Source organism: Chelonoidis abingdonii, chromosome 6 (assembly GCF_003597395.2).
Source record: "Chelonoidis abingdonii isolate Lonesome George chromosome 6, CheloAbing_2.0, whole genome shotgun sequence".
Lineage (NCBI taxonomy): Eukaryota > Metazoa > Chordata > Testudines > Testudinidae > Chelonoidis > Chelonoidis abingdonii.
Genome location: NC_133774.1, coordinates 80,261,499 through 80,405,677, shown reverse-complemented (window position 1 = coordinate 80,405,677; position 144,179 = coordinate 80,261,499).

Here is a 144,179-nt window from a genome sequence, read left to right as displayed (position 1 = left end):
TTCATTGTGTGGACGGGTGCAGGGTTAATTTGGTTTGACGCTGCTAAATTCAGTATAAACTCATAGTGTAGATCAGGCCTGATGCATGTACTAGGGAGTGTGAGGGCCTCTTGCACTCTCCTGGCAGGGAGTAGCAACAACTCCCTCAATCAGCTCTCTCTTTATACACCTCTCTCCCAAACACACACACAGACACTCCAGTGAGTTCTGGCTTCTCCCCATCCACAATGAATCACTTCTCTCTTTTTTCTTCATTTCTCTGAATTAGTGCTGCTCCCAGCCCACCCCAGATTTCTCTCTCTCACCAATGCCTTCTTTACATCCCCCTTTCTAGATCTCTCTCCATCCTCCGTCTCTCCCACTGGCACATCAGTACCATTTTTTTTTCAAATGATGTAAATGTGAGATGTAATGGCTTTGCCCACATGATATTTGCAGATATGCAAGGGCCAGGAGAAACACAGTTTCTGAGGTCTATGGAACGGGCAGGCATAACAGGAGAGCAACTCATGCCATTTTAAAAGCAAAATCACTCCTCAAGCTGCATTTGAGGTGATGCAATTCCCCATTACTCCTAGTGAATGGCTGTGCTGTCAAACCACAATCTAGGCATATCATCACAAAATGCATTGATTAATTTTCTTTGGTTCTTAGGTTTCTGAGAAGCCAAGGAAATCAATTCCCAGCCAATCACTGTCTTCAAGAAACATGATGCATCCACAAACTGATGTGCATACTGAATAATGCTGCCTAAACAGAGTTGCATCTCTTCCATTGCATGTCTTGAATAATTCTTGTAAATTTTGTTTTTATGTTGGGACTATCAAATGGTAACCATGAAATTTGCAATACAGTACAATTAAAGTGTTCTATATCACCATGGTAACACACTATATGTCAGAAAGGCTATTTTATTTCAGAATCTGGGCCAGTAGGGCTACTTTTTTCATGTTACAGTGAGACGGGAACCTTTTTTTGTTTTGTTTTTACTTTCTAGAGTGCTTTTCCACATAAATGTGCCTTGAGAAGGGTGTAAATTTTGCCATGAGCATAGTACTAAATCTACCCAGAGTGAGTTGGCTCAGGGTTGTTCTCAAGTGTAATTATGTTTATTGAGTTCCAGTTCATTTCCTAGTCTCCTGAAAAATGCCATCCTCAAAACATTATATAACCATACAGTAATAAGAATGAGTGAAATGATTCCAAAGCTTTCAATTCATTGTGTAAGAACAAATGTTTGATGAAGCCAATATTTTGGGTGTAGTTTATAGGTCCAACATGAATACCAATAGTATATTACACACACACAAGCACATTCATATAGCTATATCATTAAAATTAATTCATTTTGTTTCACCTTTTGGGAATCATGTTTGCATGCAACTATACTGTAATCCACTGAAAATTTTTCTATGCCATAGTTAATGTGTTTTTCATTTGGAGATCCAAAGTTTTTGTTGTTGTGCATACTATTCATGCTTTCTATTGTCCCTCCAGCTTTGTTTTCAGCTGAACATATTATTTTTTCTTTTCCCCTCCAAGTGATTATTTGCAAAAGGATTTGCATTTAAATGGATGTGGAAAGTGCATTAACAACATCTACACCAACAAAGCAAAAGCTGCTCACTATTTGTTGCTGCCAGACATGAATGAAAAAAAAAATCAGTTAATGTTTTGTGAGAGGAGTTCTCAGGTATCTACATATTAGGCACAGGCTCTTCATTAGAATGTAGTTAATACAAGCTGTTCATATAGCATTATACAAGCATCAATAGCCTGATCAGAAAAGAATGGTTACCAAAATATAATAGTGTTGTGTGACATCTATTTCAGCATTTGGGTTAGATTCTGAGAACCTCAAGCAAGGAGAGTCTTGAAGATTTGTTCCTAAATTTTGCCTGCTTTATACCTAAGTTCATTTTCTAACAGAATTAAGTTGCATAAATTGAAAAAAAAAATACACTGAACTGACTGTAATGTATGTTTTTTGTTGTACAGCTTCAGACAATGGGAATTTTGCAAATGGCCTGAATATATGCGAGAGAGAGAGAGAGAGAGAGAGAGATTGTATAGACATGAACAGAACTGTTGTGACTTGCATGTAAAGTACAAATGTAAGATTATCATTTAGTGTTATGAGTGAGAAAATTAAATTGGACTTGCAAAAGGATTCTATTACTGAATAATATTTTCCCTTTATTGTTAATTATTTTATGTTTACAATAGTCAGTTTAAATGTATATTATTTATACAGTTACACATGATTTAACATAAATAATTTACGCAGAATATGGAATTAATTTCTAATTAACTTTTAGCTCTGTTGGCTTATAAAGCTGCTTTAGATTAAAACCCTCTCTCTTTTCACTGAGTCCTTGAAGGGTAGCAACTGGCATAATTGCAGACATTCATTTGTGGCATATTTATATTTAGCACATTTTAGTAAGTACCACTGATCACAAACTAGAGAGAGAAAGAGAAAGGTAGCCTTGGAGCATTGTGTATCTTTGTATTTTTATGTCTGCACAAGAAAAATAGACCAGAGACATTTACCAGAGTTCTGAATATAATATGGCACTAACACCTCTGCATCCTAAAATACAATTATTGTTTATTGCCTAAAAACAATTTGCCGTATACTGTATGTGCTAAAAAGAAATCCATAAACATCAGAGGTAAATCACTAACAAGTCTTTCTTGTTTATAAGGATGAAAAAATCTATATTCCCCTACCTATTAATGTGGAATAGGTGTAAATAAAGCAAATTCATTGCGTCCAATGAGATTTGTAATACAGCAGTGAAAGAATCTGATTTCACATATTATGGTTAGTGTCCTCCATATCCATGCCATAATAAGTGTAATAAATAAGGTAGATTCTAAAGCCAGATGTGTACCTTCAGTAATTGACATGCAGTCTGCATGAGAAACAATGATTTCCAAATGAAACAACCTAAGTGGAATCAGAGGATTTACAGATATTCTTCGCAGGTTGTATTATGTTAAATCTTCCCTTGAGACTATCTCTCGTACCTCCCACCCTCCAGGATGCCTTTTATAAAGGAGAGGGGAAAGATAAAGTTCATATCTGGTACTTCCACCACAAATGACAGACAAGACCAGGGGCCCTTTCATTGGACTAGTCTGAGGCTTCGGCGCCAAATGATGCCTCCCATTTACGATCACACTACTCCCATTGTTCTTCGATGGATGTTGCATTGACACAACCGAGGGAAAAATCTGGACCTACATTAAGGGTATGGCTACACTTGGAATTTGAAAGCGCTGCCATGGCAGCGCTTTGAAGTGTGAGTGTGGTCGGAGCGGCAGCGCTGGGAGAGAGTTCTCCCAGCGCTGCACGTAAACCACATCCTCTACGGGTGTAGCGTGCAGCGCTGGGAGCCACGCTCCCAGCGCTGCCGCCCTGATTACACTGAGGCTTTACAGCGCTGTATCTTGCAGCGCTCAGGGGGGTGTTTTTTCACACCCCTGAGCGCGAAAGTTGCAGCGCTGTAAAATGCCAGTGTAGCCATAAGTGAATTCACAGTGGGGTAATACTGGTGTAAACCCCTATTGCAGATGTTTTTAACTAGTCTTACAATAGGGTAGCTTAATCCAATATGGTGGAGTAAGGAGTAAACCCTGCTCTGTGCTGGTGCATTCACTACATTAACATTGGTGGGCAATCCTTTACTGGTGTAAATTGTCAAATTCCATTGAGGTGAATGGAGTGATGATAATTTACACTAGCTGAAGATCTGTTGCTGGATGTTTGCACTGGTGTACTTACATCATCATTTCCTTAGCACAGAGAGGGCCAAAGTCTTCTAAATTGTTCCACTTCTAGATCTGGTATCATGACAATGAACTCATTTGGATTGAAATGAAATTTGTGCTTTACTCTTAATGTGCACTCACAGAAGGCACTGAAATTGCTCCTATGGAGCTGTTAACGCTTTTTGATTGCTTAAAAACAATTTTATATACTACATGTGGTAATATAATCATTGGTTTATGCTGTGAATATGTCACTACATATACTAGCCAAATACTCCCCTTGGCTACACTTCAAGGAACCAAATTCTGTTTCATTTACACCAATGTGAAATGGAAATTGGTAGCAGAAATTCATGGATTTCCTCTGGACTTATCCTGGGACCTGAGATTTAAACTTAGGTCTTGTCTACACTGGTGGCAATATGTAGGGTATTTGTAGCTACAAGCTGCAGTGAAAAGCAGTCTGCATCAACACTGAGGAGTGCGATTACATGTGGCAGTGAAAGGCTCTGGCAAGTGGGTGAGACAGAAGGGAAAGGCTCTGACAGCCACGAGCAGCCAGTCTTTCCCTGCTGTCTCTTGCTTCCAGATCCTTTCCGGGATGCTGGAGCCTTTCACTGTGGCAGGTGAAGGCTCCGGCAGTGGGACACTATACTGCTAATAACAGCAGTATAAACGCTGACTTCCTTTCTATCCCGAGGATGCTCAACACCCCCTCCACCTTACCCCCCACTCCATCCCTTCCCGCAAATCCTCACCCCCGCCTCTTCCCACCCTCTCCTCCGAGCACGCCCCATCCCTGCTCCTTCCCTTTCCTCCCAGCGCCTCCTGCACACCACTAAACAGCTGATCTGCACCGTGTGGGAGGCGCTGGGAGGAAGGGGAGGAGTTGATGAGAGGGGCCACCAGCCTGCTGGTGGGTGCTAAGCATCTGCTAATTTTTTTCCATAGGCGCTCTGGAGCACCCACGGAGTCAGCACCTATGAAAAGCTAGGTAAAGAAGGACTGCTGTGTAGAGAGCCATATAGAGTATATACTCACCTAAGCAGAGCTTCACTGTCTACACTGCTATTTATATCCAGGCTATGGGGATGTGCAGTGTATGTCTCTATATGTCATATGCATAATCTTAGGTTGACAAAGCTACAGCACTCAAAGGTATGAAAAATGCACACCCCCAAGTACTGAAGCTATGCTGACCTAACCTGTGCTGTAGATGCAACTAGGTCAACAGAAGAATACTTCTGTCAGCCTAGCTACTGTTGCTTTTGGAGGTGGGGTTCCCACAGCAATGGAAAATATCCTTCTATCGCTGTAGTCTGCATCTACATTACAATGTTACAATGGCATATCTGTAAAACCATAACTACACTGCTGTAGTGCCCATAGTGTAAATATGACTTGAGACCACAATTTGGGCAATATGGCCTGTAATTGGCTTCTATGCTGTTTGGAAAAACATAACAAATATAGTGTATGTGAGAGAGATGGGTAAGTCAGAAACTGCAAGAGAAAAAATTGAGGAAGAGTTGTGGGCTGGAAGGTTACAGAAGAGATATCAGATAAATAGAGAGATGAAAAAAATTCTGCAGAACTGAAAAGAGAGGACTTCCGAGGGAAAGAAGAGAGAGACTAACAAAGGGAGAACATATAAATGTTTTAATAAGCCTCTGAAGATTTTTAGCTGAAAAAAGAATAGATCATAAAGCAGAGGAAGATGTGACATGGTAGCAGAAAAATTTTCTCCTCCTCCTATTCACCAAACTCATTCCTTGGAAAGTCCATTATCTTTTTTGCTTCTAATACAGAAACCCAGTGAAAGGGCTGTGAGGGAAAAATAGTGTTTGTGCAATCACAGTGGAAGATTAAAAAAAAAGTGTACTGTATTGTTATCGATTGTGCCCTCAGAATATAGCATTTAGCTACAGCAGGATTTTTGTATCACCAAAACCATCAGAGAAACCTAAAGAAAAGGATGCTTTAGAAAAACATAAATAAATAAACAGCAATAGATTGCCCTAGGCATATGCTTTGACTAATTTTGGTTTGTTGCTGTTTGTGTCAGTTAGGTTCAGTGAACGAGTTCTCTGGTAATGCTTCACTTGCTTGTGTGACACCTCAAGAGCCAACTGCCAGTTTCTTGTGTTGTTGTTTCACTTATAGTTCTATATGGAAGGGGAGGGCCCAGCTTTTCATATGCCATTAGATTTCTTATTTCTTATAACTGGTTTCAAAAGATTGTTGGAGGGAGGCCAACAGCAGACTCAGTTATGTGCAATACACAGAACCCTTGCTGTGCAGGCATTAATTTGTGTTCTGCCTCAGAAAATACTCAGAGGGATGTTTAAATGTTGTCTGTTGTATTGATTTGTGGAAATATGTTAGAAGCTGATTGAAGTGTGACAAAAATTTCAGGAAGCAAAAATTAAAAAAAACCCAAATGACCTGTATTTTCAAACATTTTTATATGCTTCATTCTTATGGGATTAAACCCAAGTTATCCAACAGCAGTAGAAGCTGTGGAAGCTCTCTTGCTCAGTAGTTATGGAGGAATTTTCCCTACTTAGGAGGGTCTTCTCTCTCTGAGACAGTTGCCTAAAGCTGATTTCAGACATATGAATTCTTTATTCAGTTACCTTCTCCTTAGAGCAAGGTCTATGTGTGAAATCCTCTGTGTGTGAAAACTCTCCAGTGAAATCAACAAGAGTTTTGCCACTGATTTCAATGTGGCCAAGATTTCACTCTGTGAGAGTAACCTGTTAGACTGCCAATGACCTTTTGGGGTGCAATCCAGACAAATGAGGGGCTGTCATTGCTTCCTTGCAACTTTGGATGCCTTACAATGCCTTTCTGCTGTAGTTCCCACTTGGGTCACTCACAAACAGCCTTCCAGCATGCAAGTCACATTCTCAATGTCTGTGTATAACTGCAGCCTGCCAGCACACTGCAATCACACTCTGGCTTCTGCCAGCCTTGGTTACCACATGCAGGGTGACACCAAGACACTCCTCCCAAAATGTGTGTTCTGTACTGCACTGTCCAGCCCTCTCCTGGACAGTTCAGATAACAACTGTAAGTTGATAGACAGACAGTCCCTGTAAAGGAACAATAAACAGTACCTTGCCATCTTAAATGCAGTTACCCACACAGTTCACAACACCAGATTCATTTTGATTAAAGAACAAAACAAATTATTTAACTACAGAGACGGGTTTTAAGTGAGTACAAGTATTAAAGCATTAACCTCAGAGATGGTTACAAGAAATATAAAAATGAAATTCTTCCTAGTACTAAAACTTTACAAACTGGGTTTGTTTTAAGGTAAAATTCTTACCACTTGCTTCCAACTGAATTACAGATAGATCTTCAGGTTAGGATCCCTCCTAAAGTTAAAGAGCTGGATTCCTTTGTTGTGTTAGGTGGAAAAGAAAAGGATGAATTGAGAGAGATAAATTAGGGTGTTTTTTTCCTTCACTTTTATAGTTCAGTTACCCTTTGAAATGCTTTTCTCTGAGAGCAACCCCTAGATAAAGTTCTTTCTATCTGAGAGCAAGGAGACTGGGGGAGTGAGAGGGGGCAGAAATTTGTTAAATTGTTTGTTAAGCTGCTGATCTGTTTGTTCCTGCTCCTTTTTCTTGCTAAAGGATGGACACTTGATAGATGATGGCCCATGAGCTTTGATGAAACCTGGGACTCAACTGAATAGTAGATAAAGGAAAACTGGCATATATGTATTTGAACTTTAAAAAAATCATTTGATTAATTGCATCACATCAGGCACTTAAGGAAACTAAGTAGTAATGGGGTGAGAGACAAAGTACTGCCATGGATCAGACACTGGCCCAGAAATGAAAACAAAGAGTAGGAATAAATGGTAAATTTTCAACATGGAATGAGGATAATAGCGGTTTGCCCCAACAATTTGTACTCGGACATGGGTTATGCGCTATGTTTATTAATGATGTAGGACAGGGGTGAAAACTGGCAAAAATGACACATTTTTTAATTACGATTGATTAGAGAGGATAGTGAGGGATTTCTTAATACCCTAAGAACACTAGGCAATAAAACTGAATCTCAAGTATTTGTAAATTGGAAAGAACTGTTTAAAATACCCACATAAATTAATGGGAAACCACTCAGCAAGAAGTCCAATTTATCACAGTCAGGAATTCAATAAAAATATCTTGTCCATATGCTGTACTAGCCAAAAAGAAAACAGAATGTTAAGATTATTTTAGGCACAGTACAGACTATAGCACTAATAATGTTATAATGTCATTTTATAAAGCAAGTCACTGGAATGCTCTTACTTTGAATACAATGTTTTATTGCCAGCCCATCTCAAACGGGAAAATATCAGATGATATAGTAGAGATGAAAAAGTCCAGAAAAGGGCAGTGAAAATGGTTATAGATACAAAAAATGGCCATTGGAGGAGGTTTTTTAAAAGAGTAGGACTATTTCGAGCAGGAAGGAGATGAATAAGAGCTGACACCATAGGGATATATCACAAATTAAATAGCACAGAGAGGTCAGTTGGCTACTCCACTTTACCAAAAAATGGAGGATAAATTGTTACTGATCAATTCTAAACTCAGAGAAATTGCTAGGAAAGGTTATTTTTCCTTCTAGGATAGCTAAACCCACCTGATTCCAATCCACCATATGTGTAGGCAGAGGAAGGAAGGAAGGGGATAAAAATCACGTACTGAATCAGGAGGGTATTATCAGACCAGCATACGCTATTCTCTTCTCTCAGCTGTCTCCTTTCCAGCACAATGTTTCCAAAGGAGGCAACTCTTTAAAAGATTTGAAGATGTGTTATTCAAAACAACAGCCTTTGTTAAACTTGCAATGCTTCTCCCCAATTCCCTGCTTTCCAAAGGATTAAATTTCAAATCAGCACTGCAGCAATCTTCACAGTTTGCAGTCCATGTTTCTGAATAGCTAGGACCGATGAGAAAGGCTGAAGTGAAGGAAAAGCAGAGTGGGGTCTTAAATTAGAGCTTAATAACTAATAGAGCAGACATTACTGCTGTTATGGGACCCAATCCTGTAAACCTCACTCACCACGGATGCAGAATCAGGTTCTATTTATTGATCTTGGTTTCCCCTCTCAGTCAAGTAAAAAGCTTTTTATTTAATTTAATTCATGTCTTGTCACAGCATCTTTTTGAGGTATCTTTTCTATAGCTTTAAATAGAAGGAAACCTCTGAATGGATGAGGAAAATTCCTCTTATTTACAAATGTCTGAATTTTCTCTATTGAAAATATGTCAATGTTTTTGGCTTGAAAATGGTCTGTTACTTTAACATTTCACTTTCACTGTTCCCATTTTTGTAAATTATGCTATATAATCTAATTTTTAGTATTTTATTTTTTTGGCATTGTTAATAATAATAGCTCGTTAATTTCAAATTCTCATTAGCAATACTATTCATTTCAGATTCTCATTAACCTGTCAAATAAGAGCTTTGGATTCACCTTTGTTAGAATCAAGGCAGGTTCTAATGAGCCCTAATTACAGTGAATAAGGGGTCACACTTATCTCTGATGATGTTTGTATGTTAGCGGATTGAGAACATTCTGCTCAGATTCAGTCTCAGATATGTAATTTTCTGGATTTAGCTGGATTTAGCATTGTTTATAGAAAGAGCAAGAATAACACTGTAGTTGGTGAAGATCTAATTTAGTATGAAATAGAATGCTATGCACATCATTCAGCTGAAATTCAATTGCCATGGATAAGTCCCTGACAGTGTGTATTTGGAACAGCTTTTTTGTAAACATACACACTGTGTATTTGTGTACATCAGCAATATGGTATCTTCAGCCTACACGGGACTACAGATTTAGATTAAGTAGTGAAGAGGTCATGGTCATAAACACAGATACACAAAGAACCTAGGTCTGAGCTCTTGTACTGCATGGTAACAGAGTCAGATTGAAAATGCCTAATGACAGCCATCTGCTTTTGATCAGTGAGGCTGCAGAGAAACATTTTTAAGACTTTGTCAGAGAGCTTACTGATTAAAGTTAGAAGACACTTTCTACAGTCCACTGAAGTGTCCTATTTAATATTTCTGTGGTCAGATACAGAATAAGCTGCCTATAAAGTCAAATTATGAAGTTGCTTTAGAACCAGATTATGATTCATTTTTGTTTCTGTGGGTAGCCATCACACTGCAAATATAATTATTGAGCTTCCATACAATTTTTGACAAAAGGGGCAAACTAAGGTGGTCTATGGTTATTAGGATCATTCATATTTCCCAATTCATTACTAGGATTACGATGGTTAATTCACTGGAGGGGGCTACCAGGGAAGGGGAGATAGATTAATGGTGAGTAATTGACAAATTAATTATAGATATGCATTTTTTGAAAATATTTAATTCACGGGATTATATTATTGCCACCCATGAATCACAGGCCTTTCCAGGACATACTGAGTTCAGATGGAATTTATATTCTGAGTACTGCTCCCTTCCAAGCTCCCTTTTCTCTTTCCATAACTCTGTTTTGCCTTGCTTATCTCCAACACAGGACCAGTAGAGGAAAAAACGATGTATTTTTAAAAGAAGCTGAACAAGTGATTTATTATAAAGTTACAGCAGACATTCTGGGAGCCAAATTCTGAGTATAGATGCACATGAGAGGTCTCTCCTGAAAGTAATAAGAGCTCAGCATGTGCATCCAAACAAAGAGTTTCATTTATGGGCATAAATCTCCCCCCAACATCTCTATGAGTGCCAAATAGTCACCCTAACTTCAGCAAACTCTTACTGCTATCAGAGCTGAAAAATGCAGCTAGAAGCATCCTTGAAGCCTCTCACTCTTTAATCAGCTTTTTGCCTTCCTGCAGTGGCCCAGTCACAGACGCAACACAAATAAAGATATACCTATCTGCCCAGCCATGGAAGAAAAAAAGGACTGAGGTCTCTTTTGCCAACCCTCAGACAATGTAGCAAGTGAGCAGAGGTACTAGGTGGAGGGAGAAGAGAAAGGCACTTAAAATTGTGGAGAAAGATGAGAGTGACAACTCTAGAGGCTTTGGATAGGATCCATGAAGGGACTTAGGTGCCATGACTCTCAGCACTGAAAAAAAAGCCTAACTTTTAAACACCTAGAAAAATCACAGGAGTACCGCAGTGATCCACAGAGTTAAGTTAGGCACTTGGGCTGCCTATACAATGAATGGGAAGAGATAAGCATCTAAGAATATGATTCACAAAAGCCAGCACAGAAGGAAGGGAGCCAGCTAAGATAGCCAGTGGAAAGGGATATGTACTAAGCCCCACAACTCCCTCAGAGACAGGCAGTCAAATTGGGCCTGCAGGGAGATGACTACCTCTGCTTAGCAATCCACAAATGGGAAGCCACCACCTGGAGTCAGGAGGCACCTGAAATGCCTCAGATGTTTCTTGCAGGAATGATTAGGCACCTGCCTCTCTCCAAAGAAAATGGCAGCACCAGGAGGAGGTGTGGTCCACCATATAATTTCTAGCCCAGTGTTTAGAGAACCTGGGATGTGGGAGAGCCAGGTTCAGTTCCCCACTCTGCTGAAGAGGCAAGAAAAGATTTGAACAGGAGGCCACCTACCTGCCAAGAGTGCTCTAACTACTGATCTTTGGGACATTCTGATGTGGAGGCTTCCTCAGTCTCTCCTGGTGAAGCTGTTCCATTGTGTATTAAATAATGAAGGCATGATTAAAGCAGGGGACTGGACCTAGGGTAGGATGACCAGATAGCAAGTGTGAAAATTTGGGACAGTGGGTGGGGTATAATAGGTGCCTATGTAAGAAAAAGCTCCAAAAATCATGACTGTCCCTATAAAATTGGGGCATCTGGTCACCCTAACCCAGCGTCTCCTACCTCCTGGGGGGGTGTGCGCACCCTAACCCCTGGACTACAGAGTGCCTTCCCCTCTACTGCCTCCTGCAATGACTGTTCCACTGTGGATAAATCATTAAATAGTGATTAGGCTAGGCAATAGTCTCCACCATGGAAAAGAAGATGTTGAAATAGTGAGTGGTTGGACACACCATGACAGGAAATGAAATGAGGTTAGAAGGGGTCCAAATCAGGTTGCTCCAGTTAAAGGCAAATTGAGGGAGACTAGGCTATGTTGGTATAGGCATATCAAGCAGAGCCCTGAGTGCTATATTGGTAGGATGGCGCTTGCAATGATCATACATGGAAGATGACCATTAAAGTTTAAATGACACTGTTAATCACAGTCATAGTGCATAAAGCCGGTTGTCTGTTCTATGAATTCTAGTACCAGAAATTCCTTTCTGGATTGTCTCAAAAAATTCCTTCACCTGTTGTGCTATGCATGTATTAGGTTGTGTCTACACCACAAGTTAGGTGTGTGATTCCCAGGTCCCATAGACATATGTGTGCTAGCTCTCATCTGAACTAGCCCATTAAAAATACTAGTGTTGCGGTGGTAGCACAAGTAGGTCTATGGGAGCTGGAAATCACTCCCCTAGCTCATTGTGTATACGTGGCTAAGTGTATTGTAGAGAAAGTCATATTGTCTATTATTGAATGATTAAAGATTTACCTCATGATTCAGGGGTTTTCAGACTTATTCATAGTATGAACTGAGAAAGTGTGTCTCAAATACCTCTTCCCTTCCTGTTCACAATTGCTCAGACCATTCCCATTGGCTACTACAGAACTTTCTTACATGGAAAAGTAATGTTAGAAAAGTATTTAATGTATTTCAGTTGCCTTTACAGTGACAAACATATTGCCTTTTTTGAAAAAGTTAATTACACGCACGCTCTCTCTAATCATCAGTTTAGCTTCCTCTCCCATATCTACTGTCTCCCTGCTACCCTTCTTCCACACATGCCTCCCTGCCTCTTGGTCCCCCTCTCCCTTTGTAAATACTGGACTCCAGGAGTAGGAGCCAGCACTGTATGACTGTTCAGCTCACTGTGGCCCACCACCTCATGCAGGTAGACAATGTCTATTCTCGGTTTTAAAAGTGTAGTTGGGATGTCTCCCATAGTGTTGCACTGGGATGAGAGCTGATAGCATAATTCTACACTGCATCTGGGAGTGAGCCTCCCAGTCCTGGGCCACAGACTTTTGCTGGTGAGGCTCATGCAAGCTTTTTAAAATATAGCCGTGTCATAGGCGCTAAGTTTTTCTTTACCCAGGGGATTGCTCCACCCTCTGCTCTGCCCTGCCCTGAGGCCCCGCCCTCACTCCACCCTCTTCCCCAAGGCCTTGACCTCGCTCCGCCCCTCCCAAGGCCCCCACCAGCTTGCTGCTCACCACCCTCTCCCTGACCCCACCCAGCTACCAAACAGCTGTTCGGCAGTGCCTCTGATCAGCAGTCACTTTAAATATCATGGGCCTGCGGGAAGCAATGTGGGCCGAGGGATGTACTGGCCGATCTTCCCGCAGTCCCCACTGGCCCTGGAGCAGTGAACCACGGCCAGTGGGAGCCACGATCAGCCAAATCTGCTGACGCAGCAGATAAACAAACTGGCTCGGACCCCCAGGGGCTTTCCCTGCACAAGCGACAGACCGGCTTTGAGAAGCACTGCACTACACCACACAAGTGAGGTGGGAGGCACACCAACTTTTATCTTACTCCAGGTGATAGAGCTTGAAGGGTGAAAAGATCCTGCTTCTGAAACCAGACTTGTAGCTGGCTATTTCGTCTGAGTTTCAGGTTAACAGCTGCGTTCATAGTTTTGAACAACCACCATTCCCAAGGTGTTCATAACTCTGAGATTCCACTATACTCCCAAGCTTAAACATGTGTTTGCTGGATTGGGGCGTGGGCGCTTGAGAGGAGCACTACTGCTGCTGTAGTCCTCTGAGTGAGGCAAAATATGTAGTCATTCCAAGTCCCATGGTATCCTTTGCAACTGTAGGGTAGTTAGCACTTATGTGTCAGGATAGGGATCATATTACTATCTAGAAAGTTACTTTGTTAATTAGTTGTTATAATGTTAGTGTGGCACGCTTAAGCTAATAAAATATAGCTCTAGTGTTAAGCCTATGAGCCAGTCCAGTAGAAACTAGATGTTCCCAGAAGCCTAACTAGAGTGGATGCTTATTCATTTAATAAAAGTGCTGTGTCTTCCTTCCAACCACCTGAGCTCCTGAGTTCTTACTGAACAGTTTACTGTATCCTGGCTAGATTCCACTTGGCTAATACACTGCCTCTCTAAATTCCATCAGCAACTGCATCTGAGTCAACAATTTTTAATTTCTTGCTGTGTAATATTGGTGCAAAATTGCTGCAACCTTTGCTCTTATGAGACTGCAGAATTCCAGCCTGTGGTGGTTCTATTTATGGAGTAAGCTATGTGATCCCTATACACAGTCTGTAGAGCAATTTGCAATACTTCAGCATGAAAGGTGTTGTATTGGCATTAATGGGATTTACCCATGTAAATCTCTAATATCGCCGAGGGAGAACAAATCCAAGTGAGTGTTTTGCTGTTTTTTTCCAAATAAAGATTTTATACTATCTTGGTACAGCTTCTAAATTAAGCTAAAAAGACTTTTTATTTCTGCCCTTGTTCTGTGGACTTTTGATATAATGCAGTTTTGCTTGGCAACAGCCATGGCTTAAAATGGTATCCCATGTATATAATTCTGTGTTAGAAAACCCAGGAGCATACTTTTTCAGAGCATCTGTTTTTGTTGTTGCTTAAATTGTGTGCATTTGGAGAGCAACTTGAAGAGAAAGAATGTATCTGAACAGAGTAAGCGTCAACATACTATAAATTATGTTGCAAAAAATTGCAATGAAGAGTATTTGCAGAAGAAAGCTGGCTTTTTTTTTCATGGTTGCAAAATGAGTAATGTGCATTGATTGGCTGTTTGATACAATACTGCATACAGGATATTGTTTGAACAAAGACAATAGAGAAACATCTAGTGTTTTGACTTTAATAGAGTTGTCTTGATTACATTGCACAAGCAATGATAAGCTTGATTAAGTGACTTTATTTCATTGAGGTCTTTCAATAGCCGAATACATAACTTATAGCTTAACGTACCCAGTTACCTGTATGTTGCTATGGCAATAAAATATATACTGGAATGACATTTGACAGTCTTTTAATTTTTATAATTTGCAATCAAGAGGGATCCAGAAGTATGCTATTTTTTTAATGGCTTAGGAAATGTAAATAACATCTTTTGAACAGCTAGAAATCCTAGAAAACTAAATATAAAAAGGTACCCACACTAAGTCAGATAACTAATTCTATTGAAAAAGGTGTCTACCACTTTAGAGTTTGGTCAAGAGGATGTATTGTCAGATGGCAAGGCACCATTGCTGTGCCAAAACCAGACTTCTTTAGCTAACAATTTAATAGGAAGATTTAAATACACTTACTCCTAGACAGGGAAAGCTGCTGCAATAGATAAACATAAACAATGATGTTCTCAGAAACTTACAGAAGCACTTGTACAAATTCTGCCATCATACTGAATGGAAGATTAGGGTGATTTGCCCATTTCTGACAAGATTTCTTAAACCTTCCTTAGAGATCTTTTAAATATTCCTAAGAAGCCCATTTTCCCCCTATACACGAAAATTCTTTGTGAACACAACTCAGCTTTCAAAGAAATCCAAGTAACACATTGACATCATCTCTCTCCAGATACAGAGCAACGTAATCATCAACTACGTTTCTTGCCAAAAGGAGTCTGTGTCCTTAGCTGGATGAACACTCCTCAACTGGATTTTCCAATTTCAGGAGGCAGGACAAAGTGGAGATAGACAATACAGTACTTGGGATTTGTCAATCACAAAAGGCTTCATCAGGTGCTTGGCCACTTCAACCATCCTTTCCCCCATGATAGAGAAATGTTCCTTGACGCTGAGAGGTGTGTATAATCAGTACAGCCAAAAATCTGGTAGGCTGCTTCCCAGTCAGAAACCTAAAAATGAAGCAAACCAAAAAAGTTACAGATTCTCTGGCTTCCTCATACCACTCCCATGGTGTATGTGAAAGAGTCAGCTCTAGTGACTACTGAGGAGAACTGGAGTGCTGGATCTCAGGAACCCCCAAACTTTGTAGGGCTGGTTTGAAATCCAGATCCAGATCAGAATGTCATGATGAGGGTCTTTGCTATATGATGGGCTGATCTAGAAATTCACCCTAACAATAATGATTAGTGCTTAAATAGGGCTTTACATTTTTATACTACAGTAGGAACATCAGCCTCACAATGCTCCCCAGGAGGCAGGTAAGTGGGCATTATTATTTTCTATTCAACAGATGAAGAAGCAGAGAGGTTAAGTGACTTTCCAAGATCACACAGTAAGTCAGTGGCCAAACACAGACTGAAATCCAAGAGTTCATGGTTCTCAGTTTTATATTATAGCCAATACACTATGTTGCCTCCCAGAAGTGAAAAGCTCACCTAAAAGTGAAAGGCTCCATATCCCATGAGGAAATCTCTCAGTTAAAGAATCAAAGAACAAAGAATACATTTTCACAGAGTTCAACAGTCTTTAAGAGCACAGAGTGCAGAAAATCAATGTTGTACTTTTAAATATGTTTTGAAGTAGGTTTATACTATAAAGCAACACATCTCCTATTATAAGGTGCACTATGATACAAAACAATAGATCCTTTAATGCCACAACACTATTATACAGCACTACTTTGGCTGCACCAGCACTTTTCTCAGCTTTGCTGCGCATCCCAAGGTAAAGTTTTACATACCATAGTGTCAGAGGAAAAACAGTCAGCTGCAAAATGCTTTTGCTATTGATATTCAATAGAATTACAATGAGGAAGGCCAGGGGATGCTGGCGGCTGTCACTCTGACATTGTCTTATTGTGGAGCCAAGGAGAAAAAGTTGATGCAATGATCCTTGTCTTAGTACAGTGCAGCAATGTAGTTCCTTGCTTCTGAAGTCATAAAGACACAGATAACAAAGGTAACATTAAGGTATATGTGAGACAATGGACAAAGATGAAGATGAAGTCTTCAACAGCTGTAATAGCCATTCTGACAAATCAGAAATCATGTACCACATTCACACCCTTTCTGTGTTCAATTTTCATTAACATTTGGATGAAGGAACTTTGTTTATATAGAAGTTCACAGAAAATAAATGTCTGAACTGCTGCCAACATTCATTTTGTGATTACCATAAATAAAAATGGATTCTGATGGGAGCAGCACATTGCTGTGGTCTGCATCCAGTAAAAGTACAGGTTGTGATGACAAAGCTATGCTGTTTTTGTCCATTTTATGAGTCTCTCCTGGTATCTGCATAGTGCCTAAATGTGTTTTTGACAGACCCATTTCTCCCTTGGCCGATATCTTTGTTGCTCATTATGTGTATTGATGATCAACAAGGACAGTTACAAAGAGAAAAATGTTTAACTAACACAGTGGTCCCCAATGTGGTGCCCGCTGGGGCATTTATGTGCGCCTGCCTAGTGCCCAGCAGGGGAGAGAAGCCACGGCCCTGCGCCTGCCGGGGACAGAGAACTCAGGCTGCGGGCACAATGTTCTCTGTTCCCGGCAGGTGCGGGGCCTGCCTAGTGCCCCGCAGGAGAGAGAAGCTGTGGCCCCACATCTGCCAGGGACAGAGAACTCCGGGGCTGCAGGCTGTGGGCGCTGGAGTTCTCGGTCCCTGGCAGGCGCGGGACCCACTTAGTTCCCAGCAAGGGAGAGAATCCGGGCCCCCCGCACCTGTTGGGGACAGAGTACTCCGGGGCTGTGGGCACCAGTATTCTCTGTCCTTACGGCTTCTCTTCGGCTTCTCTCTTTTCTCTAATATTAAATATGATTTTTTTGTATTATTTAATGTACAAATACAAAAGAAGCCTTGAAAAATTGTTGGCGCCCACCACACTCTTCTGAAAACATGAATGTGCTACTGGTCACAAAACGGTTGGGGACCACTGAACTAAAACAACCAATGATGGACTTATTGAATTTTTCCCCTGGTTAGATAAGGAGGCTGTTGTGGGGCTCCTGACATACCCTACCCAAGTAGGACCATGCACCTACATGAATCCCATAATTACTGCACAGCAGCAACTATGGTGAACTGTGGTAGATGACACAAAAGTAGACTACAGGACATTCAGACACTGACAGATGGTTTAGTTCCCCAGTCAGCTTGACCAGATCTCTGATTGGGTGGCTACTGCAAACATACAGCCTTCCAACGTAATGGAAAATACATACCTGTGTACCACAATTACTATTTTTTCTCTGACAATGACTGACAATATTGTTAAGTTACAGAAAACCGGGGACCAGGAAATTCAGTAAATTAACTTGGTAGACATATGAAATATTGCTGAACTCTGGTTCATAACAGTACAGCACCATGAAGACAGATTGTATTCACAAAAGACCAGGCCAGGCCACCCTGATGTGGATATAGTTAAACAAGACAACTGGACCATGCCCTTCACAGCTAAGGATTCACAAATTCCCTTGCCAGAGCCTTGTTATAGAGGTAGCTAAATAAGCAAGACAGAATTCTACAGGAACCATGTATGACCATGCCACACAATTACTTTGTGTCAGTGTGTTGAAAGAATATTAACCAAAGCCTATAATATTGCAAATAGCATAGTTTTTTAAGCAACAACTTATCAGTCAAACTAAACTCAAGTGGCTCATAAAATAACAGATTTAAACTTCTGTAATAATTGCCATATCTCCTCCAAGTTACACAAACTGCCCCCACCCTCTCTGAGATATTCATAGATCCAATGAGTTGATCATGCCTTTCGCCTCTTTACTATAAATGCATTCATTTAGTCAGAAAACACAAAAAATATTATTATGGGAATTTTGCCATTGATTTCAATGGAGCCAGGATTTAACCTCAGATAAGTGTTAAGCATAATTGAAGAGCAATCCATAGCAGAAACTTGTTCATATTAAGCTGCAGTCAAACAACTATGGACAGACATTAAAGTTAAATCAGAGTCTATTTATGAACAGGAATAAAGGTGAAATACACTGAATGAACGGTTTGGTGTAAATAATTTGTTCTGTGCTATCCATAAACAATAGCCTTATTAGCCAATAAGAAAAAGAAAATACATCACCTCACAACATAACAAAGAAAAAATAATTTTATCCCCCCTACCTTATCAGGATCTGAATTTCTGCATTACTGCTTTTGTTGATTTTCTATTGATCTTTCTTTGGGTCAGGACTTACATGAAAAACCTTTTCAGAGAGGCATCAGAAAGTGAATAAGCGTTTGAAAGAGAGCAGCCGGCCAGCATAGAAATGACAAACATGGCATCAATGAATATGTGTGGTTGGGACATCAATAAGGATGTCAATGTCATTTGTGAACGACTGATGTTCAGTGTTTTTTGGCCTGCAATTAGGTGGAATTGTTCGTTTGTTGTGTAATAGAGAAAAGTATTAGAGAGCTAATAATTATTAAAGAATCATGGTCTTTCTGGTAAAAGCACAAGACTGGGAGTCAGGTGAGCTGAGATTTTCTTTAGAATAAAATCATGTAACCTCTCTGTACCTCAATTTCTTGATCTGCAAAATGGTGCATTATGATGCTCAATTCATCAACTCTTCTAAGGTGCTTTGAGATTTCTGAGTGGAAGGTGTTATGGAAATGGACCAATAAATCCATTTGTGTTGAATGGGGAAGAAAAAAAAACATGAATATTTGTAATAATGGCACTAAGTGAACTTTAAAACCACACTCTAGACACACGTATAGAAACAGGATTAGTTGTTATAATGAAGACTCTCCTAACTACATTATGTAGCAAGGCGGTGTGGCTCCCCTCCTCCACAGGGAGGGTTGAGCCCCGTCCATCTTCCCCCAGGGCGGAACTTCCGGGCGGAAGCCCCGCCCCTCAAAGGGTCAGGCGGCGACCCGGAAGTATAAAAGCCGGGCGCCGGCCTTCAGTTGGAGCTCAGCAGCCGGCGAGAGCAGACGTGCCGGACGGCCCTCGTCGCTGGGAGGCTGCCGAGCTCCGAGACAGGGACCAGGCCTTGCCGGAACCGACCCGCAGCAACCATGACCCTGAGCTGCGGGAACTGCCCGCCGCTGCCCAGCCCAACTACGGCTTGGAGGAATTTCGGACCGGACCTGGCCCAGCTACCCAGAGTAACCCGCGATCTACCTAGCCGGCCTGGGAGGAGCCCATGACGGTCGACAACCCGGCAGATCAGGTAGGGAGCGAAGGGGATGGAAAGTAGCCTGAGGGCGGCTGACTACAGTCAAGCCGCAGAAGGCCCCGAGCCGATGAACGTGTGTGTCGGTCAGGATCCCCACTGACCGCGCTGTCAAGTGTGTTTCGTTAGGATCCCCCCCGATCACTCTGTCAGTGTGTTTTGGCTGGATCCCCACTGACTGCCACTACGGCAACAGCCGCTACTAGGTCCCCGGGCTGGAAACGCAGAGGAGTGGGTGGCCTGCGTTCCCCCTGCCACCGTAGCCGGTGGCAGTACCCCCCTTCGCACGCACAGCTACTGTCGTTTGTTGCTCTGCCTGCCCCAAAGGGCCAGAGCTCTCAGACTGTTCGTTGCTCTGCCTGCCCCAAAGGGCCAGAGCTCTCAGACTGTTCGTTGCCTGCCCTGCCCAAAGGGGCCAGACGCCCTCTGACTGTTTGTTGCTCTGCCCTGCCCCAAAGGGCCAAGCTTAGTGTACTGTGCTTGGTGCCCCGCCTGAACCAAGGGCTGGGCCCCCTGTTGACTCTGTCTCTGCTCTGCCCTGCCCAAAGGGCCAGAGCCTAGTGCACTGTGTTTGGTGCCCGCCTGCGTCCAAGGCAGGGCCCCACTGACTTTGCCGTGTCCCAGCCCACTCCACAGGGACCGAACGCCCAGCCAGTGGACTGCGGACCCGAGGGACAGGACCCGGTGAGAACAGGACGAGGCCGGTGTGGCTCCCCTCCTCCACAGGGAGGGTTGAGCCCCGGCTTCCCTCGTCACAATTATCAAGTGTGGCTGCTGCATTGTGTTGCAGTGAGCCATATTAACCAGCCAAATAAATCATTTAGAGATATTAGAATGTTAAAATAACTATTGCAGCACACTTATTTCTTGCAGAATAGTTCTGGGGTTACTGGATAAGTACATATATTCTGAAAACCAAGCTATGTAACTTTCTTACCAAAGAAGGAATATTTCTAATCTTTGTGGATTTTTTGAACTCCTTTCTTTTGTCACTAAATAATCCAACTGATTAATTTTCTGCTTAAATTTGTATTGTAGTGCACTGTAAACAGAGAAAAAAATGTCAATAGTCAGATAAGAACATTATTAAAGCTAGAAAAAGAATGTATCCATAAACTAATAAAACCCATAAGTCCCCAAAACAGTAAAGGAAACATTATTTCAGTCGGCACTCTTTCAGTTCGCCTCAGGAATCATGAGTAGCAATTTGAAATCCTGTTTTTCTCTTGGGAAGAAATGCTGCCTGGAATATGATATACTATACTGATCAAATAAAAAGGGGAGCCTCAGGCTAGAACAGAGAGAAAGAGGTAACAACAAAGAAAAACAGCTAGTTGTATGAAATGACACATTTATACACCAGCAAAGTTAAATTAGAATCTCCCCTTAACTTTATATCAGCGGCGAAGAAAAATAGCTGTGTTAGAGACAAGACAACAGAAAACTAAAGTCAAGAGTTATTTCCAGTCATACCCAGAGGATGCCTTACAAAATATATATTTAGGGTCTGATAATAACATAATATTGTTTGGGCTACAAAAATGTATGTAATAATACCGTACATATTGAAGAGATGTAAAGAGTCTATGAGTAAAGGCCTGTAAATGACAATGCCAGAATAAAGGTTTGTAAATAAGAAAAGTAAAATTCTTCTTATGCTATTGTAGAAGAGGAATTACAGGATGAGGGGGTTTTATTTCCTGGAAGCTTGAAATCTCTCATGAAGTCATAGCCTTTTACTTACACTATCCTAAGAAATAAGGAAGACGTACATAGTAAATAAATTTGTTCTAGAAAAACACAGGCAATGCTATCATAAGGGGTATGATATCCTGTTAGGGGGAAAACGGTGAATTTACTGTTACCAAGAATCTCATTGAAACTAATGCTGTGCTCTGTTTCTGTGGTCTTTTTTTGGATTTCTAATAGAGAAAGAATATTCTCTCAAAAATACCCTAGATAGTCTCACTTGCTGTTAAAAATAGTGTCAGCCATTACTTGTATGTGATAATTGAAAAAATTTCCCTGTGGCACTTTGTGAAAGTTACTTCACACAGATGTGCTTTGATGAAAGGTTTCTACTAAAATATATCAGTCCCAAATATCAGTCCAGAAAGTGGTCTCTCTGCTAATTAAGGAACAGCATGTTATGAGTAACTACTGAAGCTTCATAAAATGATAGGTTTAGAAAGGATCAAACACCTAGAATGATAGGAGAACCCAAGGTCAAGATCTTACATCTACACAAAAAATTACACAGAATTTTAATTATAGCTGCTTTAAGCAAATGCTCTAGAAGTCTAATAGAGGTCAACTTAAACAACTGTTCACATCCTCTATGGCTATGAAAAGTTATACCAAAGCAGATGGCAAAAGAAATAATCCACATGTGTCTCATGTCTTTGCTCAGGAAAGCTGTATAAGATTTTACAAAGGAAACTGTATAATAAAGGTGATTTTTTGCTCAAACCTCAAAGGATGCCCAGTATATGACAAGACGTGTAGAGGGTGATGCAGGTGAAACAGATTGCTCCCTGACATTGTTCACTACCAGATTACAGGTTGATAAATTTCATATCTAAGAAAAAGCAGAGTTAGTTTTCTAACCTGTAATCTTGATTTCTCCTAGTAGGGATTCATTGTTCTGGACTGCAGTTGGCATTTAGGGCTAAATCCTGCGTGATCTGGCTGAATGGAAGCAGTTTTTTTTTTAAAACAAAAAAGCCCTGCATTTGGCATATTTGCTGAAGAAATTGCCATTCACAGGCAAACACTTAAAGAAAAACATAACCAGAACAGTTATTACCATTAGGAACAGAAGAAACAAATATAATCATTGTATATATGTCATTTTTGCCCCATTACCCTCTTGTGCTGACTTGAATGAAAACAGAGGAGCAAAACCAAACACACTGGATCCTCTTGTAAGTATGCACTATGATAGTCTTTAATTACATGTTATTTTTTCCACAGGATACCTTTCTCATTCAATGCACAGGGCGTATGGTGCTCACTGAATGAAGAGCTATTCAGGATTTTAATATTTTGTTATTTCAATATATTTTTTCTTCATTGTTCAGGATCTGACCCCATGACTCATTAACTACACACTATTCAAACCCTACTGTGAATACAGAATTATTCATTTACTCATGGGCTTTTCTGTAGCACTCATTACTATAGTATCTGAGTGCTTCACAAATATTAATAACTTTATCTTCACGACACCTATGTGAGATGAGGGAGTATTATTGTCTCCATTTTACAGAACTGAGACAGAGAAATTAAGACCAAAATTGTTAGGTGTGCCCTCTGATTTTGTACTCCCATTTTAGGATCCATCAGACCTGATTTTTCAGATTATTTAACTTTGGTTTATAGCATTCTGTAAATTCCGAACAGAGCTCCCTTTGACTTCAAATGCTGTTATGAGTACTCAGCTCTTCTGCAAGTCAGACCCCAAAAGTCTCAAGTCTGGAACGTAGAAAATGAGGAACTTACAATAGGTGTACAATTTTGCTTTAAGTAAGTTGCCTAGCATCATGTAGGAACTCTGTGGCAGAAACAGGGGTAGAGTCTAATCGTCCAGGGAGTTGTTCAACTGCCTTAGCCATGACCAGGGCCGGCTCTAGCAATTTCGCCGCCCCAAGCACGGCGGCACGCCGCGGGGGGGCAGTCTGCCACTCGCCAGTCCCGTGGCTCCGATGGACCTCCCGCAGGCGTTTCTGCGGATGGTCAGCTGGTCCTGCGGATCTGGTGGAGCTGCCGCAGGCGTGTCTGTGGGAGGTCCACAGGAGCCGTGGGACCAGCGGACCGTCCGCAGCCACGCCTGCGGCAGCTCCACCAGAGCCACCTGCCGCCCTCCCAGCAACCGGCAAAGCGCCCCCAGCAGCGTGCCACCCCTAGCACGTGCTTCGCACACTGTGGCCTGGAGCCGGCCCTGGCCATGACACCTTCCTTTCCCAGTCCTTTTCCTGCAATCTCCTGCAACATTCACTATAAACTTTTCATCTTTTGCAACAATAAGGCAGGAGCTCTACAAACAATCTCATTTACTACACGGTAATAGAAAGTGAATAAATGCCAAAAAAGTCATTAAAAACAAAGGAAAAAAATAAGTGATTGTGATTCAATCAAAATCAATTACTGTATAAACTAGCAATGAAGCTAAATTTAGCATAGGTATGGTAAAGGCTAATCAGTTAATTTAGACTTGAAAAACACTATCAAATAGAAGGGATAATCTCTCCCTCCCTCCCTCCGTCTCCCCTGCACCAAACTTTCTGGAAGTGACTAGTGATTTTAGGCACCTTAACTTTTCGTACTGAGCAACCACTTTAAGGTGTCTCAATTTGGGCACCCAAAATTGTAACTCACTTTTGAAAGCTTAGGCCCTAATATATTCAACTATTTATTTAATTTATACATATCTTCTTGAAAGTATTAACAACTGATTGATGTATCTGTTTTCTGCAACTGAATCCAAAGACAACAGCAACTGAGTTTTGTAGCGTTTAGAAAAAGAATGTACGGATGATGCAGTAACCAGGCTTATAGTCTCTGAAAAGGGCTGATTGCTCTCCACTCAATAAGTTTATATTTCCTGCAGAATGAGGCCCAAAAATCTCCAAGTAAGATACCAGATACCTCATCAATCTGCCTAGAAAATGGGATCCTCTGATCCATCTGGCATAGTAGGACTTGGAGGACAATTAACAGACTTTTCATGAGACAGTCAAACAACATGAGAAAGGCTTCCTCCCAAGTTTAGAATGAGGTTTACAGAAGCTAGTGTTCAGACTACTTCCCAAGAATGAAAATGTATTTCAAAGTTGTCATAATTTATACCTGAAAAAACTACCAGCATTCTAACTGAAACCTCTCAATGGCTGCTCTGTTAATCATCTTCTCTAGAGAACTGAAAATAAGATCCTAAAAATGCAATAAGAGAATCTCTGCTTGCTTAACCTTCCCACTGAAGCGAAAACCATGACAAGAAAGACACATAAAAATGGGACACCACAATTTGCTCTATGAAAGTAGCTACAACAAGGGCCTAAAACATCACATTAGGAAACTGTCAAACCCCAGGTTGCCTTAAAGTGGACGATCATGAGCTACAACTACAAAGGAGTGGGAAATACAGTGAAACAGCCAAATTTTGCAGTAAGAGAGGATAAGGTGCATGGGACATGCTGAGACTTGAACCTAGTATGCTCCTTCTAAGACCTTATAAAAAAACCCTTTAAAGGAAACACTAGGATAACTTTAATAAAAGAAGAGAAATAATGTTTTAGTTATGTTCCCACTGAGGCCTGAATTGTTGAAGGACTCTGTAGGAATGTCTACACTGCAGCTACAGGTGTAATTTCCAGCTTTGTAGACATATATTCACTGCACTAGCCTTGATCAAGCAAACATGCTGAAAGTAGCAGTATAGCTGTGGCTCAGGCTAGCTGTCCGAGTATGTACCTGGATCTCAGACAGGATTGTACTTAGGCAGCTAGCTCAACCCCCTGCCCATGATGCCACTGCTACACTAGTATTTTCAGTACACTAGCTGGATCCAAGCTAGCGCATGAATATCTGCCCAAGGTGGAAATTGCATTTTCAGCTGAAGCAAAGATGTACCCTAAGTCCAAGGAGTAAATGCTCAGTAAGGTTCTAGATGCGAAGCTTCAGATTCTGGAAATCAGGAAACCCCAATGAGACATTTTGTATTATTAGTTTGTCTAGACAGCACAATCAGTGAAGGAGTAATAGCATGACCAAGGTTTGTCATTGCATATTTTTCTGGTCCTTTCTGCTTTCAGTGGGAAAATGGAATAAAGTGGTATCTATAGATCTGGACTGTGGCAAAGTACAAGAGAACTTAGTTCATGATCATAGATGTCTGTAATGCTTCCCAGGGGGCCGGGGCACCAGGGTTGTGAGGCACTTCACTACCAGCTACCCTTAGCATGAGGAAGTCAGGGGTCATCTCCTTAACTCCATTGGCCACGGACAACACAAGTACTCCCCTTTAGGCCTTGCAGGCCCTGCTGTCATTCTACAGGTTAGCAATAGGCACACTCCAACCTTAGAGCCCTCTGAGTGTCTCCCTGGAGTGTACAATCCCTGGTTCACTGGATGCATGCAGTATTCACCAATCCACTGCTTCCAAAGAAACAGTGCACCCCAGGTTACTGGTTTCACTTCAGATCACTGCTCCACTTAACACATGGTATTTAGATATGTTTATTGTGAAATTAAGTCTAAGTTTATTTAACAGAGCATAGAGATTCAAGTAGTAGCCAAAAGTAGTGTTAGAAAGAAATGGTTACATACAAAATAGAATCATAACATGCATTCTAGAGCCTAAATTTAATTAACAAGATATTCTCATGTCTAATGACATATTACTTACCCAAAATCCTTGCAGCATTTTACAGCCAGGCTGACCTTGACCCTTCTTTCATGAAACAGGCTGTTGGCAGTGTCTCTTTGTACTCCAAGATATACCAGAGCAATCCTTTGCCTTTATTCATAAAACAGGGCACCCCCACTAACCCGGCCAGTGCTTGTTTCTTTCTGTGGCTTTCCTCATCTCTCAATTTGCACCTGGCTCAGGATGCAAATAGTCATACAGTATAAGGTAATACATTTTGCAGTGATGATGATGATCAGTGAGCTACACTAGAGACCTCGCAAGAGTCCTCACTGCTGAGAAGGATCTGGGAGTTGTGGTGGATCACAACCTCAACATGAGTCAGCAATGCAATGCTATTGGAAAAAAAAAGCAAATGAAATTTTAGGTTGCATTAACAGAGGAATAGCATGCAAGTCACGAGAGGTGATAGTACCACTCTCTTCAGCACTGGTTAGGCCTCAGCTGGAGTCCTGTGTCCAATTCTGGTCACCAAGGTATAGAAAGGATGTAAAGAAATTGGAAAGGATCCAGAGGTGAGACACAAAGATGTTCAATGGAATGGAATGCAAGCCATACGAGCAAAGGCTGAAGGAACTGGGTATGGTTAGGCTGGAAAAGAGGAGATTAAGGAGGGACATGATAGCATTCTTCAAATATTTGAAAGGCTGACATAAAAAGATGGAGAAAAGTTGTTCTGTCTTGTCACAGAGGGCAGAACAAGAGGCAGTGGGTTCAAACTATAGCATCATAGATTTAGATTAAATTTCAGGAAAAACTTCCTAACAGTAAGAACAATAGAATCATGGAACAGACTGCCTAGGGAGACTGGAAGGTCCTTCACTAGAGGTTTTCAAAAGGAGGCTGGATAGCCATCGGTCTTGAACAAATTCTGCATCTTGGCAGGGGATTAGATGACCCTTGCAGTCCCTTCTAATCCTATGATTCTACCATTTTAGGAAGCAAACAAGCCAATGAGTTCAGGAGTGGGTGATGGCTACTAAACACAGACAGTGAAGGGCAAATATAGATAGTGTTACAAAAACAAAAATATCCCTTTCTTTTGCGGCACTCAATTCCAAATGAAAAATTTGGTAGTCCAAAGACAGAAGAGAAATAAGGTAGGGAAAGGGAATGGACTCTACTGCCCTGCCTGGGCTGTTAAGGTTAAATGCCAATATGAGGAACCACAGTTCAGCCATTTTCTCCACATGCTTAAATGTCTAATTAACTAAATAAAAATAAACTAATTTCCTCGAGTAAAATAATTTCTTGCAAAATATCTATTCATTGTTAAATCTTCCAAATCATTGGTCCAACTGAAGAGACAGTATTTTTTGCAGATGTTTGTCACAGAATTTTGAAAACAGGCAACATTTTAAAATATGCTCTGATGTAATAATTAATTTCCTGTTCGGTTGATAGTAAAATCACCTACATTAAGGTTGGAGGAGATTTCCTGATGAAAACTAGTTATTGGTATTTCTTCTGCCAACCCTGCTAGCAGCAAAATTAGCTAATCAAGAAAGGTGAAAAAGTGACTTTTTCATAAAATCAAAGCATGATCTAATGTCACCATTTTGATGGCATTTGTGACATTTTTCATACAGCTTTATCCCTGATGTCTCCTGTCATGACAACTGCAGTTGAATTGTGCTGAAAGTTATTGGATATTGACAAGTTAAATATGGTCTTCTGAGCAGTTTTCTCACTGTGAGAAGGGAAACTGAAAGAAAGGTATTGTAGAAGTAATAATGGATGAGACTATAGAGAGAGCAAATCTGAACCTCTGAATACTATCAAACTGAAATGCTCAACCCATGAGAAAAAATGGTTTCGAGAGATTTTGTGAAAAAAGGGCTTGCAAGACACGTCTGAGACAACACGGGTCCCAGCACTGAGTAGGCCACTTTGATCCACGAATTTTTGTTTGTGACTTCATCAGTCCCTTTAAAAAATGTATCCACCAAGGTCACCTTTGCATAGCAACTGAAAAATGCTATATTTTGTTTCACTGGCATACAGCATTTCACCTCACATTGGATGAAAAAATACAACTTTCCACCTTATAATATCTGAATTGTCCAATGAACAGGAGATCAATGTGTGTTCTTTTATTTGATGGCTTTGTGTCCTTCTTTAACCAAGAAAAAAAGAGAGAAAAGTTTGTTTTAGTTTTGTGCATGAAAGGAAGGATTTAAATTGACAGCACTACATATAGTCTTCTCCACAGAACAGGTAAAGCACTGGTAGCATAAGTTTTGTTACCATTTGGCTTTTTCACAGCTTTAGGCTCATTTAGACCCATTATAACCATTTAGTAGTGTAGAACTTAAATCACTTTATACATCACCTTTGAAATTGGTTCTATATATTAATTCAAATATCAAAGCTTGCAGCAATCTGCTCTTCCTAAAAATGAATGATACAAATGCCACATGCCCAATTACCATATATTTGCATATGTAAGTTTTTTTTAATCTAATGGTTCAAGGCATTGTTCCTGAAAGAAATACTTAAAATGACATATTTGTTTTTAGAACACAGACTATTGACAGGCTCTACATGAGAGATCAGACAAAGGTCTATATTGCATATACTAATCTCTTGCTGTCTCTTGTTGTTTGGGTGCATGTCACTGTTAACTGATTGTTTGACATAACTTGGATTTGTTTATTCTAAGGAAAGAGAATCAGTTTTTGTGAATTTCTGTCTGTCCACCAGAAAAAACTTCAGTATGTCCATGTGAAGTTTTGAATTTCCAGGAAGACAAATGCCTCCCAAACCGAGAGAGGCTGGTATTCCCCCAACTCGTTTAGTGTAACTTTAGCATGCATTTATCAGTAGTGGGCATATTTACAGGAATTTTTTACATAACCTGTACTGAAGGACCATGTATTTCCCAAGCCAGTTAATGTACTCTACTACGGTATTTCTCAGTGCAAATTACTTTATACACAATTGCTATACAGTTGAAGTGTAAGTAAAAATTGGTGGAGTGCAAGAATTAAATGAAGGGATCACCTGGGCTTGGGGTACGCCTGAGCCCTCTGACTCACCAGCCTGGGCTCCCTTGCATACTGTGCTGCTGCAACTTCCACCAGTATTCATACAGGTAGGGACACACCCAGCTGCAGTTACATGCAGGCTTTTTGACCAGCCACTGCATGAACCAACAATAGAGTGGCTACAGCCAAGATAACCCCCTTAAAGGATAGATAACCCCTTAAAAAGGATAGATTTTAAGTGATTATAAGGGATAGCAAACAGATCAAAGCAGATTACCTACTAAATAAACAATTGGTCAAATATCAAGCAGTACCATACAGTTGGCAACCTAATGCATATCCAGTACAAAAGGTTAATAACATGGCAGGGGTGCTGGAACAATTTGTATAGTGGGAGAGCTAAGAGCCATCGAACGAAACTGTAGACCTTGTATATAATGGAAACCACTTCAAGCCAGCGGGTGTAGCAGCACCCCTACATCCAGCAATTCTATAACCTGGCTAAGGAAATGAGATTTGGAAACTTTTCTCTCTAACTCATCAGCTGAAATCCATTCCAAATTATCCCCAAATTTTCCATTTGTCAGTTGTTCATTGGTCTATGTGCAATGACTTGATGGTCATAGTCCAGTTCTAGAAAACATACCAGCCCCACTCTACCAAAGTCTGTGGTGCCGGTGGTCTTTAGGCATTTCTTTTAGATTCCATCTGATCACTCCCTAGGTACAATGGCAACAGGTGCTCTATAAATAGCTGAGAAAGAATAGTGCAGTTTCAGCAGCACCTTCAGAGGCTGGGCATCACTATATCTGCACCTAATTCACTGAAGACTCAAGCTAAAGTCAGACTGTCAAAAAAGGTTCTTTTAAAAAGTTTAGCGGTGATTAACCCCAACATAACTTACCGGAATCCAGTTCAATTTGTTTTAATTAAAGGGAAGTTTAATAAATAGAGAGAACATAATAAAAGCGGAGTGTCACAGCTCCTGTCACGTGTCCCCTGTTGGCCACTTACCAGACTGCTGCAACAGGATCCAGCCACTGGATTCTATGTGCTTTAAGCACGGTCTGTCTAGGGGATGCTAGGCACACTCTCGGGGTGCAGGTCTTCTATCTAGCACTCCCCCCCAGAGAGTTTAGAGCACCCCATAACAAGTGCTGACCCCTGAGATTCTCCCCATAGCTTAAAAACACCCTCTCCCAGTAACCCACCAAAGTCTTCTGGGTTACATGATAAGTTATAGCACACAAACACACACAGACTTTGCAGACAACTTGAACACAGTATTGCTTTTTCTTTAATAGCATGAGACATAAAGAGATCTATGCAACAATAATAAACCCTACACACATTTACCTGCCTCAGTTTCCTCACCACTTGAAAGCATTCTTTGGGAGGGGGTTCAAGGTCATCTGGGGCTGTGCTACGTCCTTCCATTGCAGTGCATTGCTTGTGTGTTGAAATATGGAGCCTTCTCCCACAGCTCAGCTATGCTGACTTAGGCTGTGGCTGTCCCCTTCCCCTCTCCTGCCCAAACTTGCTATGCGTTTGTCTGTGAATTTCCTGAGTGCGAGTCCTTTTATAATCTCCTGCTTTAGTGACTTGTCTCTTTGTCTCGCTTGGGGAATTTCCACTCTTCAAATCCTCAGCCCCCTGTTGAGGCAACTGTTTTCCCAACTTGGGTACCCTCCTCAGCATAACTATTATGTAGTCAGAGTACAGTTGATATTGCTATCGTTCCTGGTATGGAAAAGTAGTGATGTGGATTCCCAGTTACAGAGAGGCCTTTCAGTGGTATAGCAATTTTCATGGAAACAACTTCAAAATGTACAAGTTATGAATTCTAGTTGATAAAATAGATTTCCTAAATCTTTTCAGAGACTAAATATAAATATTGCTGCAAGGGCTAGAACAAGTTAAGTTAAAAACATGCAACGTGTCTTACTGCTGCAGCATGACTGCAAAGACTTTATGATTACAGTTTGGAAAAGATGCCTAACTTGTCAGAAGACTCTCCTGGTCTCTGTGTTCCAGCGAAGTGCAGCCAAATCATGCTTTATTAGTTCCATTCACAGCTCTTGACCATGTGATACAGTTGTTTGTTAACCTCGGCTGTCTGGCTTGTTTTTTAAATTCAGTTTCCAATTTGCAGTTTGGTCTCTGCATCAAACCCTAGGAAAACACAGCCTGTTTGACTCCAGTTGAGATTTCTTTTTCTCTCTAAGGAATGTGATGCATATTCCATAATACTGTCAGGAAGACTATCTGTAATCTGTAATAATGCTGAATTAATTTTAGGAGACATAATTTATCTAATTTAACTAAACAAGCCTTTGCAAGGCATTTATAACATCTCCACCAGAAAAATCTATTTGTAAAGAAATTCTAGACCTATCCTACAAAACTATAAATCAGATATCCACAAAGTCATCTCTCGCACCCAGCTTCATAAGTAGAACCCTTATTGTCTTCAAGATTGAATGAGACCTATCCTCTCATCTCAGTAGGTAGCCCCCGCAGCACAGCTAAGGCACATCAAAATGTTTGTGGGTGAATATATAATAGAAACTGGTAGAGTTTCCTAAGAGTATACAGCACTGGACTGATGGGGAGAGACCAGGAAAGAGTGATTTGTAGAAGTCAGTAGATATGGGACTGAACTACAAAGTTTGGATCTGAATCCAGAACCAAAGTCCAGCGTGCTCAGCTGTAGAGTTTTGGCCCATCCCAACAGAGATAGGGAAGGGTTGAGCTAATTTTGAATCTAGATCTGAACATCCTGCATGTTTGAGGACTTAAGAATTTTCTTTTAGGCCCATCTCTAGACAACAGCCCCTTCAACTCCAATTATACCACAGCAACAATGTCCAAACTATTTTCTTCCTGTTGTCATCTTGCACTTCCCCAGGGAAAGCAGATTGAAAGTTGCTGTGAACAAAATAGGAAAGCTATAACTTTTTCCCCAGATGAGCAATATACCAACTATTTACTTTTGTTAATCCAGTACAAAACAAGCAACTGTATTAACAGGGTTTGTACCATCTTAGTGGAAATACATGGCAATACAATTTAGAGGTACATGATGAAAGCTGCTAATAAAATAAGACTTTGTCACATTATTTCAGGAATTTAACTTCTGGCCATATTGGCTGACTTTCAGCAATGCTTGTGACCACAACACAATTATGTATTAAGTGATACATACATTCAGGGCCGGCTTAAGGCCACAGCGCGCCAAGCGCATGCTTGGGGCGGCACGCTGCGGGGGGCGCTCTGCCGGTTGCTGGGAGGGCGGTAGGTGTCTCCGGTGGAGCTGGTGCAAGCGAGGCTGCGGACGGTCCGCTGGTCCCGTGGCTCCGGTGGACCTCCCGCAGACACACCTGCAGCAGCTCCACCAGAGCCCCGGGACCATCGGACCCTCCGCAGAAACGCCTGCGGCAGGTCCACCGGAGCCGCGGGACCAGCTAACCATCTGCAGAAACGCCTGTGGGAGGTCCACCAGAGCCGCAGGACCGGCAAGTGGCAGAGTGCTCCCCGCTGCATGCCGCGGTGCTTGGGGCAGCAAAATTGCTAGAGCCAGCCCTGCACACATTCCAAAACTACAGTTTCCTTTCAGACTTTTTTGTTGAGTATGGTTTTCTGTCATTGTTTTCTATATAAATCTGATCTCTGGTTCTGATCTCTGGTGTAAGACTCTCCATTTCTTAATCATGCACAAGCCTCATGCCTTCAGTGTTACCTTACGAGTTGTGACAATTTACATGTTTCTAAAATATTTATCTTTTATAGTGACTACAATCCTGCATACAATCTCACAGACAATCAAAGTTGGAACTCCGAGACAAATATTTAGTATTCCCCTCCCCCACAACTTCCAATCTCCATTTTGATAACATACATAGGTTGGGATTGTTGAAATAAAAACTTTTGCAAATGACATTTCAATTGAAATAGTCATCACACACATACAAGTTTCATCAGCATTACTCAAGGCATGGATCAATTTTAGCTCTCTCTCTTCTCTGTGAAAGTGCAATATTTTTTGGGCTGGCTGTCAAAGCAAATTCTATTGCTTTCCAAAGGGCTAGATGCAAGGTCATGTGACTCTTTACTGCTTCAGTAAAAGTGAACTTATAATGCAAAATGCTCTTTTCATTTTATTTTTGTGTATTCATGTAGTTCTGTTTGGGTTGCTATGGTGTTCACTTGTTATGTATTCTGCAGCATATCTTTCATTTCTGCAAAACTGCATTTATGTTATTTCTTAAAACTGACATGGCTTTGGTCTTGATGAAGTGTTCTCATATCAAAAGGAGTGAAGATACTTGCAATTCTCTCTTGCAATTGTATTTAAAGACAGTTTCTAGAGGACAATGTGATCTTTGCAGAAGCTACCCAGTAGGTTCTTTCATTTTACAAGCGTATTGTATGGAAACTCTGCAAAAATCTAATTGCTCTATTCCTTTTGAAATAATTTGGAAAACTTTTTTGGTTTACATTTGTATTTGTATTATGGAAACCAGATGACACTCCTTATTAAGGAGAGACAGCCCCTGGTTTAGCAAAATTATTTACATATTTTCTACTGTGTTTTCAATGTTTTAATTTAGAGCAATGCATTTGAAATCAGGTTACTGGCTTGTTCCTATGTTTCTCATTAAATGTCTTGTCTCTATATCCCAAGGGGAGGTGAGGGCAGACACCCGCCTTTTACCACCTGTGGCAAATTGCCGGTACTGTTCTCTGGGTCTCGCGCTTTCTCTTCTCTGGGGTAGGTTCAGGGCGATATTGCTTGCCTCTGAACCAGTTCTTTAATCACCTCCCTTAGTATGTCCTTGGAGGAGGGGAGTGGAGAGGAGGGGACCTGGGCCCGCCCTCTACTCCCAGGTCCCAACCCAGGGGCCCTGGGGTTGTGGTGAACCACTTGACTAGCGGTTTCTTCCCCTGGGTTATTTCCCTCTCATACCCGTCAGCTTGTGAAGGGCTTCTCGCCTCTCTTCTTATACAAGCCTGGTGCCCCTTACCTAGGGTTTCTGTTGGGCTTCCCAATCCACCGCAGCACTCCTCCAAACCTTCTATTTCTCTCTGGACAAACTCTTCTCTTCTGCAATCTGCACTCTGCTCCAACCCAACCTTTCTCCTTCAGCTACCACCCCCGTCTGACTGAAGCAGGGGTTTATATCCCATGACTGGAGTCAGGTGCTCTAAGTGAAGTCAGATGCTCTAATTGGAGTCAGGTGCTCTAATTGGCCACAGCTGTTCTAGTTAATCTAAAGCAAACCTTCCTCTCTTGGCAGGGAATAAGGCCCCCTGCTAACACTCTTATGCTGCCCTCTGGCCATGCTGTATCACACACCAAAGTAATACAAAGAAACCCTATGAACTGAAATTCAAATGTTCCACTCCTTACACTGCATTAAAACCCAAGCAGGGCAGAATTTAGCTTGAGTGAGGACCAAAGAATTTGGCCTGTAGCATTTTATGTAAGGACCTCACATAGGGCCTGCTCCTGCTTCCATTGAATTTGGTGGCAAAACTCCCCCTGATCTGAATGAGAGAAGTATCAGGCCTATAGTTAGTGACTGTCTCCAATTCTCCATCTGAAGTTTTGCTGTTCTAGAACTTCAAAAAAAGAGAACAAAGAGTGGATGGAAGCACTTGTTGATTCCTTCTTTTGTCCACTATTATTATCAAACAACTAAAACTTACAACATGCAATTTATGAATATGAAGACAAATTCTCCTGGAAGTCAATATATTTTCTAGCTGCAGGCTGAACTGGGAAAAGCAGGAGGTAACTAGTTTGCTAGAAATGGAAATGTAAGTCTCCACTGTTTGCTAACCTCCTCTTGACTCCAAAGATAATGTATTGCTTCCCTTGGAGGGAGGGAAAAAAGACCTAACTAAGCTGCTATGCATCTGAGTGGAAAGACTGTGCCTGACAACTAGAGTTGGCATCCACAATTATTTAACAGGAAGTCAGCAACATCATATATATTTTTCACTATTTCCAGTGCCGGAAAGAATAAACTGTCCAAGAGATTTATTTCTTTTATAAGGAAAGTCACTTGAGCATAATACTAATATATTGTTCAAAAAAAGTTTTAACAACTAAACTGAGACTCAGTAGGAAATTTAAAGAGAAGCAATTTCTGTTATTGGTTTTAATGAACGCCATTAAGTGACAACCAAAAAGAAAAAAAAAAATAGATTGCTTGGAAAACATCCTTCCCACTCTAAATTTTCATGAAGCCACAATCCTTAGCTGTGAAGTTAATTTCCTCAATAATTATAGTCTGTTTTAAAGTGTAAGAGCTTAGAAACACCTGCCTGGTAAGTATTTTTTCTCCACAGAACAGGGAAAATTGGGTCTTCTGTATCATTGCTGGATTCCTGAGGATCTCCTATTTCTTCTGTTTCAACCCCCTACCCATACATCTGCATTATCAAGACCCCACACCATGCATACCAAAGTTTTAGCAAAATATAACTGGACAAGATTATTCTCTGAAGCCATCACTGGGATTCAGTCAACTGGAAGGGACATTCTGGAGCAGGATGACCAGACAGCAAATGTGAAAAATCGGGACGGGGATGGAGGGGTAATAGGAGCCTATATAAGAAGAAGTCCCAAAAATTGGGACTGTTCCTATAAAATCAGGACATCTGGTCACCCAATTTTGGAGTGACTCTCTACCTTTGCCAGTATATGAGGTGAGCTGAGCTCTTCTCTGCCCTGCCTATACTGAATCTAAGGTAAACCTAAAATTTCTCTAGCTATTGCTATTTTAATTTGTATGTTGTTGAGTGCTGAAAATATTATCCATAGCATAGATATCAATTCACTAAATGCAATATGTGTCACTGTTTGCACAGACCATAAGCCCTTATTACTATAGTCTTTGGGAGGCAGGAGAAAAATAAAGTTATTTATTATAGTAACCATAGTAACTATGACTTGTTGAGAGTGTGGCTTCTGTATACTCAGACTTGTGCACTATATTCCCAACATCAGCCTGTGTTACAGAGCTTTGGAGGTCTTCTGATAAGCTCTTCCTTGAGGCTAAAGGATTGCCCTCTTGGAGAACCAACCAATCAGAGCCAAGATTATAACATGTCTCTGCAGCCACAACTGCCTCAGTTCTCTCCACTAAACCCAAGAGTATTATTATGAGAACAGAACTGAGAGGAAGGTGGGCAGGTTAGTTGTGTAAATATGCAGAGGCAGCATTCTCAAGTAACTGTATTTACTATGGTAAGTAATAGGTTGGTACATTCTACCAAATGGCTTGTGCCTCGTCCCACTTCTAGAAGTCAAGTGAGCAGTACAGCCCCCAGGAGGGCAGGTCGAGGAGGTCTAACTAAGCAAGGATTGAAGAACTGCCCTCTTAAACATGCATCAGATCTAAATGCCAAGACAAGACTGTACTGGCATGTAACTCTTGGCAGCACCCTTACAGATTTCTGAGATGAAAGCATCATCAATGCCGTGCCACTGATGCCACCTTAGCCCTGGTAGAGTGAGACATGACTTCAGGGTACTGACATCGTACCTAACATATAACAAAATGTTTGGGTATTTAGTGTAAGTGACATTCATCCTCTTTACACTGATCCCGAAAGGCTACAAAAAGTCTCTGATATCCTATATGTCTGAGTCATAGCCAAATAAAAACTCAAAGTCCTCTCAACATTAAAAAAGACTAATTTCTTCTGAGTGAGACTGAAGTTTTGAGAAGAACAGTAGGAAATTAATGGAATTATTGGTATCCTTATTTGATCAGTTGATAAAGATGACTTTTCTTTTTAGATGTGTTGGTGTCAACAAGGTATCCTCTGCTGGATCAAGCAGCTCAGCCTCAGCTGGCACGATCTTCCAGGAGGTTCCCAATGTTTAGCAATACCAGCAGAGCACATCTCACAATGAGAATAAACAATAGCCACCTCAGAGAAAAACTGACAGCTAGTCCTTGGCAACCTGATAGCTAAAAGTGACATATGAATTATTTACATGGCTTACTTATTATAAAGGTGACAAAGGTTTCTTCCAAGTCTTCCATTTAGTGAGTAAAAACACACTCCTACTGACAGAACCAAGTCTGTGTATTTAGCAAAGCTGAACAGAGTTGAAACTCCCTGTAAACCTAATGCACAAAGTGTAGGGGGTCAAGTTCAACACCATTTTTCAGTCTGGAATCCTATTAAGACATTGTCTTGCTTTTACTTTACAATATGTCCAGTCCCACTTAGATATTAATCAGAAAGTCTTCCACTTCAATGCCTCATTGAAGCTGGAGTCAGTATATTTTCCAAGGAACTGATTTAATACAAAATCATAATAATATAAATGTGAGTCTCCTTATCTTCTTTCCACTCAAGTAGAATAATTGCGAGTCTAGTTCTGAGCTCTCCACCGTTTTCCTGTTGACAGTAGACACCCTATCAGAGCTTTGATCCCTCAGTTCACAAGAACATTCCAGAGGAATATAAAACCTCTTCCATTGAACCTTTTACCTTGTTGACTGTGGCTGCTTCACACAAAGCTAACTGATTGCCTCAGGGTGGGACAAAACCAGAGAGCTCATTGAAGATCCCAGCCAGCTGATAGGACTCTGTTATGATCCAAGCAGACTTCCTGAAACACCCAGCTAAGTAGCCAGATAAACACTGTGCAAGAGGGAAAACAAAGCAGATATATTACTAATGGGCAAACTGAAGAGATCCACCCATATTTTACATGTTTTTGAGAGTTCAGATTGCTGGATTAGATATAGTTCACTGAAGTTCTTATTCTATTATTGCCTCACACAGGCAGTTTATTTTTGCTCATCAATGAAACAGTATCATGACTGAGCATGTGACAGCCACAGTAATTAGCAAAGCATCTCCTTCCATTCTTCAAAATGTCATCAAAACCCTTGTCAGGAAATAAACTCATTTTCAGTCTCTACTACGATTTGCAGGGTTTCAGGCATTGATGATAGCTTGTCTGCTTAGTTTAAAAGAGCTCCTGATATAACAGAACCTGACACTGTTTACTTCAGCCTATTATGCCTGCTGCATTCACTGAATGCTTCAGTGGAACAGAAAAATCGAAAGAAGTCTATTCATTGTAATGCCAGCTGCTTTTTAAAAAAGGAAATCTATTTTAGCTTGAACTCAGAATGCATGCAGCAGGTCCAAAGTGACTCGCTACTTTTGATGTCAACAACAAAAGAATCTGCTTGCATTTTCCACAACAATCACAAAACAGCTTAAAGAACATTGAAAATCCTAGATTAGTTTCATTTTAGTTTATGTTCAAATTGGTATCCACTAGTATTGACAATATCACAAAACAGAATAGCTTCAACGACACAGGTTGCCTGTGCAAGCATGGAAAGAAAAGAGCCTTTTTTTTAACATAGAGTATAATAATAAATTACTTGGCAGGATCATTTTATGACTGAAATAATTAGTTATGTTTGGTATTTATAGCTGGTATCATGATGCCTTTCTGTACTGCTAATTAATTATTTTATGGCCAGCATGTTTCAAATGCAATTAGCTAGGTATGGCAATGATCATAATATTTTACATATTCATGACAACACTCTTCTGATGCAAAATTTGTTGGTATACTGAATGTCAAATTCATTTAATGTCTTTCTTAATATTTAATCTCCATATATAGTTATTTGCATAATATATATGAAATCCTGTGGTCCTAATTACAACAACTATATATTTGGATTGCAGAAACACCTTCAGGCTCTGATCAGAATCAAGGTCCCATTGTGCTAGGACCTGTACAAATACAGATTACAAGGATAGTCCTTGCACTGAAGACTTTATAATCTAGATAACTAGGAACTGGCAACACAGACAAAGCTGAAGGAGTGGTTGGGACCTGTACAGGAGTTCCCTCACCACAGGTGACCCTTCTTGTGGCTGGACAGGCAGCTGTCTCCTCATATGGTGCCCCTTGCTGAGAGTTCCTCTGACAGTGTGCGGAGTCTCTTCCTGCAATTTGGCCTCTGGCCATGTCATGCTTTAGTCTTAGAATCATAGAAGATTAGGATTTGAAGAGACCTCAGGAGATCATCTAGTCCAACCCCCTGCTCCAAGCAGGACCGACACCAACTAAATCATCACAGCCAGGGCTTTGTCAAGCTGTGTCTTAAAAACCTCTCAGGATGGAGATTCCACCATCCCCTCAGGTAACCCATTCCAATGCTTTACCAGCCTCCTAGTGAAATAGTTTTTCCTCGTATCCAACATGCACCTCCCCCATTGCAACTTTATGATTCTAAGACTAAACCATTTTGTATTGTTCACATTTAAAAATATATATATAGAATTTTTTTACCCACTCTAATGATTGCTTTTTTGGCACGCAAAAATGACTGGTACAGCCCACATAATATTCTGTTTAGGCTAGCAGTCTGTTTCTTGGGCTCATCAAGATGCTCGATTCTTCCACAAAATAGAGTAGTTGAACAGGAAAGAAAGACAGGAGGCTGCATGTCCTCTGAAGTTCAGGAAAGGCTAAATACAGGGTCCAAGAGAAGGACTGGGTGTCAAGAGAGAGGAAGAAATAGGTGGGATGACAGAAAAACCAGTTGAGTTGGGAGGAAGGAAGTTGAACGACAGGAATCAGAATAGAGAGACAAAAGGGTAAAAATAATTATAGTATATTTGGAAAAGCTTTAGAGAAGCATTGAGGCATTTTGTGAGGATTCCAGATAAACGTATAAACCTCCTGATGTTCCTTCATCACTTGTGAATAATTTTCTGTATGCCATTGGGGAAGTCAGAGGAGAACTAGGAAAAGATACAGTATTACTCAAACTTTATATAATGAACCAGAACCCTTTTTCAAACTACTAATTGCTTCTAAAATCCTAAGAGACTAGTTACAGCATGCAGAATCCTGAGCATGTTTTCACACTTAGATTGTAGACAAGATAAACAACATCTGTGCCCAGCTGTCCTCTAGATCTTCCAATGTATGCATTTTTAAGTCACTATAGCCATCTCACAGTTTCTCTCACAAAATTTCTTCAAAAAGTGGTTAAGGAGGTGGAAGGAGTTGTTGTGAGATCATGCTTAAACAGCTGCTTGAATTCTTTGGTTATCGTTGGTTCCTCAGAGCATGTCTGAACATTTTAAGCTTTCTCACTTTCATAAGACAGGGATTCATAATATTTGAAGATAAGAGTGGTCATGTGTTTTTGTTTTTGTTTTTTTAAATTCTAGTATGGAGAGTGTGACATTTCCCTGGTGTTATCTGGACCGGTGATCTGCTAAGTCACTCCAATCCTCAACTCTGGGAGCCAGCTTTACCCTGCTCTGCTGTGTGAAGCCTCACTCCTGGGCTGTTCACACACAGCCTCTTGCATGTAAGCGGCTCCCAGCTACGTGATGACCTCTTTTGGCCAGCCACTGCTTGGATTATGTGACTGAATGACATTAGCCAATATCTCCAGTCCCAGACACAACCCTAGGAACCTCTGTCTTGCAGCGTCCAGTTATGCCCACTGGACGCTGCAAGTTTATATGAGTTCATCAATTTAACAAAGAAACCAGGCTTGTTATCCCAAAGGGAGTCTCTGACACACTTCAAACCAAATGCACTGCTTCAGCTAGAATAAATAAATAAATTTATTAACTACAAAAGATAGATTCTGAGTGATAAGTCAAAGCACAAGTAGTCAGATTTGGTCAAATAAAATAAAAGCAAAACACATTCTAAGCTGATCTTAACATTTTCAGTGGCCTTACAAACTTAGATGCTTCTCACCACAGGCTGGCTGGTTTCCCTTCAGCCAGGCTTTCCCCTTTTGCACATCAGTCACTTGGTGGTGGTGTCTGTAGATGGAGGTGGAAGAGAGAAGGAGAGAGAGAGAGAGTATGGCAAAATCTCTTCCTTTTATCATGTCTTTTCTTCTCTCTTGGCGCTGCCTCCCTCCCTCTTCAGAATCAGGTAGCATTACCTCATCGCAGTCCCAAACTGACCCAGGGAAGGGGGGTGACTCATTCGAGAGTCCAACAGATCCTTTGTTGCTGCCTAGGCCAGTGTCCTTTGTTCCTGTGAGGCTGGGCTGGGTTTGTCTTGATGAGGTGTGAACTGCCCCTCTGCTCCTGGAGAGTTTTGCCTGGGCTGCTGCTCCTGGAGAGTTTTTGCCTGAGCTTGTTTTAAGCCACAAGGACACATTTTCAGCCTCAAAACTATATACATGATATTACAACCTATAACATTACTCTAACAACAATGTTCAGTGCATCATGAGCCTTCCAAAGACACCCGACATGACAAACTTTGCATTAGATACCACACAATCATATAAGGATGAACATGGGAGTGCAGGGTGCTCCCCTGAGATACAGAGTGTCACAGAGGGATTGCCCTATGTGACCCCTGCACACAAGGATGGGCAAATACTAGAGCAAAACTCCACAAGGTTCCCCCTCATGTTGTTTTCCCCTAATCATTCAGTGGGGCAGGTATGAGGAAGAAGGGAACTGTTTCTCCTACAATAAGTCATTATAACAAGTCAGAATTCATTATGAGGAAGTATGAAATTTAACCAACACTTCAAAGGATCCGTCCATTGGGGTGTGCTTCAGAACCAGCTGATCCAGCCACTATAATTGCAATCTGAAGAAGAGAAGGGAGTAGATGACAAGGAGAGAAAAGCGGGGAGAAAGTGGCAGCTGAATCTGAAGAATATTATATAAAATAAATAATAGGTTACTTTTGTAATCATAACACCATTATGGACTTACAGGACTACACAAACATCTTGAGCCTTAAATTCATGGTTGATACTACTACTATACATTTCTAGTGCACTTCCCCTCTAAGGATCTCCAAATATTTTAAAGACAATAATGAAATAAGTTATTCAATTAATTACTTACACTGTGAGATAGAGATATATGATCGCTTCCATTCTACATCTGGGAAAACTGAGGCAAAAAGGTCACATAGGAAGAGCCAGGTACAGAACTCATCTAGTCCTGTGATATAACCACTAAACTAAAGCCTTAGTGTAACACTATAATTTATATATTGACATATTTTCAAAGTAAGGCACATACTTAGGTGCATAGAAACATATGTGCCCTAACATATGACACAAAATACCCAATGTGTGTACAAAAATTAAGCCCATTCAGATCACTTGGCTATGTATGTGTGCCTGCATACACAGAGCATTTGTACATGTATATTTAGGCACATAAATATGTCCTTATACAGCTCCAGGCAGCTAACTTTGAGAATATGATCCAATGTGTATTTTGTGTGTGTGTATTTATAGCATGAATGCAATATGTATTTGTTTACCTGGTATCCACCTAGTTCTTGACGCAAAAAGAGGTTGTCAGGAATGTAGGTATGTACTTACACAAGTTACAGGCAAAGTTGGGAGTAGCTGAAGACTTTAATCAATTCCACATTTATAACTATCTGAACATCTGGTTGCACATTTATCAGTTTAAAGTGGTGCTTTTAAAAAGTATGTTTCCATGCAACGCAAAGCTTATGGAGCAGCTGTCTTCATACGTTGGTTACATTACAGTATAAAAGTTGCGATAACGTTTTACAAACTTAGATTTGTATTCATATTTATAAAAGATCATATTGCTATTGTGCAGCATTCCAAACTAAAATGGATGACTAGTATTTGCAATTTTTAGGTTGTTTGTTCAGAGCTGCTGGGTATATATACAGTGTAGCTAAGTATGATTTGGAAAATAATGCAGGCCAGCTGTGATAAGTTCCTGTTTTCTTCAGGCGAAAGCAGATCTAAATTTATTTTTAGTTGCAGGGTATCTATATGTCAAGCTAAAGTTATGTGGTATGTGTGTGTGAGCTGTATGATAAAATTATCACCGACTTCTAGAAACTTCATATTAATTGTAAATCTCTCTTAAGAAGATAAACTTGTATCAGTCGTATGCACAGATAAGATCTGTTACACAGATGCCAGTGTCTCATAGGAAAATATTAAATATAGTTCTCACCATATAATTATATCTATTTAGATATTAACCATCGCATTTTCTATAATGGAAAAACTGATAATATGATATTACTATTTTGAACTTGGACATATCCCAGGAATGAGGTCTAACAGCTAGCAGGACAAAACAGCAGCAAAAATCAACCAGTACAATTCTTTTAATATCTATATTTTGTTTTTGTGTCCTTGATAAGGCTGCGGAGTAGCTTAAATAGTTTTCCCAGTATTCTTTCAGTCCTAGTCTCTTATCATATTCTATTTTCTTTAAATATTCTTTTTATTTCTTGAAATATTCTTTAAAAGATTCTTTTGAAGAGACACTTCCCTTCAGTAGAAAATAAGTCTCCAGGAGAACCTGAGAGTACTTAGTTTATGTTATGACTAAAGCAAGAAAAAGTAAAGATTTTCTAGCTCTTTTTAAAAAAAATTGGTAGTAGACTTCAATGGACTATAATTTCAGTCATATGGCTTTCAAAGTCTTTGCTAATTCAGGTTCCCTTGTTGTTCTCTATAGTTTATTTTCAAAATCCTGCTGGATGAAGCATGCTATAAACACACAAACATCAGGATACACGATCCTGTTTAGTGTCAGATTTATACTTAGATCTAGTTTTTTCTGTGACAGTTTTTGTGTCTTCAATTCCTTTAGGGACAGATGGGAAAATATAAGTTATAAAGCTAAGATTCAAAAATATCTGAGTAACTTTTAGTATAGATGAACCCTAACAGCTTTACCTATTTCTAACAATGGATGTCAGCAACGGGTGCAGGTTGCTCCGATGTTGAAAACTGTGTAAGTGCAAATACAGACCGGACCAAACTGTGTTCAGCTGTTTTTTCAGAAACTGTGACTGAACCACTCTTCAAGCTACGTAGGAGGGCTGTGAGGGAAAGGTTGCACTGCTGGGCTAAACCTACTCTGAGGAGACAGAGAGGACTTCAGTTTCTAGCACCTTCAAAATGTTGCTCTTCAAGGAGCAAACAGAAAGAACAAAGGGAACAGAACTACAATGGGGCTTTAAATACTATAAAACAAGTTTTCAAGTTAAAAACGTTACAAATTGTCAAAAAATATGGGAAAATAATCTTTCTAATAAAGATGAGGGACAAAAGAGGCAATAAGCAATTGGGCAGTGCTGGAAACATGCAAATCTGGACCTAATCATTTCACAGGCATCAACACTTATTTTGAAATCCTGCTTGTCACGGAGTCACTGGGCGATGCTCTGGAACTGTTCCCCACCAAGCCAGTCAGGACTTTGGGGAGCCTCCTCTCCCTTGGAGCAGACTTGTTCAGGGCAAGAAGCTCACACGGCTTTACCTCCTGGGTCTTTCCTTGGAGCATTCAGCATCTTTTGCCCCTCCGTGCGCTTCCCCCAGCGAGTCGCCCAGGCGGGGTCCTGGGGAAGCCACAGGGTCCTGCACCCCTACTTTGCAGTCAGACGTGACTCTCAGCCAGCCAGTAACACAGAGGTTTATTCGATGACAGGAACAGGGTCTAAAACAGAGCTAGTAGATACAGCGAACCGGACCCCTCGGCCGGGTCCATTCTGGGGGGCAGTAAGCCAGACCCCCACATCTGCACTTCCTTTCTCGTCCCCAGCCAGCTCCAGACTAACAATGCCCTCCAGCCCCTCCTCCTCTGCTCAGCTCCTTTCCTAGGCCAAGAGGTCTCCAACACCTTCAGCTGGCACCTTTGCAGAGGAGGGGCCCAGGCCATCAGTTGCTAGGAGACAGAGTGCCAGGCATTTAGGTGCACTGGCCCTTTGCTATGCAGCAATCAGACACCCTTATTCCACCACCTAGATACTTAAGAACTGCATAGAGGATACTGAGGCACCAACACAGTATTCAGAGCAGACATTAAGAACATTCCCAGTTTGTCACACTGCTCAAAGCTCTTCTCCTTCCTATATATTAAAAAGAAACGTTAAAAGACAGAATAATAATGTCAATGATGTTTCCATCGTCAGTCAGAACCAACAGTGTCAGTCCATTTTTGCAGCATTTTGCAACGCATGTTTGTTTTGTTCCCATTTGTTTTCTTGTATTTGCTGTAATAAAACTCCTAACCTTAATGTACTCATTTAGTGTTGATCTGGAGATCATATGTCTACAGAAATGTCACTGTAATGCAGCATTAACAATCAAAAAGTGTTACCATCTGAACTTAATAGGACCAGTATTACATCTTTTGGCATGTGAAGGTTTTAATTTCAGCCCAGTATATTTTATTTACTGGTGAGAGGTTTCAGAGTGGTGGCCGTGTTAGTCTGAATGAGCAAAAACAACGAGGAATACTTGTGGCACCTTAAAGACTAACATATTTATTTGGGCATAAGCTTTCATTGGCTAAAACCCACTTCATCAGATGCATGGAGTGGAAAATACAGTAGGAAGATATACATATATACACACAGTACATGAAAAGATGGGATTTGCCTTACCTGAGGAGACAGTCTACAGGATTGTCTAGCTATATAGACTCTCTCCTCAGGCCCTCCGCTACCAGCACTCCCAGCTATCTTCGAGACATCACTGACTTCCTGAGGAAACTACAGTCCATTGGTGGTCTTCCAGAAAACTCTATCCTAGCCACTATGGATGTAGAAGCCCTCTACATCAACATTCCACACAAAAATGGACTATAAGCCACCAGGAACAGTATCCCTGATAATGTCACAGAAAACCTGATGGCTGAACTTTGTGACTTTGTCCTCACCCACAACCATTTCAAATTTGGGGACAACTTATACCTTCAAGTCAGTGGCACCACAGTGCATGGCCCCACAGTATGCTAACATTTTTATGGCTGACTTAGAACAACGCTTCCTCAGCTCTCGTCCCCTAACACCCCTAAGCTACTTGCATAACACTGATGACATCCTCATCATCTGGACCCCTGGGAAAGAGGCTCTTGAGGAATTCCACCAGGATTTCAACAATTTCCACCCCATCATCAACCTCAGCCTGAACCAGTCCACACAAGAGATCCACTTCCTGGACACTACAGTGCAAATAAGTGATGGTCACATAAACATCACCGTAAACCTACCTACATGCTATACTTACCTACATGCCTCCAGCTTTCATCCACCATATCACACGATCCATTGTTTACAGCCAAGCTCTAAGATACAACCGCATTTGCTCCAATCTCTCTGACAGAGACAAACACCTACAGGATCTCTATCAAAGATCCTTAAAACTACAATACCCACCGGATGAAGTGAAGAAACAGACTGATAGAGCCAGAAGAGTACCCAGAAGTCACCTACTACAGGACAGACCCAACAAAGAAAGTAACAGAATGCCACAAGCCGTCACCTTCAGCCCCCAACTAAAACCTCTCCAGCGCAACATCAAGGATTTACAACCTATCCTGAAGGACGATCCCTCACTCTCACAGACCTTGGGAAAAAGGCAAGCCCTCATTTACAGACAGCCCCACAACCTGAAGCAAATACTCACCAGCAACTACACACCACACAACAAAAACACTAACCCGGGAACCTATCCCTGCAATAAACCCATTGCCAACTCTGTCCACATATCTATTCCAGGGACACCATCATAGGACCTAACCACATCAGCGACATCATCAGGGACTCGTTCACCTGCACATCTACCAAAGTGATATATGCCATCATGTGCCATCAATGCCCCTCTGCCATGGACATTGGCCAAACTGGACAGCCTCAACGCAAAAGAATATATGGGCACAAATCTGATGTCAAGAATTATAACATTCAAAAACCAGTTGGTAATTCTTCAACAAAAGAACTTCATAAACAGACTCCAACGAAAAACTGCAGAACTGGAATTTATCTGCGAACTGGACACCATCAAATTAGGCCTGAATAAAGACTGGGAGTGGATGGGTCACTACAAAAACTAAAAACAAATTTCCCCATGCTAATTTTCTCCTACTGTTACACACACCTTCTTGTCAACTGTTTGTAATGGGCCACTCTGATTACCACTTCAAAAGTGATTTTTCCTCCTGTTGATAATAAGCCACTTTAATTGAATTTTCTTGTCAGAACTGACCCCCCGCTTGGTAAGACAACTCCCATCTTTTCACGTACTGTGTGTGTATCTATATATCGATATATCTGTATCTATATCTAGATAGATAGATAGATAGATATCTTCCTACTGTATTTTCCACTCTATGCATCTGATGAAGTGGGTTTTAGCCCACGAAAGCTTATGCCCAAATAAATTTGTTAGTCTCTAAAGTGCCACAAGTACTTCTCATTGTTTTTATTTACTGGGGCATTTATTTTTTCTCCAATAATTCAATGAAGTACAATGTCTACTGGAGGAAACAGAATATCAACATTTGTTAATATTTATTGTTTTCTTCTTGAAAATTTGTTTTAAAAGCATACTTTTGTCTACAAGTTACATTTTAAATAAATATTTATAGCAGATGTATTATTTGCTTTATGATATTCTGGGAGGCCAAATATTCCAGCATATACTTTACTGAGGCAAATGAGAAAACCTCTGGAGTAATCATCTACATGGAACTAATGTCATATCTAATCCACTGCTTGAAAGGCACACTAACAAATTTCTATTTTGCTAAGATATCAGTAATTAACAAAGTCTCTTTTGGTCTTGTTCCATTTAGAATAAATAAAAAAACCAAACAACTTGAGGTCTGATTCAGACTCTATTGAAGTCAGTGGGATCTTGACTTCAATGGAAGAAGGAATGGGCCGTTATTCGTGTCCCATATTTTGGTCAAAAGACTTGGATATCATTTCGATGGATCTTTTAAAATGAACTACTAAAAAATTAAATTAAATTAAATGTTGTGCCTTCCTAGCTATGGTTCAGACCCTGTCCTCTGTTGTGTAACTAGGGAGGAAATAGGATGCAGAGTGTCCCCTTACTGTGCCCAGTGCACTGTGTAGTATCAGGATTGGGTAACTATCACGTACTTAACAAAGCATTAAGTAAGGGGCATTATGTACTCTGGTCTATGAAACACTATTCCCTCAAGGGGGAATGGTTTGCTAATTAACATGTGGGACTAGAAAGGTTATTTACCTTACAGAAACTGGAATTCCTTGAGATGTGTGGTCCCTATGTATTCCACTGTCTACATGCACTCCACGCACCGGAGATGGGAAAATTCTTGCTAGTAGTATCTGCTGGCCCACACCTGTGTCCTCTGCCTTCTCATGCTCCAAACCAACCACCTCTGCAGATCCTTCTCTACCACAGACTGTTCTAGGAAAGGATTGGCAGCAGAGTGCAAGGTAGCGGGGTTCACATAAGGATAACACATCTCAGAGAACTCCAGTTACTTTAAGCAAATAATCTTTCTTTCTTCATCAAGTGATGGCCCCTGTCACAGCTCAGAGCAGTTGTACCTGTATTCCTCCTCTGTGGTTCCTCAAGTGCCAACACTCTAGGCTCCAGGATCCTGTCTCCCTCCTGACTGAGGTTTTTCCCAAGCGGCACAGTTCCCTGCCCTACCCTGTGATATACCCAGAAAGCCAGAATGCCTAAATTGGCCAGTGTCTGTGCTTTGCTTTCTCTTCAAAGTCTATAAATAAAATAACTGCTAGCACCACACAGATCTTCCTAAGCAAGCATGTTAATTCTTAAGGTGAAAGCATTACAGAGAAAACATATTAAAAACAATAAAAGAAGCTATATGCATGCTAATAAGCTTATCAGAGATCAGCCCCCAACTTCACCAGGGGCTCTCGTTGTAGTCAGTTCTTCCAAACCTTCTGTAAGGACTGCCTCCTCCGCCTGTCCTGGTCCTATCCATTTGTTGGATCAGAAAGAAGGTTCTGAGTCAGTTTAAAGTCAACCTATTTATCCCACAGTCTTTTCTTTGTCTGTTGGTCTCTGGGGAATCTAGTTTGAACTACTATATGTGAGCCCCTCACAAACTTTTTATTTTTTTTAATGCCTTCTTTATATTTATGAATATGTTATTGGATTTTGTATCTAGTGTTGCAGCTCTTGCAGAGGCAAACTTTGTCTATACAAGGAGTCTGACAGAGCCTTAAGATTTCAACTTTATTGTGTGTGGGACTTCTTTACTTGGGTGTTTCAGAGAAACTGCATATTTGTGTCAAATATTCCTCTTTCTTTAATGATCTTCATAACCAGTATTTCAGATTGACAAACTTTTGTTATATTTCTTTTGCTCTGTTGCTGAGAATGATTAGGACTGTGATTATAGATAGCCTGTTAATGTTTTCATTAAATATTTTAAATCAAGGATGGACTAACAACAACAATATTTTGCACTTTCATCTGAGGATATCAAACTACTTTGTAAATATTAAAGAGCTCTGTCAGGCTTGCCATTCTTGGCACCAGAGGCTCTTTCTCTTCAGCTCCTAACATCTGGAACTATATCCCTGTATTCTTTTGCCTCAGCAATTTCATTTCAAATCTTATTGCAGTAGACTCTTTTCCTTAGGCCACACATTTTCAGATTCAAGAGCATACTAAATTAGACCCTGGATGGGGACATCCCTTAACCTTTGACATATCTCCTTATGTCCACTCTGTTCCCTGCTAACAGATCAATACAGCCTAGCATATCAAACTAGCAGATATAACAGAAAATGACTTTTGACATGAAATATCTATTTCACATAACTGAAAAAGTCTGTCTGGTGTACTGCCTCTTATGTAGTGTGGTAACCTTACCTTCTGTAACACTTACGTGATATTTCCCCATTCTCCAATGCTAACTCATGTAAAACATTAGAAAGCAGTTTTCAGTCTTACTAACAGTTTTATTAGATAATCCATTTTAAAAAGAATAGTTTCTGGTACTCTAATAATTTAGATTTCTACCCTTTGATCATATCTGTTGCTTATACAGACTAAATTGCCTTTGTCTCCCAGATTCAGAGAGGAGAATCATTATGTTTGATTTCCTCCAGCAATTGTACTTCTCTGGGAGTCTCTGTGCTTCTACAGATTACTATTCTGTGTAGTTCTACGAAGTTACCATTTCTCACAGTAAATTTCTGCTCTTGTTAAGTCACTGCACTGGGACTCAGGAAAGTTGGGTTCAATTCCTGGCTCTGCATAGATTTCCTGTGTGACCTTGAGCAAGTCAAACAAGCCCAAATTATTAAAGTGCTCAGTGCCCAGCACCTCCCATTGTGACATTTATGGCCAGATTTTACAAAAAGCTGTGCTGTGCTCTTTTGAAAATCTGGGCGTCTAATTTGATACCTAAATTGGAGCTGAACTATTTTGAAAACCTGGGACATAGTTTCTCTTTCTTCAGTTCCTTGTTTGTAAAATGGAATAAATAATAATTCCTTACCTTGCAAGGAGTTGTGATGATAAATTCACTAATGTTTGTCAGGCTCTCATGTACTTACATGTAGGAAGAACCTAGAGATAAATAGATATTGATTGCATAATCAGGGCTGTAAATGTTTCCATTTCTGGCAGACTCTGAGATTTGGTCTGTGCTACAAAGTTTTGCCAGCATAGCCATATCAGCTAAGAGTATGAAAAAAAATCACACAAACCCCATAGTACACAGTTCTGCCAGCAAAATCCCTGGTATCGACACATTGTGTACTGTGATCCAGCTGGCAGCCCACAGGCTGGATCAAGACTGCAGGACTATTCCGTTTAGCCCCGGAACACGTTCAACCTCCTCTATAAAATGGCATCACGCTCACTGTATGTGGAAGGTCACACCTCATAGAGGATGCCATTTTGTAGAGCATATATTTCTGAAAGTGGCCCACAGAAGTGCCCCAAAGCTAGCGTCCAATCTACACTAGTGAAAAGTTTGGACCATCCCTTTTGCTGGCATATGTTGTGTCTCCATTTTTAGCATAGCTAAATTGGTAAAGGCTTTGTAGTGTAGACAAGCCCTGCAGCTGTGCTCCATTCAAGTTTACATTAACTTCTGACCACAGTGTCTTTCTCCTGTTCAGTGCATGGTTTCTCCTGAATTCCTGAGACATCACACTTCATTCCTCCCTCACTAGGCTGTATTTTCAAAACACATTGAATGTTTCCCTTCCTTAGCTGCCCCCATGACTGACATAATTATCTCATTGTAAACTGTAAGATGCTGAATGCTTCCAGTAAGATGCTGAGCAACCTCAATTCTCATTGGAAATAATGTGATCTGATGGTGCTCAGCATCTAGCAAGGCCAGACCCCACGACTGTCTGGCAGGGGGAGAGAAGAGAGCGGTGTTCTTCTAATTTCTTTTTCAAACGCTAGGAAACTGTCAGACACCAGTATTCCATTTGCCTCTTATTTGAACTATTGCTCTATAGAGATTTTATTTTATTGTCCCCTACCAAATACTTTTCCTGCTATTTCAATCAATCTTCTCCAAAAGGCAAGCCCCAGAATGGTAGCTAAGTTCCTAGACTTTCTGTTAAAGGGAAGGTGCGCATCTCTATTAGAAAATACTGTTACAGAAGACAGAAGCTATGGAAAACATTGAGACCGTACAACAGAAATGGAGTGTGTGAGAGATGGGAGGGAGGGGGGAAGAGAAGTCTTGTTCTGCAAATGACAGAATTAGACTGATCTGGGTTGATTTTGTTAAAATTGCTGCAAAATCCACTAGTATGCTATGATAATCAAGAGTCCAGGCACCTAAAGGAAGAATAGAAGGTTTAAACCACCAAAATAAGCAGTTATAGCATGCAAGCAGTTGGTTTATCATTGTACTGTAACAATGTTGAGTAATGTATCTTTTATCAAGTATTTTAGTCTTCTGAACACCATAGTCATTATGAGATATGTATACACATAATGCTTATGAATATACATATGCATATAAAATATAAATTGCAGCTGTGGTGCAACTTTAGAATCACCTCACAACAGGGTGGTGATACAATCAGGCATGGACGATAACCTCCCAAGCCAGTTTTTTTTTTTTTTTTACGCAAAACCAGCTCCAGGTACCCTTCCATTGTCCAGCCCAGGAAAGGACAAAGGTGGACCATTAAAATTAATGGAAAGACATTGAGACAACTCGCAATTTCCCCAGTCGAATAATTATGAGTAACCCGACCATAGTCTAAGAGAGAGGGGAAAAAGGGGGTAAAGTCTTTTAAAAAGGAGGCTTGAAACTGAAGTGTTCATCCAGAAACTGAAGGACAGCATCTGGGCAGCTGTACACCTGGAGACTGTTCAAAGGTAATAGATAACTTGCATTAGAAAAGGGATTTTATCTAATGTAGATGTGCAAAGCCTGGCTGACTCTTAATTTTCTGTGTAACTTGTATATGTTTGAGCTCCTTTACTCTTTCATCTTTGAGTCTGCGTTTTTTCTATTAAATAAATCTTTTGTTTGTTTTAACCCAAGCAGATCACTAGTGTGCAAACTGTGGAGTGTGTATCCCAAAGTAAGCTGGTGTTTGGAGGGATGGTTTCACACCTTTGGGGGTGACAGATCACAAGGGAAAAGTCCAAGTGTCTGGTACTTAAGAACTCAGGGAGGGTGGATTTGGGGAGAGGGGACTGGAAGGGTTATTGTGTCACCCTGCAAGAAGTAACCAGGCTTCTGGAAACCAGGGTGAGACCTTGTGCTCGGAGGCTGGCTACTGGTATCAGGGATCTGAGCCTTAGCAGCACAACATTAAGGCACCCCCAGGTAGCAGGGCAGATCAGTGACAGAACCCCTTACTGGTCTGGCTGCTGATGCCCAAAACATCACACATTCAACCCTGTGCCTCTGGGAAATCCCACTAACTAAATGGTTCTCTATAAAGGTGCACAGCTCTGCAATATTGGATCCTGGCACAGGATGAGGGACCAAAGGCAAAAATCAATGCACAGAAAAAGAACAGGTGTCTAATGTTGTAGGAAGAAAGTCAGTTTGTAGTTTGGCAATGGACATCAACTTCTCCCTTTTGAATGTGTGAATATAGAGAGAGGCTAGGTAAGCATTCTAACCCATTCCTTTTTAATACAGTTCATGGGCCAGATCTGACATCAGCCACATTCGTGTAAATTCAAAGTTAACAATTGAAATCAACAGATTTATTCTGGATTTACACTGGTGTACATGAGAGTAAATGGTGGCCCGTGCAATGTCCTCTGCAATGAACAGGTTGCAGGAAAGTTAATCATCTTGAAGCATTAGGTTTTACTGTAATAAATTAAACATTGTTATCAAAACATGACTGGATATGGAAAGATCAGTGTTACAGCTGGTTTTAAAAAGTCCAGAACACTTCTATGCCTTCTCCTCCACCCTATAAGAAAACAAACTCAGATAAACAGCCTTGCAATACCACACCATAGAAGGAAACTACCTCTGTCATCACTTCTGTCAAAACACACAAGGAAACAAATAATTCTGTTTTGTTTTAAAGAACAAGAGATGACAACTTGCTTTGAAAACAATATCAAATTACACTATCTGAAAGACTTTCTGTATGGGGGCATTTCCACTACCATGAACCCTGTTCACACTACTCCTTTTATAACCACCTTCTTTCCTTGTGTCAGATAAAGGCCTCACTTCAGAAAGTGTGCATCACATGTGCTATCTTAATTTCATTCTGCAGTCATTACAATAAATATCTTAAATATGAAATCCTGATGGAGAAGGATGAAATGATCCCAGGTAAAAGAGATCTTGAAGCAACAATAATTAGTCATTCAAAAAAGCACCTATAACGTGGAAGATGAAGTATTGAGGATGGATAAAAGTTTAGGAATGTAAAGCAATCAGTCAGACAAACCATAATACTTGCTCTGGGCTGAAGCTGCTTAGAATGGTCAGAATCTTGCTTTGTGGTAGGCAAGGGGAGAAGGGTTGGGTCCTTTGTCAATTACACAATGACAGCACAATAACATTGTATTGGCAATTGATATATTTTGAAAGGGAAAGGGGAAAAAAAAGCATTTGAAAGAGAGAGGGGAAAAAAAAGCATTTAAGCATTTTCACAATGAGAGTTTTAGGCACTTGCAGCCAGATTCTGAAGTCAGTAGATTGCAGAGGGTGTAAAGTCAGAGAAGAATTTGGCCCAAGCTAGTTTACAGTGAAAAAAATAATAATCAGGAAATAGGTCAAAGGGAAAAAACCCCTAATAACTGAGCATTTTAGACACTAGCTGATACTGGATTTGTCCATAATTAGTAGAATAAACTATATTTTTGAAGGTGGAGTTTGAAGGATGCTTTCCAGTGTTTTATAACATTTCATCATATGTACCAGATTGTGCCCAAGGTCAAAGAAGGGAAGGCAGGGGACTGTGGAGTGGGGATGGGGCAAACAGACTACCAGGTCTTGCTTCCCACAAGGCAGGGGGGACTATCCTGGCCTGAGATGCTCCACACTGGCAAGAGGCATGACTGGGTAGGACTGTGACTTGGGTCTCATCCCTTCCATACCTGCCACAGCTCAGTGCCTGGCAATGAGTGAAGCACACACCACACGTTTTCAAATGCTAAAATAGTTACTGCTCCTGAGCACAGTGCTAAAGTACATCACTCCTTACATCCTGAAGGCAAAGTGCCTCGTGAAACTGCTGCTCAGACAGAGCACTTTCAACGGCAAAAGCCACAATATAGTCAGATGATAATACAGTACGGCTCTCCTGAGATTTCAGAGATAGTGTCCTTGCTTAGTTTTGCATTGATAATAATCATCCCGAAGCTGCAGGTTTACCTGAAAGCAGCTAACAGAAGTGTTCTTGCCTTTAACACTCAGATGCTCAACTCCCAATGGGGTCTAAACCCAAATAAATCCATTTTACCCTGTATAAAGCTTATACAGGAACTGACCAAATGCTCTACTAAGGTTATTTAGAAATCAAACCAGTACACAGCCAACATTCATAACATTCATAACTTGGAATACTAAAATGACACATGCATACAAATAGGATTAAAACATTTAGTAGATCATAACCTTTGAGATATGTTACATGGCATACATAGCATAAAACACCTTCTAAGCATATTTCCATAAAGCCTTATGGGAGATACTGTCACAATAGGTATATGACAGGAGCACATTAAGAGAACCACTTGCCTTTTAACAAGTGATAGAAAATGAAAATAATAAAAGCTCACATATAGTTAACATTACTGGATAATTTTTTCTCTCTAAAAACATTTCAAATGGCTCTTTAATTCACAGCACCAACATGGTTGGTACACATCATAATAGAATATTTGTATTTCTTTAGTACTTCCATCTGAGGATTTCAGAACACTTTACAAATGTTAACTGAGCCTCAGAGTACCCCTTGAAATAAAGACATATTATCCCAGACAGGGAAACTGAGCCACAGAGATGTTGTGATTGACTAAAGTCAACCAGAAAGCCTGTGAGAGAGCCAGAAATAACCTTAACACACAGACCTCTGTTTTTGCCCCAAGACCAAACTGCTCCAGAAGCATGGACAAAGTTTACCAAGAAAACATTACTAATATTATCCAGCCTTAACCTGATTTCCAGCACGCATGCATATGCAGAGGCAACTAGAGTAATATGGACAGATTTCATTACAGTTGCATCCTAGCTAAATTAAATCCAGATAAAGAAAAATAACTGGCTTTAATGATCTTCCTGCTGTACATTTGTGCTTATCCAAAATTAACTAATTTTTAATTTTTTGTCATCTTGTGTGTGTCTGCATGTGTGCATGGCATACCACATATCAACTAGTTTTCACTGAACTAAACAAGGAGATTCCTCCTTTGCTAAACACCTCTTCCTCCTGTTTGTTCATACCAAGAGGTCAGAATCCCTTGTGGCCTTATATATAATCTGTTGCTATGGAAATGATTGTGGTGTTACAAAGGGAGAATTATGACCTCTTGGTATGAAAAAAAGTTAGGTTTCCATTACATTTTCAACTAGAACTGAGACATTTTCATTTTAATGTTGGGAGTTACCCTTCCTAAATGGATGTGGGGGTAACTAGACGTGTAGCTGATAAGTATTATCCCTAGTCATTAGTGATTGTGCCAATGCTTTGATTGCTAAAAGATAATGAATAACTTAATAAAGAACTGCCAATGGAAGGACTGAAGCCTTTAGCTAAATACTGAATAGCTTTCACTGGTTAGAAATGATTTATCAGTACATGATGCAAGTTGAAGAATTACCACCAAATCCTGGCAAAAAATAATATAAAACACAGCAGGGGGAAAACAAGAATAAGTGGTACAAGCCTTTTAATTAATGTAAATTTTCATGTTGCTTAATTTTCTTTCATTATATGTTTTGGGATTAAAGAGGGAAACAATTCATTACTTGACTGCCTATTGCAAGACATCTCTGGCCTTGACTGATAATAAGAAGGACTGAATGGTATGAAGCCTAAGGAATGAAGCTCAATCACTCCCAGCAATTACTGTGTCTTATTGATAACTTGCAGCTTTATCCTGTAAATGCCATCTCTGGAACAAAGCCTGTCACAGATCAGACTGAATCCATTAAAAAGCTTTGATTAACATGTCCCTGGGGTGTGCTGTGGAAACTTTTTACGCCAAATGACAGCCGATTGCTACTGCTTCTGAATTGTCCTCCTGAAACACTCTTGTGTTTTAATCTAGTGCACAGTTTAAATTAAAAAACGGCAATGACTTTGTGTGACCTAAATACAAGCTGCTTTTATTCATTGTGGAATTTATCAACTGCTTGCAGATTAAGTGCTCAGAGAAGCAACAATTAACCTTACTGTGGGTTAGTTAATATTAATTATATATCGCCAGTGCTTTCTTGTACTAGCTACATGTGTCCACCGAAAGGGTCATATTTAATGTGCTCAGTTTAGCGGACAAGAATCTTTGTACTTGTCCTCCCTTGAAAACAAATTGTTTGTATTTGACAAGCATAACATCAACAATGTTGGCTTTCTTCAGTAGTAGACATTGATGTGTAAATCAGTGGCTCAATCTTTCTAGGTCTCAAATTTCAAGAGGGCAAGGAGCTACCCCTCTACCCAGCCAATCGTCTTCCCATCATCCACTGAGAAAAACAATCTTTATCTGGTGGGGATATTATTTTTTCTTTGTTACCCTGCAGTTTCTTGTAAGACAAATGCTGAATGGTATGTGTCAGGGCCAGCAGGGACTACATTATGAACAAAAAATGGATTTCTTTATAGTCCAGTAAAATACATATTTAGAAACACAGGTAAAAGACGTACTCACCAGAAGATCATTCAATGCGATGTGCTAGAATCTACAAAAGAGGTATAAAATAAGGGTCTGATCCTGTTCCCACTGAAATCAATGTAAAAACTCTCACTGGCTTCAGTGGGAGAAGGACTGGGCCCTGAAGAGAATAAATTTGCAGAGCTGCATTCACCAGTTAACATTTATTAACTGCAAAATGCTTAGATGTCTCATTTTGCTGAATACATTATTTGCTATTCAAATGGGTTAGTTACTGTCCATCCACATCGTATTTACATTCAGGGGCGGCTCTAGACATTTCGCCGCCCCAATCCCAGCGGCATGCTGCGGGGGGCGCTCTGCTGGCCTCCGGTCCCACGGCTCCGGTGGACCTCCCGCAGGCATGCCTGCAGACAGAGCCAGCTCCAGGCCCCAGTGCGTCATTGGGGCAGCATGCCGTGGGGGGCGCTCTGCCGGTCGCCAGGAGGGTGGCAGGCAGCTCCAGTGGACCTCCTGCAGGCATGCCTGTGGAGGGTCAGCTGGTCCTGTGGCTCCAGTGGACCTCCCGCAGGTGTCCCTGTGGAGGGTCCGCTGGTCCCAAGGCTCCAGTGGAGCATCCACAGGCGTGCCTGCACGAGGTCCACCGGGGCCGTGGGACCAGTGGACCTTCCACAGGGACGCCTGTGGGAGCTCCACTGGAGCCGCGGGACTAGAGGACCCTCCGCAGGCAGGCCGCCGAAGGCAGCCTGCCTGCTGCCCTCCTGGTGACCGGCAGAGCGCCCCCTGCAGCATGCTGCCCCAAGCATGCGCTTGGCGTGCTGGGGCCTGGAGCCGCCCCTGTTTACGTTTGATCTAAATAGCAAATATTTTACCATACTTGCATGAGATTACTGTGAATAGCAACTGTGTAGTCAAGACAGCAGGTGCCATTTCTTTTTATTCCTACTTTTCCAATCCCTTTTCACTTTTTCTCTAAAAAATTACTTTGAGACTGGAATTTTTCAAGTGTAGTCTCTGCTCAAAAGTAAGCTTAGTTTTTACCTGAAATTTGGAAGACAATTAAGCAAGCCATTTTGTGGTTAAGAGACTATGAATAATTCCTATTATTATTAATAATAATAATTATAAGTAATAAAACTATGGTAGTGCGCCTGAGAACACTGCACAGGGGTAAGGGTTGGGAGGTAGGATTAAAGGAGTCAATGTGGGGTTTGCATTACTAACACATCACATAACACCTGCACCCAATAGTATGTAAAGATACAGAGCTGCTTTCTACCTCCAGGAAGCTAGTATTAATAACTAATATATTCAATAGTACCCTAATGAGTAATACATTTAGAATGCATTGTGTAAATAGCTCATTCTGAACTATCATTTGATTGAAGATAAAACAGAGTTAGTATACACTTACTCTGCTATTGCATACAGTTTCGCAAACCGCTTCTTCTGGAAACGTCATAAGAATGCTGAAATAAGCAAAATATGAAGCACTTTATTTGTTATGGGGTATTTGAAGCCAGCTATGTTGTTATATTATAGATAAGAGTGCTATATACAGCCATTCTATACAGTTAATGGCATGATCTTATTGCAATGAAATCTATATATGTATATCATTCTCAAGAACACTTAATCTTAAGTGAACTATCAACATCCACTAACGTGTATCGATAGTAGCTGATAACTTTGGATTCAGATCAAAAGTTTATCTTGGGGACAACTGTCATTGGTCCCTGACAAAGAGGATAGTGGCCTAGATAGACCATTGGCCTGAACTTGTATGGCAATTCTTATGTTCCTGTTTTTGTAGTTTATATATAAACATAAGGAAATTAACTCTTCAGTATCAGGGGGTAGCTATGTTAGTCTGTATTCACAAAAACAAAAAGGAGTCTCGTGGCACCTTAAAGACTAACAGATTTATTTGGTCATAAGTTTTCATGAGTAAAAAACCCACTTCTTCAGATGCATGAAATGAAAATTACAGATGCAGGCATTATATAATGACACATGAAGAGAAGGGAGTTATCTCACAAGTGGAGAACCAGTGTTGACAGGGCCAATTCGATCAGGGTGGATGTAGTCCACACTCAATAGTAGATGAGGAGGTGTCAATTCCAGGAGAGGCAAAGCTGCTTTTGTAATGAGCCAGCCATTCCCATAAGCCACTTTCATAAACAGCAGAACTAAAATTCGTTTGCAAATTTAACATCATTAATTTAGGCTTGAATAGGGACTGGGAACATATAAGATAGCTTTGCCTGCCAGTGAGAAAATGTTATCTAGAACACAGTGTAAACCAGGTACTTAATTATACATGAATACAAACTTTAACATAAAATAACCCCCTATACTATATTGTAATATGAAGAAGATTATCACCCTGTGAAGACAGCAGCTGTCTAGGTTGTTATGGGGTAAGTGCTGTTTGGGCTGAGTTGAACCTTCTTAACTGCTTTCATTTAAACAGTGCTAATTCTTTGACATTAAAAATTGCATATTTTTCTATAGTTATACGACTACAAATGATGATCAACGCCTAGTCCCTTGCCACAAGAATTTAAATCTAATATCAAAGTCTGCAGTATTTAAGGTTATAAAATTCTAAAAGATGAGCATGCAGATGGTGACTTCAAATGTATTTTACATGTACAGACACTTGACGATATAAATCTAACAAAAGGCAGAGAAGTGAGGAAGATGCTCTGCATCTGAAGAAGAGTTTGCATAAATATGCAGGGATCACAGCAAATAAGTGCTATAGCAATAATCAACTTGTGCTGTTTATGCAAAATTTTAGACCCATATATTTTAACACCACTGACAATGCTATTTGTTGACTTTGCAGATTGACCACCTGTGTGTGCTTGACAACAGTTGACAAAAGACTTTCTGTAAAGGGTAATTGTAGCTACAAATGCTCTTTCACTGCCTCCATTACCTTCTTTCAGCAGGTGTACAGCTTTATTGCCTAACACTACTCTCCTTTTTAGAAGTCTGGCTCCAAGCCCTCTTTGTTTAAACCCAGATGTCAGTCCCTATTTAACTATTCAGGTTTTAAAAAAACAACAAACCCCCCCCACAACAAAACCAAAGCCATCTGGAGTAAAACTGATAGGGAGGGCGGTTCATTTCTGTACCTTTTTTCCTCTCAAAAAAGGTGAAAGGATTTTTCAAATGCATTAATGACCCATCTCAGATCTATTAGACACTTCACATTCAAAAAGGCTCTTTCAGAAGCAGATTCAAACAAGGTAACAGAAGCAAGGAGGAACATGCACAAGAGGCAAAATGGATTGCGAAATATAAATCAGCCCAATTATAATTCAAACAAAAAACAAGTGAGAAACTCTACTCTGTTGAGGAACTATTGGCCAAGCATCTGGGCTTTGAATTGATGCATAATTAAGCTTTAGACAGCTGCAGGTTTCTACAGTGCAACAGGGCACAAGCTATAATAATGCACATTAAGGTGCATATGAATGCTTAATACTTAAAATAATTTTTAAAATTCATCTGAAGCATTAGATAAAAAGACATCAGCAAAAATTTAACAGTATTCAAGACGTCAGTGAACAGTGACCCAGGAGTCACAGAAAACAATGAAAATGACCAGCTTTGCCTCCAACCCTGACAGATCTTTGTAGTAATATATACACTGTTGTTTTAAGTTCAGACAATGTAGTAGATCAAAGCAAGTAAGAAACATTAAACATTTTAGAGGACATTGTGTTGACAATTAAAACGACCCTTTAAAAAATACATACATGTATATTGGGATATTGTGACATAAAGACGGTAGTTTTCAAGATGATTAAATATTCAGGAAAGATAAAGTCTCTCCAGTGGTATTTTTAACATGTGCTTTGAGCCCAGTACTCCCCTACTTATAGAAATAGATCTCTTTCTCCATTACAAATCATGTTTAGCATAAAGGCTGTGAGGACTGTGCATTGTGATGTCAACCACTCACAGTCCTCTGTGAACAGTTGCTCCAGCTGTGATGATCTCATGAAACATTATTATCTCTGTATAAAAAATCTGCCTATCTTTTTACTTTTATTTTCCTGTGAGGCTGCTTCTGTTGGGAAAGAAAGACTGCTATATTGCGTCTTCTAATTGTGTTAAGCTCCCATCAAATACTACATACTTTCTATGCTGCATGTAAACCTTTGCTGTGTGTGACAGATAGTGTTGATTGCCATACTGGTTGCATATGAGAAAAAATGCTCCATTTTCAGAAACAAAGATATTCCTCCACAGGTTTGTGCATTTTAGTTTTAGATAGCATTCATCTATTTGACATGGGGCCAAAGTTGCTTTTTGGAAATTTTTAATATGATTAATCACGTGTGGATAGGAACTGTAAAATCACAGTTGCCTGAGGATAAAACTGGCACTGCCATTTCGTACTTAATTTATAATCCTAAATAGGGAAAAACAAAACAAAAGCAAAACAGGGATTTAAAGATCAGCTTTCCTACAAAAGATGTGCAGCAGAAATGGTGAGGTTTGCTGTGGATAATCCATTGAAAATAAGATGGCATTAGCTATGCGTGAGTGAAAATAAAGTACCATTGAATACAGGGTAGGAGGATGTAAGAAAATATAAAAACGCTGAGGTGCAAATTTGGTTCTTGTTGAAAATACTGATTGTAATGGAGTCATTAAACTGTGATGTCACTCATTTTTTCCTGATATACAATTAATTGCCTATTGTATGAGAAGGACATTGCAATAAGGTGGCCTTTGTTTTCCTATTTACCCATCCTTTTTCTTCATTCCCATAGTGATGATCTGTATAAAAGGCAAGTAATTAAAGGCAACAGCGGCAGCATTGGGGAGTGAAGTTCAGGTTAATTGTATTTGCACGTGTGATAATTATTTCATCTGTTCTGCTATACTGGTCAATCATAATTTCTCTTTGTTTTTTTCATGTGAGATTTTCTGCTCCCATTAAGCAGAACTGACCTAATTCTGCTCCCATCGATTTCATTAGGAGTGGAGTTAGGCCAATGCTGAGAACTTTTGAAAATCCTACCCTTTACGTTCTTGAAGTTTCCAAAGAATTTAAAATCTTATTTTGCCCCTTTTTCATTATGAAGCATAAAGACCATGTTTCCTATGTGTGTGAAAATGATTTTCACAGTGTTTACACATTACTGGGCTGGAAGGGCTAGAAATGAGAACTGATGTATCTGTTACTTGCATCAGTGTAAACCATAACACTGAATCATCATTGGAATATATTTGGCATATCAAGGGTTATACTAGTATAAATCTAGAGTAACTCCATCTGGAATAAATATTGAAGCCAATGGAATTATTCCAGATTTACATTCTTGTAATTAAGATCACAATCTGGTTCATGGTATCACCTACTGGGTAAATAGCAGGAGAATATCAGCCTGTTTTGTAGAACCATAAGAAAGTCTTACATTTTAAGTAATCACTGATTTTGTCATCATCAGCTTATTAAAATGCAGAAAGCTAGTTAACTACAGGAATTACAGAAAAAAGTTAGTTGTTTTAGCTTCTGTGTACTGATTATCTGCTGTTAATCAACACGCAGGACTGAGGATTCACAGCTGACTTTATTTCATATTATAGATGCGGCAATTTTTTTTTTTAAATGAGCTTTTTTCTTGTTGGGAATTTGAGTCTCTAATCCATAAGGTACTTAAGCACAGTCATAAAACCTTAAATCCCAACAACAGTATTTATATGTATGTAAAGGTGCACACATATTTAAGCACTTTGCTGAATCATGGCTCTAGGTAGAATTCATTTTTTGGTTTAAAGGGACATAACAAGGCAATAAATAACCTGAATCAACCATCACCATCTTAAATACAAGCCTGAAGTTTATTTAAGTGTTAGCAATGTACCTTTGTGTAGCAAACAAAGCTAAAACCACACACTCCACTATGGTATATTCTCTTAGTTAAGATGCACAAGGCACCAAGAGTTTCTTGTTTCTTCCTCATATAGGGCCAAATTCTTACCTTATACTGCATCTGAAGGACCCCACTGAATGTTACTTAAGGGTAGAATTTGGCCACAGTTTTCCTGATGATGATTCCATTAGAGACTGTTAAAAAAAGTGGACTCTTAATAGGATTTCCTACAAAGGCACAGCTTACTTACGAGCCATCCATCCATTACAGGTTATGATTAAACCCCTTATACAGCAAAGAAAGAGAGTATGATAAACTGCTTGGGGTTGGAAAACAGAAACCCTGACCCTCTCTGCAAATGTTCTCTTCTTTTTCCAAACTCAACTGTTTCGCACATACAGTATTTGTCTTGTTAGAGCTACGAGAAGCTCTTTGTTTCTATTGTTATTTCATTCAAAACAGGATTTTTATTTAAAAATACAACTCACCAACTGATATGTTAAAAATTTAAGAGCATTATTCACAGCTTTCCAACCCTGCAAATGCTATGACTTTACATTTCTCCATAACTGACATCCAAAGTAGTTGCGGTCTTGAAGAAAATGATACAAGTAGTTGTACGTGGCATACTCATACCTGTTCCATCGGTTGTGGGTACATATAAATATTGGAACACAAATCAGCCTATGTGTGAGAGACAGAGAGAACATGTGTCTCTGGGTTTGAGTTGTAATGAGCTGGGTAAAAACTTGTTATATTTGAGTTAAAACCTTGTTCAAACTGATATGTGAACAGGCCCTTCATTTAAGATAGTTGTAAGAGACAGTTAAGGGGACACACATAAAATGAAGCCTAATAGAGTCTGCCAAGAAACTAGCACCATGTGGGGAGGGATTGCGACTAGGCGGGTGAGTCGGTAGCGGACTGGCAGGACAAACAGAACAGAGAAAGAGAGGCAGAGACAAAACCCAAAAGAGCCAAGCAGTAGCCTGTGAACACAGTGTGACCCTGAGAAAAGCCAGAGAGAGCATTTTTGGGTCTTTTAATTAAAAAGGCTTGGAGGCTGTAAGCAAAGAAACTGCTCCTTTTGTTCTTAGTTCTTCCTGAGTTTGGAGAAGCAGGACTTTGTACATTCCTTGTAAATAAATAAGACTGCATCAAAGAGAACACCAGACTCCATCAGTTTCTACTTCCAACTCAAACTTCCCCAGGAGTTCTGAAATTTGAGTAGCTGCTTGGGCTGAAAAGGCGCAACAGAGTAGATATAGTACAGCTTGACAAATAATTCATAACAAATAATTTACTTGAGCATTTTTTATTCTGTTTCTGTTCATGAATAGTCCACAATAATGAAATTCTTAAGTTTATTTCTAGTGGTCTGCTGGATACAACTGCCCTTTTGTGCTCATTTCACAAGCACACTCTTCTACTGTGTACTCTGTGGTCTTTCCTGAAGACTTTACTTTTGTTCTTTCTTGTTGCCCTTCATCTAAAATGAAATGAATTTAGAAAGAATGCATACGGTTGCTCTTTGTGTATGGAAAATATAACAGTGGTCATAAGCGCCCACAGAAGATGTTAAATTAAACCTCTCTGGAGCAGCTTTTCTTTATACTTTTGTTGCATGCTTTTCCAATGCATATTAGGTGAGATGGCCTTGTGGCACAGGTTGCTGTCCCACTGCATTCCCTCCATTTTCTCCCCACTCACCCCTTTTATGCTTTCTAAGGTGTGAAAATCCATACCACTTAGCGACACTGTTATACCAACCAATTTCCTGCTGTGGACAGCACTATGTTGATGGGACTTCTTCTGTCAACATAGGTACTCCATCTCCCCAAGAGGCAATAGCTATCTGAATCGAAGAAGCTCTTCTGTTGGCATAGTTAGTATCTTCACTAAGTGCTGTAGTGACATAGCTGTGCGGCTGCAGCACTGTAAGTGTAAACAAGCCCTGGGTGAGATTCTGCATGGAGTCTCTCAGAGAAGCAACACAGAACTCACTCACAACCCAAGTGGCTTTTAAATTACTTTTGCACTATCAATAGTCTGGACTGCTCCGGGGGGCTGGAGAGGCTGCTGGAATAATTTAGACACCCCTAGGGGCTACTTAAGTTATGGTAGTAGTGAGGGTAAAAGTTGGGAAACTGAGTCACAAGACAACCCAATTTCAGATTAATCAATTTTTGCCTTTATTTATAGAATTTCATACCATATTATCATCATATATAGTGTCTGGACATACATTTATGCTAGACAAATAATAACAGAAGATGAAATTGGTTACCACATTCTGGGGCACCTTCTCTGATAGTCGTCGCCTTCCCTGATCTCATGGTCTGTTCCTTCAGTTCCTTCCTTCAGTTTCTGGTCTGGTGTTTCTCCCGTTTGGACCTATTTTCACTTAGGTCTTTTATATATTCTATATTACAGATTACTTAACCTTTATCCAATTAGCTTTTAACACAACCCTTTCGGTTTTAGATAACCCATACATTACGCATGCACAATCTTCAGTTACCAAGCTACTGTATTTTTCCTGCTCGGTTTTCCAGGTCGAGTTGTTCAGGGGCAGCCTGTTCCTGAGCTTTCCCAGAAAAGGTTGGATTTTTTTTTCAATTTATCATTACAAGTTTGTGTGTTTTCACCTCCAAACTTCCAGCACAACTTTGTTCTGTCAGCAATAATATCATTTTAAGCAGATTATCAATTCCGTGTAAAAGAAGAATTGACAAAACCACATTTATGCCAGCAAGGCCTTTGCCTAAGTGTTACCTCCACTGTACTCATTCACTATCCGTAATTATAAATCATTAAAAGTATCATGAAAGCTCTTCATCTTAGCATTAACAATTGTTCATTTTATATTTCAGTGTTATAAGTCAGTATATGTATGTTATTCGGTGCTACCCTTTTAGTCTATTAGAAGGCAAGAATGGGGAGGGAGTTAGGGAAAACATGATGATTCTTTAATGTCAACATTTCTTATCTTCTTTAAATACAGATTTTTCATTCAAAGTCTGATTGTGTTTGTGAATCATTACAAAGAAACTTCATTAGAAATTTTCCTGTGAATGCATTTTGAGGAGTGCCTTAATTTTATGACTTTGCTATTTAATTGCTTTTAATGTATCCCAACAGTAGCCTCCCAGAGGTGCTCTACGGGATGCAGCACTACTCAGAATCTCCACAGTGCTGCATGCAGTGTCCTTCCCACCACCCCCTGGAACACCCCTGCCAGAACTTGTAAGTGGATTCTTGGGAGGAAGTCATATGGTTGTCTGTGCAGTTCCTGAGCTGGAAGATTTCGCTGACAGCTGAATATGGAACTGTTAGATCCCCTTTAAACCATTCCAGCCCTTACGACTGGTGTAAAGGGGCAGAGCATGGTTGAGGATCTCACTCTCTCTGCAGGGTCTTTCAGCTGTCACTCTTCTCCAAACACAGAGCTTGCCTTCATTGAAAAAAACATTACAATCACAATAAAAGATGCTGATAAAGAGCTGAGCTAGCTGATGTGATGTTGAGCACAACTGACTCGCCAGTGAAGAACAGGGCAAATCACATTCAGCATCATGTCAACCAACTCTGACTGAATTTATCGTGAAGACAAATGTGATCATGATGGTGCTTCCATTTATGTGTGTTAGACACTTAGAGCTTGTCTACACTATGCAGCTTTTAGTGACAAGGCTGTGACAACAAAATACTTTTGCCGACAAAATACTTCCAGCCCCATGAGCGGCATTAGCTTTGTCAGCAGGAGCGCCGACAAAGCCACGTTCACACTACCACTTGCATCAGCAAAACTTTTGTCTTTCGCAGGGGGCTTTTTTAAGTTCTCCTGAAAGACAAAAGTTTTGCTGACAACATCGCAGTGTAGACAAGCCCTTAGCTGGTCAGCGCATGCAGAATTTTGCATCTTCTTTCTTTCTTTCTACACTATACATGGAACAAATCAATTGGGCCCACTATATGGAGCTGAGATTTACAGTAGGAAAGCTATTGCTCCTTGATATGAGAGAGGGAGAAAGTGCATTATAGATTTTTTCCCTCAGTAAAGTATTAGACAATCACCATGGGTCAAAGAATTGTAATGAATCTAACATTCTGTTTTGGAACAAAGTAAGTTATTGTTTTAGGCCATTTTTAAGAATTGAGAAAAAAAGAAAAAAACCTATGTTTCTCAATGAACCATATGGAATATTGCTTTTGGTAGGAACAATGTTTGAAAGGTTAATGAATTTGCAAACTAGGCTCTCTTTTCGTTTGCTACTGCAACGCAAAAGATGAATGAATGGATTTTAAACAATTACTAACCAAAAAAATTAGGGTAGGAACCAATAATGATATAATTCAATATCTCAGAAAGCTGAACTATTACAATCACTGATCTCATTAGGAGAGATTAAAGACTGAACACACAACGACATTGTAAAATATGTGATTTTAATATGTTTGAGCTTTTAACAACATCATATTTATCATGGAACCTCATATGTTTCTCCCCAAACCCCTGAAGGTAATCTAATTTTTTTTGGACCAGTTCCCATATCCTGGATTACAACATAATTTTCCATGAGTTAAGTTGATATACCATGCTGAAATACTGCTATTCTGGACTGACACATAATGACACATTGAAGATGAAGTGACTCCCTTCTTGTGACAGATTCCAGATTTAAGAAATTTATTCCAGTCTTATTTTGAGCTTAATTTCTGATATCAAGAATTGTAATCTTGGATTTAGGCCAGAACCGTACACTTTTTGTTATAGATTAAAATAAAGTTGTAGGTATTTCCTCTTGTAGTGGTGATTTCCATCAAAATATTCCAAAACCTATAATGAATAAGAGTCATAAATGTGTCCTTTGGGAAAGTGGATAATAAAGAGTTTGGTTTTCTCTAAATTCATAAACTGTTTGAAAAGATGAAAAATTAATAAACCAATATGCAAATTTTTGTCTGATCAAGCAACAGTGTCGTCAGTTCCTGGATGGTGGATCTAAGTGAAAAAGACTGCCTGAAAATACTGCTGCCTGGAAACAATAGTTTCTAGTAAATACAGCCTTGATATTATGTTAAGAAGGACCCAGCCATAATCTCTCTGATACACATCCACAGCTAAAGTTAATGGGAGTTGGGTATGCATACTTGAGAGTCACATTTAGTTTATAGTGTTATGCCCTTTCCAACCTTTATTTGCCAAGTTCAAGAAAGCTTCCACCAAATCCTTCTGTCATTATTGAGATTAGACTTGTAGGAGCTGACTGGCACTCAGATAAGGATAGTGTTAAAAGGATCTTTGCCATTAAGTGACCTGAAAATTGGAGATTCGTAAGAAATAAAATCTAGATTTTTCTTTTCTTTTCTTTCTTGCCTCAAGTATTCAAATTCAGTTTTGTTCTGAAAATTGACTATAAAACATTATCAGGAATGGACTAAGTCATAGGCATTATATACCAATGCCTAGAGTCCCAGATCCCGGAGTCACATAATGAAACCAGAATCTCAGCTGCCATTTAAAAAAATGAAATTATGTTTCTAGACTTCGCACATTTTCATTAAAGACCCAGTGCCATTGCAACAACAGAAGGGGTATCAGCCCTGGTATCTCACCACATGCCTTATTTGCTTTGTACAAATATACTGAAAATTACAATGATAGAAGTTATTCGGGTACCTCAGACTCCCATTGCCACAACAGATATAAAAAGAGGGTTAGTCTCAAAGGGCCAAATTCATTCGTGATGTAATGCACTGAAGTCATTCTCTAATATTATGCAGGGATTAATGTAATCCATTGTGATTACAACAGTGAGAATTTGCTACTGGGATTTATCTTTAGTCTGCATATAGACACAGTATGAGTCATCTTTGTTTCTGGAAAGCAATTCCTGTCTTAAGAAAGAAAACAGGCTCACATGGATGATCAGAAATCATCTTTCAGAAAGTAATAAAGCCTTAGATTTCACTGAATATCACTGAAAATGATTTGTAAGAGGCCCCAGGCCCAAAAAAGAATGAAGTACAGTTAAACTCAGTCTGAACAGTAGAGCAGAATGTTAGAAAAAAAATCAATAGTCATGTTTTAAAAGCAGCAGGTCACAATAAAGACAATAAGAGATTGTAACTCTAACTTCAGAAAGCTGAATCTGACTTGCACAGCCAAAAACAAATGAATTGTAATAACAAGCTTTTTAATTGGTTCTTGGTTTTTATTTTCACTTACCGTCAAATATCCAATCCCTGCTTTTATTGAAACTTGGTTAAACCACAGTGTTCTCCTAAGTAAATATTTAATTCCTGTCAGGAGGTTTAACCAAGGCTAGTGGGATTAACCTAAGAAAATGTCCACCATTGGAGTTATTATTACAATTAGATCTGTTCATGTCAGAGTTGCAGGTTTCTATTAGATAGTTCTACCAAAGCTTCTGAGATTAATGCAAAAGAAATGCCCAAATTTAAGGTCATTATTTCAATTAGACTTGTTCATGTCAACGTTTCCTGGTTTTATTAGAGAATGTTTAACGTTTTTAGTTTGGAGCAGGGAGTTTATTGTCAGCTCTAGGCCACATGTCATTAAATCAGAATTTAGCGGTAATGTAATACTATTCACCGCATTGTTGCAATCAGTTATGCTGTAGCAATTCTTATCACCCTCAATATGGAAAGGAGTAAGTTTCCAATAAAACCAGGCTTTGGTTTCTCATCTTGCCAAAATATATGAATTAAGAAGTATCATCAACCATGCATGTCAAGTGCCAATGAAGCAATAACATCAGAATGAACATATGTAGCTGTATTTGAATTAAGCAATCCATTCATTCATCTAAAGAGATAAAGGAACAGGAAAATGGATTTTAAAAAACTTGCATTTTATAAGACACTATGGACCGAATCACAAATTGCACATATCCAAATGGTGAAGGGAGAATGGGTGTAACCAGCTCCAGAAGGATCATCTCAGTACAAGGGGGTTCCCCAGAAGACTATGGGCTATATAGTAGCCCTTATGCCACACCTCCCACACCTATTACAGTGTAGACAATGTGGCCAGAGTAAATGGGATGCAATTGTGGTTTCCCTTGGGCCTTGTCAGCTCCAGCTGCTAGTTAGGCTCTTGGGGACTCTAACATCTCCTTCAGACCATTCTAACTTATGTCTAAACCAGAAAAGAGAATCAGAGGACCAAAAGAATGCCACTATGGCTAAACAGTAGAGCATGGAGGCAAAAAGGCATCCTTTAAAATTTGGAAGTCAAAACCTAGTGAGGGTAATAGGAAGGAGCACAAACTCTGGCAGGTTATACTAAGTATAATAAGGCATTCTAAGAAAGAATTTGAGAAACAACTTGGTAAAGATGCAAATAACTAACAGTAAGAATTTTTTAAGTATATCAGAAGCAGGAAGCCTGCCAAAGAGTCACTGAGGACACTAGATGACCAAGGAAGCACTCAAGGAAGACAAGGACATTGCAGAGAAACTAAATAAATTCTTTGCAACAGTGTTCACTGCAGGGAATGAAGGAGAGATAGCCACATCAGAGCTATTCTTTTTTTTGCTGACTAATCTGAAGTACTGTCCCACACCAATGTTTCAGTAGAAGAGATTTTAGAAGAAATTGATATATTAAACAGTAATAAGTCACCAGAACCAGATGGTATTCACCTAAGAGTTCCAAAGGAATGCAAATATGAAATTGCAGAACCTCCAACTATAGTATGTAACCTATAACTGATATCAGCCTCTGTGCAAGATAACTGAAAAGTAGCTTAAGTAATGTCAATTTCTTAAAAGGTTTCCAGAGGCAATCTCGGCAGTTACAGGCCTGTAAGCCTAACTTCAGTACCAGGCAAACTGGTTGAACATATAGTGAAGAATAGAATTGTCAGACAGATAGATAAACATGATTTGTTGGGGAAGAGTCAACTAGGTTTTTGAAAAGTGAACTTATGCCTCACCAATCTATTAGGATTCTTTGAGGGTGTCAACAAGCATGAAGATAAGGGTGACCCAGTTACTATAACTGTGGCATTACCCAGGGTACAATCTGGACAGTTGGACAGCTGCGTCCCCTCAGTTCTCCAGCCTGGAGTGCCTTTCACACTGCTTTTCCATGAGAGCAACCACTCCTGGCCTGCTCACATACAACCTCTAGCATGTAAATTACTCCCAGTTGAGTTATAGGAGTGATTTTAACCAACCACTCCTGAATTATATTGCAGAGTCACACCAGCAAATTCCCAGTCCCAGATTTGTCCCCGGAAATGTGCATCTTGTACTGCCCAGTACCCTTCTGGACAACACAAGCTTACAGAAAGTCCATCATTTCATTAAGAGAAAATGATATCCACAAATCTTATCTTAGATGGAGCTTCCCAAAGATTTCAATCCAGACACACACTGGTTTAGATAAAGCAATAGAACAAGTTTATTAATGACAGAAAGAGAGATTTTAAGGGATTACAAATAATGAGGCATAAAAGTCAGAATTGGTTACAAAGAAATAAAAGGTAAAATAAAGTAATACCTAACTTAACAAGCTAAGTGAATTCAAAATGAAATCCTGACCCTTTCTCACCACATGCTTACAGCAGTCTGGCTGGATACCATCAGATAAGGCTCTCCCCCAATTCAATGATGCCTCCTTTGTCTTTCAAACATTGTTGATGCTATGAGTATAGATGAGGGGAGAGAAGTGATCTGAGGCCTCTGTTCCTCATTATTATCTTTTCCTCCTCTTTTAGAATCATTTTCAGCTGGGGTTCAGACGACTGCCAGTCTGTTTACATGGGAACCTGCAGCTGTTCCATTACCAAGATGTAAATTTCTTGCTTCCACCCTTCTTCCTCACAAAGAATGGCTGCTTAATCAGATGATAGATCATTTGATTATGTTGAGACCTGGATGAGGTTCTGGCCAGCCTTTTGTCTCTGGGGAACTGATTTGAAGCTGTTTCCCTAGACTTAAAACATATCTTATACAGTAGAATTTTATAACTTCAGATATAATGTGACCACTCACATTTTAGCAGAACAATAATGTTCAGCAGATTATGAGTTTTCAAATGATACCTCACAAGGCATACTTTGTAAACATTTATCAGAATCTTGTCAAAAGGGTGAACATAAGGGTACAGACTGTCACAATAGCATACTTGGCTTTTCAGAAAACCTTTTACCAGATCCTTCACCAACAGCTCTTAAGCAAAACTAAATAGTCATAGGATAAGAGATAAGGATCTCATGGATCAGTAACTGGTTAAAAGATAGGAAACAAGGGGCAAGAATAAATGTTCAGTTTTCACAATTGAAAGAGGTAAATAGTAGGTTCCCCCAAGATCTGTACTGGAGGTCTGTGCTGTTCAATATATTCATTAAAGGCCTAGAAAAGAGAGTAAACAGTCATGTGGCAAAGTTTGCAGATGATACACAATTATTCAAGATAGTTAAGTACAAAGCTAATTATGAAGAGTAATGGGGATTTCACTAAACTGGGTGCCTGGGCAACAAAATGGCAGATGAAATTCAACAGTGATAAGTGCAAAGTAATGCATATTGGAAAACATAATCCCAACTACACATACGTAATGGTGGGTTCTAAATTAGCTGTTACCACTCAAGGAAGATCTTGGAGTCATTCTGGATAATTCTCTAGAAATTTCAGTTTCAGTGAGCAGCAGCGGTCAAAAAGTCTAATAGAACATACGGAACTATTAGGAAAGGGATAGAAAAAAAGACAGAAAATATAAAGACACTATATAAATTCATGGTGCCCCCCACCTTGAATAATGTATCCCACTCAAAAAGGATATAGTGGAACTGGAAAAGGTTCAGAGAAGGACAAAAGGATGAGAAAGCTATGGAACAGCTTCCATACAAGGAGAGATTAGAGTTTTTCTGCTTAGAAAAGAGACTGTTAAGGGGTGAAATGATAGAGGTTTACAAAATCAAGAATGGTGTGGATATAGTGAACAAAGAGCATTATTTTCCTTTCCGACAATACAAAAACTATAAGTCATCCAATGATATTAATATCTCAGGTTTAATACAAACAAGAGGAAGTATTTTTTCCACAAAATGCACAACTAACCTGAGGAACTGTTTGCCATGTGATTTTGTGATAGCCAAAACCATAACTGGATTCAAAATAGAACTAGAGAATTTCATGAAGGATAGATCCATCAATGGCTATTTGTCAAGATAGTCAGGGATGCAACACTATGTAATGGGTAACCCTAAACCTCCAATTGACAGAATCCAGGAGAAGATGTAGATGGAAGGCTCCAGAATTGCCCTGTTCAGTAAACTCTCTCTCATGCTCTTGTACAGACACTATCAGAGACAGGATAGTGGGCAAGAGGGACCACTGGTGTGACCCAGTATGGCAGTTCTTATATTCTTATGTCTAGGAATGAGCCCTACACATATTTGCACAGAATTTTATGCTGCCTTAGCACTCTCTCCCCATCCCATTCCCAAGTATCCCTAGCCATCATCAAAGAGTTAGGAAGGAATTATACCTCTTTTTAGGATGGGTAAAATGAGATTCAGTGTAATGAAATAACTGTCCAAGGTCAAACTACAGGTAGGTGGAGTAGCTGGTAACAGAGCCCTAATTACACTGATCACTTCATATGTATTTCTGTACTGTACAGGGCTGAGCCAAAGCTCTGAGTTCAGGTCTTCTATTCTAATATTCACTCTTGCATTTAGGCAAAAGTAGATGAAACCAAATAATTGTGACAGGGTCAGGCCTGATGTCTACAGGAGAGTGACAGAAGGCAGATATATTAGCCCCAGGTTAAGTAGGTCCCCTTTCCCTGGGTAAGGTAACAGGGAAGGTTCCAGAACAATCAGGAACTTTCTGGAAACAATTAAGGCAGACAGGCTGATTAGAACACCAGCAGCCAATCAAGAAGCTGCTAGAATCAATTAAGGCAGGCTAATCAGGGTACCCGGGTTTAAAAAGGAGCTCACTTCAGTTTGTGGTGTGCATGTGAGGAGTTGGGAGCAAAAGGCGCAAGGAGCTGAGAGTGAGAAGATGTGCTGATGGAGGACTGAAGAGTACAAGCGTTATCAGACACCAGGAGGAAGGTGCTGTGGTGAGGATAAAGAAGGTGTTTGGAGGAAGCCATGGGGAAGTAGCCCAGGGAGTTGTGGCTGTCATGCAGCTGTTACAGGAGGCACTATAGACAGCTGCAATCCACAGGGCCCTGGGCTGGAACCCGGAGTAAAGGGTGGGCCCAGGTTCCCCTCAAACCTCCCAATTCCTGATCAGACATAGGAGGAGTTGACCCAAACTGTGGGGAAGATCTCTGAGGCAAACAAATCTGCCAATAAGTGCAGGACCCACCAAGGTAGAGGAGGAATTTTGTCACATAATATTTCCAAAAAATTGCTTATTTAAGGTTTTTACAATAATCCAAACATTTTCTCACTAATGCAAATTTTATAGATTCTGTTATTTTTATTCTACCTGCATCATGGTAAATTAATTGTTTCTCCTTCTACCAGTGGACAGAAACTAAATAATAGCTGCATAACTGTAACAACATAATTGAAGAGAGATAATATATTACAAGCGTATTCTCAATTAGGTACTGAAAATGTGAAGGACTGAGGTAACAATCTATACAGTTATGAAACAAAAGATATATGGGTGAAATCCTGACACTAATGAAGTAAATCGGAGTTTTTCCATTGATATTAGAAGAATGAAGATTTCACCTTATAGGTAGGTATTTTTATGTACTGAAGTAAATGAGATTCCTACTTTAGACCTTCAATATAGATCCAAAACATAAACGTATTACACAAAAACTACATTTTCTGTTCTGTACTATTCTTTGCCTAAAATATGGTAAACAGTACATTTTGGCAGGATCATTCCATACTTTTGGAGTACTGTGTTGCATGAGGCTGATTTGGGTTCAACATCTTGAGAAATGGATTCTGAAACACACAGCTTGGGCTGTCATACTGATAGTTTAAAATGGGAGTTACACAAAGAGAAAATTGGAACAAACGGTCGTACTCATGTCACAGGCAAAGACTGTTGCCATGGTCTGCCAGTCAGATAGCTCCAGTGTGTTCTGAATTCTAAAGCCATTTTGTAATGATAATTAATTACTTGCTATCACTTCATTTCTGAAAGCCTTTGCAAAGCACTGTTTTGGTCATGCAACACAATGGATAAGTGATGGTATGCCAGGTTACATCAAGTCACAAGAAATCACATGATGGGACATAATTTGGCATGGTTTGATATAATGAAATTCACACAGTGCACAGTGTATTATACAATAAAGAGATGAAGATGACTTTCTTTAAATAAAAAAAGACTCCTCTGGTATAGGTTTGATTTTTAAAAACAGCCTTCCATTCATGCTTGCCAATAATTGTAGGTGCAGCTTTGCTGGTGCAATTGTAAGTAAACTGTCAACTTTAAAATGCTGTGAAAAGCCAAATTCCTTTATCCATGTCACTAACAACATTTTATATTATTAAAAGTCAAACAATTTTAAAAATTAAATTTACTTGACACTGAATGGGCAATCCCAAGTCATAAGGCAAACACTCTGCAAAAAATATAAGAGGCTTACAATCATGAAATTTTGAGTTTTTTTTTTCTATCTGTCTTCCAGTTTTTAATCTTTAGAGGGGAGCCACCTGCTCTACAAGTGTGTTGTGAGTATTTCAGGTTTAAAATTCAATATTAAATGCACATTCCAAAATGTCATCTGGCTCTTACAGGGACATTCCATTTACTATCTCCTAACCTGTGGAATACCTGATCTGCTATTCTATCCTTCTCCATCTCCTTCTTCCTCAGTCAGTTGCACCCCTCCTTCAGCCTCCCTCACATTCTCCATTCCACTTAGTCTCCTATCCCCCACATTCCCCTGAACCACTTCACTCTCTTTCTCTGCACCCATACTCCTGTACATACCAGGGTCTCCTCTGAACCTCACATTCTCTTCACCCATTAGTCTCCTGATCGTCAGTCTCTCACAGGTACATCACACTCTGCTCCCTGAGTCTCTCAGATCCTCTAGCACTTCCCTTTCCCCTCTGCTCTCCTGAACCACCTGTATCATGACCCCTGCATCCTCTTCATTCTCTTTTTGATACTCATATTCCCCTGCATTTCTTCAAGCTCTTTTCTCTGCCTCAGATTCTCCTTCTCCTTATAGTGCCCTCTCTAGAAAGCATTAAGTGTAACCACAGAGCAGCAGACAGTGGTGCCAGCTACTGGACTGGCAATGGCAGTGTTGCCAGTTATCGAGATTTTTTTCTGAGTCTCATGATATTTGAGGTTTTATAGCTCCTGGAAACAGTTGATTGCATGAAATCAGCTTTCATTTTTTAAAGAAAATGCATTCTTCTAGACCCCAGAAAACAGAAAAATAAGGCTTGAAAATGTGAATCAGGTGCACAGTGGAGGCTCCAAAGCCAGAAGGCAAATAAAAATGACCTCAAATTATTTTTTTATCTGATGATTTTTAAACCAATCTCATGGATTTTTTTGGGCTTGACTCATGATTTTTTGAATATTGGGGTTGGAGCAATACTGTAATGCCTACTGCAGCTACCAGAGGCAGCTCGATTAGAAACTTCTGGAACCTAATGGTTGGCTATCAAGGGATCTAAGGCTGCAGTATTTCTTCAATATTTTACCTCTGTTGCAATAGAGACAGATTGCTAGAGCCCTCTCCCTTGCTTGGGGCCTATTTGGCCTTCTTATTTAAGGAAGTTTGATTCTTCTATGTCCCTTCCCTCATTCTTGGTATAGTTTGACCAATCTCTCCTTCCTCTCTTCCTGGTGACTGCTCAGGAGAAGTCTTGGGAGCAGGTAGGGTCAGAGGATTCATCAGTAACCTCTTCTACAACTGGTAGGAAAACAGTTCCAGGCACCTGTATGGCTTTCCACCTCCTTAAGAGCTTCTAGTCCTGCTCAACATCTCCAAGGACCCACTTAAACTAATTTAGCAATTACTGAAATTCATGAGTAGAGTAGTTTATTTAAAATGGAGCCTGTTGCACAGGATAACACACTCTCTTTCTCTGTGAAACCATGAGGGGGAATGAATCCTTTCCAGATATGGTGACTTTCTCACAACAGTTCTACAATCTCTGAAGTCTTGTCTATGAAAGAAAGTTTTACCAGTTATACTGGGATAGTGATATTAGTATAGTTAAACCAATTTAGGGCATGTCACAAGGGTAGATCCTAGTCTTAGCAACTTATATCAACAGCAAAGTAATAAGGAAGAACAAAATAGTCCAGGATTCTTTTTTAATGTGTAGAAACATTTCTGTTGATTGTAGGTTTTATAAAAGCTTGTTCTTGTTTTAAAAATATTGGAAGCAAATTTAAATTAATTATGGAGCCTTAATTGTGGGTGGAAAAAGGGAGTCTGGTTTTAAAACTTAAGCAGTTAATATTTCTGTCCTCATTAGGGCAATTTGTCCTGCCAAAGCAGTTTATATATCTGTGCAAAAAGAAAAAAAATCAAAGAGAAATTAATACTCACTGACAAACTGACATCTGTCAAATTTAATTTCCAGTAATAAGGATCTCCTCTCTCTGGGAATATTTTTAGCCCTATTATTTCTCTTTTGGGACATTTAATCTTTTTCTTTCACTTCCTGAACATTTCACAGATGAGATTGGTTAATACTGGTTACATCTAAAAATAGAACCACATTTTACTGTGCAAATACAGAACTTTGAAGGAAAAAAATACTTCCAAAAAACAAAGAACAAAAGAACTGTTAGAACTTGTCCACTGTGGTCTCATTCTTGTACCTCCCTTTCTTCCTTTAATGCCCTGCCATGTAAAATGGGAAGAAATGTCTGAGTGCAGTTTCTCACTCCTTAACTGTCTCAAGATGATGTGTGATGTCATTTTCCATGTTGCATTAACCCAATGCTATTGTTTCAAGTGGAAAGTCAACTAGAACCTGCTGCATATTAACCTGATGTCATTATAACCAGGAATAGGTTTGAACCAAACCCCTATATCGGAACATCAACCAGAATTACGGTGTGAATGTGAATATAGGTACAAACTAAATTCATGTCCATCCCTAATTATAATTTGTGATATAATTCATGTCCCTCACAACAGGATTTGTCTATTTTTTAAACCATCTTGCACATATTTTATTTTAAATTTTCATGAAGAATTTTGCAGTCACAGCAGTATTCTATAAAACATTGTGACAGATGGATGGATCTTGTAGAAGATTCTTTGATTGCTCTCTTTGTTCTTGCTGTAAGTGTTAAATGTAAACAATAGAAGGCCTTTTTTTAATCTGTCATTTCCCCCTTGGCAGATGAAGATGGAGAGTTGAATAAGTGTAAAAACTAATTCTTATGGCAGATTTTTTAAAAAAAATCTTGTTTCTATGTTGTTTGATTTTTATTTCATCTTTCATTTATTAAAATCCAGATTCTGCACTGATTTGATCATTAGGTGTTTTCTGCAGCATCCACAATTTTCAGAGATATTTCCCAGAAAATACAGTATACTACAGACTACTAATAGGCAAACCTCAAATAAACTCACACAAGTTCTAAACCTCTTGGGCCTAGTTAAAAGTTAGTGGCAAAAAGCTTCTGTGAAATTAAGAAACCTACAGCAAACTTCAGGTCAAGGGAAACATACAATAATTCCCATATTTTTCTGACACACAACAAGACCAGATTTTCCCTCATTTAGTCCACTTTTATCTTCCCTTCACTAGAGTAAGTACAAATAACTGACCTAACATTTGCTGTTCTTTATTTTTAGCACAGGTGCCAATGTTGTAGGATTGTTCCAAGCTATTTAAGTATTGCAACATGGGCCACTGAATAGAATGCAGCACAAGGATCCTGTCATTATCCCTATCTATGATATAATGTCTGGCATGTAATGAAATAGCCTCCAGTATTGTGGATGCGGATGCTTAACAAATATTTGCAAGCAACTGCATTCTCATTTAATTACAGGCACACAATTGCAGTCACAAGATTGGAGGCTGGGTTGAGGCCAGGCTAAACATCAGTATCAATGTGTTCAGTCATGTAATATGGTATTCAGATTGCGAAGTGGCTGACTCATCTTTGGATGTTAAAGATATTGGCTTAGCGGGATTTAAACAGGTGTCTCATGGGCTTTCATAAATAACATGTAGGTGGGTGCAGAAAGTCTTTATTGCTTACGTGTCAAAATCTGCTTTCAGTTATATCAGTGTAAACTGAAATTGTAGCATTCCACTGGATTTACAGTACTGAAAAGGAGAATGGAACTTGGCTCTATAGCTGCAATATTCACAGAAAATTCAAGAATTTTCTCTGTGTTCAGATGAATCCTAGATTCTCAGAGTGAAAGTGCATTTTCAGGAATTCCATTGCTATGCCCAGCAGATTGTTGATGTGGACCATGCATCTGATGGATAATTTAACTGTACTATGAATTAACACTGCGTTTTGTCAAAGTTCAGGTCATGACCCAGAACTGGGTTGCGGCATGTAAAGCACTGGGTTGCTCTGGTCAACCGGGACATTGAAAGTCCTGTCGATGGTGCTGCCCAGCTAAGGTAGGCTAGTGCCTACCTGTTCAGACACCGTGCTGCGCCCCGGAAGCGGCCAGCAGTGGGTCCAGCTTCTAGGCAGGGGGGCCACGGGATCTGTGCACTACCGCTGCCCCAAGCACCAGCTCCGCACTCCCATTGGCTGGGAACCCATTGCCTGTGGGCAAGAGCTTGTATGCCTCCACCTAAAAGCCGGACCTGCTGCTGGCTGCTTCAGGGGCAGTATGGTCCACAGTGCTAGGACAGGCAGGAAGCCTCCTTCTGCACTCCCAGCGGGGCTGCTGACCAGAAGCCACCCCCATGCCCCAATCCCCAGCCCTGAGGCCTCCAAAACCCAGAACCCCTCCTGCACCCCAAACCTCTCATCCCCAGAGCCTGCATCCCCAGCCCAGAGCCCTGACCCCCTCCCATACCTCAACCTCTGCGCAGCCCTGAGCCCCCTCCCACAGCCTGAACCCTTCATTCCTGGCCCCACTCCAGAGCCCTCACTCCTGCACCCCAACCCTCTGCCCCAGGCTTGAGCCCCTTCCACACCCCAACCCTCATCCCCAGCTTTGTTGGGTTGGGGGCATCAACAATTTTCTTCAGCTGGGTCCCAGGAGAAAAGTTTGAAAACCACTGACTTAACACATGCTTATAAATATCACCTATTCACCTTGATGTGCTGCTGAGTTCTTTTGTTTTAGGTCTTGGCTGATATTATTTGGCTTTCATTAGCTGTGATGGGGAAACAGTCTAACTGAAATAACCCACCACAACCAAATAAAAGGATTTATGGACTAGCTCTCAGTTTCAGATAGCCAATGAATTGAGAGTACTATTTCCCCTTTGCTCCGATAAAGAGAGATGCAGTGCATACTAAAGCAGATCTATAAAGTATTCACAAAAACAAAAGCCTTAATGCTGCCTTGCTTGCAGACAAATAAGGGCCTGATTTTCAAAAAGGAAAGAGGTTCGAGTCATGTGGAAAAATGCAGGAAGGATTTTCTTACCGTCGAAGGGATCACTAGTGCTGCTTCTCTGCCTTGGGCAGTTTCATCCCCACAAGGAGGACCCCACTGTGAGCAACTGATATTGCAACCTGTTGTACATACCTAGTTTATAGTATAGACCACTGGTTCTCAACGGTTGGGTCACGACTGGCAGGTTGGTGAAGAAGGGCAATCGGGTGTGTTGGTCACAAGACCTTGAAAACTTTATTACAATCTAAATAAAAGAAAATCTCACTCCCACATTCTCTGCGCACCCTTTCCCTTCAAGGACGTGTATTTTCTTTCAATCTCTCAAAACACTCACAAAAATAAATGATACAGGCTTATTGTTATCACTGACTTTTTTTACTCTAACTTTTATAATAAATGCAAAGGGGTCATAAAAGTGTTGAACTTTGAATAAGGGGTTGCCAGCCAAAATTGGTTGAGAAACACTGACTTGCTCTATAGATACTTTACAGTATCCATGCTGTGGCCAAACACTAAAGCACTATTGACGGGCTTCACGCTACTAGCCCCTATTTCCTAGACACCCATGGAAGCTTTAGAAATTGTCTATCCTATCTGTTTGTTTTCTGGAAGACTCTGTGGATGTCTAGAATCTAGACAGCTAGTAGATGTATGGCATTTCAGAGACCACAGAGGTGAAGCCTGATTATTTTCCATTATATATTCAGCCTGTTTAAAACTTTTGTTATGATAATTTGATACCTTTCAAACTCAAATACTTAAACAGTTGGAAGAAAAGCTCTTTTGTTAAATATTCAACCTAGCTGCTCATTTAATTAAGGTCAGAGAGTGTTCCCAATCCACAGCTCTCCGTTTTATGAGGGAAATAGCTAGCAAATAAAGGAACAAGACTTGACATTCCTGATATTTTTAAGGTAGAAAACAAAATTATCATCATCATCATCATAAACTGGGAAAAAGGGTATGAACTTTTTCTTTTCAGGTTGCCTTTGTTTCATTTATTATCTCAGCAGACAGTAAGTTTTTGATAGCAAGGTGGTCTTTTTAATGTAAATGATTTAGAGATGGAAGTCTCACTAAATATAATGTAATAATACACTCATGCTAGTGGTTTTAAATTCTGCCAGACCTCAGGTATGAAAATATAGATAATAGAAGTCCTGCTTCTTAGAGTCAGCCCTTTCAAGGCATTATACTGTACTTCACACCACTGGGTTTTCTCTCCCTGCTAGCGCACTGTAATTAAATAAGACACACATCAACATGAAATCAGATATGAGATGTGTCCAGGTGAAAAGGTCACTGCAGCAAATGAGCAATTAGTGCACCCTACTGCAATAACTGCTTCAGCTTCAGAAAAGATCCAGACAAAATACAATGGCTGAATAAACTAGTTTTGTAATCTGTTTGTCACAAGTCCAGCAGTCAGTGCTACACACTGAATTGGCAGGGTGTATGGTTCAAGGATTGTAAGGTCTTGTCTACATTAGAAAAGATTTGCCAATTTAGCTATGCCAGCAAACCTTTCTAGTGGAGACAGAGTTTATACTGACAGAAGAGTGTGTCTGTCAGTATATCATACTGATTCCTTGAATAAAAATAAGCTATGCTGGCAAAAGCACTTCTACTCTAGCATAACTACATTTACGCCAGTGCTTTTGTTAGTATAGAAATATCTCCCCTTCCCCCCTCTCAAAAAAAAATAATAATCACACCCCTAGCCCATATTACTATACTGGCAAAAGTAGAAACGTCTTAAAGTAAGAGTCAAACGAATCAAAAGCCACAGAACAGTATAAACATTTTTTAGTGCAAACCAGATTTGTATAGTATATAGAGATCACTGAGGTGAGCCACATTTAGATCTCAGTTATATAGTATAAATCTAGAATAACTCGACTGGCTTCTATTCCAGCTTTACACTGTGTAACTAACAACAAAATCTGATGCACAGCCTGTAATAATAGTATTGGCCCTTTTGACCCAACCAGCTAGCCAAAAATTCAGGGTCTAGTAGATTGTTCCAGTGAGGAGGAGAAATTGGTGAGAGTCAGGTATTTCTCTGATCAGTTTTGTTTAGGAATGTACAAAGTCATGTGTCTCTGAATGCAGAAGGAATCAAATAGCAGGAATAGCTTTCTTTCACAACACCAAACACACCCATTTCAGTGTACACCCCAACCCAAAAACCTCTCCTCAGGTTTCTTCTAAAGTCAGCTGCTCCTTCAGGCTCTCCCACCTCCAGCTTTTTGATCTGTTCTGTTCCCCACCTTTTTTGGTTATGAAAAATGTAAGCTAAGTACTAGAGCTTTTGCCTAATTCTAGCAACTTATTTGAGAACCTGTTCAGGAAATGTAGATTTATTTTAAAAAACAGAAAAATTTATCTTGCAGTAAGTTTTTAAAAGAGGATTTACTGCTTTTGTGGTTCAAACAAATGTGAAATGATGAATTCTTTAGCCTGGAGAATTAACAACTGAGCAGTAATGCCCCATTAGCTAATTTTCATGAAGTGTTTCTGAGGATACAGGTTCCCACTGAAATGTCACCAGTGGAAGTATTGTCACAAACCTTGTTATGATTAAACACGTTATTCAATGTTCTGTGATATTGCCATGGCCAATTAAACTACACTAAAGTCTAAAATCATCACAAATCTTTGTGCTATGTAAGTCCCATCCTAACAAATACTCTGCAATTCTAAAAATTCAAGTGAATGAGAGTACACTACCATTTAGAGGCCAGATCCTCAGCTAGTGTAAATCAACATAGCTCTTGTGACAGAGAGTCCAGACCAGAGTCTGTCAATTTTTATTTCTTTGTACGGGAAAATTGATTAAAAGAAGATGAAATTAATTTTTTTCAACTGAAAAAAGTTTCTGCCCAAAAATGAACACATTTTTTTGTGGGAAAACGTCATTGATACCATTTAGTTTTTAGGAAATTTCAACATTGAAAACAAGATTTTTGGTTTTGGTGTTTTGTTCCAAATTTTGCCCTTTCATACCCATATTTTCTTTTTCCATTTTTGCCACTAAATGAAATAGAATGAATAGAATAAAAAAAAAATGGATACAAATCAGATGTCAAGAATTATAACATTCAAAAACCAGTCGGAGAACACTGCAACCTCCTTGGTCACTCGATTACAGGCCTCAAAGTCGCAATATTCCAACAACAAAAAAGTCAAAAACAGACGCCAATGAGAAACTGCAGAATTGGAATTAATTTGCGAACTGGACACCATTAAATTAGGTTTGAATAAAGACTGGGAGTGGATGGGTCATTACACTAAGTAAAACCTATGTCCCCATGCTATTCCCCCCTCCAACTGTGACTCACACCTTTTTGTCAACTGTTGGAAATTTGCCATCCTGATTATCACTACAAAAGTTTTTTTTTCTCCTGCTGATAATAGCCCACCTTAACTGATTGCTCTCATTATAGTTAGTATGGCAACAGTCATTGTTTCATGTCCTCTGTGCGTGTATATATATCTTCCTACTGTATTTTCCACTGCATGCATCTGATGAAGTGGGTTTTAGCCCACGAAAGCTTATGCTCAAATAAATTTGTTAGTCTCTAAGGTGCCATAAGTACTCCTCGTTCTTTTTGCTGATACAGCTACCACTCTGAAACTTCTTAGCCACTATAGCTCATCTTCACCGATCACTATGGTCACTGATCACTATGCAACTGGAGAAAACTGGTTTAGAAATCAGATATCAGCACTGGGGCATCATAATAAGGGGTCCCAGGAGGAAGAGTGAGATTGTTCTCTGGATGCAGCAGCACAGACAGATGTCACTGTGGTGAAGGAGGTCAGGCGTAGGACTTGCTTTGTAAACTATGTAAGATTTGCCTTTCTCCCCTGTAACCAAGCTTAGGAAAGCCAGCCAAGTTTTAGCAACATATTCAGATGAGGTATGTTATGCAAACTATTTATTTGCTTGAAAATAGCAAGAAAAATCAGCCTAAAAAAATCAGTCTTTTGTTTTCAAGGTTACTACTGTTGCGTGGGTGTTTCACACAGTCTGCCCCCCAAAATAGAGAAGTCCTTCAACTCCCTTGAGGAGGTAGAAAAGGCAAAAGATGTGTCTGGACCTTAACCTCTCCATTCAGTCTCAGTCAAAAGGGCATGGGCAGAGGTTAGGGCGTGCAGAATACAAGGGCTATGGTCTCTGTGAGTTGTGTTGCGCACTGAAGACCTAAGCAGGACACGAATAAGAACGGGTGTGGACAACAGCTTTATTGATCTAACTAAATTTATCAATGTAATCACAATTTTTTCTAATTGATTATAGATCACCATGCATTCTGACATAAGGTATAATTCATATAATGGTATGGGTCTAATGCCCCAGCACTATAAACTGATTTTCTTAGCAAAGGCTGGGCTTATTTTGCTTGAGCATTTTGTTGTCAAGCATCAGTCTGACAGCATCACATTAGGATCACTCCATTAACAGAAACTAAATTTAAAAGCTCATAATTACTGTTTAATGTTTAATATTTACACAATGCTTTACAAATCTCAAAGCACTTTATAGAAAAAAATACAAATCAACAATGCATAAAAGGGGAGTGGGGAATGTGAACAGAGAATGATACAAAATCAGAAGAAATGTGAAAATGATGGACCAGACATTTAAGGGAGATTAAACTGGCAGCAAACTCACATTTACAGTAAACACAGCAACTCATTAATCCATTCTGTAATGAACTTTGTGATACCTTGAATATGAAAAATGCTCTAAAACCAAATTTAATTCTTTCCACTAAGCAAACAAGTACAACTGTCTCTTGGAAAAGGAACCAATAACAGAGACATAACCCTTCCTTCCACACACCCAAAGGGTTAAGCGACAGAGAAACAGATTGTCAACCTCAGAATGAAAAGGCATAATTATTTGAATCCCAGCAGCCTCTTTCAGCCTTCTTCTCCCCACCTCCCCCGTGACATCAGCACCATCTGGCAAGGAGGTTAGACGAATATTCTGATTCTGGTATATACATTCTAGTCAGGACCGGCGCTAGTGTTTTGAGCGCCCTAGGCGCACAGTCATTTCGCCGCCCCGCGCACTGATCCGCAGCTCCAGTGGAGCTGCCGCATCCATGTCTGCGGGAGGTTCACTGGAGCCGCGGGAGCAGCGGACCGTCCACAGGAATGCCTGCGGCAGCTCCACTGGAGCCACGGGACCAGGGGACCCTCCGCAAGCACGACTGCGGCAGGTCCACCGGAGCTGCCTGCCGCCCCCCGCCGGCAAAATGCCGCCCCTCAATAATCCCGGCACCCCAGGCAATTGCCTAGGCCGCCTAAATGGAAGCACCGGCCCTGATTCTAGTACACCAAAGACTGTCCTGTGAGAGCTACAATAAAGAATGATAATGTCATAGAGAGTACACTTATAAAGTTTGCAGACAATACCAAGCTGGGAGAAGTTGCAAGTGTTTTGGAGGATAGGAATAAAATTCAAAATGATCTCGACGAACTAGAGAAATGGTCTGAAGTAAAGAGGATGAAATTCAATAAGGGTAAATGCAAAGTACTCCATTTAGGAAGGAACAATTAATTGCACACATATAAAATGGAAAACAACTGCCTAGGAAGGAGTACTGCAGCAAGGGATCTGGGGGTCATAGTGGATCAAGCTAAATATGAATCAACAGTGTAACACAGTTGCAAAATAAAGCAAATATCATTCTGGGATGTATTAGCAGGTGTGTTATAAGCAAGACACAAGAAGTAATTCTTTCACTCTACTCCACCCTGATAAGGCCAGTTCTGGGCACCACATTCCAGGAAAGATGTGGACAAATTGGAGAAAGTCCAGAGGAGAGCAACAAAAATGATTAAAGGTCTAGAAAACATGACCTGTGAGGAAAGATTGAAAAAATTGGGTTTGTTTAGTCTGGAGAAGAGAAGACTGAGGAGAGAGGGGACATGATAACAGTTTTAAAGTACATAAAAGTACATACAAGAAGGAGAGAGAAAATTATACTTGTTAACCTCTGAGGATAGGACAAGAAGCAATTGACTTAGGCCTTTTCTACACTGCCATTTTATAGCGCTGAAGCTTCCTTGCTCAGAGGTATGAAAAAACATCCCCCCCGAGTGATGGAAGTTTCAGCACTGTCAAGTGGCAATGTAGACAGTACACCAGTGCTGGGAACCGCACTCCCAGTGGTGGTAGCTACTCCCCTCATGGGGGTGGTTATTTACAGTGCTGGGAGAGCTCTCTCCCAGTGATGGTGCCGCAACTACATAGCCATGTTAAAGTGCTGCTGCATAGAACTTTAACCTTAGTAGTGAAGACATACCCTTAAATTGCAGCAAGGGAAGTTTAGGCTGGACATTAGGACAAACTTCCTAGGTATGAGGGTAGTTAAATTGCCTACAGAGGTTGTGGAATCTCAAAAAAAGAACAGGACTACTTGTGGCACCTTAAAGACTAATAAATCTGTGGAATCTCAGTCATTGAGGTTTTTAAGAGCAGGTTAAAAAAATACCAGAAATGTCAGAGATGGTGTAGATAATAATTAGTCCTGCTTTGAGTGCAGAGGGCTGGACTAGAAGACCACTTGAAGTCCCTTCCTGTCCTATGATTCCATGAATCTTCTCTAAGATTCTTCATGTCCCATAAGTGAAGGAAGGCAGATGATTATGGAAGTGAACTCTTGGCTAAATAAGTTGTGTAGGATTCAGGGTTTTGGTTTCGTGGAACATTGGTCCACCTTTTGTGGGGAAAGTGCTGTAAATTTGGATGTCCTCTGCCTCAGCAGAAGGGGGACCAATCTCCTTGGGGACAAGCTGGCTAGAATAGTCAGGAGGGGGGTAAAATAATAATAAAAGAAGAGCATAAAAAGAGAGAAAATGTGAGCACTCAGCACAAAATCAAGATGTAGAGAACAAAATTAATTCAGGATCCAAAGGACATGAGGAGAAGAAATTATTGACTGCCTATACACCAGTGCCTGCGTAACAAACAGGAGGAATTGGAATTGCTCATTTATGAGCATAAATTTGATCTATTTGGTATTACTGAAAACAGATGGGATGATTTGCAAGACTGGAATGTTAAAACCAATGGTTATAACCTATTTAGGAAGGATCGAGTGGGCAAAAGGGAAGAGGGAGTTGCACTCTATGTCAAAAATGGCATTACTTGCTTCCAAGTCACTGATAACTTGGAAGAAAATGATTTTTAATGCTTATGGATCAATGTCTTAAAAGATAAAGCACAAGATGGGGTATTAGTTGACATTTGCTACCGACCACCAAATCACACTAGGGAATAGGGTGATTGCCTCCTTACGTACTTATCTATAATGTATAGGAGGGGAAAGCTGCATAATTATGAGGGACTTCAATCTAAGTGATATGCTGGAGATCTCATGCTGTCAGTGCTAGAACATCCTTAGAATTTCTAAATGTTATAGATGACAATTTCCTCACTGAAAAAGTGTTGCAGCTAATATGGAGGAATTCTTTATTAGACCTTTTCTCTGTTAGGATAAAGGAACTGATCACAGAACTAAAAATTAATGGTAGCTTAGGTACAAGTGATTATGAATTGATCACATTTATAATGTGCAAGTCCAGTGCTTTAACAGGGGCAAAGTCATAAAGATGAAAATAATTATGACCCAAATCAACTGAGAGGAAGAATTTAATGAGAAAAATGTGAAAGATATTTGGGAATCATTTAAGAATACCTAACTAGATTCCCAAGAAGTCATAGACCCACAACTGGTCAAGAAGGCTATATGGCTAAAAAACAACTTTGTTTAGAGGAAAAGTGAAGGCAGCTATAAAAAAAAGTCTATATAAGACAAAAGGAAGGAAGAGGAAGTTGATAGTAATTAATATAATTCAGAAGTTAGGAACTGTAGAAAATAGATAAGGGAAGCAAAGGAACACATATATGGCAGCAGAGTTACGGACAATAAGAAGGAGTTTTAAAAATATATTAGGAACAAAAAGAATCTTAACAATGGTATCCATGCATTACTAGATGGAAATGGTAGAATTACCAATAATAATGCAGAAAAGGCAGAAGTGTTCAATAAATATTTCTGTTCTGTATTTGGGAAAAAGCTGATGATATGGTCTCATCATATGGTGACACCATTCTTTCCATTCTACTAGTAGTTCTGGAGACAGTTAAACAGAAGCAAGACACTTCTAAATCAGCAGCTCTAGATAACTTGCACCCAAGAGTTTTAAGAGAGCTGGACAAAGAGGTTGGAGGACCATTTAATGTAGCTTTTCAATAGTCTTGGAGCATTCCAAATGACTGGAATAAAGCTAATGTTGTTCCAATTTTTTAAAAGGGTAAATGGGACGACCTGGGGAATTATAGCACTGTCAGCCGTACATCAATCCCAGGCAAAACCCAGGCTGGTAAGAGACTCAATTAATAAAGGGTTAAAGGAGGGTAATGTAATTAATGCAAGTCAACATGGGTTTATGGAAAGTAGATCCTGCCAAATTAACTTGATATTTTTGATATTATAAGTTTGACTGATAAAGGTAATAGTGTTGATGCACTATACTTAGTTTTGTAAGGTATTTGACTTAGTCCTGCATGAAATTTTGATTAAAAAAACTGGAATGATATAAAATTAACATGGTACACCTTAAATGAAATATAAAGTGGCTAACTGTTAGGTCTTACAATGTAACTGTAAATGGGGAATTGTCATAGAACTTCTTTAGACAGAAACATGTCAAGATTTTGTTTTATATTAAGCCTTTTGTTTCCATTATCCTTACTATCTCTTGAATTTTGAATCTTTGATAATAAACTTATCCTTGATTTCACTATAGCTATATCTCATTGCTGTGGTATTAAGCTAAGGGCTGATCCTGAGTTGAACCATACATGCTAGGGTATGCACTGATCTTCTGGGGACAGCAGACGTGGTATTTCTGTGAGTATTCAGTGGATTAGGGGCTGGATGCTACAGGGAAATGTTTCAAAGGGGCTCAGGGTGCACCTATTGTTAACCTGCAAGGCAAAGTAAAGGCTGGCATAGCCCAGAGGAGAGTGCTTGGCTGGCTAACACACTGACGGTGTTAGTGAGCTAACACCCAGCTAAGCCCACGCAAGTCTCCCTCTCACGAGAGGTGGGGCGGTAACAAAGTGACTCACAGTCCTGGGCACCATGAGAACTGTTACTGTCTTCTCTCCCCCACGCACAAAAAAGCAAGCTTTGGCAAACACTGAAGTACAAAATACTTTAAAATAAAGAGACAATAAAGATGAGGAAACAATATAACCATGAAGATTTTTAAATACAACATGCAATTCAGCTACTGCAATAACCAATCCAAATTCAATACATTCAATGGAATAGATAAGGCTGCTATAGCAGGAGCATTTTAAATGTACTGGAGAATTTTCTGGGAAGATTTTGAAGCTACCTTCCACTACAATGCACAAAGGGAAACAAACCTTGTGGAATTAGGTCCTTCTGCATGGAACGTGAGAGAAGAGAACTTATTCCCCTGGAAGGCCCTCCATAATATACCATGGGGTCAGAGCTCTGTGAGTCAGGAGGAGCTGAGGGAGGAATGGTTGGGATGGAACAGGAAGTGACTGAATCCCTACCACATCTTCTGAAATTTCCCTGTGTAATATGATGCCCACCTCATCACTATTATTTTATCCAAGGTCTTCCACCCTTCAACTTCCCCGAGAAAGTCTTCACTGGCAGTCACCAGTGGGGACTTCGGGGAAGCATGACTCCTTATATAGATGTTCTGCCATGTGAGATGCACTGCCTCAGGCACAGTGAGAACTTGAGGCCTCATAGATCACAAAACACTTCCAAATCTTGATGTTGTGCCCCCTGTCTGCTGACAGGATACACATAGGGGACCATCTGGAGGAAACCATGAGGTAGACCTTGCAGAGTTTCCTGGAAAGTATCATTTCCTTCTGCAAGTTTCTCTGCATAAAGAGACAATATGATCTGTTGTAATCACAGAAACACTTATCGAAGCAGCTCTGGGAAGATGGATGTGCATGGGAAGAAAAAACATGAATTCTTCTGAAAGTGAATGTTAAATGTTTGTCCTTCTCCAGCTAGTTATATGATAATCATACTATGGTGTGTACCTGAAATGAAGACAGAAAATATACAAGAAAGTCTATGTGAACTATTGGTTAGCATGTAGGACAGGACATCAAGAGGCCTAGTTCTGTTCCGAATTCTACATTTGTTCATCAGTTAATGTTCTCTCATGATTGTTTTACTGCTTACATTGTTTGGTGGGGAGACTGTGACAGCAGCAGGGCCGTAGCAACAAAGAACGTGGCCCCCTCCGAACATATGTCCGGGGCCCCTTACAATGCAGAAACTGGAATGCGATATTTATTTTATACAATATACAGGGTTCATATTAGCAAGGCCACAGATTCCGTATACCAAGAGCGCTTCGCAGCCTGTTCCCCAAATTGTTAAACAATGCATCATAGTCCAAGAGATCTGGCCATCTGTTCGGAACTGGAAACGCAACGCAGAAAGCCTGCCAATCGTCCATGTAGCGCAGGTAAACGATCAGTTATCCTGAATGCTCCTTCAGCACCAGCGAACAGAACGGGCAAAAAAAAAATGATCAAATGCAGATGCGGATATATCTCTGAAGGCTTCTTGTATATGTACATTAAAAATTGTTGCCCGGACAGAGCCCCTCTCTCTTCGGAGACAACAAAATGACATCCATATGAGTCGTGCACAAGCCCATTTTTCTTCAAGAATTTTGCTGTGACTCCTCATTGTCTCTGTGACCAAGCTAGTTCAGGCTGTTAAGCGGTGGTACAGAATCCAACAACTATACACGTGTTCCATATGGTCAAATCGTGACGAAGAGCAGACAGAAGATACCCTAATCAGTCGAGCACAAGAAAAGAACTGCGATTGGAATTTTTCCCCTTGGCAAGAACAGACGACTCTCAAAATTTCACCCGCAATTTCGAACAAACATCTCTCTTACATGCACCCGTTTCGGGAAAACCCTGCGCATACCCATATGCCTGCTAAGTCCATGGCTTGTGAACAAACAGAGTTAATCCGGATCGAAGGCTTGCCAAAAAAAAACCTCCATTGTAGACAACACCGACTTCTGCTGCAGATGGTCAAGTTGACACCATCTGGTGACATGGAATAATTGCGGTGTTATTGACGTGAAAGTATATATTACCGGACGTGTAACACAGTCAGAACAAAATGTCACATAGTACATGGTTAAAAGCGCACTGGCTTCTGTTGCGGATGGCACAATCGTCTTTTCGAGCACAATTCTCGCAAAGATACAAAGCATTGTAACATCTTCAAGGTGATAACGCAAAGGCTCACAGCATAATCTCGACTCCCAACGAGTGTACTTGGAAAACCAACCAAGATATGCATATGCTTGAAGTATATCGCAACGAAGTGAGAAACGAAAAGAAGAGAGATTCGTAAATCAGCTGAAAAAGCAACGGCAATCGATATGGGCGCGTCTAGATCACAAAGAGCAATGAGCTCCCACATGGACATAACAAGGCACGTCATTATTCTAGCATGCGAGCTTGAACGTCCTATTCTTCCGCTCATATGTGCGCCGTACATAACTTGGCCCTTATCACGCAGCAATTCAATCCTAAGTTTTGCCTTGCAAAACCTCCGATATAAGCCCTCGCCATTTGTACCGACTTATAGAAACCAACAAACGCTCACGAATACGACAACCATCTCACCGTTCATTCAACAAGAGCGTAAACACCACAACATCGTTCTCATGTGACACGCGGAGACATCCAAAGAAGGAAGATTTGGCTTGTAAGGCTGCGCGAGTGGCACCTGAATTTACTGAACAAGTGAAATCAGCTCGTTTTTGGATCTGTGGACGACGTACGAACATGTCTCTGCCTTCTTAATCCTCATGTAGAAAGTCGTGAGGACAAGATCACACTTGCAAGCACTCAAAACAGTCCCAAAAAGTGCCAGTCGCAGGATCGCCGCGCTTGTCATTACCCTCGAAAGCCAAGTGTCTTGACAAGAAAATAACGACACAACCATCGTTGACACATTCCAGAAATCTCTTTCTCAGAAAAGCGGCAAGTCGAGTTGGCAATTAATTACGTTACGATCTGACCGAAGTCAGACCATCACCAACAGTCTGATACAATTTGCCTGTTTCAATGCTGCTTGAAATACTGTCGATCAGGCTTGTGACAGTGCTTTGACCAGCGCAAATACACATTCGTTGAGGTCAACAAGAATTCGAAACTGACCAACAGACAACTGATGTAGCCAATAGCATTATGATGTATCATAATGACTTCACAGTTTTGTCAGTAAAACCGACATGGATTGTGCAATAGCGTCAATAAATGTCACTTACCTAGTTATACCTTACATTTTTTTGCCACTTTTAGGGGCTCCCTTGCTTGCAGGGCCCCCTCCGGTTGGAGGTACGGAGGGCGCTCGCTACACCTCTGGACAGCAGAAGCAACTAAGTTCATCATAATACCTTTGACAAATTATATGAGTGAAAGAAGGGTTTTCTCAGACATTTTCCTTACATGCAGTTTAAAGAAAGACTGTAGATACCAGATTAGTATCTGCTCTATAGATACCTTCAAGTAACAGCCTAGATTTTTCAAGGGAGGTGAATTAAAAACTTGTTTATCTAAAGGTCAGTTTTGTTAACCCATTGGAGACAAGATGTTCTATGGCTTTGGAATCATGAATGGAAAAAACAGATGTGAATATTGCTCAGGGCATGATAATAGTAATTAAGGTCTAAGTTACTAATGATATTTTAGGTAGACTAACATAAGAAATGTGAAAAAAAATCAGGAACATGACACTGTAGATCAGTACAGCTACAGTAGGAGTCATTATAATAAACTGTGACTTGCCCACCAGTGTAATATAAAGGATCTAAGTCCTAAATAATAACCAAAATTACCCAAGAGGCAACACTACATATTTAAAAAAAATTTTGTTTTGCTGTTTGCATATTTGCTCATGACATCATCATTACTTATATGACGATAATGCACCATTTCCAGCATCATTTACAGTATAAATGTAACCATGTTTGTAGTCATCCTTTTTAAGTTGGAGGTAATTATGTTTAATTTTGTCAAGTATCAGGGGATAGCCGTGTTTATTCTTTTATGTAGAGACTGTCTGGTTTGGCCAATGTACATGGCAGAGGGGCACTGCTGGAACATGATGGCATATATAACATTAGTAGATGTGCAGGTGAATGAGTCCCTCATGGTATGGCTGAGGTGGTTGGGTCCTCTGATGCTGTCGCTAGAGTAGATACAGGGGCAGAGTAGGCAACGAGGTTTGTTACAGGAATTGGTTCCTGAGTTAGTGTTTCTGTGGTGTATAGTTGCTGGTGAGTATTTGCTTCAGGTTGGGGGGCTGTCTGTAAGTGAGGACTGGTCTGCCTCCCAATGTCTGTGAGAGAGAGGGATCATTTTCCAGAATAGGTTGTAGATTGTTGACGATGTGCTGGAGAGGTTTTAGCTGGGGGCTGTATATGATGGCCAGTGGTGTTCTGTTATTTTCCTTATTGGGCCTGTGCGGTAGGTGACTTGTGGGTACCCGTCTCACTCTGTCAATCTGTCAAAAGCCAGTAGGAGAACACTTCAATCTCGCTGGACATTCTATAACAGATTTAAAAGTAGCCATACTTGAACAAAAAAACGTCAGAAACAGACTTCAAAGAGAAACTGCAGAACTAAAATTCATTTGCAGATTAAACATCATTAATTTGGGCTTGAATATGGATTGGGAGTGGCTGGCTCACTACAAAAGCAACTGTCCCTCTCCTGGAATTGACACCTCCTCCTCAATTATTGGGCGGACTACATCCATCCTGATTCAATTGGCCCTGTCAACACTGGTTCTCTACTTGTGAGGTAACACCCTTCTCTTCATGTGTCAGTATAATAATGCCTGCATCTGTAATTTTCACTCCATGCATCTGAAGAAGTGGGTTTTTTACCCACGAACGCCTATGCAATAAATCTGTTAGTCTTTAAGGTGCCACCAGACTCCTTGTTGTGTTTATGTGTAATTTTGTTCCTCTTTGCTAAAGCGAGACAGCATAAAGGAAATATGCAGTTCAGCAGCCATCCTTACAGGAGTTAAATAGTTCCAAGTGCTCATACCACCTAAGTATGCTATACCAGTCTGTAATCCAATGGCCATTTTCTAGATTACAAGTAATCCAAATGCCAAAGGAACCAAAATCAATGTCCTCCTTTGTCCCAATAGGTCAATTATTATTTTTCATAAAAAATAATGAAAACCACTAATTCTGTGGTCCATGCAAGCACTTTGAAATTCCTAGGATTGGGATCAACAAAGCTATTATCACTCTGCTGGAAAGGCAGAGATCAGGCCGTACCAGATTATGCCATGGGGTCACTCAAAGAACTAAGGTAAGATCGAGATGCTTTCTTGTAGTTGTTCTTACATGCTAAATATTATGTGCTTGAACCCACACTCTTTGAAACACTATATATAGTACATGCTCTCCATGTCAGATGTGCCAACGACTGAACAGTGAGTGTATAACTGATTTTTATGGTGCACATTGAAGTCACAAGGATAAACAATAATGTGGACACAAAACAAGCCTATAGGGCTAGCCACTGAGGCTAATGCATTCAGTTATGCCCATTTTTAACCCAGAATTCAGATATGAATGTCAATACCATCAGTAGAATGAAAGTTTTACATTTGAGCCCTGTCCGCCCAGAAATTCAGGGCTCACAGCTGAGCAACAGAGTGGACTCCTCAGGGCTGACACTCAAGTTCCTTCATAGAAAGATTTATCATTTAGTTATTTTCTACCTTGACTGTGCACACAATTTCTTACGCATAAGATAAGCCTGCAATATGTGCATTCCAGTGAATAATAAAAACAATGGGCTGGTTTGTGTGCAGTGCCTCTCAGGAAGTACAGCAGATTCAGTGCAGGAAAGAGGAGACAAAGGTGGTTTTAAAAGCTTTGTAGAAAAAGCTGGATCAAACCATTTGGATTCTGATCAGATTCTCATTTACATTAAGGTCCTTTTCATGCTCTAGCAGCACAGTCAGAAATTAACTTTATACCAATATTAAGACCATTAAGACCTGTAAATAAGAATCACATCCTCTAGTCTGTACTCCCAGGTTTCTGTCTCTGAATCAGCATCTCTTTTCTGCTAACAGTCCCCCTCCTGCCCCACTGCCCTCTCTCTCTCTCTCCTATGTGTTCTGCCCAGATTGTCTCCCACCTGTAGCATTTTATTGCTGCGGGTAAGGGCCACAGCTCAACTACTGAAAGTACCAGAAGTGCCATAATACACCATTCTGGCTCCCCAAAAAAGTGCTGGAATGGCATCTTGGAGTATTCTGGCAGGACTTGAGCATGGCTTTACTGTTATCTTCTCCAATCCTCCTTCCTCCCCTCTAGATTCTACCTTTCTTCTAGATCCCTTTTTTCATTCCAGGCCTCCTGGAACCATCCTCATCCCACCTTACCAGTGCCCAAGTCCTTTTCATCATAATGCCAAAACTTACCCCAGGTCAGCAAGAGGAACTAGTAAACTTTGAAAGTCTCAGTTCAAGCTATGGAAGAAATTAATGGCAACACGTTTATTTTCATAGAAAATACTGAGAGCAGAAAAGCTGGTGCAACAAATACCAGTTTCCTTGTTTGCATGAATAATTGGGCTTCTGTTGATGGCATTTACTAAAATATTAAAAATAGCCATGACTTATAATAGCATGATTCCACTGAACTGAAGTATCTGGTGCCAGTGACTGTCTGAGACAGGATACTGAATTAGAATGACATTGGATCTGATCCAGTATGACACTAGTTAACCAGTCAAACAGCAAGGACAGTGATCAGCAAATATAAGTACCGACCACAAAAGTATTGACCAATGTCACAAAGCTTAGGAAATACTCCAAAGAAGGCAAGGTTATAACAAGCCATTCAAGCCGTGACTTGCCATTCTGACTTAAACCTCTGTAAAGTATAATCAGTTGCTATACAGATTCTTTCAGTTCAGGTATTCATATACATCCTCTTCCTCCTACCCAAAGAAAACATTTGCCCAGATGTCTTCTGAATTAAACATCAATTGCCTTCTCACATAATCAACAGTCAGATCCTGCAGTGTCTATGCAAGAAAAACTCCCATTGAAAAACCAATCAATCAGGCTCAAAGTAACTGAAATGTCAGATTCCCTCTTTCTTTTCTTCTTCTCACTCATTTTGGTTTAGAATAGTTACATTTTATCACAAGGACCTGAATTCACATCTCACTTAAACCAGTTTTACACTTGTGAGTCTCCATTGTCTTCAACTGAATTATTTCTGATTTACACCAGTGGAAGAAAGAAGAACCAGATCTTGGATTCCTTTCTTCTTCTTCTTCTTTCTATTACAGTAGTACCTAGAGGCCCCACTGTGCTAGGCCCTTTACAAGACAGAGGGTATGTCTACACTTCAAGCTAGGGGTATAATTCTCAGCTTGAGGAGACACAACCACAAGTCTGACTAGTAAGAAAAACGCTCTGTGCCATGGAGATTTTACAATCTAAATAGACAATACAGCCAAGGAGGTGGAAACAAAGAGTTAAGTGACTTACCCAAGATGACAAATCAGATCAGCGGCATATCCAAGAATAGAACCTGGTCTCCCAAGTCTCATTCCAGTAGCCTATCCATTGGCTCTTCTTTTTCTTTTTCTTTTTTTTGGGGGCGAGGGAGGGAGGGTGGCTACAGTGGGTTATGTCTAGGATTCCCCCCTCCTCCCAGCTCTTTTAAAATGGGATGGCCTGGAAGCCTCCTTCTTTTTTTAATACAAAGGATTTTTCAGTTCACTAGAATACACACTAAGAAAAAAATCCATAACAGCAATGTAAAAAAAAAAAAAAAAAAAAAAGCTTGGTACCCATTACACAGCCACCCAGCCTATAAGGCATTCAAATGAGTTCAAGCAAGTCAATTTGCATAAAGTGCACACAATAAGGCCATGTAATTTGCAAATTTTATTGTAAAGTAAAAGCACTTCTCATGTCAGCATTCAAAGCTTTTAAAAGCAAAGTTCTGTGCGCAGTGAGTATTTCATAGGAAAGGCTGCAGGATAGATAGTATTCATAAAATACATTTTACCTAAATTGGTACTGTCTTTAGTAATAAAATCAACTGGAATGGATGTTGACAAGTGGAAATTATATTAAAAACCCTGCATGAATTCAATATATTCATGGCCATGTTACTGTCATTTCTATTTCTTATTATATTTTAGCAACCTAAATAAAGTGCATTTTGTCCCAAATTGAAATTTACAGTATTGAATCCTATCCTGCAGATTTTACACCTGTGAAATTCTCATTGATTTCAAAGGGAATTTCACTTGAGAAAGGACTGTGGGATCAGGCCTATTATTTACACGACTATAAATGCCAAAGTGTAAGCCTCAATTTTCCATGCAAAAATATTTTCCATGCAAAAATACACTAATTTCATGTTTGTAGGCAGCTGTTGGAACCATTATTTCTAAGCTCAAAATCTATTTACAATTTTAAAAGAATACTTCAAATACATCACCCTATATTGTGGGGCAGGTCCACAGCAGCTATAACTTGTCATGGCTCCACTGAAGTCAAAAGACCTATGACGATTTACACCAGCTGAGGATCTGCCCCTGTGGCTAACATTTATATGTGCATGCACAGACAGCAATTGAACTAAGCACATTTTCCATTCTGGAAAAAAAAGGAAAAATCTCATATAGATCCCTGTGCAGGAATATAAGATTTGAAAACATTTCTGTGGAAGGATCAAAATTTCCTCATATTTGTGCTCGTCTGGTGTGTGTGCGTATGCTTGTATGTATACAAATTAAAAGATTACTGAAGTTGCAAAGGCAAGCTCTCAAATATGAGGAAATGCCAGGATTAAAGTTGCCTGGGACTGTGGAGATTATTATCTCCATTAAACAGACAGGAAACAGTATTTATTGTGGACATAGGATACATGACAGTAATTAGGACCTCTGCTGGGCGGGTGTTTGGAACTCTTTCCTTCCAAAGAATTTCAGAATTTCAGTCAAGACTATGCCTGAGAACACTAAATACTGAACTATGTCAGTCTGCTTATAAACTCCTCCAGGCTATTTTTGACAGGTCATTCAGCTGTGCTGACCAACAAAAGTTATGTACATTTTTAAGACATCACAACTATTTGGCAATATTTTATCAAGGAAGTTTTTCAGATCAGATTGAACTATTAACATCTAGCCTATTTTGTTTGTTTTGTTTGACTTGTGTCATTTTTAAGAAAGAGTTTGAAGAGCCCTGCATGGACATCACCTCAGATAAATGAGAGCCAGGAAGCACTAATATATCTTCCTAACTCGGCCTTTCACTCATTATGCAACTTCAGGTAAGTCACTGTGCTATAATTCCCTCATCTGTAAAACGGAGATAATGGCTATCCACCGTTGTAAAGCACTTGGAGCTTTCCTTAATAAAGACATTACATAAGTGTGAATAATTATCATTCAGATAGCTATGCTTACCTGGGGATGAAACTTCCAGCAAAGGTATGAAACAATCTTACCCCTGAGCTTTCAAATGTATACTACATCTACAAACACAAATATATTGGAAGTCTTCTCCTGCAAGACTCCCATTTACTTATATACATGGGATTGATATGGGAATGGGATCAAGACAATCCTTTAAGAAACATGGGCCTGATCCTGGACTTTATTATAGCAATGCCAAGTAGCCATAATGTCATTTTAACCTACCAGTGGAGGATTACCCCAATGTGAAGGACTCCACAACATGGCATTGTGTTACCATAGCAGTTCCTATATGACTCTGTCCTCTAGACCCTGGCATAGGTGGCCTTTCCAGGGAAAGAGGGGGCCCAGTTTTGCCAAAATTCGGGACGGCCAGGACAAGACTTAATAAGAGACTGTCTTGACCAAAACGGGATGTCTGATCACCCTAGTGGGATGTCTCTATGCCCCAGTGATCTTCAGCTATTGGAAAGCCCCTTTGAGGCCAGGCTAACCCAGGCATAAACCTCATAGGAACCAGCCTAGCTCCTGGGCAGACCCAGAATCAGAAGGGGAATGAAGGTGGTATTAAAAGCCGCTTTTTCACCCTGTATCTGCCCCACACATTTGAATTGGGCTGAGCACTGCTCAGATGCTGACCCAGGGAAGGGCTTATAGCACAGAACTTTGCTGAGAAGCTGCCCTGACAGCACACGTCCTTGGGGAGTGGTACATTTATTATGGAAGTCAAACAGGAAAATAATTAAATTTTATAGAAGCCAGCTTTGCTTTACAAAGCTATAGGGGAAAGTGATTCTATGTCAGTGGCTGTAGCTCATAAATGAAGACATACTGTATTCTACAAAATGAAACTACGAGGGAAAGGTCAATATATTAAACATGAATGCAGCTGCTTTTTATTTTGAATATAATCCAGTTAAACATAACATAGTGCATGAGGAAAAGAAAGTAAAATCCTGTTGTCAGTGTCCACTTGCTTTTCTCCCTCTCTCTGTCCAGTGAGTAAGTATAGCCACCTTTGATGGCTCTGATAGGAGTTACTGTGTTCCTTCCATTCCCTACTTCATGTAATGATCTTCAGCCTGGCTGTCAAACACAATTATTTCTCTGGGTAACAATATGAAAGGCAGCTGCTGCGAGCGTGGAGGTCAGGCAAAGCAGGCCACGGATGCTACGGCACCTGCCTCTTGCACGTGAAAATAGAACAAATTACAACATTTGTCGCCAAGGAACTGAGCAGCAGCACCATGTGGATGGCCTCACAAGTCACAGGCACCATTTGCATCATGTGCACGGTTATATCTTTTCAAATCTAGAGCAGGGAACAGATGTTTCATCAAAAGACACATTTTAAATAAAGATAATTATTCAGTAAGAAGCTTAATTATATAGGATTATTCAGGTCCACTTAATTGCTTGACAGTCGGAGCACCTCCCATGTATTTTTTACAGAGGCACCCATCTCTTATTGGGTTACTAAACTCTGATAGCTTCAGGACAAATGTAGTCACTTAGTAATTCAGCCAACATCAATTCCTGATATCTGGCTAGAAGGGGGAAATGTAAGCAAACGTAGCAAGCAATAAAATACTGTCTTATTCCTATAGGCATTGTATTCTGTTCCATAAAATATTAATAGCCTGGACTACTAAAATGGAAACAAAACTAAGGGCTATTATAGTATTATAATTCAGCATTAGGCATATTTGAAACATTTCAGATCAATTAAACAGTAGAGTATCCTCTGATTAGGCTGACCAAATGTTATACAAACCTAGGAATCTTCTATTTTCAGGAAGTCTGTCCTAGGTCTCAGTTAGATTTGCAACAGTTGGTAGCCTTTTTTACCTCCCTGAGCTGTCAAAATACTCATACTTCCCTCACTCACAACCAAAACTCTCTCCAAATACCCCTCAAAACTGTCCTGGCTTTGCATTTTGAAAATCCAGTTGCCCCACTTCTGATTACATGACTGTGATTCAACTACGTTACATCATTAGAAATACATTTTATTTTTTAACTCTTTACAGATGTCAACAGTTAAATCCAAGTATGGAAAAAGCAGCACATTCTTTCCTCACATATCTAAATCACCTTATTGCAGGGTACCAGCAAACCTAACTGCAAATTTTGTAGCTATGAGATGTAAAAGTGATATTAAAAACCTGAAGGTTAAAATATTCTATCCTACAGTCCATCAAATAAACACTATACTATGTGTAAGTAACAAGCCACTGCAGATTTTTATTTTAATAGAGTAGCTAAGAGTGATTTCACTGTGTATTACTGAAAAAAAAATTGCCATGGAATTAACTTCAAAAGAAGTTAAGCTTATCACTTAAAAAAAATCCTTAGTTCAGACTAAGCTGCTAAATGTAACTTAAAGCTGGAGAAAGATGATTACTCTATAATAGCTCCCTTCACATTCACAAAGTTGGGGTCATTTTAAATTATTGCTACATTTTGGAAAGCTGCCCAGAAAACTTTTGGTGTGAAAAATCTACAGAATGCCTTTGTGCTACATTAACTACAGTATTTAAAAGGTAAATAATGCAGGTGCAGGCCTTCAAATGTGCAAATTATAGTATATCGTGTAAACTGTAAAGCCTTCCCACAACCTTGTTCTAATGATCTATTTAAAATAGATTGTTTGAGTATAATACTCAAACAACAAAATAAAATTTTAAAAATCCTGTTTTGCTACTATCAGGTGGTAACAAAGAGAGAGCCTGTTTACATAGCAGAAACCAAGGATATAGCTCTTACATTAGTTTTATTTAATACAGAGCAACAATTTAATTTTTGTAAACCCAGATCAGCACTAAGTGCACCTTACCAAGAAAACTATTAAGACTTATATTATGTTCCACATGAATGTATAAGGTACACTAAATGCTTCCCCTTTGCAGTTTGCAAGCAATTTAGAGAGGCCTTCAGCTAAGCATATGTCCAAGTTCTATACAAGTTATCATATACTATGGTGACACTATGATCACGCTCACGCGCTGCTTCTCTCTGTAAATGGGCTTTCTTATAATGGAAATGTTTAGTTCCAAGCAGCATATATGTTACTCGTTATTAATGGCTGAAACAGATGCTTCCTTCCAGCGAAAGGGGTTTGTTTTTACATAAAGCAAATCCTCTTGTAAATCTGAATCTTTCATTTGGCTGCATTTCACTATGAGAAATAATGATAAAAAAGCCCTTCCTATTCTGCCTTATACTAGAGGCATTTGCATTTTTAATTTGTGTTACATATAAACAAATTTATATACATAGGCACCCATTTTATTACCCATTTTATATAACTCCATTTGTTTCTATTGTAAATTGCAGAGTTTCTTAATCACTGCTAAGCATAAAATACCCTATCACTAAATTATTCCTACAATAAAATACATGATGTTGTCTACAAATGATGGCGATTAATTTCATGACAGAAATGTTGCATTTATGTTGTGGTTTATGTTCAATTAACACTTGGCTGCATTAATACAGAGCTTCAGCTTAGTGTTGAACCAGATATTAAATAAAAACAAAGTACTCTAAAAAGAAATGATTGCCTGCGCTAAACAGAATAAGAACCAATTTTTGGGAGGGAGTTGCCTCCACAGTATCACCTGAGATACTCATGAGGAATTCCAAATGGGAGCATCATGTTTCTGAAAGGAAAATAATTGATTGTTTTACCTTTTCATGAATTTTTTGTGAAAATAATTGTGTCTCTATGCACATGATAGAACAATAGTTCTAAAGCTGAAGCAGCTGCAGCTCATGACAACCAGATTATTAGCAGAGGGAAGACATCTCTAAAAATAAGTCACTCATTTATTTCATTAAATACAAACAAGCCTAGTTTCAGAGATAAGCAGCACATGAAAGCACATGGGAAGTGGAAACAATGATTATGATCCTTTTTGATGCAAAACATGTAACAACAATCATTAGATTTACTAGATGCCATTTTTCTAGATGTGTAAAGCTAGCTATGACAAAAATTTACTAGAAAAGATGGTTTAAACTGATATGCTGAATCAGCTTATTCTGTTCATAGCGAAGTTCTGTATGAAGATATTGCTTATATGTTCTGAATGCAAGTGCCTCAGAAGTTAAAACTAATTTGACTGCAAAATATTTGATTGCATGGTAGATCTTACATCTGATTTTCTAGTCTCTCAACCTGTTTCCTTAGCCCTTAAATAAATATCTGAACAATTATTCTATGGCTATAAAATATTTGAACCTGAAAGTAGGTTAGCATCATTAAACAAATCAAGGACTACAATGCTATTGAAATCTACTTAACGTCAGGAGACAAAATTATGAATTAAAATGTTTCTTTTTTTCAGACCATAGAGCTGTTCAAAGTTATAAATACCTCCCCATAGACTGTTTGGCAAACCTCTGGAAAAGCTCTGAGGGCCACCAAATCTCATCATGTGAATTTTCCGTTAGAAAATATATATTTGTAGGGGAACTTAGAGTCTGGCTGGTGAAAAAAATAACTTTGAAAGCCACAGTACTGAATAAAACTATATAAATTTCCTCTGATATTTACATTTCATTTCATGTAGATTACATTTGCTTAATCATATTGGCCCGCAGCATCCCCTAACACAGGAAGACCTATGGGAAGGAGGCTTTGGAGGTGGAAAGCTTCACAACACTCCCATGTCATTCCATTGAGGGGAAAAGGGAGAGGCAGGGTTTACTTCCCCATGGGAACAGTTGCAGGTAGATCCCACAGGAACCAAGGGCCATCTGCGTAAAGTCCCCAAGGCGCTGTTTCCCCTAGTTTTAGCAGCATGAATCCATTGTATTATCTTTTTGGGAATTTCCACAGGAATGGACCTGGGAGGTGTAGGAGAGACAATATAAATCCCTCCACCACTCCCGACCATAGCCCACACATTTTTCCTCCTACTCCAAATTAGTTGAATATTCTCTGCAGGGTTTTGTGGGTGAGGGGAGAGAAGGGCATATTGGAGGTGTCTGACCCTTTCCCCTCCTTCATGCAGGAAAGAGTAGATGTGACCAAAGGGTCTTTCCATGTCCAGATAGGGAATGGGGAGGGGAAATTCTTCCCATTAAAACTTGTGTTTGTGCACTATGAAGATTTTTTTGGAGGAGGGATTTGTTGACCATTTCCCTCCAGCCTTCATTAGCTATGTGGTTTGTCAGTCAATACTGTTGTAGATAATTAAATCAAAACATTCTTTATTAACCCCACCTTTGTATTGTCAAGGAACATGCACTAGCACACAGATGAAAACTATTAAAACGACTAAAACATACACTCTTATGTTAATATTCAATTGAAAAATAAGTGCTGCATTTTCACTCAGTATCGAGCTGGAAACCAGATTTCAGCTGCAGCTTACTATGAATATTAATACTACTCAGGGCTGTCTTCAGTCCTTTCCTAATCCATTGGTCAGTGGACATTGGACAACACTCTGTCTGAGAGCACATTACATCCCCCATTCATGGAATTTGGCTCTTTTATTCATGCTTTCAGCTCTAGCAGTCTGTAATTCAGTCTCCCCTGGGTCAGCCAAGATGCTGGCCATCACATTTACTCAGGCAAATCTCCCATAGAAGATCAGCTCTAGGGCTTAAAGTGGGTACATCTAGCCCAGAGCCCTGCTACCACAATCCAAATGATAGTAATACATATACAGTGATTTGAATATATGAAGTCCCATGTGGAAGGATTATTAATAATTAAATATTTATAAACCATCATATATTCTCAGATGAAAGACCAGTTACTGACTATGCTGATTATATTACATTGACATTTTCTTCTGCAGTTTGATGAAGGCTGATTCCATTTCTCTGGGCCCTGTTCTCGGGGCCACATTCTTCACAGCATGACACCAATTTTATGCCAGTATAATTTCAAAAGAATTGTGTCCATGACTCCAAACCTTTTCTTAGTTAGGCTTAATTTGTCACTCACTCAGGCTATGTCTACACTACAGGATAAATTCGAATTAGCTTAAACCGATTTTATAAAACAGATATTATAAAGTCGATTGTGCGCGTCCACACTAGGCACATTAATTCGGTGGTGTGCGTCCATGGTCCGAGGCTAGCGTCGATTTCTGTAGCTGTGCACTGTGGGTAGCTACTGTAAAATAATGAGGCCAATAACGTCAATTTGCGTCCACACTAACCCTAATCCGATATAGTAATATCGATTTTAGCGTTACTCCTCTCGTTTTGTAGGAGTACAGAAATCGATTTAAAGAGCCCTTTAAATCGATATAAAGAGCAGTGTAGTGTAGACGGGTGCAGCGTTAAATTGATTTAACGCTGTTAAAATTGGTTTAACAGCGTAGTGTAAACCAGGCCATAGTGTATTACCAGTCTAAATTAGCAGTAACTCAATGGCTTATGCTAACGTAAAACTGTTGTGAGAATTAGGCCCCATGTGTTTGAAAGACGTTTAAATTACTTTTACTGGCAAAAACTTTGCCCTTTTACCTAAGACATAAATTAGTCTAGTTTATGAAAACAAATCCTTTTTATTGTTACTATATACATCCTGTTATAGAGTACATATTTTACTGATAATTTACTGTATAGTATATATTTGTGTGATTTATAGTGTATATTATACTGCTGTACATCATAGTTTATTGCTATTATATTGTTTTTAAGAACAAGCACTAAATCAGGATTTGTTTTCTATTTTCTTCTTACTGATAATATTGCTCAAGGAAAACAGCTTGTGTCACAAGCTAGGCTCGCACTGCAGGATGTTAAGTGACATACAATAAAACTTACTTTGACAGAAAATTGACCAGACACGACAATAGGAAGAAGGAAGGAGGGCATCAGGGAGCGACAAGGATGTACACATACTTGGGTATTCCACACGAGTATTCCGCATTAATTTTTTTAAAATTACTTTTTCGTATAAAGGACACAAAGGGTTTAGTCCTTCCTGGCAGCCAGGAGGCAGAAAACAAACCCATTGAAATTTTCCAATTTGTTTATAGATGGTCCTCTAGGAGTAGACTGGAAAATAATTTTGTCTTCCAAAGACAGCTAACAGCTACCTGAGGGTGTTGTGGTTGAAAAGAAGATGAAGAAGAAGGGGGGAAAAAATGATTTCATTTTTGGTACTTGAATGTCTTATTGTTCAGTACTCAGTGGAAGCTCTTAAATTGCTCATCTGGCAGAGAAATAAAACCACCTCCACCCCGCAGTGTACTGAGATTTTTAGGAGGAGTGCCTTTATTTTGTTTTCTAAACTCACAGCTTCAGTCAAGAATGTTTCTCTCCTCCACATGACCTCTCAAGCCAGTCTCACTGCAGTAGCAATACCCTCAGTTTTTCCCTGTTAACATATGAAATTGTCTCTCTTCCTTGTCAGCACCAGCAGCATTACCTCATACTGTGTAGACAGATGCCCCCTCCCCTCAGAAATCACTTCTGAATCTAGATCTCTTGTGTAATGGGGAAGTGCCTGTGCATGTCAACAGTTATCGTGCTGAACCTGAGAATTTCATGTAAATGCTTTGGCCCGGCTCCATCTCCCAGCAACTTAAGGGGGAACTGGATGAAACTTTTGGGGCTTTACTCTTCTCTCTGTGGGCCCAGTCCTAAGCACAGCACCGAACCAGATGCACAAAACTTTAAGTATATGAATAGTCCCATTAAAGTTAATGGCACTATTCATATGTTTAAAGTCAAGCACATGCTTAAGTTGTTGTTGTACTGGGACTTTAAAACACAGAAGTCCAATTAAGAAAACGTGGGAGTTATGTAGTTTATGAATGTACAAGGTGCCTGATATCTTTTTTTAAAAAAGTGTTAGTGGTGTGTTATAGAATGTACATTTCTGTTCAGTTTAATTTAATATGCTGTACATATTACCTGTGATGAGACATGAGTCAGAAGTTGCACAGCAAGCTTTGAGTGTGAAGTGTTAGTGCTAGAATAAGAACACTCTGGCGACCAAGAGTGAAAACAGAAAGTAATAACCACTTCTAAATAGTCTAGCATTAATGAACAGAAGAGTTAAGGGTCTGAGGTGAAACTAAATGAGACTTTTTTTACATGAATATTACACATATAAGGTCTTTTATTTTAAAAAGAAGTATTCCAACCATAGATGACCTGATTTTCAGGTTGAGCACCCACAACTCATGTTAAAAATCAATGGAAGTTGAGAACTGTGGCTGCTCAACAACTCTGAAAAATCAGGTTTCACATTCTCTCACACACAAATAACTTCACCCAAGTGGCTGTCACGGAAAATTCAGCAACACTTCAACAACAGTTCATAACAGAATACTGCACCCAACTGGAATTAGAAGCAAAATTTGGGGTTAAAAAAATGCAATTAGTCAAATTGAAATTGAGCCTGCACACTGTGGTCTTTAATTTATTTCCCACAAACTTGGGCACACTACTGTTGAATGCACCACACACACAACTATTGCCTTTGGGAATATAAATGAGGATTTGCAAGTGCATATTGATCAGTTGGGTATCCAAGTACCTGACTTTGCACAAATGAGGTAACTGTAGTTGGTAATAGTGGCGTGTAAATTTGGCCTTTAATGATCACAATAGTACTTTGTTTTATATATATTTCAAAAGTCAGAAATTGGAGCTAGACTAGTCCCTGCTGGAAAGATTAACCTGAGAACTGATTGAATTATTCATTGCAAACAAATTAGTAGATGAATTTGGCCCTCTTCTCTCTTCTCAAATTGTTTGTGAATCTGCCTGATTTCTATAGATTTGCATTATTCATAAGTATTACCTGACTAGTTTGGCTGAAAATTGTTCCTCTCATGGATTATTCAAACACTGTTCACTTTGACTATTTGCTGTTCATTATTTGTGGTCTGTGATGAGCCACCTAAATGAGATATTTTTTCTGATCACTGTTTGGCTGCCTGAAATTTTTCAAAAACAGGAGAATAATGAATAACAGCGCAAACAGCGCACCGTGAATAGTAAATATCCTTGTTCACACATGAATACCCTTCTATAAATGTGAATACAGGTGTTAACATGAAGAAAAGCAATTCCCCACTCATTCATGCTATCAAAAACCTAGTAGTGTGAAATTTTGAGAACACTGGTTTTTGCAGTATTTAGTCAGCTATTATAGATTCTTGTTCTGCAACAGTGTGTCAATAAGTAAGTCATCTTAATGCAATCACAAATGTTTAATCTCACTAATCACACAAGTCATTGACTTTAATAAGCAGACGTCTTAGAAACATAGGGTTAGAAGGAAACTTGAGGGTCATCCAGTCTAACCCCTGGCCAAGATGCAGGATTTGTTGTGTCTATACCTCAAAGACAGAGCTTCCATAACCTCCCCAGGCAGTCTGTTCTATTGTCTTACTGTTCTTACTGTTAGGAAGTTTTTCTGAGATTTAATATAATCACATGAGATAACACAGAATATACTACTGAAATCCAGAGCCCTTGCATCACTGTACCACATTCCGTTCATCCACCATTTTATAATTAGATTGTGAAAAGCAAGCCGGTTTCTCGGCTTGATCTGTTCTTTTTAAGTCCATGCTGTTTGGTGATCAGTGTTCTGTTGTTACCCTGCAGCTATTTACAGATTCTTTTTTTCATGGAAGCAATAGCACAGTGATTTAAGCAATAGTTAGCACTGTTGTAAACAAAGTTACCAACCACAGTTGGTAGATATCAGTTGATGCTACCAGTTCGTAGACACAGAACAGAGGTCACTATTTAGTTATGTTTCAGAGGTTAACAAAACCTCTCTTTGTTCTGTGGCACTTTTCTGCTATGTGATTTCTCTCAGCTCTGCCATGACTTTGTACTCTATTTTACTGCCAAGGTTTCACTAGTCTTAAAAGTAAGATACTCAAAATTGCACTTTAAGGCCAATTGACCTAATGATTTAAAAAAAAAAAATAAAAATCAGTTTTAAAATAAAAATGTTAAACATCAAAATTCCATCCAACTTTTCCTTTGTCTTTCTTATCTTGTTTTGCTGGTGGTTCCAGAAGCTTTGAGGAGGTTTGGAATATTAAAATACAAATATCATTTGTATGTATCATTCCACAAAAGTACCTGTTTTTAAAAACAATCAAAATTCAGGCTGTCTTAAATGGATTTTTTATGCAACTTGTGTACTTTGTATCAAACAATGTTTAACCAGAAGAAATGTTCACGTGGAAAAAGAAAGAGAAAAACACTTGATTAAAAGGCACAAAACTGATACAAGATGGAGCTTTAGAATTTTAGAACACAGAAGACAATTACAAATAAATAAAAAATTAGTATGAGAATATCTGAGTGAAAGTCAGTCCCGCATTTCACCCATGCCGAAGTGCTTGGTTGTGGCATAATAAGTTATGATAAACAGAAAAATGATAGAATCATATTAATAATGTAACAAAAGTGACCCTAAAAGTACAAACAGAAAAACAAAAGCCTATTCCAATCACGAGGAGGAAGTAGTTGTTCTGTGAAATAGACGATAAAAGGAACCGATCTGAGCATGACGACTAAATTACATAAACCCATGTGACTGGCTACAGGTTTGTGTTCTTTATATAGGACCTGAAGATAATCACGGGACAGGAAAGAGTGGGAAAAAACCCCTTAAACTGGAAATGAATGGCACAGGAACAAAGGCTCACAGACTAAAGAGTGGTGACCTGGTGACTCAGTGGACAAAGCTTAGCCTTTGTATTATCTGAAAGTCCATGCTAAAGCATGGTGCAAAAGAGTTTGATGGCATCAAATCAGTTCCTAGGGAAAATAAATCGACATGACTTTGTAGGTTTGGAGCCCAAATTAGCTCTCACCCTACAAAGAGTGGTCTTTCTAGGTCATGGGCTAGGTCAATGGGATGTCATTGTGAAAAGGCTTAACACTGCATCAGCTTGCCTCATATTTGTCCTAGGGATGAAAAGTAAAAGCTTTAATGTCAAGTCTTACCACTGCTTTAACCTTCAAGGTCAAACATATTCCACTCCCTCTCATCATCCCAAATCCTCAGTTCCAGAATTAAATTACACAGTCAACAGAAATAAGGAAGAGACTCGGAAACAAAAAAAAAAAGAAGTCAAAATTTTGAGATCCAGAGATCATGCTGAGCACCCACAACTTCGTATCCGCCATCTCTTAATATTTGACCCTAAGAGATTCAGAGGCTATTTTCCTTTCTGTTTTAAATGAGGGTTCCATTCAACTAAAATAAATGTACTGTAATAGCCTCATCTCAAAAATTAAAAAAATTTTTTTTTGCAAGTAATAATATAATCAAGCTTTCCAGCTGGGGGTTTTAAATGTACGGTACAGCCACTTATCAGTGAATGTGGTAACAGAAATGTGGCATGTTTTTTATACTGTAAGTACAATTTCAGCAAATATTTGCTTGTTTCAATATACTTCTTGCATTATAATGATGAGTCATTTAAGACAGCCTGGGATGAATACTATTATGTCATGTATCATAACAAAGCAGTTACTGGTTGAGCTGATAGGACTCAGTACTAATCCACATGACAGACAGGAGATTTGAAAAGTTTTCCAAGGGGTGGTGGTGATAGTGAGGGGCCTGAAGCTGCATTTAAACAATTAAATAACTCATCCCCTGGGTAAAAATATTCTCAGAGAAACGTGTTCCTTATCCTAACCTTTATGTGGTTAATCAGATCAATGAGTCTGTTTATGCTTTTCAGGTTCAGAGAATGGAGAAGTAGAACCATTGATTAGGCATAGACATCTCAAAGCACAAAAATATAAATGATGCAAAACACGTAGGGCAACTCCTGACCTTTCTTCCTCCATCACAACGCCAGGATACAAGGAAACCTTATGCACTTACACAAAAATGTAGTGGGATCAATCCATGAAGTAAAAACCAGATGTTTCCCCAAATCCATGTATACAGTCAGTAGAGTAATAACACACAGAGATCAAAATCCATCCTAGATTCAGATTCATGCTAACTACAATTGTGTGTTGGTGTGAGCCAGGAACTTGGAGGTCTTTTGTATCTAACAGAAGAACCAGCCACATGTCTATGATTATAGCTGTGTTTTAAAATTTTATACCCCAGAAGGCAGGTTTTTGGGTTGTTTTGCATGGCAGTCATCTATTGTAGTCAGACAGGTTATAAGGAAGCAGTTATATACAATTCAGAGTAAAGAAATTGGCACCGACATGCATCTCACTGTGTTGCTAAAGCCAGGTGAGGTGTTTTTTTTAAAATGTACGCACAGCATAAATCAAATAGTTGCTTTGTGTCTGCTATTGGAAGTACCAGGCTGTAACAGGCAAATAGTATATGACTCTTTTGAAGGTTCAGATATCCGTACAAATACCTAGAGATTCTAAGGGATAAGATTTATTATATTTGATTCTATGCTTTCTTTCACATATAGTGCCACTTTTCCCACCAGCATGACCTACTCAGTCATTCATATATATTTTGTACTGGATATTAATGTGCTCCATTGATTATCACTCTTCTACCAAGTTTGTGATGCCCATTATATCAATATCCTCACTTAATACCAGTTCATTCATTTTAGTATTTAAACTTCTAGCATGTGTAGACTAGCACTTATAAAATTTGTATTTAATTGTTTGCCTACATGTGACGTCATTTCATGGAGCGTCTTCAGTTCCTACTGTACTTTATCATCTTTTATCCTTTCCTCTTCACTAGGATATTGAGTACCCCCTTTAAAAAAAAAATCTTTCAAAAGGGATACCTGTCCAAATCATGTACTCTTCTGAACCCGTGGGCATTCCCATAGTTTAAAAACTCCTTTACAAACCTTTTTATTTTACATGTCAGCAGTCCGGTTCCATTTTGGTTTAAGAGGAGCCCATCTTTCCTGTGTAGGCTCTTCTTTTCCCAAGAGGTTCTCCAGTTCCTAACAAATCTAAATCTCTCCTCCCAATACCATCGACTCATCCACATATTGAGAAACTGTTGTTCTGCCTATCTAACCAGCCTTTCATGTGAAACTGGAAGCATTTCACAGAATGCTACCCTGGAGATCCTGGGCTTTAATCTCTTCCCTAGCAGCCTAAATTTGGCCTGCAGGACCTCTCTCTTACCTTTCCCTATTGCATTGGTAGCTACATGTACCACAACCACTGGCTACTCTCAAGCACTGTATATAAGTCTGTCTAGGTGTCTCCAGGGGCGGCTCCAGGCACCAGCATGCCAAGTGCATGCCTGGGGCAGCAAGCCATGGGGGGTGCTTTGCCAGTGGCCGCGAGGGCGGCAGGCAGCAGAAGAAGCCGCGAGGGCAGGCAGGCAGCAGAAGATCCACTGGTCCCGCAGCTTCAGCGGACCTCCCGTAGGCGTTCCGCCGAATCCGCGGGACCAGGGACCTCCCACAGGCAAGCCGCTGAAGGCATGCTTGGAGCCGCAAAATACCTAGAGCTGCCCCTGGGTATCTCAAGAGGTCCACAACTCATCAGGCAATTCACCATGTAGTTCTTCCAGTCCTTTCAAGCCCAACTATCTATATGTCTAATCGAATCACCCTTACTGTTACCTATCTCTTTCTTATAAATGGGGTTCCCCTCCAAGGGAGGTGTATTTTCACTGCAAGAGATACTAAGACATCTGGAATCAAATACTAAAGATTAAAAATGCATTACTTTACAATTACTTTAAATATTTAATTAAAACATATTTCAAAAGAAAATTGACATTGAATGGGAATGAATGAAGAAAATGTTGATTCTTCTGTACTCCAACAGTTGGCTTAAAACAGTTTCAATTTAAAGACGCACGGATGTTATTTTGGGGCCAACTTGTCATCATTCTGGAGAATGCTTTTTTGGCTGTTTTTGCCTAAATTAGTTTTATTGTTCTGACATTTTAGTTTCCAAAAGACTCAAATTTCAAGAATTTTGAATATAATATCTCATTGCAGTGGAATGTATTCTAATGAATGCTTAATTCATTAATGAACTTGATAAGAAGTTGTTTTTTACCACACTGAAAAGGAAACCATATAGAAAAACCATGATGATATATTTACCTGATTACCCGTTAAACTTCAGCAAAACTTTCTTATGAAATCTTTTCTGTTTAGTAAATCAAAATATATATTGCAATGTAGTGGTGCTTTCTCCATAATTAACATTTTTTTCCCCTTGGGACTATGCTTTTAAATGTTCGCTACTGCAGAAAGCTGTATTCTTTCTCCTCTCACTTGAAAAGTTCTGCACTTTCTGGCTAATGACAAGGAGGGTATTTGTCACAACCAAACCATCTCGGACTTTGCTTTGCAGCACCAAGGGAATGGATGCTGCCATGCATTACACAGCAGGATTTAAACTGCAAGTGCATGGTAAACAATTAAGCTTCATTTACATTTTACAATTAGATTTCACTTACATTTACTGTGATTTTAACATGCATCAAAGACTTTATTTCACATCTTTACTAAATCCACAAATTGTGAATTTCAGCATCCCTTATTTTTGACATGTTATTCCACATGTTAAATGTCAGTAGTCTTCATTTGGTTGAACAAAGCTTACGAATTATACGAGAGAAAGTCCAAATTGAAATGAAATGACTCTGAAATCTAAAAGCTAAGATAAATCATTTACAACAGCTTCATAAAAGGCTGAGAGATGACATGCAAATATATTTAACCCATGTCCTATATTATAAAGGTCTCTGTTGGTAGATTTTTGAACATTTGACATTTTATTAGAACACAGATAACCATCAGATATGTACCACTGGATTCCTATTTTAAATATTTGGGTACATTAAGGTGGTAAATAAATAGGGAATTTCACAATTACACAAAAGGTGTAATTTTCACTATGCAATACAAAAATAATTTCTTTTAATCTTCCACTGTATTTTCAGGTTCTATTAGTCAGAGGGAGAAACTACCTATGAAATAAGTTTTCCTTTTAAACCCTGGAAAACAATGATCTGTGGAATATACATCAACATTTTATTGCTCCCATCTAAGATTTTTCCCTCCTTCAGGTTATTTCCATTTCACAGTCATCTTATAAAAAAAAGTGTTACAGCTACTACACTGTTTATATTAATTGTTCATCTGTTTGGATAACGTTTTGTATATTTGTTTTTCTCCAACTTTAAAAAGGTCTCTGATTTTTTACTTTCTCAAAATGGAACTAATATGAAAGTTCATATGGTGAAAACCACTAGTTACAGTGTCATATGCAGAGTTGTGATGTTATGAATTTGTCCTCCAGGGCACTATCACATTTGTGTCACTATTTTATGATGCAAACATCTCCAGAGCCTACCGTTAAGAGCAAGGAATTATGGTTTTTAAAAACACAGTAACAGAGGCTCAAATTAAATGTGTATCCCAAATTAAAAAACATAGTAAGAGGAGCAAAAAAGTGCCAGCATGGCTAAACAAAGTAAAAGAAGTGGTTAGAGGCAAAAAGACATCCATTTGAAAGTTGGAACTTAAATCCTATTTTTCTCAGTAGAAAGGAGCATAAACTCTGACAAGTCACATGTAAAAGTACAACTAGGCAGGTCAAACAAGAATTTGAAGAGCAACTAGCCAAAGACTCAAACTCACAAAAAATTTTTAAGTACTTCAGAAGCAGGAAGCCTACCAGTGGGGCCACTGGACAATCCAGGTGCTAAAGGAGCACCCAAGGACAATAAGGCCATTGCAGAGAAGCTAAATTAATTCTTTGCATGAGTCTTCACTGCAGAGGATGGGAAGGAGATTCCCAAACCTGACCCATTCTTTTTAAGTGACAAATCTGAGGAACTGTCCCAGATTGAGGTTTCATTAAAGGAGGCTTTGGCACAAATTGAATATTTAAACTGTAATAAGTCACCAAGGCCAGATGATATTCATCCAAGAGTTTTGAAGGAAGTCATATATGAAATTGCACAACTGCTAATTATGGTATGTGAACAATCATTTAAATCAGCTTCTGTACGAGATGACTGGAGGATAGCTAACATGATGTTAATTTTTTAAAAAGGCTCCAAAGGTGATCCTGGCAATTACAGGCCAGTAAGCCTAATTTCAGTACTGGGAAAACTGGTTGAAAATATAGTAAAGAATAGAATTATCAGACACACAGATGAAAATTATTTGTTGGGGGAAAAGCTAACACTACAGTTGTAAAGTAAACCTCACCAATCTATTAGAATACTTTAAGGGGTGGGGGTGTCAACAAACGTGGACAAGGCTGATGAAGTTGATACAGTGTACTTGGACTTTCACAAAGCATTTGACAAGGTCCCTTGCCAAAGCAAAGCAAGAAGTCATGGGATAGTAGGGAAGATGATCTCATGGATCAGTACCTGATTAAAAGACAGAGTAGGAATAAATTATAGTTTTCAGATCCTCCAGGGATCTGTACTGGGGACCAGCTCTGTTCAACATATTCACAAATAATCTGGAAAAAGGGGTAAACAGTGAAGTGGCAAAATTTGCAGATCATAACTATCTTGAGTAATTTTGTAAGTCCAAAGTAGTCTGCAAAGAGTTACAAAGAGATCTCACAAAACTTGGGTGCATGGGCAACAAGATAGCAGATGAAATTCAATGTTGACAAATGCAAACTAATGCAGATTGGAAAACATCATCCCAACTGTATGTATCAAATGATAGGTCTAAATGAGCTGTGACCAACCAAGAAATATCTTGGAGTCGTTGTGAATAGTGCTCTGGAAACATCCACTCAATATACAGCGGCAGTCAAAAAAGCTAACAAAGTTAGTAGGCATTAGGAAAGGCACAGGTAATAAAATAATAAATATCATAATGGTACAATATAAATCTACGGTATACCCACATCTTGAATACCGTGTGTGTTCAAAAAAAGATATACTGGAACTGAACTGGAAAAGATACAGAGAAGGGCAACAAAAATAATTCAGGATATGGAACAGCTTCCATATGAAGAGAGATTAAAAAGACTGGGAAATAAATGGCTAAGGGTAGATATGATAGAGGTTTATAAAATCATGAATGTTGTGGAAAAAGTGAATAAGGAAGTGTTATTTACTCCTTCACATAACACAAGAACCAAGAGTTACCCAATGAAATTAATAGGTGGCAGGTTTAAAATAAACCAAAGGATAGACTTCTTTACACAACATACAGTCAAGTTGTGGAACTCTTTGCCAGGGGATATTATGAAGGCTAGAACTGTAATGGGATTCATATAAAAATTAGGTAAGTTCATGGAGGATTGGTCCATCAATAGCAATTAGCCAAGATGGTCAGGGATGCAATCCCATGATCTGGGTGTCCCTAGCCTCTGACTACCAGAAAGTGAGAGTGGAAGACAGGGGATGGATCACTCTGATTGCCTGTTTTGTTCATTCCCTCTGAAGCACATGGCATTGGCCACAATCAGAAGACAGAACATTGGGCTAAATGGACCATTGATCTGACCCAGTATGGCCATTCTTTTCTTATCTCTGTGGTCTCTTCCTGGCTGTATAACCTTGGGAAAAATCACTTCATTTTCTGTTTCACTTTACCCTTCTTTAAAATAAGGGTAATACTTCCCTACCTAAAAAAGGTAGAGTGAGGGTTATATTACTGTTTGTAAGTTACTCTGTAATCCTACTTAAAGTAAGCTATAATAGTCCTAATTGCATGCCTTAATGTTGTGCCAGATTCTCAAGTATTTCAAGGCTGTTTCAATACAGTATGTATGATATTCCTGTTTCAAATCAGTAGTTTCTGGTCTGTCCCACTCTAGTAGCAGAAGCACAGAGTTTTGTGATGGACTCTGTTACAGCCCTTGATATAATAGTACAGCTGGATTCTTTAGCTTCAGCAATAGTTGCATTGCTTTTAGATCCAGACATCTTGGGTCCAATCCCACAGCTGATGTCAAAATTGGGAAGGATTTTAATTCTATAAATGTATTGTGAAGGATAAAGTATTTGAAAATATGATCACAAGCATTTGACATAATGCTTCTCAAATCAGTCCCAGAAACTGACTTCAATTGCCCTGTCAACAAAAGCTTAAGATTTCTCTGGACACACTGCTGTGCCAGTTGTCTCTTGAAGGATTTGCTTATAGAAATGCCAAGGGCTATAGCAATTTCACCAATCCCCAAAACAGGCAATTACAAGGTCAATTCTTCCTTCCCTAAGGTACTCATAATATGTCCATTAGGAGGAGACTCGACTGTCTGAACTTCTTTGCTTATGACACTACATTGCTTATCTAATCCTGGTCAGTTTGCTCATTGCAACAGCTGACCAACAATGACAGCTTCACAGTACTTTTCCATAGGCAGCAAGTAGTTACATTATGGGTTTATCATAGTGATTTCTTTGCTGTGCTGTAGTAGTTGGAACTGTGTTTGATTAAATTACCATGGATAAAGTTATATTTGTTGAATAATCTCCCTTTCATCACTCCTCTTTTTTTTTAATTTGACTAAAATAAATGCTTTAAAAACAAGGGGAGGCAGATAAACAACCCCGCCACCCCAAACATAACTACAAGGTTGGTGATAAATGTTTTTTTGCCAGTCATTTGACTGACAGTTACACTGTAGCAACAAGCGCTGGCCATAGGTTCTGCTGCCTGTCAGATGGAAATTACAATTTCCATCACTTTAAGAGTAAATTGGATATCTATCAGAATTTTTTCCCCATTTTAGAGGCATATACTAAGTAAATCTATTATCACTTCTTTCTGACATTGTTATGGAGACACTCACCCATTTGATCAGAAATAATCCTCATATAAATAGATTTACTGTAGGAAACAGGGAACACAAATTAGCTTTATAGGCAGACAATGTCATGGCATTTGTTACAAGTCCAACTCATGCATTGCTAGACTTGCAAGAGGAAATCTTAAAATTTATCATAGTGTCAGGATTTAAAATAAATTACTACAAGTCAGAGTTCCTGGACATAGGTGTGGGCTTTGATCTAATGAAAGATACATATAAATAAAAATGGGCAATTACTTCAATAAGACATCTGAAAATACACATTTCAAAAAGATGGCAAGAGTAATATTATACACCTTTGATTAATAAAATCAAAACAGATCTGAAAATTTGTTCAAAATATTAAATGTCATAGTTAGGCAGAATTGTGACAATTAATTTCACTTTCCTAACAATCCTAGTTTTAGGATGTCTCTTAGATCAATGACAATAAGTTTCATTTGGGAAAAATAAGAAGCCAGGGGTTAAGCAATCCATTTTTCAAAGGCCATGGCAACAGGGAGCAGGACAGATGCCAGAGTTGGGGCACTGGGGACATTTGCCCCCTTCTCCTAAAAAAATCTTCAAGGGGCCCAGAAGAGATTGTCTAATCACCTCAAACAGGAAAACCAAATGCCTCTAGATTAGAATACAAGAGGTCAGCGTTACCATGGATGTTGCATCAGAGCTATCATGTGCATTTGGTGGTCCAGCATGAAGTATCTTGCTAAACTACTCAAATTCAATTGTCGCAATCAGACAGAGAAGAGCTGCAGGACCATCTACTTGCGGTTGGCTCTGCATTTATAATTTAAAAGTATGCATTTGTTTCACTTTGAAAATAAAGGCACTGTCATGTAGTCTCTCTTCACCAATCACCTTGCTATGATTTCTTAAGCCATTTTATAATAACTATTCAAAGTATTAAAAAGACAGCCATCTGTTGTGTTTTGGTAGACCGACCCCCACAGTGTTCCTGGGTAGTATCCTGCCAGCATCATCTTGGTGATGCTAAAATGCAGGCAGGCATTATATTAGTAAGGATTGGGAAGTATTCTTTCACTGTTAATATGGTTAAGTTCAACCATGCTACCATCAAAAAAAGTGAAAAATATCTGTCAGAGGCTTTAAAGCAAAAATACCAGCTTACCAGAATTGATACTATGTAACATTAGCAGGCCAGCTAGCTGAGTAGTATTTTGGTCCTGGGGACAGGAAGGAGAAAAGATCATTTAGGGCCTAGTGCATCTATGTCCACAATGTCTGTTTGCACTAAAATTTCAGATGAGAACCTTACTGAACATGAGAGGAACACACCTGCAACATATAAAGCTGGAAGGGGTGACTTTCTTAAATGGTCGGGATTTCAAGAATATTTTAAAATCATAGGGTAAGTGAGAAGCCAACCAGTCAATTCACTTCTTTTTATCATATTGTATTGGAGGGAGCCTTAGCTTTAAATACTGCTTCCTTAAAGTTATTAGAACTGTTATGTCTAGCTGTGGTGATGCCAGCTGAAAAATGAAGACCGTATGGAACTTTTTGTTTTGTTAATCCACAGTTGTTTCTGAGGTATGTTGTTTTACTGATTGACTTACTTTGTGAATGTGTGTCTTCCTAATTGCTGAGTAGTTCTTAGGAGAGGTTTTTACTGTTTCAAGTTTTTCCACAGCATTGGCTGAAAATTAAAATACTATTGTTTTGTTTGCTATGTAGAAGATTCCACTTGGAGGTCTTCAGAGTTAGCTTAATATAATTTTACATATCTTGTTATCATGCTTTGAACCTTGCTTTGGCATTCGGTGTTATTAGCAGAAAGTAGTGATAGATTAGGTGCAATGTATAAACTATCTCCCTTGCCTTTTAGTGTGATAGATATCATAGAAAGAATTATTGCAAAACTGTCAGTATTGCATTTAATTCTATTTTCATTTTGGATTTTATTTTTTTGAAAGTCTTACAGGTAAAATTATACTTAAAACATCAGTAGATGGGAGAGTCTTTACTCTTTATATAAATTATAAATCATAAACAAAATACTGACACAGTAGCCAAATTTTACTTTTAAAAACTCATAAAAAGCCAAGATTTTCAAGGGGTCTAACTAGCCCTCGGATTCCTGGAAAGTTGTTTAATAAGTAGCAACAGCCAGATATACCCACTTGCACCCCAGTAATGAAATCTTAGAACTGTCCTGAAAGGAAGGCATGGGTTTCCCAAACATTAAGCACTACTACCAAGCTAGTCAGCTCTGAAACTTGATGTATAGAATAACACGAAGGACTCTGTAGGGGTAGAACAAGTTTATTGTTGTGCTATCAAACTCCACATAACCCCTTGGATAAAGAAAACATAAGCCACAAATCAATATATAACCATCCTTTTATGAAAGCAACAATAGAAACTTGGGATAATTTATTTGGAAAGCTAAGCCTGTACACATCACTTCTAATGCTCATAATAGATAATGTAGAATTTCACCCTACTAAAAACCTGGGAAGTTTTAACATTTGGGAAACTTAAAGGCACATCAAAATTTGGCCAGTTGTTCAGAGACAAAGTTATCTAACTTGATGAAAAAACACCAAAATTGAAGAATATTAATACTTACCACTAAGACTTTTTAAACCCATCCCAACAAAAAGGCAAACCTAAGCAGAAAATTCATGGAATTTGGAAAAATGAAAACAAACAAAAAAAAACAACCCTCCCCCCCACAACATCCCTACATTCATGAAACATGAAGGCTTCCTTTCCACTCTGTTCAAAAAGATCTAGCTGTTACCTACAGGAAATAACTACATTCATGAAAAGTTGATGTAAGCATAGACACCAAAAATTGAGGAATGGGAGGACATATGGAGCAATGGTCCCCCACACCTTAATAACAAAAGAAAATTACTGAAATTCTTTATGAATAGCAATTAACTCATCTAAAATTAAATGAACTGAGCAAATTTAGAAGAGAATGTAATGAAATGGGAGGATTTATCCATATATGGTGGATATGCTCAAAAGCAAAGACATTTCGAACAGCTGTTGGACATTCTACAAAGGAAATAACTGGGTGTCAGCTGTCAGATAATTTAATAAAAATACTAAAGGGTTATCATGAAAACTCTGTCTTATAAAAGCCATAAAGAACTGATCATTTCTCTCCTACTTGATGCTAGAGTTACTATAGTAAGGTGGTGGAAGAGGAGCGACTCCCCTAAAATTATTGACTGGTATCAAAAGTGGAAAGTTCTGCTAGTAGAAAAAGCATCAAGTCAGAATTCTACAGGTATTAAGGAAAAATAGATAACTACTTAGAAGTGGCACTTTTGGGGGTTTGCTGGAAGAAGTTCATCACTGACCACCAAGCCTGATAATTTGAGAACTTTTTCTTTTTTTGAATATTAAGGAAGCTCAACAAGAGCTAAAACTGAACTCAAAATTAAGATAGTAAGATAAGAACTAAGGAGAATAGCTTAATATAGCACACTTTTGATAGGATAATAAATAGGTTATGCATTTAAAACGTAAGAAAACAGAAGTTTGGACGTAAACATGAGATAATGAAAGATTTTAACTGACACTACTGACAAGGCAGAAGACGAAGACAAAATAAATAAATAAATAAAATAAAACTTTATCAACCACACTGTGTTTTCAATACCAAAACATTAAAGAAAGCAAATGGTAGCAGGTCTTATCAATGCAGCTTTAGGGATTTACAAGGGCCAATTTATAATTGTGTATTCACTAAGTATCTCTAGTTAAGTAAATTAAGATTGGTTATAAAAATAGATCTGTTAAATAAAATTAAATGAAAAAAACAAACAGAAAGCATTTCCTTCACTGTTTGTGATAGAAAGTAAAGATAACTGCGGTCATATCAGTTACTTGACTGCAATAAGCAGACACGAGCAACCTTGCTTGAATAATGTTAATTTGGTTTTATCTAAGAAACAGTTGTGGAGACGCAAAGTTAGATGTTATCCCCAACTATACACTGATCATTCCACAATATAGTACAGAGCCATGGAAGAGTCCTGTTTTATTGCCCCAGCAATTTTGGATACTTTCCACTTGAATCAGTCGGCTGGATTTCAATCTCACATGTTGGTGGAAAATCAGAAGTAATTCTACTTAAATCAATGGAGTTTCACCAGCATAAGCAGGATTAGAATAATTTTGGGGTGATTGCAAATCCAGTGAGGAGATTCCAAGACCACTACCCAGGTACCCGTGAGATTTGTACTGGCGACCCCTTTATGCCAAGACTATTCCTCTAAACCCCTAAGCTATGGAGGCAGGCCCAGAGCCAAATGGCATTTATTGCACGTGTTCTGTTCTTTCCACAGACATGTTGACCTCTGACTCCAAAGTACTTTTCAACAACATGACTGCCAAATTTTCTTGAAGGTACAGCATGGAAAAGAAAAATCTATTTACTGAAGCTACTTTAATTTGATGAGTTCTCAGAATCAAAACTGTTCAGAAAGAAGTGTTGGTTTCAACAAATATCCAGGTTCAAAATTTTTTTTTTTTTGAAGAGTTTCAAAGCTGTCAGAAAATCCTATTTTGGCCTTTCCTCAATTGAAAAGTTTCATTTCCTGGTTCAAAACCTCTTGATTCAAAATGAAAGTTCATTTCTACTAAAAAAAGGTGATAAAAAAAGACCGAAATCAAATGAAACCTTTTAATTAATCTACTCCAATGGCAAACATTTTTTGCAAACTGATATAAAAAATTATCTTAGTTTGAAATGGGAAAAACAAAATGAAAAAAAAAATCAGAAAGACTTTTGTGCAATAGGAAAATCATTTCCCACCCAGCTCTGTAGACAAAGACCCAAGAGGAGAAACAAATTGCAGAAAGTGTAGCAAAGTGTAGAAGACCCGTTACTATTATGAATTCTGGTTCCACCATCGTTTAAGTCATATAGTATTGTTTCTGTTCTCTGACTGGGTGACTTATAACATACACACTGTCTTATTACATAAGAATGAACATTTGAAATACACTCTTAGCAAAGGTTTCAGTGGTAGCTGTGTTAGTCTATATCAGACAAAAAAACCAAAAACACACACACAACCACGAGGAGTCCTTGTGGCACCGAGACTAACAAATTCATTTGGGCATAAGCTTTCATGGGCTAGAACCCACTTCATCAGATGTATGAAGTGAAAAATACAGGAGCAGGTATAAATACATGAAAGGATGAGGGTTGCGTTCCAAGAGTTAGGTCAGTCTAATGAGATAAATCAATTTACTGCAGGATACCAAGGGAGGAAAGATAACTTTTGAAGTGATAAGAGAGTGGCCCATTACAGACAGTTGGCAAGAAGGTGTGAGTAACAGTAGGGAGAAATTAGTATTGAGGAAATTAAGTTTAGGTTTTGTAATGACTCAACCACTCCCAGTCTTTATTCAGGCCTAATCTGATGGTATCCAGTTTGCAAATTAATTCCAGTTCTGCAGCTTCACATTGGAGTCTGCTTTTTAAGGGTGTTTTTGTTGAAAAATTGCCACTTTGAAGTCTTTTATTGAGTGACCAGAGAGATTAAAGTGTTCTCCTACTGGTTTTTGAATGTTATGATGCCTGATGTCAGATTTCTGTCCATTTATTCTTTTGCATAGAGACTGTCCAGTTTGGCCAATGTACATGGCCAAGGGGCATCGCTAGCACATGATGGCATATATCACATTGGTAGATGTGCAGGTGAACAAGCCCCAGATGGTGTGGCTGGCGTGGTTAGGTCCTATGATGGTGTCCTTTGAATAGATATGTGGACAGAGTTGGCACCGGGGTTTGTAGCAGGATTTGGTTCCTGGGTTGGTGTTTTTGTTGTGTGGTGTGCATGCCCAAGGCCGAAGGCCAGGTGGTCGCTATGGGACAGTACCAGGTCTCCTTGGAGGATCTGCTGGCAGAAGGTGGCTTTTCCACTGGGTTCCTGGTGCATACCTATTTGTTACTCTTAGCAAACAATCTAGAAATTTAACTAAAAATGTGCTTTTTGTAAGCATTGAAACAATTGCAATACAGCTTCAATATTCATATGTTTGTGGAGATCAAATACAAAAGTGTCACAGATAAGGTCAGAAATTTAAATTTCTTTAAAAATTCAATTGTGTGAACATTTCCCCCCATTTCCAGTATATCCGGTAGAATTTTTGTAGTTCTGGTTCATAAAACAGGAGAATTTATTGTTAATTGTTATAAATGTATTAGCCAACAAAATGTACATTTCAGGAAGCAGGCATTATGAGCTATATATTCTTTTTAGTACAAAATGTGCTCCATATATTTTAGTGAGCTCTTAGTCCTTAGGTATAAGCTTTATTTCCTGTGGTGGTACCAATTTACTTTCTCACAGCTTTAGCAGTGTTCACACTGTGCATTTCTATACCTATTGTAAAGTGTTCGACAATTTATGGAAGAAATTTTAGTCCTGTCTTTCTTTTAGCTTTAAACATACAATGATTAAAGAATGAATGTGCAATCAACATATCTGGAAAACAACTCGTTGTCGAATGAAATAAATGGTTCAGTTTCTTAAACCCCCATGGAATTTATAACATCTACAGTCACTGTACCTCTCCTTTGTGTACTGTCTTCTACTAAATGAGTTCTTCAGAGAGATGATTTAGTGAGCTAGAATGTAGTGGTTGTACATTATTTTCATGTCTCACACGACATGGGTATTGTCCAGGTATTTGTTTCCAGTAATAAGACAATTAACCACATAGAGTATGTTAAATTTACTATGTTTAATATTCTATTAAACCACAGTAAGCTAAAGTTTTATACAGGGACAGATTAAAATGTAATTATAGTGAAATTGAAATCTATGGAAAAGCAGAAAAGGAGATTTATCTTGTGAAAAAAGCGCGTTCCACAAGTTTGGACAGTGTGTCCATGTTTTGGTTACAGTATGAAATCTTTACTTCGGTTATATTCAAGTTTCTACTGGCTCATTCAAGCTATATTTTCATATGTATATACAATGAGTTAGACTTTGAAAGCTATTTAGGCACCTAGATGTGTGGATAGATGCCTAGTGGGATTTTCAAAAGCACCTAAACAAGTCAGGCTCTTAACTCCCACTGATTTTGATGGAGACTAAGTGCCCCGCCTGTTTTGACTCTTTTGAAAGCCCCACTAGGCATCTATTTGCGTATCTAGGTGAAAATCTGGTCCATGAAAGTGGCCCCATGCCCGACAACTACAGAAACAAAGGTAAACACACTCCCCTGTGCCTGCTAAACTCAGTCCCATTGGAAAGGATGACTTCCCCCTATGGGGGGCAGGGGATATCTGCTGTGCTATCGACTACAGCAGGGGTGGCCAACCTGTAGCTCCGGAGCAACTTGCGGCTCTTCAGAAGTTAATATGCAGCTCCTTGTATAGGCATAAACTCTGAGGCTGGAGCTACACGCACCAACTTTCCAATGGGTCAGGGAGTGTTCATTGCTCAATCCCTGGCTCTGCCTCAGAACCTGCCCCCACTTTACTCCTTCCTTCCCCCTCCCCTGAACCTGCTGTGCCCTCACTCCTCCCACTTCCCCTCCCCCACAGCCTCCTGCATACCACAAAACAGCTGATTGGGAGGCGCTGGGAGTGGGAGAGTGGAGCTGATGGGGGTGCTGCTGACGTATTGCTGTGGTCTTTGGCAATGTACATTGGTAAATTCTGGGTCCTTCTCAGGTTCAGGTTGGCCATCCCTGAACTACAGTTCAGAGGTGTGTGTGTACACACATACACACACACACGCACCTAAGAAGGAGGTGAGAAGCTTTGCATCCCAGTGTTACACTGAAGCATTGACACCAATAATCTCTGGAATCTACAGCATAAGCAGATTTCTCAGCCAGTGCTTATGTCTTTATACCTTCATCTTCCAATAAATAAAGTTGTACCCATTTTTCAATTCCATCACCTCCCCACCCCCTTGTCTTTTAGCAATCAGGTTCCACTGCCACTCATAACACTAGTATAAAATAGCATTGAATTAAATTCAGAATATCTTATTTGATAAAATAAAATGGAATGGTATTTAGGTACTGATCATTTATGTAACTATATACAGACATACTAGAGATGTATACTACAGCTATATGGCAGCTTAGCAGTGGTAGTGTGGATGCTCCTTTAAATGCAACGTTTTCTACCATTTACTGGTTGGAAACTCCTACAGGAACACGACCACCTTTGTAGCTGTTGATGCAAACTGACACTACATGTTCTTTCATGACATTCTAAGCCTTTTCTGAGCCTTGAGTTCTGAACTGTATTAGAACAATTCAAACTAATTTATACATATCGATGTGTATAACTTGATGAGACTATATCATGTCATCCCAATTTTATAAGCAGAAAGATTCATAAACATTTCATAAGTAATCCAGCAACATTTCATATATTTTTGTCTCTCTAACCGTAGGTCTTTGATATAATGATTATGCTACCTCAGAGAGAGGGACATGATTTAAACCCCTAGATCCACATACTTATTAAACGTTACATGTCAGGCCTATCATTTATCTTAATATATAGATGTAGTACTAACTGAGAGGATTCTGTAATACTGAAGAAAAACACCATTCATTTTCAGAAAAACATAATGCCATTGTGGGTAGAAATCTTACATTAATATATCTGGTCGTATACATGGTGAATATGCCTAAGCTACTTCATCAGATTAAAATATCTAATATTTTTAACATAAATATATGGTCAGTGTAACAGAGCAAACTCACCAGCCAGGGCATCTTTTCATGACCAGTTATAGTGTTGCAGTAACTCTGCCTCTGTTTCCCCCACCAATCAGCTGTTTTGTCCTGCAATAATCTACTACTTCTTACAGCTCCAGCCAGTCTCACCCCTTCCAGATGAAAGGAGACCTTCAAAAAACAAAAGTTCCAAAAGGCATAAAGCAAAGGAATCTTCCACCCAGCCAGGCCCTACCTCCAGTCCCTGCTCCCATACATAATTGCTACCTGTTTCACCCTGGCTCTACTTCTCAGACATAGTTTCAACCACTGTGTTCCTGGCTGAAGCCTTCCTTTCTGTAGCCTATCTGGCCAGCCAAAGTCCCCACTGGGTTCCTTGTCTCCTAGTAGGCTGCTAATCCTGGGCAGGAACTTCCTATCACCATTCATCCCATTCACTCCCTCAATTTGCTGGACTTACCCCTTTTTAAGATCAAACCCAGCACAGGTGCAGTGGATGTGACTACCTGAGTCGAAGTCTGATCTTAACTCTTTCCAGACTAGAATGGACTCACACCTTGTCACAGTCTGAATTAGAAAAGGAAGCAAATTAGCTCAGAAGAGAATGCTATAGAATCTGGAAAGTAAAAAGAACACGTGAAAAACCGGCAAAAACAAATACACCAGTGTAAATCTAGAGTACCTCCATTGGTTCCAGTAGGAGACGGCCCAATGTCTTTAAGTATTTTTATAATGAGAATATTGTCTGGCAGCATAAAATCCTACCAAGAAATATTATATGATTGCATGAGTCCAATTTATCATGGCAGATAGGTACAGAGTGGATATATATATATATATATATATATATATATATCAGGTAAGAGTTGAAGCTCCTCTTCCTGTCCAGAGTTTAATTAGTAAAAGCTGGATTTTTCCTGCTTATGTTCATCTGCTTGCAGCTGTTAAGATTATATAGCAAGTTAAGGACTGTGGTTAAAGAACACGGAAACTAGGATCCACAACCAATTACAAAGCAGATCTTTCTATTTAGGACAGGCTCATGCACATGCAGATTGCAATGCTATCTCATCAGGGAACCAATTGCATTCAGGAGCCTTTTGGAAGAAAGATGTAGGAACATAGTTACTCCTATTTGGGGAATGATATAAGGGAGTTATTTTTGAATGATTAATTAAAGGGAATCAATCTTCATTGCATTGCAGCTGACATGAAAAGCACCATAGCTGTGCAACACTCGCACACAATCATTCAACTACCCCTTTGGCAAGGACAACATAATTAGTCCTGGTGGTGTCAAGAGATTTTCTTTATACCCAACAAATTGGCAGTTTTAATCAAGTGTTGCTGAAAATTTATCATAACACAGGGAAAACAATAGGTGAAGATACAAGGCCCCAAGCTGTGTGACTCCTATCTACAATGGTACAAATTTACAATACTAACAACATGATGAATACTACCAATCCCTGAATAATATGATTATAATTGTATATCAGTTTCAAGCCACAGAAGTGCTTATTTATTTAGAATCATGGAAGCAACCCCTGTCATGGGATTTACTTAATAAAAGTTAATCACTGAGGACAATTTTCATCTGGAAGAGTTTAATATGAATCAAAAGAATTTAGACTGCAAAACTGCACAGTCAGCAATGTCAATTATTACTATTATTTCTACTGCAGTAGCATCCAAAAGCCCCAAATCAGAATGGTGTCCATTATGCCGGCTACTGTCCACAGATATATGAAGATATGAACCATATTGCAAAGAATGCCCCAGACTAAGTAATCCTTAACTAGAATTAATGTATTAGTGCTTAATGCTTAAAATGACATACAGTATGGACCAAATTTTTAATCAGTAGAGTGTCACTCTTGCTTGTGAATATGCACGGAACTATGAGCAAACCAATTTGTGACTACAACTAGAGTAAATGTATGCTCAATTTGGGTAAATGTGTGGGCAAATAGGCAACTAATCACCCAGGTAGCTATATGTGTTCATATTTATCCTGAGGGCATGAAGTCATTGAACATAGCTCCAGTAAGTTCAGGGCCAGTTCCCAGCAGATGGCAAGCAGGAACACTGTTCTTAAGGATGACTTTTTGTCTTATAGAATCTAAGGTTTCATTAAAAAAGGTTCCACCACATATGGTTGCAAAGATTACCTTAGAAATGTGAGACAAGTTTAATCAGATGAAGTGGTGTGTTCCTGAGGCTGAAACAATAGCTCTGAGGTCTGAACTGCCTCCTATCATATCAGACCTAGTCTTATTATGACAACTTAAGTACTTGCTTTACAAAGTATTATTCCATACCCTTCAGGGCTGAAAATAGGAGCTTTATGCCATTTTAAAGAGGAGAATTCATGCATCTCATGACACCAAGTATTGGTTCTAAATCCTAGCACAGGAAGAACCACACTTACTCAAATTTAAAACTGTGATGGTTTTACATAAAAATATGGGTGAAGGTTTTTTTTGAAGGTTGTTACAGTTTCCCTTTGAGCCCCATACAGTGGGACTTACTGTACATTGATTTACAGAAGAAAGAATACAAAAACCAGCCCCAAAGAACTCTTTTGGAAACAATCCCACAATAGCTGCTCCACAACACATGTGACTTATCCAAGATAGCTAATGGGATGGTTTGTAGAGCTGGCTGAGCATTTTTTGATAATTTTTTTCTCCACCAAAAAAAAAAAAGCAACTGAATCTGAAACGCTATGTTAATCAGGGCTGGTTTTGGTGAATTTTCTTTCTCTAAAAATGCAGAGAAAAATATTGAAATTATTGAAAACGTTTCATTTTGAAATTACTTTTCATTTGGAAATTTAAGCTAAATAAACTAAAAAGGGGAAACAGATCACAGCTGACATGAAACATTTTGAAATTATTGAAACAAAACATTTTGATTGCCCAGCCCTCCTGCAAAAACAATAACGAACAAAAAAAAATTTGGTTTTTTGGTTTTTGAACATTTTCAAGATTTCAATGTTTTTTCACGATTTGGGACAGGTAAAAAATTCAAAATTTTTTACAGGACAGGAAAACAATAGTGGTGGGGTCTAATGCTTTTGTTGGCGCCCATTTGGTGTCACCTACATAACTCACCCATGGTTTTGCCATTCATGAATAACAGCTCATTTTAAACTGATGCTAATAAATATTTTATACCCCACTGCAACCATTATATATATTTCCATTCACTCCCTCTCTTTCTCTAGATAGATACACACACATATGCACATACATATGAAGAGTTACATACATCTTTGAAAATAAAATTCTAAGAAGTTAATTTAGTGTAAAAATCCTTAAAAATCATAACCCAGCACATATTAATTGAGTACATCAGAAGTATTAGAAAATATGTTGTCTTTTTAATATTCACTGTCTCCAAAATTACATTTGAGCTAAGAATGCAAAACTTTTCCTTAGGCTACATTTCCATTTTCAGTGTTTTATAACTCTGCGAGAGGAACTGCTTTGCATGCTGACAGAAGCATCCATTACTTGTGGCAACATAGTAATTTGTTACATTTTAATGCATTTAGTTGATGGGACAAAAAATGATGGGTGGGGGCTAAGAGGGAGAGAGAGGAAGGGAGAGAAAATCAACGTATATGCACACAAGAGGTTTTATATATAATCTGAATAACTTCCATCCCTGCAGAGGTCTCTTATCTTAATGAGTTTGCTAAAGAAGTTGTCTTGTCAAACATAGTCCAAAGCTTTTGCCTCATATGAATAATTTACAAATGGAAGCAATTTGGCAACAGCCTGACTTGAGATAAAGAAGGCCCTTGATATGGCAGAAGCATGCAAGTGTAGAACAAATATATAGTTACCAAATATTGAAGAATTTTGACTGTCATTCTGTAACATTAAATTTCTCTGAGTACATTCTCTCATACCCAGGGCTGCAGAGGCTTTAAAACTAGTGGGCAACTTGATTAGGGTATATGCTGTTTTCTTTCACAGCCCCATGTAATGTAAACACTGTCCAGCACTGGTCCAAACAAAAATGAATTGTTTTGCACAGATGGATATAGACTATACAGATAAGATACATCTCACTCTATGCTGACTTTCTGACTCTCACATTCTCACATGCTGCTTCTGTCAAGTTCTTTCATTCTTGAGCTGTCTCACAGTGCCTGGCTCTCAGAGATGGGCGACTAGGGGAAGGGAATAGACATGAGAGCTGTTGAATCCAGGATGGAGAGGAATAGAAAGGTGGGATGTGGGAATCTGGTGGTGAGAAGAAAGATGTGGGGAATTCAGGGAGGCAGAAGGAAAGATGAGGCAGGGATGGAAGGAAAGAGATTGGGGAACTGTGAGGGAGGAAGAATTGGGAAGTAAGAAGAGGAGCAGATGGGAACTTGCAAATGAATACTGCTCTCACTGGAAACAATGGCAAAACTCTCTTTGATTTAAATGAGAACATGATTCATCTCGGGGAGAATCAAGAGTGGGCAGAAAATGGGAGGAAACAGAAAGAGGTGAAAAAACAGAATAATATAAAAAAGATGAGAGAAAAATAAGGATATGTCCACTATATAATGCTATGGCAATACAGCTGAGGTGCTGCAACTGTGCCACTGTAGTGCAGACGCTACAGTGTCAGGAAAGGTTTTTCTATCGCTGGAATAAATCCACCCTCAAGAAGCAGTAGCTCAGTGGATGGAAGAATTCTTCTGTCAACCTAGCAGTGTCTACACTGGGCTTAGGGTGTTCCCCCACGGCTGTCGATATGTAGACATCCTACATAGAGTGTAGGGCCACTGAGGGGGGTGGGATGGGCAAAAGGGGCAACTGTCCGGGGCCTGGAGATTTAAAAGGTCCTGGGGTCATAGCCGCCGCAGTCACTACTGTTGCAGCGGCTGGAGCCCCTGGATCTTTAAATCATCACTGGAGCCCTGGGCGGCACAGGCCAGGCAGTGTGGAAGGGCTGGCTGGGGGAGGCTGACCCTCAGCCCCGCCTCTTCTGCCAGAGGTCCCAGCCCTTCTGGGGCCCCGGAGTCGGGACTGAACAACAGGGGATGAATCACTCACAATTGACCTGTTCTGTTCATTCCCTCTGAAGAATATGGCACTAGCCACTGTTGGAAGATGAAATACTGGACTAGATGGACCATTGGTCTGACCCAATGTGTCAACTTATGTTCTTATGAGGTGCTTTTAATTGTGCAAATATGATATTCACAGACAAAGAAGCATATCTTCAAGTAAACAAGTATATTCCCATATGAATGAATATACTGATGCTGGAAGCACTTACCTGGCCAGCCTGTATTTACACACACATTTACTCATTGGGAATGTGACAAGAGAAAATGGAAAGTAAAGTCTGCTAGACAACCAATAAATCAGGCTTACATCTTCCTCTCCCTCTCAGTCTATAAGGAATGCAGCTATTTTAAAATCTGGGAACCTAGCCAAATATAAAGCTCTTTCCAAAAGAGGACAGGAAAAGATTTCAAATCCCTTAACATTTTCTTTGCCTGCTTATCCCTTTATATCACTCTCTTTTAACTGTTCCCCATCCTCTACCTGAGAGATACAAAGCACTAGTGAATTCTTCAGGCACTGCTCCTATTTCAAAAGATTAAGTGATCCACAGACACCATGTCACATGAATAAGGTGACCAATCACTCCGACCAAAAATCAAACACTTGAAGGGGCCCATGAAAACCCATGGGCCTACATATATTTGTCAACCAGTTATGTAAAATGGATAAATTCATAAAAATCCTGTTATGTTCACAGATAATATTGTCAACAGGGAAAGGGCCAGGGTAAAACTTTCAAAAGGGTCCAAGTAATTTGGGAACCTAAGTCCTATTTTCAAAAGTGACTCAGGCACTTAAGAATTTACCTCATGGGTTCTGGCTGGGTTCCTGAGTTGAGATGAGGAGAAATAAGGGACCCGATCATGTAGGAGCTATGGGTTAGCAATAAAAATGTATTACATTTTGCGGGGGGCTGGGTGGCAGAACAGGTTTGCAATATTGATGTGTGATTTGAAATTCTTGGGTTTACTATGAGGATGTTTTTGTTTTTGAAATGCTTAGCTTTACTATGTGATGATTTAGGCCCAATTCTGCAAGCTGCCCTATGTGGTCAACTCTCTGTGCCCACCCAGAGTCTGATTCAAGTGAGGCAGCCCAGGAGCACAAACAGTCACCAACATGAGCAGTTTGCAAAACTGGGGCTAAAATGACCACATGGACATTCTGCTTTGCAGGGGTGCTGGAGCAATTTTTATTGTGAGGGTGCTGAGGGCCATTGAACCGAACTGTAAACCTTGTATATGATGGAAACCACTTCAAGCCAGAGGGTGTGCCAACACCCTCCGCATCCCTAGTTCCAGCACCTATGCTTATTTGTTCTCTAAACCCCACAGAACTACCACTTGGCTCTTCAAGAAAAGATCACTTAATCTTGCTAGGAAATGTGTTTTAGCCATTGCAATGTCATAAACATGACTTTGTAACTAGAGCTGACGAGAAATTCTCTAATGAAACTCTGTTTCATCAGAAAATGCAGATGCCTTGAAAGAGAAATGTTTAGTGAGAAAGGCTCAGATTTAATGAATTTTCATTGAGGTATAGCCAGGTCTCCAATGGAACCATGTTTGTCAGATACTTTCTATCAGAAACCTGCTTAGTTCCTTGCCAGCTTGCGTGGTGGACGGCTGGGTCCATGGCTCTAGGACAGCCCTTATGTTTTCAGATTATATTAGAAGGTCACTGAAGGTTTTCTGAAATAATCTGAGTTGATCAAAAGAGACAATTTATTGATTATACATTTTGGTTAAATTCTGGGCCTTGTTTAAAGTAGTTCTTGTGCATCAGATGTATTAATCCTGTGACAAACAGAAGAGGTAAATACTTTCTGTGTGGTTTTGTTCTATAATAATTACAATGTGAGAAATAATGTTAAGAAATAAGCTATTTACTCAAGCTAGCAAGGATGATCAAATGTGTGTGTTGGGGGGAGGGGAGGAATGCTAGTTGGGTTTGTGCAGCATGTTAACCAGAAAACTGCAGCCCCTCCTTTTAAATGGCCAACCCAATGGGTGTTTGGTATGGGATATGATGGCGCTTTTTGAAACCATTCCCACATGTTATGAAGGTTAAAGACATTTAAGCGAAGCACTTCTTGTGTTGAATAAAAGAGAGAAAGAGAGAGGGTAGCAAAAGAAAGCAGCCAATAATAACAAATACAATAACATAAATAATAATAGTAATAATAATAAATAATATTTTCTTTTCTTGCTTAGAGAAAAAAAACTTGAATTTGTCCATCCAATGCAATTTGTTCTAATGCTACACTAGTTACAAATATAATATATCAGCTCATTTGTTGGGCTTTGCATTATTGATGTGCTTTTTGTTAAATTAGGCCACTGAAATTCTTACAGAAAAGCATTTTGTAACATGAATAAACAGAAACCAAAATGAAAGGTTTCTGTGCTGATGACTTGTGAAGGTTACATTAAACATATTTATTCCTGATTGTAGATTGCACTGTGTTTAAGCCTTGCTATACAATATGGGCTTGGTTCTGCTCTCATGTTCATTGACTTTACACTGGAGTAAAAGTTTTGACTTTGATGGAATTACTCCTGATTCACAGAAGCATAAGCAAGAGGAGACTCAGGACATGAATGCATTCCCCATATCTATAATTTGTCACAAAATAACAGCTGAAGAATATGAAGAGTTCTAAAGGGCTGAAGGAAATATTTGTAAATTTTAATATCTTGAGAGGAGAGGAGATTTTACTCTTCCTTTAGGCATTTGTTTGCAATATTGACACATAATCTTTGGAGTGAATGCTAAAATGACATTTACAAATTCTGTCTTCTAAACAGAGACATCTGGGAGAAATCTTCAGAAAATGTCTAAGACTGCTCCAACTGATATCAATGCAAAAACTTCAATGGGGGTGGAGCAGACCACACTTCAACATATTCCTTATCATGCAAGGCTGGCTACCAAATTTTCAGGAGATCCTAATGAGGTTTGTTTTCAAGTGAAGGGCTAAACTGCATCTCAACATCAGGTCACAATGTTGCTTGTTTGTGGCTTTCCATCATACATCTTGTGCCTGATACAACATGATAAATTGTCATATTGTAATGCTCGCTTCCAGGCTCCCAAGCCAGCTGGATCCCAGGGCTGCGCAATCCAGAGTTCCCAGGGCTTGCAGGATCCCTGCTGCAGATCCAGGAGTTGAGCCCCAGCTAGAGCTAGCTTTAGTGCTTCCAGACTCCTGACTACCATGCAAGGGTGAATTCTCAGGTCACCATCTGGCTTAAATATGGCTAACTATATTATCCCCATTTTTCAGCTGGGGGAAAGCAGTGACTTTCCCCAAATTCACACTACAACTCAGTAGTATAGTCAAAACAAGGTTTCCCATGCTATAACCACCAGACTACATGGTTTAATCTCCTTTTCGCATCAAGAATGGAAAGAAAGCACAGATATATTTCTGTAGATTTCTAAAACTATTGCTTAGGAAGACATTCAGATCTTTCTAAATTATCCAGGCTTAGCGTCATTTATCTTTCACTGACATAACCAATATTATACTTCACTCCAGGAAAGCTTAAGACGTAGGGGTAAATTCTCTTCTGGTAAAACTCTATTGACTTCAGTGGGCTTATATCTCAAGAGAATTTGACCCATAGTTTTTAGGAAAAAATGCAACGAAACAAATCTTAGCTCTCCAGTATAAATCATATCTTGTCACTTTTTCTATGTTCTTATAAATCTAAAGTGCTAAGGATGGGGCTTCGTGCAAAAAATAAAAGTGGTTGCTTAACAAATAAAGCCAAGAGCAGAAAGAGTAGCAAATTAAAATCCAAACCTGTTATACTTTTAAAACATTGTCTGTTAGGTCTGTTCTGAAAGCAAAGCCCATTCTGAACAGTCTTTGTATCTGGCTCTGACTGGAAGCTAGAACTGTTTTTTAAGAGTATAAGGGGGTCTCTCATAGGCCACGAATTCTTGAATCAAGAACAGGTGCAGTCACACCCACCCTACAAACAAAGATATTTTGTTTGAATAAGCACAGCACAGAAGAATGGGGTGTATTAATAGCTAAATAGTGTCTTTATTAACAGTAGAACAGCTGGCAGTTTTATATGACAGCACTCATTCCAATCCATTTTATCCAATTGCAAAACCATAAGCACACTACACCAGGGAACCAAAGGGACCACACACAAGCAATCAGCCATTCAACAGCACCATAATTGCTTCACAGTTGGAAGTTTGTTCTACTCAGCCACTGTTATTCTTTTAGGCTGAATTGTTGTTGCACTGCTACTATCTAAAATCAAGGGCTGTTAATGTAGATAATCTTGCTTAGAGAAACTTCTTTTGTTTTACAATTCCCCATGAGCTATTCCCCCTGCAGGAGCTTTGCTGTGCCACTGAGGATCACAAATGCTTCAAGTGCTGGGTGCCAGAAGTGAACCTAAGACAGTTAGCTTCAGGATGTCTGTATCCCTAGCAAAGGGGTTACCCTGATGAGGGAAAAATAAACTCCCAAGTCATAAAGACCCTGTTAGACCCTGCTTGAGAACCTTTCCTTAAGACTTCCAACTGAGCTAAAGAATAGCCTCTGTGAGTCCATCTGAGATGTATAAATGCCTGCAACTATACTAGTAGCCTCTACCCAGCGGGGAATCTGTTCTAGAAGGAATTGGTTACAGGGTATAATTAGGTTTCACAGATAGATGAGAGAGAGAGAGAGAGAAGAGTGAGAAGACCATTTGGGAGATGTGAGAATGTATAAAGAAATCATTGTCCAATCTATATTTTTTTTAAAAACCCAAAACAAGCATAATCGAGTGTAAATCTAGTCTGCAATTTCAAATATCATTTTTGATGAGTCTTTAATGTTCTAGTTGTTTGCGGTATACGGCATCTCTAAAATGTTCTTCACACATTGTTTCTGCAATTTCCCCACTCCTCCAGTGTAATATTTATTTGATAGATTTTCAAACTATCTTTTGGGGAGAACATTAAAAAGCTCTTGGCTGTAGTTAGCACAGCAAATTACAGAGATATATGAAATTATAAACTCTTTCTAATGCAGGGTGTTTTTCCTCCTCTGCTTTCTACCGTCTTTTGGGATTATCTGACTCAGAGGAATAATGGTTATTGTTCAAGGAGTTTTCCCTCTGACTATATCTACAACAGCACTTCCGTACATTGTTGTGATTTTTTTGTTATTAATTGACATATGGCTCTAGGTAATAAAATAATGGGCTGTCCCAACTCATTATCTTGTTCTACAGCTTCAGGATGACTTTCAGGTTGTCCTTTTTCATTCCATCTCTACTAGTGGCACCTTATGAATAAATGAACAGGTTTTATAGGCAAGACAATAGATTTGTATGAACTGAAGATCACTGTTAACACTCAGAGTAGACTCAGGAGAGTCTGGGAAATTCTGATTAGTAAGGAAAAGAACACTTAAAAAAAGTCACCATGCTCACGAGCTGACAGAGGAAGGTTAATTAAAGTCAACAGAGAACTGAAAAGTGTTTAGGAAAGGGCTGGGGGAATGGGCAATAATAAGAATGCCAAAAACCCAGTTCCAGGAGAGACCATTGTGAATCATGTTTTTTAAAAAGATGCACTTAAATCTGAGCCTGGAAAACACCATCTGAAAGTATAAACAGATAATTGTGCGTGCAAAATAAATAGCACCTCACCCACCACAACATAGGGCGGGAATTGTCTCTATTCTGTACAGTGCCCAACAATTCTGATTGGGGGCCTTGTAAACAGTATTTCCTATTACTAGGATTACTATTATAATAGGTGATGGTGCAAAATGGGTACTGAATTTGCATACACAGCTTCACATCACGTGTACCCCTTACCTTTGAGCACCTTCACACTTCTCTTGTGTGTGTGTGTCAGCTTGGGCATCTATTTTTGAAAAAGAAGGCTAAACAGAGAAGAATGAGGAAAAGAAATATTTTCCTACCTCTGGTGCAGGGTTTTTCCACCAGTGCATCCATTTTCTCAACCAACCTTAGCTGAAGCAATTGGCACATGGACTATACTGCAGATGAATGGCAAGAGCAAACAGAAGGTTGTATTAGGCGTGCATGCGTGCAGACACACACACACTTAAGTTTCTCTCTTTACACAACTGCCCCACCCCAGTATTTCCTATTCCTTTTTCATATATTTTATTTGGGACTTGTTATGGTTGAAGAGTTTGGAGATCATGTTGAAGAAAAAGTCCCCTGTGACAAAGCACTATAGAATTCTACAATAATGGCGCCAAAACGTTATGGGCAAAATCATCTCACATGAATCCCCAAACCACTGAGTGTGTGTGAATAATTTTGAAGGATCTTGGTTTCGTTCCATGTTGCAACAGAAACAAATGTCAAAACCTGGGATTGTTAATAAAATATTCCTGTTTTTTGACAGCCCTAATTGTAATCTACAGTAGAACTTGAAATGAAATCTAAAAGGATCCAGGCTCTGTGTGGCACTAGTGGTAGAGCACTATATCAGGGAGACAATTGGCCAGAAGCTTTCTGGGTAAATTCCAGTCAGCATCACTCACTGAGATTCGGGAGGGAGCAGGGGAGGTTCAGATGTGAGTAGGATTCATGTCTTTGATGGATGGTAAAGGTCAGCAGTGAAGCTCTGCTGTTGGTGAAGACAGACAATTCTCCTTCAGAAAATCATAGGGCTACCTGTCCATAAGGGATCATTCTGAGACCTATGGTCAGGAAATTATCTCTTGGTATGGACAATCTGGTCAAACTACCCATTTCAAGCTTCCCTTTTTTGGAAATTTTTTCTGAAAGGGTTGTAGCTCTTACAATAGTTGGAATCACAAGATGTCCTCAACTTCAGTTAGTCTGTTAAACTATTTTCAGGTTTGGGTATGGTATAACTATTGTCCTGCATTGCTTGATATTCTCCTGGCAAGAGATGAAGACCAGGTGCCCATACTGATTCTTCTATCTCTATCGGTTGTTTGCAATACTGATGATGAGATGTTAAGTCAATAGAGTTAACCCATGATGAATTTAGCCCACCACCTTGAGCACAAAGAGGTCCAGACACAGCTCTCTGTTTGGGGTATTATTATTTTCAACTCTGTTGGCTTCCACAATCAGCAGTTGGAATTCTAATGGAGTAATTTTTTGGTTTGGGCAACATAATTTTGTTCAACTGTGACTTCATCCTGGTGAATATCACAGGAAGTATCAGGCACATTTGAGGAGTTTATTGTTCCTGAGTGGGAATCTTTGGTGAACAGCTCACTATACCACTACTCAAAAAGTTCATTTATTGCATATACTCTGGCCTTTGCTGAAGGATGCTGTGTTATATCCCCCCCAAACCCTAAAAAATACTCATACAAAAAGGAAGCCAACCTCATGTTAAAAAACGCACTGTTTAGAGAAAAGAAAGCTCATCTTTATAAGGCACATTGTTTTAAACATGATTTATATGCAGGAAAACTGATAGAAGTTGGAATAAATAAACTATTTTGCCAACATCTTTTAAATGGCAAAAACCTATCCCTACTATAAGTCTTAGTTTGGATTTTTATTAAATACAAAAACACAAATCTGAGAGAAAAACAAAAAACCTGGACATGCCTCAACCAACAGCAGCTGAAAAGTAGAGTCTGATTTGATGTGAATTTTAATAACCTGCCTGAATATTTCCCAGATGTGTGCATATAATATTAGAAGTGCATTTAATTTAATACTGCATTTGGCATCTAACTATAGGAGACAGGAATTCTTAAGCTGCATAAATATAGATCACATATGTTGGAGAAACAACTGTGAATAAAGGCACACTCTTTTCAAACAAGGACAGAAATAGTAGGATAACCTTGTGGTTTTAGGCTTCTGACCTTTGTCTCATTAGGTGTACCTTTAACTGTGATAAACATCCACTTAAATGAATATCATTACCTTACAATTACAGCAGGGTCATACATAATACACTAAGTTCCCCTGGCAGCATATGTGTTAGTCATGCATATTTCATGAGCAGTTTTATTCCACCAGTCAGCTTCAAGCAATACTTAATCCCATGGTTTTGGTGTGTAGGAAATAACAGTCTTGTCCATAAAGAGATCCCATGGCAATTATTGTAACTCTGCAGTTTATCAAGGGGAGCAATAGAATGACCTGCTTGTAATATCTGACCGGCACTAGTATCAATTTTCTTCCTAATATGCATAGCTCCAATTATTTTTCAGTTACTAAAGAAAACACACTTTCTCTGAATTGTTTATGCATGAATGTAAATACCCTGAGCGATACTGAACAATGCAGGGTGATGAGCCCTTAAAAGAATCCATGTAGTTACATAATATATGTGCAAAAAATAAAAAGCCATGCTTACTATATGCTAAACACTTCTAGGGCGGGCAGCAAAATTGCATCATGGTCCACAGAGCATGATCAGACAATGTAAATGAAGCAACATCTGTTTATGCAGTATCATGGCTTTTTGCTACTGCATGAGCTGGAGGAAATAAAGTGCTGTTGTGGTAATAAGCATAATAGAAGGTTGCAGTAAAAACGGAATACAAAACTCTTTATATGTTCTCAGTAGTACTGGTGGCCTTTTCCCCTTTCCTCTTTTCAGGAATATCAATTTCATCAAGGCAACTAAACCTATTTAATATTTCTTCCCATGCTGAAAGATGCTATTAAGAGGCGTATAAGTCACAACATCTAAGACAGCCAGCAAACAGGTTCCAACTACTGTACTGGGATAGGTAGATCTTAAGCCACTGAAAAGGTTATTCTCTAAACTGGTAATTTCAAAAAGAGTGCAAAGGGTAGGCAAAATAGACCCAGAAGAAGTGTCCTTTTCATAAGGATATTGCTATGAGACTCTAATGACAAGTTTGATGCCATATGTTTTTTTAGCAGTTTTTTTGTTCAAGTCATTCCACTGAAGAATGTATGTTCTTTTTGATGTGCTAAATTAATATTTATGTTGTTAGATTATCAGAGAGGCCACAGAAAAATATTAATATAAAAGGTTATAATTATCTTTAAAAATGTGGCAGCAATTGAAATGTAAATCCTACTGAGATGGGAGAGATACTTGTTTCCATTGTGCCTGGGGCACCCGGCCTGACTGCCACAGCTGCAATTGATCATTTCAAATCAAAGGAAGCTGGAGATGTCTCTGGTGGCTCAACTGGAAAAATGTAAGCAGAGAAAGATGCTCTGTTCTGCAGGACTGTTATCAAAAAATGAGCTGGAATGTGTTTCAAATCTTTTCTCTGTTGAATTTGCGGCCCTTCAAAGCTTTGCCACAATAAATAAAGTTTTCAAAACACATAGAATGTAGGAGACACATTTTAAAATTCCTCTGAACTAAGTGTTTTCTCTTTTCTTGTCATTACTAGAAAACAGAAATATGAAACAAATGTGCACACAGCGATTAAATATGAGGGATATGCAAACATTGAGAGGCCTTCATTTTTTATAGTGGGCCCGCTTTTGAAAATAAAAAAAATGACAATTATTCTAAGAGACAGAAAGAAAGGGTGAGGGAGAAAAAGGGTAAAAGATGAGAATTCTGAACATTATTTCTGTATTGTAAGGTCTCTATGCTGCAGCAGGCAACCACTTGCAAGACGCGTTCAGCAATCTGCACTTCAAATAGTAGTAGATAAAGTGTATCTTCACTAAACCCTGAATATTACTGACTGTGTAGACATTTCTTGAGGTCCATTAAATTCTATTTGACATACATTAAAAAGATTTAATCACAGATGCCAGTCAGCTAACCAACCCATTAATCTAGATGTTTTTCCTATGAAAATTGTATTTTAAAAGGTCTTTTTTTCTCTCCATTTAGTCATGTATTTAAATTTCATGTATTTATCATGTAAATGTGCCTTATTTGGAAAAGAAAAGCTCAGGACTCAGTGAAATAAATAGTTATTTCATTAAAATGGATACAAAAAACCCTGTGATTAGGGTAATTAATTTGCACACTAAAAGCTATCTTCCTAGTTCAGATCATTAATATTGATGGTGTTCGATTTTGTTCTCAGTAATGTTCCTTGAAATACACTCAGAACTGGCAAGCAAGGATAAAGAAGCAGCCGCTCAACCAAGAAATGAGGCTTCAGTAAGCACTTGGCGATCTTCCCTTTGCTACCATTCAGAATTAATAACACACAGTTCTGATGCTCGTGTCCTGAAATGAACTGGATTACTTGGATTGTGTGGGATTATGTGGTTTGTCACAAGTGGTGCTTATTTATATATGCTGCTCTCACTTCTTTTTCTTATTTTGGTTTATTTTTTAAATTGCAAAATAACATTACAGGAGATTACGCCTAGGTACCCCATGCTGCTGTACACATCAATGCCAGATAACAAGGTAGCGTCTGCTAGTGTACTCTTTTCTCATTAGGTTTTAATGTGCATACTCTGCAAATTATGTCAAACAGTTTCCCAGTTTGAATCCTTTCTACCTCAAATTTTAGTCAAGACACATATTTTGTTTCTCCACTGTACAGCAGATGTATTCCACCAAAGATCTTGCAGGAAAGGTGTCACATCACACTGTGGTACACTATTAGTTGCAGCTGTAGGCAAACTCCCATGAGAATCAAGTCCTGGAACAATTTCAGATAGATTCTACTAGCTGTAGACATTTCTACACAGTCAGATATACTTTGTGGCAGGGAAAACAAATTAACGGTTCACTATAGTCTGTATGTATTTTATATATATATACACAAATTGTACCTTACAGAAATTATAGTATACGGACACATACACAAGGTGTTTGTATATCCAGATGAAATATTTATTTATCACTTACCTTGACTGCATAGACTACCCTCTGCCCACTACTCCTCCCTGGGACTTATTTAAACATTTCACTCCTAGTTCAGCTTCATAAAGCTGCCATTTTTTGAAAACCAACCAGCAAGAGCCATTTTTCTTTCTCCCCCACTACTTGTAGAATTCCTCCCTCTGCCCTACCCCCTCACCAAATCAACCCTTCCCCAAAGCCCAGAATGGGTAAAATTCAGCCCTGGGCTAGGGACAACTTTCTATATCTAATGAGGTCATAAGTTTGAAATCCAACACTTATTACCCCTACAGGGCAAAAAAGAAGAGTTTTATCCAATTGGAAAGTGGATTCTAAATTCACTTCTAGCCTTAAATTCCCAAGATATCAGACTTTAAAATCCTGATTTTTTATATTATATGCATACACACACACACGCCAGTTATTTTAGGTCACCTTTTGGATGAATTTTATATGTATTAGTTTTATTTTTTCTCTCCCTCTCAGTCCTGCAGATCTGGACTCACTGGGCCTTCCAGGTGGAGAGAGTCAAGGAGTAGTCTCAATACATTACTTAGAACTCTCTAAGACATGCCCAAATATTCTCTCTGCAACATATATGGCATGTACAAAAGTATGATGGTATGTGAGTTTAAAGGTTTTATGACCATTCATTGTGCATGGCCTGCATAATAGGCTCATGGCTTCACTAATAATGAGTAACAACATGACCATTTCAAATACATGATGATAAAGCCTTTAGACTATTCTCACACCACATCATTTTATATTCTCACTTTGTATTATGAAGAAGATTTGCAAAAGTTACTCATGATTTTGGGTAGTCACCCATCTTTTAGGGACATGATTTTCACAGGGGGGTGGAATTCAGCACTTTCTGAAAATCCAAGCCAATTAAGGTGCCTCAGGTTGGACACTCAAAAACTGAGGCTCCCAAAATGGCTAACCACATTTGAAAACCTTGGTTTACATGCATATACAAACATGAACAGCTATATCACGTAAATATATGTGAGTTAAGAATTACTTTATATAAATATATGCTACACATCTATCTCTTAGAAAAGCTTAGGCTTCACGTCAGAATTCAAACTGTAGAATTACTTTTAGGAGTATGATATGTGATACCAATTTTCATTTTTCCTACTGCTCATCCTATTCATCTAACACATTGTGCACTTGACACCCTAAATTCCCTCATGAAAGACATTTCAAGTTGCAAAAAGTACAATAATTGTTCTCTTGCCTCTGCTATTGTGGAGCTTATTTTAGCCCAGTAAATCACTTCAGAAAATAAGGATTCCAGATACAAGAACTTT